Source organism: Callospermophilus lateralis, unplaced genomic scaffold (genome assembly GCF_048772815.1).
Source record: "Callospermophilus lateralis isolate mCalLat2 unplaced genomic scaffold, mCalLat2.hap1 Scaffold_96, whole genome shotgun sequence".
Taxonomy (NCBI): domain Eukaryota; kingdom Metazoa; phylum Chordata; class Mammalia; order Rodentia; family Sciuridae; genus Callospermophilus; species Callospermophilus lateralis.
In genome coordinates, this window is record NW_027517776.1 from 2,069,733 (window position 1) to 2,192,446 (window position 122,714).

The following is a 122,714-nucleotide window of genomic DNA, read 5'->3' on the forward strand; positions in this document are numbered from 1 at the left end:
TTTTTCCAAACTTGCAGATGAGGAAGTTGAGTGTATACATGTTAAACAACTTCCCCCAAATTGTGATAGCAGAATTTGAACCCGTGCAGACACAGAACTTAAACTTGTACAAAATTCCAAGTTTAACTGTTTCATTTTCTTGATTGCTTTCTGTCCCCTTTGAATGAGAATTAACTATGGAAGAAACTAATTTCATGTGGTTTTCTCATATCATTGGTAGTAAATTAATATCAACTCTTCTTTCTTCATCAGGGCAAAAACCTCTATACACAATATTCTATTTTTTTTTCAAAACTGAAATGCAAGTCAGATTAAGGTTTTAAAAAGTACCAATTTAATACTTATATTTAGAAATAAGGTACACAGAGACACAATAGTAATACAAAATACATACAATTTTAAACTGCATTCATTTGAACCCTTAGCATGGATGGCTGACAGCTTCCCAGACATATAACTTTGGACCATGTTATCAGATTTTTTGGGGGGTGTGTGTTTATTTAAAATACATATATTCATGCAATTAGATTTTTTTAAAAAATAAATATGACAATATATGGATTTCTGAAGTATAAATTGACATACAAATCTATATATTTTCTTAATATTTTCATTAAAGAAGCATTCTATAACATGAAACAGTTCAATTTAGATGTAATGAAAAGGCATGAGGTTTTATTAGAATTGTGTAACTCACATACTTACAGAACAGTAAACACAAAATTGTAAAACAAAATTACATCATTCTTTTTCTCCACATCATCAACTTCAGAAAACTACTTCACTGGAATCATTACAAAATTCCCAATTCCAAATGTTAATAAGGAAACTCATAGAAGAGCAATTTGGGAAACTGAATTTTATCTTCTGAAAATTAGTGGAGTAACACAGTATTGCTTCTGGGGATTGTCAAAGCTTTGCTAGAACTCCTGGGGTGTAGATTATTTTATAAAATAGTAGAACTAAAACTCCATCCACTTACCAGCACACCAGCTTGTGATAAGCTTTCCCTTCCAAACAAATGTCCACAACTCTGAATCACAGGTTAGTGAACTGGTCTTAAATGTCCCCACCCTCAACTCTTCAAAAAGGAAGCTCTAGAGGAAGAAGAATCCATTATGTTTTCTCACCTGAACAGTTTGAATTTTTATTTTGAATTTATATGTAAGAAATAATAATCTTACACATAAGCAAGTATGATAAAACTTAAGATTTAATTTTCAAAGAAAACAAATTATTTATCAGAACATATTCCTTAGTGTTAACTAAATTAAAAAGTTAACACAGGAGAGGCAAAAAGATTTTCCAGAACTAATTAAGAACAGTAGTCCTTAACTCTAATTACAAATTAGAACCAAATGGAGTTTTGAAAAAACTGAAGCATGACTCCGTCACAAGGGGTGGGGTCCATATTGAAACCAGATTTGGAATAATTGATAATTATTAATTACTCAGGATGGATTTTGTTTAAATAATTTAAAATTCAAATACATGAGTATTTCCTGTGTGACAGACATTTGCTCTGAATGCTAATATAATTGTTTTGTTGTCACAAAAGATTTCCTTTTATTTTCCTGAAATGTCCTCCACTTAAAATTATCATTGAAGAGATCACCTCAGAAACATTCTCAAGATATAATGGACAGAATGTAATAACTTAATTTCATTTTTCAAATCATACTACATGAGGTATTCTCTACCTTCTATTTGAAGTCACAAAATCATAATCTATAAACTGAAATAAGATATCGCTTTAATGTTTAATAGAATCTCCTGGGTCAAGAATTAATACCCACTGGCATCCATGCTTGCTTTAAATTGCCTAATATGCCAGATCCTCTGGGAACCTAATAAGACTGGGTCTTTAATGCAGATTATGTTTCTTGTGACCTATTTATAAAACATTTCTTAAAAACATTACAGGAATATGATTTTTGAGACATATATAATTAGAAATTAGTTTTCTCAAAGGAACTAAAAAATAGTTTTTGAAATACTACATAATTAGAAATTAGTTACTATCCCAGAATGACAGCTTTCTTGAGCTTTAACATTTCAAATTATAACTTACTTTATAAAACTCATTTAAAATGTATTTTAACTAAAAAAAGATTAGATTTCAATTAATATATTTAACTTTTAATTTGTACCTACTTTTAATGTAACACATTTTTCAGGTTTAAATTTGCTAAAACCAAGGTGATAAATTTATTAATTATTTAGTAGGATAATTTTGTAATTGACAACTGGCCCAAATGATGCAATTTTAGTTAAACCATAATAAATGCTCATATATGCAAATACACTAGAAAACAAATTGCTTTGTTTTGAAAACAATTTGTTTTCCATATTTGATAGAATTAAGACAGCTTAAAACATTTTTATGAAACTCAGTAGTTAAAATAAATATTTAATAATATATATACCACAAGATATCAAGAATTTAGTGCTTAAAAATAAACTTTGTCACATTGTTTTCAGTTAAAAGGAACTGAATTTAGTGGCTTAAAGTAAGAATAATCAAGGTGTAACTTTGAAAACAGAAAATTAAATTCAATAAAACTAGAGAGCTAACAATAAGATGAAAGAGAAGTCTACTATTACTCAGAAGTCTAAAGTTAAGAATTATCGGAGCTTCTCAATATGATTAATGATTAATGTTAAGAAACATAACAGTTTGGGGATTAAAAGCTGCAGAATAGTCATGATTTAGTGGCTCAATGTGGAAAAAAATACAGTATATGTGAGCACCATCAGGAGAGAGAGAGAGAGAGAGAGAGAGAGAGAGAGAGAGAGAGAGAGAGTGTGTGTGTGTGTGTGTGTAACTTCAGCTGCTTCAAAACTGCATTGTATAATGAAGAACAAGTATGAAATTAAGAAAAACTATTCTTAAACTAACATGTCATAATTCATCTAAAATGTTTTACCCAGCATTCTTTCTAAAAGTCAACCAAATAATACAACATAAAGACCCAGTGTTCTTTCGTAGTGCAAAAATCTCTTGATTTAAAAGAATTATTGAAGAAAAAAAAATGTGTTCAAAAAATGTTTTTAACCCAATGCCAGTTTTCAACAGGTAAAGGAAAAATGAAGTGGCTAATAAATGGGAATTCATAGAATGAACTTATCCTCGAAGAATCATAATCATTCAGGCCTCAAACTATTTTTAAGTCAGAGTAGTAAAGATTATTCTGCCAGAAAAATTTTCCTTCTATAATCAAAGTCACAAATTGATCAGCTATAATTTGAAATTTTTGATTTGTTAACCAAAACTAAAAACTTCTGCCATATCATATATGACACATATCTTAGGGTAAGACAGGTCTTTAATGAAAAATCTTATTTTGATCCAATGTAGAGGCAGCCCATGATGGACTGTTACATATTCTTGATATTTTTCAAAGCTCCCAGTACAAGCAATCACATGATATAGATTGATGTTTTTGATACCAATGTCACATTATAAAGAATAATGCTATTGTCCATTTAAAATACGTTCAATTTCTTCTAGTCTTTTTAAAGCAGCAACTCTCTTCTTCTCAATTTCTTTGATGTCTTTTGTTGTTTTTTGGGGGGTCTCTTTGTCTGCATTTTTTGCTAATTGTTTTTTGGATTTAGATTCAATTGTTTTCATTATCTGTGTTGGTCTGGATTCACTTCTGATTTCTTTTATATTTTCAGCTGGAAGTTTGTCTCCTTCTTCACCTGAAGTCTTATCAGCTGGGAATACTGGCCGTTCTACAAAACCAGATGAGGAAATTTTATCCCTAACTATACTCAAATGGCGTTGAATATATTCTTCATGTGGTGCTAATGCCAATGTTTCAACCAAGCATTTTTCAGCTTTTAATAAATCCTTCTCTTCAAAATAAACAACACAAAGATTGTGTTTTCCTTGCACATTGCTTGGATCCATCTCCAAAATCTTTTCAAAACATTTTTTTGCTCCAAGTATATCTTTCTTTTGATTCATCAGAATGTCTCCTTTTAAAATGAGACCCTTGATATGATCAGGGTAGTATCTCAGTAACTCTTCTAAAATTGGCAAAGCCTTTAATTCTTTTGCAGTCTGAGAATACAGGAGAGCCAGATTAAACAAAGCACTTCTGAAATCAGCTTGTAATTTTATAGCTTTCTTCATCCAAATCTCTGCCTCAGTGTCCTTTTTGTCATCCATGGCAAGCATTACCAAATTGAAATAGCCATTAGCATCTTGTGGCTCTTCATTTACGTAGTTTAAAAGTCTTTTTCTAGCTTCAGGTCTGAGTTTAACTTCACCTAGGAATCATTTTTTTTAAAAAAGATAATAAAATATCATCATCAAATGAATTGCATCTAAAGAACACAGTCATTTTCAAATATTTAATTAGATTAAAAAAGATAGCACCAAAGCAACTAATTTCTATACCTTAAATAAAAAACTAAAAGCAAAAAATCTCTCTCTTCATTGGAAAGACAAATATGCTTGAAACACTGACATATTTAATGGTAGATCATTTCCTTTCCTTTAAAGTAGTAAGAGTGCTTCAGAAGCCAAAAGGGAAAAAAATCCTTTCAAAGTTAAGAATCTACAAGGAAATATCAAAGGAAGAATACAGAATTAAGAGGACAAAGGTGTATGAATTCCCAAAAAAAGACATCAATCTTGATTTTCTTAAATTATGATTTTATATACTGAACAAGTTACTTAACGTCTCTGGGTTAACTTACTGAATTTTACAAGAATTACTATGATATATATGTAAAAATGCCCAGCAAAAAGTAACTTATTGTTAAAACTGTTTCAGAATTATTAACTCAGTTTTCTGGCATATTATTTCAAAATTTTTAGGAAATTTCAAGGGCAAAAATAAACAATATCTATTAGGCTTTAAAATTAGGATCTGAAAAACAAATACTTACTGAGATAATTTCTATTGCAAATAAGATTTTTTTCAGTTCTACAACTATACACTTTAGGGTGCAATCTTATATTGTATAATGAGCAGCCTTCATGATCATTATTTTACAAACCATTAGTTTTACTAAAAATTATACATTGATGAATATGGAAAATTTGAAAATAAATCACTAGATTTCAGTTACTAATATAGCTATATGAAGTTGGGAGTAGCTTTATTTATAACTTAGTAAATAGAATCTGTTGGTCAAAGTGAGCATATTAAAAATATTATAATTTTATGATTCTTTCCTTTTTGTAAATGTTTTAAGAAAAACATTTAAGAAATAAACAGCAATTACAAATAAAAAGATCTTTCCAACATAAAGTTTAAAGAGATTATAATCATATATTCTGCCTTGAGAGGGACAACAAACATTTCTATACAACATATGGGTAAAAGATAGAAAATTATTGTGATTAATAATTTAGTTTTGCAGGATTGTAGGAAATATAGGAAATTATAATAATACCTCAAAAATAGCAAAACTAGATATATAAAATATAAGTATTTTATCTTGTAAATCAAAGTAAACTCTAATGTTATTTATGTTAAAGAGGTTATATTGTTAGGATCTGTAAACAAGTCAAGATGGCGCCTGGCATTTTGCCAGAGGGAAGTAATGTGAAGTAATGCCAGCGAGCCATTAAGTGTGGAGATTCCTTATTGGTTGACCGCCGTATCTAGTTTATGTTAATTTAGATAAGCTGTGTGTAATGTATATATACCCCTCCTGTCCTACAATAAATGGCTACACTCCTGCTGTAACAATGCACACAAGTTGCTCCTCACCCCCTGGTTATTTTGCTGCAGCCGGACTGCGGCATTATATTATGCTTACATGAATAAATTAACAAACACATTAATTAGATATTGTTTAACACACTGCCTAAAAATTAGTCTTAACACATACTGGAAAATGAATAATTAGTATTCTCATGTCAGTGCATTTTACTTGAAAAAGAGTCTAAAGTAAAATTCAAGTATTTTAAATATTCTTACTATGCCATTTATATACAATTTTGTTATAAACTACCTCAACAAAATGTTTATTATGGGTAATAAAGTTTAAGTTAATGTTTTACTGTATATCAAATTATAATTATAGAAATATTGAGAAAACATACCTGATTCTTGCATTAGTATAGCAGAATTGAATAATGCTAATTTGTGCTTTGGATTTAGTTCTAAAGCATGATTAAAGTTTCTTAGGGCTTCATTTGGTTCTTTAAGTTCAATATATACAATTGCCAGGTTGTACCAAAGATCTACATTATTTCTGTCCAGTTCTAGTGCTTTAAGATATGCTTCCTTTGCTTTGAGAGGTTTATTCATTTTTAAAAGTAATTCTCCCCTATGTAAAAAAATCAAACATGAGGTTTATGTAAAACATTATATGTCAGTTAGTAGACACCATTTATTACAAGTTTGAAGCCTTTCCACATACAGCTTTCATTACTTCTTTTAATTTAGTCTCTTAAAAGTTCTCTTCAAAAACAAAAATAACATTTTGAAGCTGCTCTCAAGTCTGAACTCCATAGTTCGGCAAATTAGGCTGGATATATTTTCAAATATTATTACAGAAAGAAAACATATGCTTGACTTTAGGTTAGATGTGGAGAGGCACTCAAAAAAGGGGAACAGAGAAAATCTATTCTTTGAATATATCTTAAAATGAAACAGACTTGACTACATTAGAAAAATGAGTCTAATCAAGTAATAATAATCAAGTGTGGGAGATCAGTAAATTTTTCAGATAATGAAGAAAGCATTTGAAAAAGAAAAATAAATGTGATTGTAGAAAAAAATAATACAGTTTTCAAATCTATGATACAAATCTCACTATACAAATGAACAGAGCATTTGAAATTTGTAACTCCTTATATTAACTTACTATCCTTAAAAGTACACTATAAAATGAACATTAAAAGAAAAAAGGAATTTCAAAAAAGTTGATCTTGTAGGGTAGAAGGGAAATAGTGCCACCTGCAGATAACTAAGAAACACATCTAGAATTGGGGATCAGTTAGAATATCATTGCATCAATTTTCTAATCTAGTTTTATTTACTGCTAGAGAACTTAAATTTAGTTTTGCTCAAAAATATTTTTACTAATATTTTCACTGAAACAACTTCTAAGAATTAATCTAAAATGTTATTTTTTAAATGCAGAGATTATTGAATAATTCTTTATGGATGAACACATGACAATGAATACTGGATAAGGCTGAAAAAGAGAACCTCCAATTTAAAAATAAATTATATCTCAAAAAGTTAAATTCTGAATGCACTTTTTCTATAAAAACAGTGGTTAGTTTTCCTAGTCTGGCTGCAAAACAGAGTTTAACAGTCATTTTCCCCAAAGTATACAAATGATAACACCTACATGAGAAAGTACATAAGACTGAACATGTGATGTTAGAAAACTACCAAGGTTTCTTTGTGGTTAAAGAAATCAATAACCAGTTAAATCTCAAAATTTACTTAAGAAAGTTTCTGAGAGTTGAATAACAGAAGGTGCTAATAGAAAATATAAGTTCTAGATATTTTAGATGGGAAAAAAAGAAAAAGATTTCAGTGATGATAAGAAAATGAAACAGAAGGAGCTTTTTCTACCCTTTCCTTCATATAAAACTTAAGTTAGCTATTTCAAAACAAGGGATTCCCTTGTCAATTTCAAATTAATCAAATTTGATTGTCATTCTCAAATAAGCTATAATCTCTCTATGTATTTGGAGTCAAGTAACTAAAAGAAAAACATGCCAAATTTAGTCAAGATGTACATGCAGATACAGCTTCAATCTTCTACATTGATGGCTCTAAAGTGAACTATGATACCTGCTAATGTAGGCCTGTTTGAAGTCTGGTCTCATACTTATTGCTTGTCGATAAAGTTGATCTGCTTCTTCTAACCGGGACTCATTTGCTCAGATAAGGTTGGCCAGATTGATATAAACATTTATGTGGTTAGGAGCAATTCTAGCTGCATACTTTTTACCAGGAATAATCTGTTTAGAAGAAAAGGCATTTTCATTATTTGATATTTCAGTACCAAATAAAGATAAAAAGTAAGTTTTCCTAGGGGCTTATTTAAAGTAATACAGAAAACAGTAACATTATGCTGCCAGTTTTACTAATGTATCAAATTAAATATAAAAATGTGAAAGTGAACATGTGTAATATTCATAAAATGTAAAATTTTGTGGCATTAAAGGACAATTTTTCATTCATGCCAGCTAAATGCAACCATTGATAGCTTTTTATTCATATCTACTTTTTCTAAAGTCAGATAAATCAGATATTTTAGAGGACAAAGATTTCTTAAAAAACTGGCATCAGAACAGGAAAAAATTCAGATCTCCTGCCTCTCAGTCCAACTGTACACTTTGTCATTTTTTTTTTTGTCAGCAAAATATTTCCCGAGGACAGTTCATTTTATTTCAGAGTTATACTAAAAACTAACTTGTTTGATAAATACATGTTCTAGTCAGTTGATTATTCAGGTTAAATAAAGGTCATTACATATAATATAGATGGATCCAATTTTTTAAGGAACACAATAAATTATCTGATTAAAAAACCTATAAGTATAAATTTAACATATCATTTCAGAATTGAAATAATCCTCAGGATATGTGGTCCAACTTTATTTTTAGAAAACTTATTAAAGTATCCAATCATTAATATTGCTATTTAATGAGAAATCTGCAGCACAAATTGTTTTCTAAACAGATCTTTCATCTTTAATACTATATTGTTATATCTGATGAATTTTCTGCTTGTATCATTCTAACAAGTGATTAAAACAATTTAGCAACAGAGACATTCTATTTTATCACATTTTCATTTTTTGGATAGGAAAAATGTTGAATTTATTGCTTAAAGTATACAAAATCCTCCTCATATAGATTATAAAAGACTATAAATAGACTATAAAAATAATTAAACATCAAGTTAGCTAGAAAAGTAAATGTAATCATTTATAACACTTTCTATAGAAATAGAAAATTCTGTAAGACACCTTACATTTTATATGAACAAACTGAAGAAAAAGATTTCCCATCCAAATAATACTATTCAACATGGACACAGAGGAGACATGAAACAATAGATTAAATTATGACAACTTACTTGAGGCATTAGTGATTTAGCCATCATGTAAGATTCTTCAGCTTCTCTAGTTCTATTTAAATTTTTGTAAGTTCTTCCAACATTCATGTGGGCTCCAATATCATCTAAAAAGAAAAAAAATCATTCATTGAGAGGTATAATAGTATTCAAGGTTACTGAGAAGACATGCTTCTAGAAACAAATTAGGTAAAAAATACAAAAGAGGGAAACAGATCCTGCTTTTTCTCTGCTCTGAACTTTTTTCTTTTTCTTTTTTTTGGTAGTAGGGATTTAACCCAGGGGCACTAACACTGAGCCATATCCTCAGCCCTTTTTATTTTTACTTTTGAGACATGGGGCTTGCTAAATTGCTTAGGGCCTCACTAAGTTGCTGAGGCTGGCTCACACTTATGATCCTCTTGCCTCAGCCTCCTGAGTAGCTGGGATTATAGGCAGAGGATGCCACCATGCCTGGTTCTCTGAACTTCTTTTAACATAACTTGGTATAACTTATGATGAATGGTATACTAAAAAATCATGTATAGCAATGTGAATGCAGAAAATGTATTTAACATGAAAAATCTATTTCAATCACTCTCTAAAGGGTTAGGACAACATAGGTCATGATGACATTACCTTACTACATTGTTCACTATATTTTACTATCTTATACTAAAGCTTATTTCTATTTCCTTAATCTCATAGTTTTGGAATTCAATAAAAACATATGGTTCAATTCTGCAAGTGAAAAGGATCATCATGAGTCCTAGAATTAGCTCAAGTGTTATAGCTAACAAATATGTATAAAAGTTAGAGACTAAAAGGATTTTGTGATAAGCTTTTTAAAAATTTGTGTGAATGTGACTGTAATGACAGAATAATGGAATACAGGAAAACAGTATTACATAAGATGCTGTGGCCCTTCTCTCTTAAATGATGATACGACACTATATAATTCATTAAAAACTTACAAAAAGATTATGTTAACTTTGGAATGCCAGGAAATTATGCCTCATTTTTCAAAATGGAAAAATAAAATCAATTTTTTTTTCAGGAAAAGAAAAATATGAGGACTCAATGCATATTAGTTTTAAAAAGATACACTTCCCAGTAAATACTTCAAAGGTTTGGAACAAAGATAAAAGGAAGAGAGATCTTAAATTAGACAATTTTTATTCAACAAGAATATCTAACAGACATGACAAGGTTTCAATTGGTGAATACTACTTGCCTGTGACACCGACGATTTTGCAATTGTGGAATAATTCTCTGACTGCAACTCCCAGGACACATAGGGGCCAAGGCATATCTATTTTGGGTATTCCCCTAGGAGGAGAGCAACAGTCCTAAGATCTTGCTACATTATGCTTCAGGTTGGCAACTGTGTGTACTGTATAAAAAATGGCAGATGTAGTATAAATTTGGTTTGAGAACTGGGGGATAAAGTTGGAGGTAAGGGAGTTTTTCATTTTAGATGTACTGCCCAGTCTTATGGAGTCAGTAGGGTTAAGAAAGCAAAAACAAAACAAAAAAACTTCAGACTAGTCATTGCAATCCTACTTGCAAACTAGAATACCTGTTTTTAAAAAGTTTCAAAGGGAATTCTGCTTTAGAGCCAGGAGTGAAAAATTATCTAATTATCAAGTGTGTATAAAAATACACAGTAGGTAATCTTTGCTTTTATAGAACTGATTTGTTTTTTAATTTTAACATCAATTAAATCCACAGTTTTTGTTATAAAGAAACATGTATAGTAAAAACGAAGGATATATAGAACGTGAAAAAGTTATACAGTAATGAATTTAATCTAACAAAAAGTTAAATGGGAAATGTATAAAAAGAAAAATGTAAATAATGAGGTCAGCAGAGTACTTGTACTAAAATAAGTCTCAACCAGGTTTAGAAAAGAAAGAGGTTATTTACTTAAGATAAAAAAAATAAAACAAATTATAACCCACCGGAATTAGGTGGAATACTAAGAAGTTATTGCCATCAATGCAGACTTCAGATATTATAATAAAGTAGCTCCATTTTCTCAAAGAACAAAAGATAGCAATTAGATATCCTTTAGCAATAAAATGGCTACTTAATAAGACTTAAAAAATGACATAATTTGTGAGAAGATTTTATAAGTTATAAAGTTAAAACATCCCAAAGGATTTTGGGAATAGTATTATTTCTAAAGTAAATTTAAATTCAAAAAAAGGCAAGAAGATGAAAAAAATCAAAGATATTTAAATAATTAAGGAGCTATAGAGAAGTCAAAGTACAAATTTGTTTATCTGAGTAAATTATTCAAATCAAGCATAGCATAAGTTAGTCTGCTTTTAAATCAATGTAAATGAGGACATTATAAATCTTAAATATACTCTCAGTCTGTCAATAACTGTTTTTCTAATAAACTCATTTTTTTTCAGAACCCTAGTTGGGTAGTATTTCATTCCTTCTTTCTCCTCAAATTTCTAATAACTTATTTTCATCAGGGAAATGAGAACAGAGAAGAATTTATGACTCATCCCATTATCGATGCTCTCAACCAATCTGTGTGAATATACATACTCAGTTTTCCCTTCTATACCTCCTCTCTGATCTAAGACCAACCAATCTACTTACACACTGAATCATGTTCATTTTCTCCATGTGACTCTGCTCATACTATCTTTATACTGCTAAAATCTCTGTTCTTTTATATAGTAAATCTCTTTGAAAGAGTTGTTTGTATAATTATTTGTACTTCTTCATTTCCAAGTGACTCATGGATAGAATTCAGGACATCCAAGAACTTGGAAGAGAATGTAATTACATTTTAATTTTCATTAACATGTATGAGTAAATTAGAATTTCCTTCAATTTGAAACATAGGCAAATCCTAATAAGTAGTAACAATACCTTGACTTTGTCATTTAGAAACCACAGATTTTTTATATGACATTACAATTGTAGATACTGTGAAATTTAATTTTCATTTACCATTCCTCTTAAATGACAAGTTATTAGAAGCACCATGGGCTTGCATGTGATCTCAGTCATCCTGTCTACATGTGATGTAGAAGGCAAATTATCAGGCAACTGTGTATGCCTGCTAATGCTTTAGCCAAAAGAATGCAATCAAGAATTCTCACACTGATGTCCAAACTATTTTGCTTCCCAGTATTCCCTGTCCACAAAATTGTCAATTAAAAATAAAATTTATAAGCAGATGGAAACTCCTAAAACTCTTTTAAAATTATTCCCATCCTGATGATATCAAAGTTAAGGAACAGGTCCACTATCTTTTCTGATTAAACAGTTTCAAAGATTTTTACTTAGATAAAAATGAAATCAATGCTCTCTCGGCAAAACAATACAAAACAAAACAAAAAAATTGGAGGATTCTGATGTATCTTAAGGGTAGATTATTCTTGACTTTTAAAAGGATTTACAAGTAACTGTAACTTTATTTACAAAACTGTGAACTGGGATTGTTAAAAATACACTTGCAATTACCAAAACAAGAAAAATAAATTGGTTATCTAACATGACATGCATGTGGTCTGATCAAAGACTATCATGTAATTTATTCCCATTGTATGCAACAAAAGCTTTCACATTTTTTTTAATTGAAAGAGCCTTAGGATGTTATGAATTCCTACTCTGTGTGACTTAATGCTATTTCAGGGCTTAAATGATCATCTCTATACTTGTTACTATTCAGTCATTTGGGACAAAATCTGAGTCATTCTTTTTAGCTATATCTTGGTTACATTCTCCCAAACTCCAATAACTATTCATAATACAGTGAAATAATGTCACTTCATCTGTCAAAATTTCTATGAACATAGCAAAAAACAAACCAAACCACACAAAGAATAAGAAGCCTCTGAATATCACTTTCAACTTATATTATAAGCTTTTTTATTCATAAATATTTCTAATAAACTTGATTACCTGTCCTCCCAAGTCTATGACTTATTAAAACAGTAATTGTGAAAGTGTGATACTAATGTCATACATAGAGAGGTTCAGCAAGTATATCTAAAAAAACTATAAAGGTGACAACTGATAATGATGGAGAAAATTATTTAAAACTAAGTGCCCATACTTGCAACATTCTGTGATTAAATACACTGTTTACTAGATTAAACTGCACTTATGCACATTTATCAACATACACATTTAGTCTTCAGAACAATGCTGAGACAAAAATTATTATTCCAATTTAAAAATGAGAAAAACTTTGGCTGAAGGGGTCTAAATAAGAGTCTCAAAGTCTGTGTAACCTGACATCAAAATTTTCTCTAAAAACTCCTAGAATGAATCTAAAAGACTTCAAAAGTAATGAATTAAAACAACCACATTTAGCGATTCTTGATTGTGTATAGGATGCTACAAGATAATGTAAGAGTTAAAAAGATAAATCCAATGTTTTACATGCAATTTAATAAATATTTTGAGCAAATTAACATTTCAATAATAAAATATGGCACTACAGAGAATATATTTAAAAAAAGAGTAGTTGTAAGGGATTTTAAATGAGAAATACTTTCTTTAGGTGGAAAGATGGGAAGGTAATTTAGAATAAGAGCCTATTTTTTTGTAGGGTTATAAAAAATGGGTTATAAAAGATCATTAGTACTCATGTCTAGCAGGGATATGCTGGAAAGTAAATGGGAGGAAAGGGAGAAAGGAGAGAAGGTTCAAGAAGAATCTAAACAGATCATTACCCAAAGTACACATATGAAGACACAAATTGGTGTGAATATACTTTGTATACAAGCAGAGACATGAAAAATTGTGCTCTATATGTGTAATATGAATTGTAATGCATTCCACAGTCATATATAAAATAAAAAAATAAGAAGAATATAAACAGAGCCAAAGTAGAAGAACAGTATGTGTACCCTATATTTCAAGAAAAACTAATCTTGATGAAAGAGTTATAGGAGATAAAACTGGAGGGAAAGACCAATTGTTCCATTTCTATAATCTTGTGTTAATTTTTCTCTAATTGAAACTTGGCTTTGTCTTGGAGACAAGGTTACCTTGCTTTTACCTATTCCAAGTGTTGACTGAGTTCTTTTTCTTATCCTTTGTAACACTGGGCCTGGAAGAAGATTAGATGTTCTCCTTGATCCCTGATGCCACTTGCAGACAATTATCACTCCTTTAAAAAATCACTCTTGTCTAAACATCAGGCCATTGAACTCTATTGTACATTATCCCTCAGAGTTGCAGTCACTAGTCCCTGTGTGCATATTATAGTGTACATACTAGATACTGGGTTCCTATTGCTCCCTCCAACATCATGACAGTCAAAATTCTTAGCCATTTCAAAATCTATACAGATTTAATATTGTGGCCTTGATGCCTTTCTTCCCATGATTTTCACCTCTTTCTACCAGTTTAGGTTGCTCCAACAGACACAATCATACCTCCTAGAAAAAACTGGGGGCAGTACCCAGCACTCTGTACTTCTGTGAGGACACTTAAGGTGGTGGGTTATTTTTGGTTGTTACTCTGAATTGAAAGTAATGTCATTGGTGGGTACGGATCACATTTGGTACATATACTATAATAAAGTTCTACACTGTTGAACATGTCCCTATTGAAAATATTGCTGCTGTAGCTACACTCTGATACTTAGACCATCCATTCTTCAGAACTGTAATCTGCTGATCCTGTAACTATTTCACTACCACTTACCAACTTTCTCATCTACTCTAAACCAATCTAAATTCTGCAACTCATCATTATAATCACTCCGTTATTCTTTTTTTTTTTTTTGCTTAGTTATACATGTCTGACAAAATTTTAACTCTTTTGAATCGAATTCTTCATTACCACTGTAGCTAAAAAGTAGTAGGAGAAAAACATGTAACTACACCAACTGGTTTAATTTTAAATTAATACTAATCTAAAGTAGGGTGTCAGAGTTGCCTGGTAATTATACTCTATATTCCTAATCTACGTAATAGGAAACTATTTTCCTAGTTTCCTTGATCTTTGTTTCTAAGTGTGATTTGTAGACTAACATCAATGGGAACTTATGAGAAATGCAGAATTTTAGGCTCTATCTAACTCTTCATCAGAATATACTTTATAACAAACTCTCTGATTCATACATACATTAAGTTTATGAAGCAAATTCTTGGATCACTATTTCATATCTTTTCCTGTTCTTAAATCCCAAACACTTCTTCCTTTTTATTCTCTACTAATGATTTTACCTTCTATTTCACCGAGAAAACCGAAACAAACAAAAGAAAACTCCAGAAACTTCCTCCTTGTCATCTACTCTCTAGCCTCTTTCCACATCCATATACTGTGCCTTCTGTTACCACATTTACTATCAGTACCAATTTGAATAAATTCCTCATCATTAGCACCAGATCCTATCTGGATACTGGGTCCCTATTGCTCCTTCCTCTCATCTATTCAATATCATCATCTAGTTATTTGTCTTTCCACGTGGCATTAATACTTTCCCCAACTGTACTGGATTAGCCCCAAAGGTACTTTTTTTCTTCCATTTCCGAATTCTCTCTAATTCTTCTTCTACTCTCTTAAAATCACTTCTACCAAGCTTGTGCATCCTGCACTCCATCAAAAAGCACATTTCACTGTCATCCAACAACTATGTTAACAAAGAAAAAATTCTCAAATATCTAATATAAATGTTTTCCCCCCAAAATGTTGTTTTCCTTCTAAAAAAACCCAAAAAAACAAAAACCATTCATCAGTTTACTAATAATGCTTACCTGGCTGAACATGAGTCACCTGTAGAAAGTATTTCAAAGCTCTCTCAAAGTTCTTTTCATTTTCCAGAGCATGACCCACATTATTCCATAATTTGGCATTATTTTTATTTACCTTAAATACAATTAAAATGAAGTAAATTACATATTAAAAAATGACTCCAAATCACACAGATATTTGAGTGGTGTATTATTAGGAATGGATTGTTTCATAGAGATGTTCCTGGAGATGAAGTCAAATGAAGACTGCTTCACCATATTTACTCTTCTTCCCCTAATGATATACTAAAACCACAAAAGTCTAATTTCACCTATTTTATGTTATTAGAATTGTACTTATAATTTTACATAATCAAAACATAGTGCTGTGTGAAAATTTCTACTCTATTCATATTCCTTCAAGAAAGAAGGTATTAGAATATGAGAATGTTCTTAAAACATTGTATTGATGACTATTTTTATTCTTAACATGTTTAAAGCTATTTAAGTACTCTATTATGGTAAAAGGAACCCTAAGTTCTAGTCAATGTGTGCTTTTAGAGTTCTCAGATGTGCAAGGTATTCTTGCAGGCAAAGGATGATACCCAACCAAGGAATTATCAATTATGACTATAGGTTTTATTTTTTTTAATTTTTTTTTAGTTGTAGATTGACACAATACCTTTATTTTATTTACTTTTTAAATGTGGTGCTGAATATCGAACCCAGTGTGTCACACATGCTAGACAAGTGCTCTACCACTGATCTATAACCATGACTATAGGTTTTAACCATTGTTCTGAGAGTGAGAATAAAGAAATTTTCAAAAAATATGGGCTCAAGGTTCACTTGTCTGCAGAGCTCAGGGAGAAGGTGGAATTACTGGAACTACTATTGTGGTCCAGAGGACAGTCATCTGTTATGTACAGTCAGCAATTCCATAAAGCTAGGCAAAAGAGAATAAAGAAATAGACAAAATAAAGTAAGAATTATGAGATTTGAAGATGGGCATTGATAAGGAAGAGCTAAAATAATTCTTTGCTGATAACCTTTATAGAAAACAAATTTGTGGTTTTAAAAGAACTTTTTTTAGAAAACAAATTTGTGGTTTTAAAAGAACTTTTTTAAGATATTTATTGTCCATTCTATAAGAAATGCTTTACCACTACTTTCTATCAGTTCTGATCTTTTCCATATTAGTAACCATTGATTATCTTTTAGATAGCAGGATTCTATTTTTGTTTGTTGTGTTATTTTATTTCATTGAGTCTAAGGCACATCAACTATAGAACTCACCACTATTTAATGAACCATTAAGAAAAAAAAAAGTCAATAATTAATTTAGAGATAACTTTCAACGTAAGATTTATGCTTGTTCCAGGTATTCAGGTTAGGAAAAAATGTGTACCCTTAGAACCAATGAAATTCAGTACTACTTATCATGTGGAACTCCAACATGTATGTAGCACTGAAAGAAATATTAACATACTCTTTGAATATACAGCCATGTACTATGTAGATAATTTGTTTATGCCATAAATAATATAAAGAACAAATTATTTTCAATAACTTTTTGGTAAATGACTTAATATTGACAGTTAATGTCTGATTAAAATAAAAACAGCTAAGAAATGGCTAAAAAACAAACAAACAAACAAAAAACCTCTCTCTATATATATCACTGATGACATACTTTCCTGTGATTCTGAACCATACTTTACCTTTAAGGCTGACATGAACAATGTATATTCAGACTCCCAATCCCAATTTCTGTGGAGTGTTTTTAAGGCATGAGTAAGTAATACCATGGATAGACACACCCAGGACAGTTTTTTAAATACACTGTTTAAGAGACCAAAAAAAAAATCATATCATCAAAAGCATTTAACTTTATAGGAAAGGTAAACATATGCTAAATGTTCCTAAAGATAATGTTCCTAAAGATAATTCTAACATTCACCCAACTTTGTAGAGAACCAACACACAAAAAAAGTATTATGAATATGAAATTCAGTGTTAAATTACATGACACAGTTGTTCCTGTGCAGGAATAGTTCTACCTACCCAGCTTTCCAGAGGCATTCAAGTCTTTTATATAAAATGTTGTAGTACTTGAATATAACCTATGCTTACCTTGTACTTTAAATCATCACTAGATTACTTATAATACCCTATACAAGGTAAATGCTACATAAAGAGTCAAGAAAAAAGTCCCCACATGTCAATAATGATGTGACTTTTATTTTGAAATATATTAATTCTGTGGTTTGTTGAATCTGAAAATGAAAAACCTAGAGATATAGAGGACCAACTTCATACTGACATTTAACTCTTTCAAAAGCTTTTTTCAGAATGACAGTAAATTGATAAATCTAGTTTTAATTGTGACTTTATATATTTAGCATCCTTGGTACCATTACCTACAACTTGAATACTGGCTGTGTTTATAAAGGGTCAATCTTACCTCCTGGCTATATTTAAAGTATGTTTTGCTTAAAAATTATACCATAGGCCATTACAACATTCTTAGAATAATTTTATACTTTAAAATCTGAACTGTCTATTAAAGGGCATAGTAAAATTAACTCCTAATAAAATAGATACAAATTATTTATACAATATACAACTTCAGGCTATTTGAGACTCAATTCCTCATTTATACAAAGATGGTTACACATCATTAATCTCTATGATTCCATTTAGTATTAATGTTATCTGAGTTTGTGTTTTTGCTCCCATACCATGGTTCAATTTCTTGTATTTTGAAAGATTCACTTAACCAGAGTTAAAAAGTATGAATCATTTAGAAAATGGTCATTGGAAGCAGTAAGATGTAAATCTGAACCAAGACTGTTGTTTACTAGCTATGTGATCTTGGATAATTCAAGTAACTTATATAAGCTTCAATTTGCACTTCTGTAAAATAAAGTTAGGAAGTACTAAGATTAAATAAGAAAATAAATCTAAAGGGTAGACTCTTGGAAGATGGTAGGTAATCAAAAATCAGTAATGAGTATACTTGGATATATGGGTAGAAAGTAAGAGAAAAGGTTTGAAAGATGGTGGTGAAAACTGTAGATACGGGTGAAATTACCTATGAAGGATGTGCAGTAAAATGAAAGTGGCTATCACTCTGAAAAATATAAATATTCAAAGAGCACATACAGCAAGGAGTAACTGGATAGAAGTGAATGGATAGTGAAGATAATCAGAAGACCTTTTAGAGAAACCAGGGAAAATTTTTAAAATAAAAATGTTGACTGGATGTAAGTACTTGGAGATAATTTGCTAGAAAAATAATGAAAAGAGAAATCAGAATTTTTTGGGTTAGGTGACTAGAAAATGAAAGTGAGAGAAGTAAGCATTTCTATTTCAAGTTGCAGATCTAAATTTAATATTGTTAACATTAGTGTTTTTAACCATTAACAATTTGCTTGTTTTGACAATTTTAGTGATACATATAGACAATGGGTTAAAACTTATTACAATAATCATTTCTAAGTATACTGTTCCTTAATAGTTTAAGGCAACTAGGAAACTAAGCTTATGATGAAGATAGTGATAGCAAGAAATTATGAATTGCCTATTATATGCAGTTTATATATATTGAGAACTCAATAAGACTCACTTAAGAAGGATGACTATATGTTCATTGCATATGGAAGTGGAAATGGTCATTTGTGACTTCAGTTTCAATAATATCCTTGTTTTCAATTGGGTCTGACTCAAGTTTGTTCTGCCTCAGGCTGTAAAATAAAATTACATAAATATTGGGAAGAAGACAGAGTGAGTAGGTACTGTGGAGCTTTCCTAACTTGAATCATAGACAATGAGAAGAAAACAGTAAGATGAAAAAACCCAAAAGGTTAAAAAAGTATAATTTACAAAACTGAACAAAATACAGATTTAAAATACTTTAATGTCACATTTAATTCTATATTTAGCAAGCATTAAATGAACAAACATTTTAATTTACCTTTTGTTTAAAATTTTCTGCCACCCATGGGCTACCAAAATACAGAATCCCATGCTAGGAACATACAGTACACGCTCAGCAACAACAAATCCAACAGGAAAAAAAAGGTTTGATGCTGGAATAAATGGCAATGCCATTAAACAAAGTGCCTAGAAAGAAAAAGATAGTTTAATTTTATTAAATTAAAAAACTAAACACTCAATACATAAATCCAAAATTTTATCATTTCATTTGGATGAATGCATTTGTGGACCATTTAAAAATGATAATATGAAGAATACTAATTTAAACAGTACGAAGACAATTTAGGGGTGGTATAAACATCAGGATGTATGTAAGCAAGATGCAATGGAAGTCTTAAATTCTGGAACTTATAACTGGAGGATATCTTTGAAAATAATATTCCTAGGTATATTGTTTAGGAATGATTATTTTCTTGAAATTAAAACCTGAACCTTTAATAGCATTTTAAATTTGAAAAGTATATTTAGCTACACTGTTTTTTCACTGTCTTTTTTCTATGAGAAATATACTTGCCTAGTGAAATATATAAAAAAAAAATGATCAATGGTAAATATTTACATCTTTATGTGAAAACTGAATAACTAGGTGTATCCTGTTAATAAAAAAAACTTTTTTGGGGGCTGGGGATGTGGCTCAAGCGGTAGCGCACTCGCCTGGCATGCGTGCAGCCCTGGTTCGATCCTCAGCACCACATACAAAGATGTTGTGCCTGCCGAAAAACTGAAAAAATAAATATTAAAAAATTCTCTCTCACTCTCTCCACTCTCTCTTTAAAAAAAAAAACTTTTTTGAAAATATTTCTAAAATGACATATTCAACTCATAGTAAGAAAACAAATTAACCAATTAAAAAATGGGCAAAGGAGTTGAATATATTTTTCAAAAGCAAATATTCATATGGTCAGAGATATATGAAAAAATACTCAAAATAAGAAATGCAGATTAAAATCACAATGAGATATCACCTCAGCCTAGTTAGAATGATTGTTATAAAAAAAAGAAAATACACACAGGTAGGGATGGGAAGGGAAACTTTGCATACTGATGGTGGGCATGTAAAATATAACATAGTCATTATGAAAAAGAGTACAGAGATTATTCAAAACATTTAAAATGGAAATATCATATGATCCAGCAATCCCTTTACTGGGTATATATCTAGATGAAATGAAATTATTATGTTGAAGAGACATATACACTCCCATATTCACTGTGGTATTATTTACAATATGCAAGAAATGGAATCACATTCAATCAAATGAATTGAATGGATAAACAGATTTAAAAAATCAGAGTACTTATGTATAATGGGAATATTATTCAGCCTTAAAAAGAAGGAAATCTTGTTATTTCAACATACACCAGCCTGGAGGAGATTATATTAAATGAAATAAAGACAGGCACAGAAAGACAAATGCTTTCACTTATACATGAGATCTAAAAAAATCTCACAGTCAGAAGAGAGTAGAATGATAATTGCTGGGGGAAGAGGAAATGGTGCAGAACACAAAATTTAATTTAATTTACCAGAATAAAAAACTTTTTAAAAATTAAAAAAATGTTTACACATCTAACTTGTTTTACATATGGCCAAAATAAACTGATAGGAAAATATGTTAAAAAATTTTCAACAAAATTACACAAGTTGATAACATACATGTTTTTGTAACTTTATTACTCTAAGAAACCACATAATACTGGAAACTGAAGACTTTTTATTCTATGCAAGAATTTCTAAAATTATAATACATATACTGAGATAAAATGTCATAAAAATGCTCAGATTTATCGCCCTTGTGAATATGGAATGAAATGTGTTTTTTTTTTTAATTATAAAGCCACAAAAATTTGTACAATTGTGAAAAATTAATTAGCAAACTTGTGAAAGAATTTAAGTTTGTCATCAGGACATCTTTCTATGGGCATCTGTTTCTATGTTATTTCCCTGATTTGTTTCACAGTACCTAAATAAATAATAAGTTAATCTCCAGCTTCAGAAGTTTGCATCTTTTCTAATGCAAAGAACTGTCTCTTCCTTATCAAACTTTATTAGTAAAATATAGATGTAGAGATGCATATACTTAGAAAAGAATACTTTCTGCATGAATATTCTTTCATATATTATGACTTCACGTAATATTGAATCTGAGGAAAAGTACCATTCTCAAGCTGCTATGTATCACACTAATTTATGTCTGAAATTTCAGTATTATTAAAATAAAAACATAAAGTATTTAGAGTGCACATAATTTTTCACTTCCTAGATATGCTTGACAAAAATAATTTCCCATTAATTCATGGTTGTTCTAAAGCAATTTCATTTGTAGGAATTAAAAGTGTTAAATTCATTCAGAGATGCATCTTAGACTGATTTATAAGTTACAAAAAAAAAATCTCTCAGGAAAAGTTTATTGGTTCTAGGATAAGAAATGTGTAAATGTTAGTCTAATGACTAAACTTATAAGTTCTATCAAGTTCTATTTAATGCTCTTTTCTAATGTATGCCAATCTAGTTAATTATGAATAATTTTTAATTTTCTTCTAATAACATACACTGTCTTGAAAAGGAAGGACAACAGAAAGAGCTACGAGTTTGAAATCAACCTATCACTTATTTCTTATGTAATAGAAAGTAAACTACTCTATCACCTTGAGACTATTTTTTCATAAGTGAAAAAAGACTAACTACTTAAATTGTTGTGACACACATGATATCTTATTTAATAAGAGTTAACATGGTATCTGTTGTTGAAATTATATCTTTGCTCTATTGTTCCTTTGTAGAGATTTTCAGAAAATACCATTTAAAAAATAGCACATTTAAAGCAGTTATACTTAAGGTCACAACTGTTCTTTTTAAATGTACATAATATATAATTTAGATAAATCTATTTCATTGGCATTATTCTCTTTTTTAAAAAAATAGCATATATTACATATACCATCATTTTATTTGTCAAGCTTTAATTCAATCTCTCCTTTTTGTTTCAATCTTTCTTTTATCAGAACCCCAATTTTGAATAATTCTGACATTTATCTATGCTGTTTGTATTTGAGCAGCTTGAGTAAGTCCCAAAGCTGACTAGATTAACATCCTCATAAATTCATGACCACCAACTTCAAATTGATTCTTTTTTTTTTTTTTTCGGTATCAGGGATTGAACCCAGGGCCCTTAACCACTGAGCTACATCCCCAGGCCTTTTTATTTTTTGAGACAGGGTCTTTCTAAATTGCTAAGTTGCTGAGGCCGGATCCTTCTGCCTCAGCCTACTGAGTCACTGAGATTATAGGGTGTGCTACCAGGCCCAGCCTCAAATTGATTCTTAAGACTGCTTAGAATTTCTAGGTTTCTGACAGGTGTTATTCTATTCTCTCTGAATGTTTGAATCTTGATTGCTCTTCTCAATCTTTTGACCCATTTTACTTTCAGCAGGCAACAATACTAATTTACAGAGAGGGGTAAAGCCATAAGAGAAAAGTTCCTTTAATTTCTTGCTATTAAACCTACTAACATCCATATTCATTCCCATTTCCCTTTTTCCTGTGAGTTTCCTCCTTCTATTTCAGGTCAAACTTTTGCTTGGTATTTCCCTGCTTTTCCCTTCTACCATTTGTTTCAACCTTTTCTAATCACCTATATCCTCTGTAGCAAAATTTAAACATGCTCTTTCTTATCCAACCTTAAAAATTTTCTCAGTGACAATATATCTTTTAAGCTCCACCTTTGGAGCCACAGTAACATGTAGCTAGTATAAACTGATTTAATCAACATTTCAACTTTATTTTTAAGCCAACTCATTAGTGATATCTCCTAACTTCTAAAAGATAGCTGAGTACTCAAATGAAAATGTTTCTAAGTATCAACCAATCAAGTTTTTCACCAATATTATTTTTACTTTTGTATTTCCAAATCAAGTCACTCCACAGAAATAAATTTCATTTAATTAACTAATGGATCTATAAGAGGTCAAATCCAAGAGACATCACTTTTCAAACAGAGCTCACTTTTCTATTCAACAGTGTCTGTTAAGAGTTAAACATTCTGTCTTTTCTAATATACTTTCCTACTTTTCTGTTCCCTTGGTCTGTCTCCTATTCAAAATCTGAATATGGGAGTTGCTTAAGATCTAGTTGTAGGCTTCTCTTTTCACTCTACTCAGTCACCTTAACTATTCTAGGGGTGAAATGAGATCAGATACTTTAAGGCATCTATAATGAACATGAATTAACTTTTGTTGTACGCATCTACAATGTTACCAGCTAGCAACTGTTCTTGAACTGAAAAAATCCTTGTTGACAAAGGTTGCTCTATAATCTCTCTAAATGCAATCCTACCTACATTCTGGTTTCAATTAATTACCACTATGCTAATGAATAAAAATTTTATTTTAAACTTTGGCAACTCTTTTTGACATGAAGTACTGTTCAAAATCTATACTAGGATGCTTTAAATAACCCTCACATTCAACATGTCCAAGGATGATGTAAACACGATCTCTCCCAAATCTTATATTCTCTCAGCCACTGGCTTCAAATTTCTCTAGAAGACAAGCTCCCTGGAAATGGGACCTTATATTTCCTCTTATTATCATATTCTGTGTATAAAGTGCTGCCTAGTATGCATTTAGTGGCTATAGCCAGAAATGAAATGTTTTTGAAGCACTATATTTTGTAATCTGTAGTAAATGCTAAGAAAATGTTATAGATTATTACTGTCTTTAATAATTAAAAGGAAGAGGGAAAATAACTAGAGTGAGGAAGAACTGAGGGCAGAGAGGGAAAATTACAAATAAACAGTTCAGAAAAATGACAACAACAAAACCTTTCCAACTAAACAGGATTCTCTGAAGATAGCAAGAGCTATCTCAGGAAGTAATGAATATTTTGCTAATGAGAACTTAACATATATTTCTCTAGCTGCATATTTCATAGGACACTCTTCTCTATGAGAGGAAAATGAACTTAAAAAAAAGACACATCTTGATTTTAGTTTCCACCTAATTAGGAAAATTACGTGCCTTGCTTTATAATTTTAGGATAAACTAAAATAAGTTTATAAATTAAACGTATTTGTTGACCAAGGAAAGACACTGCTTTAAAAAGATGTCTTTGATGAATTAAAGATAGTGTCAATCAACTGGATGCAACATTGCAGAAAAAGTGAAAGAAGTTTCTTACCATTAAAACCGTCTTGGAGGAATCACCAGGATATCGGAGACTGAATATTCCCAAAGCCCCCAGAAAGCAAAAGAAAGCAAAAGTAGCAAGATTTCGAATATCTAGAAATGACTCTATAAGTGGTATTGTTCCCATGGTCCAATCACAGCATAGCTCTGAAGGATTTAATAGAAGCCAAGCATTCACAGGAAGGAGGTAGTTGAAAGTTAGCTGCCTTGTGGGAGTTGGGTTTACAGCAGCTGGGTTATCAAACCTGTATAAAGAATTAAAAAAAATAAAAGCTACTTATAAGAAAACACTTTTTAAACACAAATTTTATTCTACAACATATATAAATAAAATATTGAATATTGCATAAAATCATTACTAAAATTCAAACTATCTGAATTATATAAAATGTCTAGTTGGGAGAAGTGATATTTATGAAGAATTACTTGAAGAATAAGCAGGTCATCTCTTTCTAGTTATTATTAGAATAATTCATACTACAATATGACATTTGGTAGAATTATTTTCACTAAATCTCATTAAATGTTTCCCTACATAAGACATTTATTTTAGAGAGAACTGCTAGTAGTTAGTAAAGCTAAATGCTAATTTTTATTAAAAAAAAATTAAGTTTTCTACACAAAATTTGTTTTTTTTCTTTCATGGACAGAGAAAACTATATTACCCCCTAACTTAACCATCCTTGCTTTGATTATTAGGAAACTAAAAACTAAATTTCTAGTAGAGAGTTGTAATTGTGTAGGTTTATGTAACATTCTAGTTGTGTTCTAACTTTTTTTCCTAGTATATTAATAAAATATATATTAGTTTGTTTCTCTGAAAGTTGACACTTTTTTTTTGGATTTTTTTTTCCTGTGCTGCTAAGGATTGAATCCAGAGCCATGTGCATGTGAGGCAAGGCACTCTTTTAACTAAGCTATTTCCCTAACCCCTTCATCATATGTTAATTATGTATTTTATTAGCATAGACTATTTGATGTAAATTAAATTACTTTAAAATAGTACATTACAAATGAAAAACTTTTGATTTGTATGTTTTTATCTATCTTCCAATTCTTTTGGCAATGTTAAAATATAACAATAAAAACCCAATGTCATTTTTAAATAATTAAAAAAAACAAACAACATTTACCCCTTAGACTTGATTTTCTTAAAATGTTAAATAACTGAGAAAAAGCACATGTTGAATAATTTTTTTAAATTTTCATATTTGAAATCTCTATACATATGAAGAATAATAAATTTTGTTAGTACTTTAACTTTCAAAAAATTTGGCATAAATGAATACAAACCTTTTTTCCTATATTTATTCCTATATTTAGGATAGCTGATATAGAAAAAAAAGTTAACTTTAAAATAGATCAAATCATATTATAATCAACGTAAAACAAATCATTAAAATCAGTTTCATAGGGTAGTGTAACAGAATCAAATTCATATAAATGCACATGTACATATTTTTAAATGCTTATATTTAGAAAATATATATTTAATGGTACATGTTCCAGACACAAAGAGCCACAAAGACAATATAAACCACATTTCAGACTGTAGAAACAGACACAGAAAACAGTTCATTTAAATTCTCTAAATGGAGTAATAATCAGAATAAAAACATTGAAACTAAGGGCTAAAGGATATATAAAAATATATATCTACAATTTAATCCATTTCCAATACTGTTATACCTGAATGAGTTCAGTTTTATATGGCTCGACTCGAATTAAAAATTCTGCAAGTTGAAGTCATTCTTCTTTAAATAAAAAATAATACTGAGGTCAATTAATTATGTGAAAACACTATAAAGTTTTGGACTTAGAAAATTATCTGAAAAAAATTTATTCTATTCACTGCCCACAATGCAATGACATGGAAAGTACCCTGGCCTATGTGCTGGAACACCACTGGACTTAGCTTAAGTTCAATCATCATCTTGTACCAACTTAAAGCTCTATCTAGGTATTAAATTTTCACTAGGTAGGTGCAAGAAGATGATGGAACTCAGGCTGAGTCCAGTGGTATATCTGAAGTTGAGAAGATGGAGCTTCAAACACCAGAAGCCTGAGGAGCTCAGGGGTCTATAGTTAGTTGGGTAGAATATCAGAGAGAAGAAAAATGATAAGAAAACTTAAGAGACTGCAGAGCGGCCCCACTATCTTTCAGTATTGAAGAGTTCCTGCTTGAATATAGATGAGAAGAAGTGTCTAAGGTTAGTGCGCTGAATCATGTCTCCCCCAAATGCATGTCGATCTAAAACTGTAGACTATGGCTTTTTTTTGGGGTGTGGAGTTTGCCAAAGTAATTAGTTAAGATGAGGACGTATTAGAGTAGGCCCTAAATCCAATGACCATGACCTTATACAAAAAGGAGAGGATAGATATACATGGGAAAGAAAGCCATGTAAAGACAGAATAGATTAGAGTGATACAGCTACAAAATCAAGGAATGCTGAAGCTTGTCAGCAATCAGCAGAAGGTGGGAGAGAGGCATGAAATATATTCTTCCTCAGTGCCTCCTCAAGAAACCAATTGTGCCAACATCTTAATTTTGGACGTATGGCTTCCTGAACTGTGAGGGAATACATTTCTATTGTTTTAGGCCATTTACTTTGTGACTGTTAAAATGATCTTAGGAAAACTAATGGGAAAGAACATTTTGAAAAATGATAAAGAAACAGGATGAGAAATGAAAGTCCCATAAAATTATACAGAGGAAGAAATGCCCTCAGCACCCATGTGAAATCTTCGTAATTCAGTCATTGGTATAAGTTAGAAAGATGTTAATGTGCAAATTTAGCTGATTCTAAAGCCTGCTGTGGTCCCACTAAGAGTTTAAAAGTAAGACAAGAAGATAAAACATTTTTTATAACTTACATGTATCCCAGAACAAAGCTCAAAAATATTTATATGGAAATACATGAAGATACAATTAATATATGGCATCTATTCAAAATTTACCAGACATGCAAAGAAGCAAAAAAATAAAAGTCACAATGAGAAGAAAATTTATTCAATATAAATTGATCAAAATGGCATGGATCACAGAAAAAGTATTGAAGGATAATAAAACAAAATAGATTATGTAGACATATGAAAGACATTAAAAAAATTTGAATCAAGACTTCCTTCTAGAGATGAAAACAGTTTCTAAGATGAAAAATAACTAGATGAAATTAACAACAGATACACACACACACACATACACACGCGTGTATGTGTACCTTCCAGCCGTACCCCCCCCCACTAACATGACATAATAATAATAAATGTTACAGAAGGCTAAAGATACAGGATGAGAAAGGATTTCTTACTGAAAATGTAAGCCAAAAGATGTAGGGCAATATTTTTAGAATACTGAATGAGAAATAGCAAGTGTAGTATTCTCCACTCAGGCTGGGGTTGTAGCTTAGTGGTAGAGTGCTTGCCTAGCACGTGTGAGGCACCAGTTTCAATTCTCAGCACCACATAAAATTAATGAATAAAGTAAAGGTATTGTGTCCATCTACAACTAAAAAAATAAAAATATTTTTTAAAAAAGGTAAAATGAATACATCTTTAGATATAAAAGCTAACAGAATTATTGCTGCATACTAAGAAATGTGCAAGTCTTTCATGATAAGGAAAAATGTCACTAACAGAATGCAGAGCCCTGGGAAAAAATAATTTCATGAGTTAATATAAAAGACTTTTACCACTGAAATGCTTAAGGATAAGCATCTAAAGCAAATGTAACAACAATGCATTAAAATGTATGCTCAAGGGAAATATATACAAACAGCACAAAGGGAAAGTTCTAAGGAAGATGGGAAAGTAAAAAGGAAACAAACAAATGAGAAAAAGAGAAAACACTTAAGGTAGAAGATTTACATCCAATGTATCGATAATTATATTAAATATAAATGGACCAAATATTTCATTTTAAACACCTCAGATTATCTAATCAAACAAAAAACAATGATTAAGACCCAATTATATATAACCTACAAGAAATTATTTTAAAATATAAAAGCAGCCAGGATTGGTGGCACAAGCCTGCAATTCCTGACTCAGAAGGCTAAGGCAGGAGATTTGCAAATTTGGGTCCAACCTTAGCAACTCACTAAGTAACTTAGTGAGACCCTGTCTCAAAATAAATGGTAAAAAGGGCAGAAGATGTAGATTGCAATAAAGTGTCCCTGGGTTCAAACATCCAAACCCCCCCAAAAAGCAAAACACACACACACACAAAATATGTGTAGATATAAAACATATGTATACGAGGGGAGGGGGAGATAGATAAAAAGAAAAAAGATGGAAAAATATGTATTATATAACACTAATAAAGGAGAGCTGGCATGACAATTTTTTTTCCTCAGTAGGTAGCTCTACCACTAAGCCACATACATCCTTAGTACTTTTTTTTTTATGTTGAAATAGTTTCTCACTAAATTGCCAAGGCGGGCCTGAAACTTGTCATCCTCCTGCCTGAGTCTCCCAGGTTGCTGCAATTACAGGTGTGTGCCTTTGTGACAAACTAATATAAGACAGAGTGAATGTTTAGGTAAAGACTATTACTAGCAATGAAGCTCATTTAATAATGATAAAGATATTAACTCATCAAGATGATGTGGAAATCCTAAGCATTTATGCGCTTAAAAACAGAGCTTAAAAAACACATGAAACAAAATTGAAAAAACTGCAATAAGACAAATCAACAATTACAGTAGAGATCTCAATATTCTTCTCTCAACAACTGTTAAACAAAAATCACTAAGGATAGAGAAGACTCCACTTTAACCCTAATACTTAACTAATTTGTGGGTCATTATCCTTGATGTGGTGGTTTCTTGGATGTACAAGTATGACAGAACTAATGAATTTGTATATTTTAAACATGATCTGCAGTTTTAAAAATATATAGACTATACCTCAATAAAACTGCTAAAAAAATTCAGTGTAAATCAGACTTTCCCAAACATTTATGATCACTTAAAGTCCAAAGTTAAAAAGGCAAAATGATTAAAAATAAAAAAGAACCAGAATTTCATACCTTGTAAACACTGGAAGTTGGGACTGAATAACCTGGACTCTAATCACAACAAGCAATAACGTACTGAACATCAAGACAATGAGTTTTATTAGTGTCTGCAGCATAGAAAATGGAATGCTACCCTTTCCACGGAGAAACTGTCCAGCAGTACTACATAATAATGGAAAAGTATAGTGAAAAAGAAAAAAAGTTTAAATAATAACAATATATTATGTTTTAAATAACAGTACTTTCTAAATGCAAGATTAGATAAAAAAATTAAGTATAAATATAAAGTCAACATGGAACAATTTGTGGAACTGATAATGAACAAAATTGAGCCCAATACTCTTATCCAATAATAAATTATAAATTATACCATAACAGTATTACTATACTTTACCACTGATTTCTTTATAGAATTTCTTTTGCAAATTTTTGATATCATTATTGGTAAGCAAACTGATTTATGTAATTATATATATATATAAAAAATAAGGTTATAAAAATCTGATTCAACTAGGATAAAAGATTGCAATAAGAAAGTTTATTTTCCTTACTCCCTGGGCAATAAATACTTCATACACACAACAAATCCCCACAACTGTTATTCCTTGTTCTTTACACAGTGTTGCAACAGCCACTAAAAACACTGTCAGTGCAATTGGAGTCCAAGCTGCAATTTAAGAACAGAACAATAAATAAATAAAAAAAAACTAAATGAAATAATTTTATAATATCATACAAAGATACTTTAAACTTTACTTGTGATTTCATATCAACATTTTTGTTATTTCCTATTGGTTAATACTTCACATTTTAAAATGTATTTAAATCTTGCAATTTTGAAGATTTATCAAGATATGTAATTTTAACTAAAAATTTCTGTGTAGATGAAAATAAGCCAATCAAGTATTAATTTTTAAAACAAAGGAGAATGATAAATTTAGACAAATGTATCAATCTAAAAAACAGACAAGGGTGCCAGCCAAGCCAGACTGGAGGAGGAAGCCGCCCAGCGCCAAGCCAGACAGGAGGAGGAAGCTCGGCCCTGCCCCGTGTACTAGTCCGGAGGAAGCCCATCAACCCTTAAAACACATCAAAGGGGGTGTGGCTACCAGCACAGTTTTGCACTGCCCAGATACCTGGTTTCCAACTCCTCAACCCTTAGCTACGATAACTCAAAATATTTCCCACAAGCTTTTGGGGGTTGTAGCTATCAACGCAAAACAACAACTGTACAGGCACCTGGTTTCTACCTCAGAGACTCGAGTAGGGAAGATACAGGTGGAAGCTCATTTCCTTTCACACTGGCTATACCCACCACCCTGAATACAGAGGCTCAAGCTAGGAATAGACAACGCCACCTACTGGAAGTAAGGAAAATAGTGTTCTGAGAGACTTTTTTTTCTCTTTCTTTCTCTCTTTTCTTTTCTTCTCTCTCTTCCACAACTTCAACATATGTGAAACCAAGAACTGTGCATGAACAACCGAATTACCAAAGTAATATAATATAGAGGAACTGAATATACCCCACCTTCCCCCATTTTTTTCTTTATTTCTATCTTACTTTCCTTTTCCTTCTCTCTTATTTCTCTTTTCTTCCTTGTTATTTTTTTTCTTTTTTTTAATTCGTATTCTCTCTATCCCACTTTCAATCTCCTAACTTTTGCTCTCTTATACATAGGGTAACTATCTAAATACAGATAGAAGGTTGAGTCTACACATTTTTCCACAAATTACCAGTCTAGTGATTAGAGTTCTCCAAAGGTGCTAAGTTAGTTTAACCTCATACTCTCACTCCTTTCCCTCTAAGTATAACATCCTTCGTCTGAAATTAAGTTTTCTATATGCCACCAGATATGGTATGCCTTTTATGAAACTAATGAATATATTCTTAAGTAATAATTAAAACCAATATCTATAGACTTAGAATCTAACTATAAATGTATTAATAATGAAAACTTGTGCTTAGATAATGCACTGTTGATATTGGGAACTGTTAACAGTTCTCTTTTTCCGCAAAAGAGGGATTTTGGAGCTATACAAGAACAATACAAATATATAAGGGGAAAAACATGAACACAACAGTTAAACAAAGCTAGAAAGAATCATAAGCAGTATGAAAAGACAAGGAAAGAAAGGACCACAAAAAATACAGGTCAATTTGACATTAGATGAGGTAATATCTGCAGCTGATGGAATGTCAGACAAAGAGTTCAGGATATATATGCTTCAGATGATCTGAAGTCTCAAGGAAGACATTATACAGCAAATTCAGACAATGAAAAATCACTTTGACAATGAATTACATAAACAAATCCAAGAAGCAAAAGATCAACTCTATAGGGAGATACAGGATATAAAAAACAAACAGAAATCCTGGAAATGCAGGAAACAATAAACCAAATTAAAAAGTCAAATGAGACTATTACCAGCAGAGTAGAACACTTAGAAGACAGAACTTCAGACAACGAAGACAAAGTTTTTCAACTTGAAAAGAACATTGGCACCTCAGCCAGAATGTGAAAAAAATCATGAGCAGAACATCCCAAGATTTAGGGGATAACATAAAAAAACCAAACCTAAGAGTGATTGGGATACAAGAGGGTATAGAGGTCCAAACCAAGGGAATGAGCAATCTATTCAATGAAATAATACTAGAAAACTTCCCAGACTTAAAGAATGAAAAAGAAATCCAAATACTAGAAGCCTACAGGACACCGAATGTACAAAATCATAAGAGATCCACACCAAGACACATAATAATGAAGATGCCCTACATACAGAATAAGGAGAGAATCTTAAAAGCCACAAGAGAGAGGAAGCAGATTACATTTAGGGGTAAACCAATCAGGATAACTGCTGATCTTTCAACACAGACTCTGAAAGCTAGAAGATCCTGGAACAACATATTTCAAACGCTGAAAGAAAAAGGGTTCCAACCAAGAATCATGTATCCAGCAAAATTAAGCTTCAGGATTGAAGATAAAACAAAAATCTTCCACGAAAAACAAAAGTTAAAAGAATTTGCAGCTAGACAACCAGTTCTTCAAAACATCCTTGGCACATTCCCTCTAAAATCTGGAACAAGACAGGGATGCCCTCTCTCACCACTTCTGTTCAACATAGTTCTCGAAACAGTGGCCAGAGCAATTAGAAGAAAGAAAACTCAAGACGAAAACTCAGACACAACATATCGAAATCTTTGGGACACTATGAAAGCAGTACTAAGAGGAAAATTCATTTCATAGAGTTCATTCTTTAAAAGAAGGAAAAGCCAACAAATAAATGACCTCACACTACACCTCGAAGCCTTAGAAAAAGAAGAACAAATCAGCAGCAAATACAGTAGAAGGCAAGAAATAATTAAAATTAGAGCTGAAATCAATGAAATCGAACCAAAAGAAACAATCAAAAAAATTGACAAAACTAAAAGTTAGTTCTTTGAAAAAATAAATAACATTGATAGACCACTAGCCACGCTAACAAAGAGAAGAAGAGACAGAACCCAAATTACTAGCTTACGGGATGAAAAAGGCAATATCACAACAGACAATTCAGAAATACAGAAGATAATTAAAAATTATTTTGAAACCCTATAATCTAATAAAATAGAAGATAGTGAAGGCATCGATAAATTCCTTAGGATATATGAAGTACCTAGATTGAGTCAGGATGACATAAACAACCAAAACAGACCAATATCAAGTGAGGAAATAGAAGAAGCCATCAAAAGACTATCAACCAAGAAAAGCCCAGGACTGGATGGATATACAGCAGAGTTTTACAAGAAGTTTAAAGAAGAACTAATACCTTTATTACTCTACAATCTATTTCAGGAGATAGAAAAAGAGGCAGAACTTCCAAATTCATTCTATGAGGCCAATACTACCCTGATTCCCAAACCAGATAAAGACACCTCAAAGAAAGAAAACTACAGACCAATATCCCTAATGAATTTAGATGCAAAAATCCTCAATAAAATTCTGGCAACTCGGATACAAAAACATATCAAAAAGATTGTGCACCATGATCAAGTAGGATTCATCCCTGGGATGCAAGGCTGGTTCAATATACGGAAATCAATAAACGTTATTCACCACATTAAGAGACTTAAAGATAAGAACCATATGATCATCTCGAAAGACGCAGAAAAAGCATTCGACAAAGTACAGCATCCCTTTATGTTCAAAACATTAGAAAAACTAGGGATAACAGGAACTTACCTCAATACTGTAAAAGCTATATATGCTAAGCCTCAGGCTAGCATCATTCTAAATGGTGAAAAACTGAAGGCATTGCCTCTAAAATCTGGAATAAGACAGGGATGCCCTCTCTCACCACTTCTATTCAATATAGTTCTCGAAATACTGGCCAGAGCAATTAGACAGACAAAAGAAATTAAAGGCATTAAGATAGGAAAAGAAGAACTTAAATTATCACTATTTGCAGATGATATGATCCTATACCTAGAAGGTCCAAAAGGGTCTACAAAGAAACTACTAGAGCTAATAAATGAATTCAGCAAAGTGGCAGGATATAAAATCAACATGCATAAATCAAAGGCATTCCTGTATATCAGCGACAAAACTTCTGAACTGGAAATGAGGAAAACCACCCCATTCACAATATCCTCAAAAAAATAAAATAAAATAAAATACTTGGGAATCAACCTAACAAAAGAGGTGAAAGATTTATACAATGAAAACTACAGAACCCTAAAGAAAGAAATAGAAGAAGATCTTAGAAGATGGAAAAATATACCCTGTTCATGGATAGGCAGAACTAACATCATCAAAATGGCGATATTACCAAAATTCTCTATAGGTTCAATGCAATGCCAATCAAAATCCCAACAGCATTTCTTGTAGAAATAGATAAAGCAATCATGAAATTCATATGGAAAAATAAAAGACCCAGAATAGCAAAAGCAATTCTAAGCAGGAAGTGTGAATCAGGAGGTATAGTGATACCAGATTTCAAACTGTACTACAGAGCAATAGTAACAAAAACAGCATGGTACTGGTACCAAAACAGGCGGGTGGACCAATGGTACAGAACAGAGGACACAGAAACCAATCCACAAAATTACAACTATCTTATATTCGATAAAGGGACTAAAAGCATGCAATGGAGGAAGGATAGCATCTTCAACAAATGGTGCTGGGAAAACTGGAAATCCATATGCAACAAACTGAAACTGAATCCCTTTCTCTCGCCATGCACAAAAGTTAACTTAAAATGGATCAAGGAGCTTGATATCAAATCAGAGATTCTGCGTCTGATAGAAGAAAAAGTTGGCTCCGATCTACATATTGTGGGGTCGGGCTCCAAATTCCTTAACAAGACACCCTTAGCACAAGAGTTAATAACAAGAATCAACAAATGGGAGTTGATCAAACTAAAAAGTTTTTTCTCGGCAAGAGAAACAATAAGAGAGGTAAATAGAAAGCCTACATCCTGGGAACAAATCTTTACTCCTCACACTTCAGATAGAGCCCTAATATCCAGAGTATACAAAGAACTCAAAAAATTAGAGAATAAGATAACAAATAACCCAATCAACAAATGGGCCAAGGACCTGAACAGACATTTCTCAGAGGAGGACATATAATCAATCAACAAGTACATAAAAAAATGCTCACCATCTCTAGCAGTCAGACAAATGCAAATCAAAACCACCCTAAGATACCATCTCACTCCAGTAAGATTGGCAGCCATTATGAAGTCAAACAACAACAAGTGCTGGCAAGGATGTGGGGAAAAGGGTACACTTGTACATTGCTGGTGGGACTGCAAATTGGTGCAGCCAATTTGGAAAGCAGTATGGAGATTCCTTGGAAAGCTGGGAATGGAACCACCATTTGACCCAGCTATTGCCCTTCTCGGACTATTCCCTGAAGATCTTAAAAGAGTGTACTATAAGGATACCGCTACATCAATGTTCATAGCAGCACAATTCACAATAGCTAGACTGTGGAACCAACCCAGATGCCCTTCAATAGATGAATGGATTAAAAAATGTGGCATTTATACACAATGGAGTATTACTCAGCACTAAAAAATGACAAAATCATGGAATTTGCAGGGAAATGGATGGCAGTAGAGCAGATTATGCTAAGTGAAGCTAGCCAATCCCTAAAAAACAAATGCCAAATGTCTTCTTTGATATAAGGAGAGCAACTAAAAACAGAGCAGGGAGGAAGAGCATGAGAAAAAGATTAACATTAAACAGGGACAGCAGATGGGGTAGAGAGAGAAGACGGGAGGGGAGGGGAGAGATAGTAGAGGATAGGAAAGATAGCAGAATACAACAGTTACTAGTATGGCAATATGTAAAAACGTGGATTTGTAACCGATGTGATTCAAAAATAAATAAATAAATAAAAATAAAAAACATACAAATTCCTGAGAATTACAATAAAGTATACTTTTTTATATCTAATAAAAACTTTAAAAACTGTCAGGTCAGTCTCACAAAAAAAGGATTATAAAAATGTAAATGAAGCAGGTTAATAAACATTTAAATCAATACCATTCTTTAAAAATATACAATAGAATATACCTATGTTTTGTTTAAATAGAAAACATACTTCATCTTTAAGTGAATGTGCTATTTAGTAATAATGTGATTAAAGAGCAATGAACTATGAAGGTTAATTCTGTATCAACTATTAACTGCTTTTTGAACAACTTTTCTAAACTTCAGTCTTCTTATATGAAAACATGACATGCCACTATTTTCCAGTTTGAAAGTGTTAGTATGATTGTATAACTTCAGTTTTTACCCATAAAAAACATTAACTCCAGGTATGAACAGGAACATAATTCATGAATCTAATATATTTTCTTTTGGTATAGAACGTAATTCAGAAATATATCTATTTGTGAAATTGTTTTAAGCTTGAATGTACTCTACAGACTACAATTATTCAAAGGGAAAACAACAAAAAACCAAATGAAACCCCCAAAACTGAAGATATTGGCTGGGCATGCCTCTAATCCCAGTGGCTTGGGAGGCAGAGGCAGGAGGATCAAGAGTTCAAAGCAAGGCTCTCAGCAAAAGCAAGGTGCTAAGCAAGCTCAGGGAGACCCTGTCTCTAAATAAAATGCAAAATAGAGCTGGGGATGTGGCTTATTGGTCCAGTGCCCCTGAGCTCAATCCCTGGCACCCTCCTCCCCAAACCAAACCCAAACCAAACCAAACCCTGAAGACACTAAGTATAATATTTATAATACAAGACAAACTCATATTCTCATTAGGCCAAAATCATCAATACCAATGTTACTGATTATATCAAGGTCTAAAGTATAGCGTTACATTCAACTCAAAATTCATAAAGGAAAGAAATCAATAGAAGATTTTTCATAAAAAAGATGAACGTAAAGCTGAATATTGAAGAATATAAATAAAAGAGAAAAACTGGTAAAGAGGATGTATAAATAAAGGAGTAGAAATAAGAATAAGCTTGGCCAATGAGTGATGCAGAGCAGGTAAGACAGAAGGGCTATGTATGTATTAAAAATTTGTGGAAAATAATGGCATTGAAAGTAGGTACTTAAAAATATTAAATAGTTTATACGTAGCTTCAGCTATCCTCTATTAAATTACTCATTTTAAATATCTATTACATTTCCAGGGCATGAGGTAAGAGAAATTACAATCAAAAGTAATGACATGAATAATACATAACACACATATTAACAATATAGTAAACTGTTACAGAGAAAAGAAGAAAGTAAAGAGAAAAAAACAGTAAAGGGAAATAAAAAGGACTGGAAAAGATGAGTAATGCTACTGACAATGTTTGATGAAACATTTGAGCCAAAACCTCAAAAGTAAATGCAAAGGAAAAAAAGAAAAGTAAATGCAAAGGCACGGAGACTGATTTGTGTTTACAAAAAGGGGTTGGACATGAATAATTAGAATTTGAAGTTATTTGAATTACTACAAATTGAAAACCTTTACACAGGTTTAATGTATACTAGACAGAATGCATAATACAAATATGGTAATGAAGCTTTCTGTGGCCTCAGAAGTTAAATTATTTACTGCAGAGTACTAAGTACCAACTAAGGAGTTGAAAGGGTAGAGGTCCAAAGAAGGCTTTAGTATCCTTTCAATTAGAATCTGAAATAATTCATCTACTTGCTCATTTATTTAACAAATATGTACAGAAGATCTACTGCATATGAGGAGCCATTATTCTAGAAAATAGTAAAAATTGGGGGAAAAAGTTACATACTCAGAAGGAGTAGTTTACCATTGTATAGTTAGAGAACAAACAATAACAAGAAAAGTACAGGGCTGGGGATGTGGCTCAGTGGTAGACCATCTGCCTAGCATGTTTGAGGCACTAGGTTGAATTGTCAGCACCACATATAAATAAATAGATAAAAGATTCATCAACAATTAATAAGAATATTAAATTTTTTAAAAAGTACATGTTTTTAGATTAGAAATGGGTATTATGAGGAATACTAATTTTGCTTATTTATTTTCTTAATATAATTTTTTTTCTGGCAATGGGACTGAATTCAGGTATGCTCTACATCTGAGGTACATCACCAACTCTTTTAAAATCTTTAAAAATTTTATGCCAGGGTCTCTCTAAATTGCCCAGGCTTCAGTCCTTCTGTCTTAGCCTCCCAAGTGGCTAGCATTACAGGTGTGTGTCATCCACCTGGAAGAAAGGCAAAGGTATCGAAAGCAACACGAATTTGTTTTCATTTTGGTCAAATGGGTTATTGAGAAGCCATTTAAACGAGGTAAGGGGTCAGGTTTCAGGGGGCTGAGTCTATCTTTATGATGTCCACTGTCAGCAGGTTGACTGACACATGGGTAGGCCACACCCAAGGGCACAGTAAGAGAAGGAGACACACACAAGGCACTTCCACGGAAGATTCTATCCTGAACAGGACAAGGGATTATATTACAAAGGAACAGGTGAGCATAGCTTCACCCATGGGAGGCGGTAGCAAGACACACCTATGCATGAGACACCGACCCTCGAACCCAAGAAGGGTGGGGAAAGCTCTGCCACATTTCTGACTGAGCATCTCAGCACCCAGCCGGGGAGTGTGACTCAATTACGTCTAAGGTTGGTCTCCCACATCAACCCCAGGAAAAGATTCAGTAGAGGGAAAGGTGGTTTTCATATTTAAAAAATAAAACTCTCAGGCCTTTGGGGTTATCTTCAATATGTATGCTTGTATGGGTATTACTAGGGACTGCATTTAAAGTAGAATGTAAGAGAAATTTTTAAAAATTTGTCTCCAAGTCTCTCCTTACTCCTTGGAGTGGATCATTATCTGCTTCTTCATTACAGAAATCTGCAGCTACATTGGTTAGTGGGAATTGCAGAGATAAAATCTCAAATAAATAACAGCTGATATCCAGAACTCCAGTTTGGTTATTCTTACATCTGCGACAGAACCAGAATGCTTTTTTCAATATCTATTTTATTATTGCCCTTTCCCATATCATGAAGTTCTATTTTGTTTTTTGAGCTCATACAGACCTAGGTTAATGTTTTGCTGATCAGTTATATTTTTTTGACTATAGAGTTTTTAAACATTGCAATGGAGATTTCACCTGTAAAAAGTTATAAGGCCTTTACTATTATGTTATATGTTGTATGTATTATATTATGTGTGCACACTTGTGTTTTGTGTTATATGTTTGAATGTACGTATGTCCATATATCATATATGATGAGCGCTCATGAAAAAATAGATCCAAATAATTTTTTTATATTTCACGTGATTTAAATGGTTTAATTTAAATTGGGTAAACAGCTGTTGAGGATTGTTTTAAAATGTGAACTAAAAAGGAGGTTAACAGATCTGTTTGTTTACTTTCACCTTTCCTTTTCATTATATTGTACTTCAGAAATCTTGATGGTGGTAAGGAGTAGATTAAAACAACAACAACAAACAAAAACAAAGCAGGAGGCTTTATACTACAAAGCTATAATCATCAAAGCAGCATGATATTGGCATTAAAAAAGAAACATAGGACAGTGCAGCAGCGAAATAGAGCCCAGAAGTCATGGGTCACTTCTACATCAGTTTACTGATTTTCAGCAAAGGTGCTAAGACGTCACAGTCGAGAAAGAAAAGTCTTCAAAAAGCATGGTGAACAGTGCTAGGAAAACTGGTATACACAAGCAAAAGAATGAAACTAAACTCCTCTCTTTCATCAGTTACAAAAGCCAAATTAAATCAAAATAGATTACATGTAAGACTTGAAATTATGAAACTACCAAAAGAAGACATGGGGAAATGCATTAAGATATTGGAATGGGTAAGGATTTTTTGGACAAGACCCAAAAGCACAGGTAACAAAAGCAAAATAGATAAACATTTGCAAACTACACATTGCAAACTTGACAAGGGATTAATATATTGAATATATAAGGAATTTCTAAATTTAGTCAGAAATAAAAAGGCCCCACTAAAAAACATTTAAGACAGATTTTAAATAAACATTTCTCAGAAGACATACAAATGGATAACAAGCATATGAAAAGATGTTCATCACTAATTGTCACACAAATGCAAATAAAAATCACAATGAAATATCACCTCACTCCAGTAAGAAGAATGGCCTTTATGAAAAACACAAAAGATAATGAGTGCCAGCAAGAAGGTGGAGCAAAGGGAACCTTACACTCTATTGGTAAAAATGTAAATTAGTACAGTCATTATGGAAAATAGTATGGATGGCTCCTCAAAAATTAAAAATAACATTATCAAAAGCAAATAAAATGGAAAAAAAAGGAACTACCTTATGATCCAGCAATCTAGTACTAGGTATATATCCAAAGAAAATAAAATCAGTAAGTATAAGAAACACGTGTGCTCCCCTGTTTATTCACAAGAGCCAAGAAGTAGAAATAAACTAAGTGCCCATGAACTAAGGAATGGATAAAACATGGTACATATATGCAAAAAAATGAAAATTATTTAGCCATACACAGAATGAAATTCTGTATTTTGTGACAACATGGATGGAAGTTGAGATCATCATGCTAAATGAAATAAGTCAGGCAGAGAAAGACAAGTTTTGCATAGTATCACTCATATCTGGAATATAAAAAAGTTGGTCTCATGGAAATTGAGAGTAGAAATGGTGGTTACTAATGGCTGAGGAGACTCGGGGGAGGTGTAGCAGTTAGATAGACCCAAGAAGTTCTACTGTGTTAAACTGCACAGTAGGGTGCCTACAGATAACAATGTGTATCACATATCTAAACAAGCTAGACAAAAGGATTTTTGTCTAACAAGAAAAGTACAGGGCTGGGGTTGTGGCTCAGCCACAAAGACATGATAAACATTTCCCAATATAGGTATGTTTAACCTAATCACCCAATATATATGTGTACTAAAATAGCACATGGTATTCCATTAATATTTTGAATTTTTTATTATACATCAGTTAAAAACAAATTTAAAGAGGGGAAAAAAAGATAAAAATAAGTAAAACTGAGGATAGATGAGGGATACAACTTGTATACAAAAAAAAAGTGGGGAGGCAAAGTGACCAATTACCCTTAGGTAGTAACTTCCATGTAGTTCCTCTTAAATTCAGAGGGATGGTTGACTAGTCCTTTTCTGTGCTAATTCTTTTTAAGAGACTTTAGGGAATATTTGATAGAACTGTTAGTAATATGTACCAACAGTGGTATGGAGAACCTGGAACTCTCCATCCTGGGTTTTAATTCCTGTCAACTTTTCAAAAATCACAGGATAGAAACACAGCAGTCTTGGCATTTTCTATAGGCCAAGTGGTTGATAACTTTAGGAGAACACGGGGCTTGAACTCACAAGGCAAAATAACTAGAAAAAAATAATAGAATTATGAAGAATAAAAAAATCAGTAAAAGAACTGAGTAAAATTATTAGAAAGAACAGCAGGATACATAGTTAGAAAAGTAGGCAAAAGCCTGATCATGGTATTAAAGATCACAGAATTTTTTCTATCATTCATGCTTTGTTTTAGAGGCACTTAATAAAACTGTTTTATAATTCCATATTAATTGCTGAACTACCTCTTACTGGATGATGGACTGCATAGGTAAAGTTATTATTAACCACATTTTACAAATGAGAAAACTAAAGCACAAAGGTAATTTGTCCAAGGTAGTAAAAAGAGCTAGTAAATAAATGGTGAAACTGGAATTTGAAAACATACTCTCAAGTCCATACTTTTACCACTATGCTATGCTGTCACTCAAGCTATTTCAAGAAGGTATTATACATAGCAGTAAAAGGCAAATCTATTCATATCACATATCTAAAAGTTACTAAGTTGTTTGGCTAAATTGTTTTTTAACCTTATTTTCCAAACACACAAAATTAGGATGCTTATCATGAGTATATTGGGACAATAGTGAGAAAATCCCCTAGGAACTAAGGAAAAAAAAAACTTTAATCAAATAAAGGTTAAGACAACTATATGAAGGGGTTGGGGTTGTGGCTCAGTGGCAGAGCGCTTGCTTGGCATGTGTGAAGCACTGTGTTCAATTCTAAGCACCACATATAAACAAATAAATAAATAAATAAATAAATAAATAAATAAGATAAAGGCCACTGACAACTTAAAAAAAAAAAAAAACTCTACATGAAGTCCTTTTCGTGCCCTCAGTTTCTGTGCTCTTAAAAAAAAAATCATTTTTATTGCCTGAACTTTTTTTTCTAACGATGCCAAGCATCATTAAGACTACTGAGCTAATATATACAAAATACATTCCAAAGAAGAACACATGGTAGGGGCTCAATAAATAACTGAAGTATAATCAACACACATAAAAGTCAAACTCTAGCAGGCTTTTAATGTTGCCTAACTGAAGCATTGGTACCTTTTTGTTTTGTTTTGTTCTTAACAAATAACAAAACAATTTGGCCTGATTCTAATTATATCCTAGTTTTATAGGATATAATTTGGTTTTCAATATTAGATAATATAGAACCTAATGGCTCATGATAAAATACAAAATATACATAAATTAAAAAAAAATATTTGCAATGTTATATACTTCGTATTTCGATGTGTACTAAGGCAGAACAATACACACGGATAAACCCAATGTGGCAATAATATTTTATTAGAAGCACTTGCAGTAAATAAAACTTATCTGATACAGTTTTATAGTGACAGAAATAAAAATCAAATGTCAGGCACTTACCTATGGTATTATCTGGTCCTTTTGATTTGGTATATGACAAAAATGCTGCAAGAAAAAAGATAGATGACAGTAGTTCTGCTCTTCCTACGACACCAGTTACCTAAAAAGGGAAAGAGTTGGGTTTGTATTAATGAAATATATCTTGAAAATTTACTGTATATAATAGTAACAAACATTTAAGCTGGAAACTAAAGTCCCATAACACTTCAAAAGCATGTTTCTGTTTTGTAAACATTCTTTGAGTGCCCTCAGATGGTGAATTTATGTATTTTCCATATATGGAAATCAGTGACCCTTTTTAACAGTTCTTTTATGATTATTTTAACTTGCTTTGAAATAATTATAGATTCCCAGAAAGTTGTAAAACTAGTATAGAGATGCTGCATATTTTTACTGATAATATCTTACAAATTTAAGGACAACATTCAGAAAAATTCTCTAAAAAAGCTAAGTACTTTTTATATATTTACTTAAAATATGAACATTTTAAAAGTAAAGGTATCATAAACTTAGTAAGCCATATGTCAATAAATCTGCAAAATAAAAGGACAATAAATTTTCAAAAGACCTTTAAAAAATGTATATAAAACTCTCAAAGCTTTTCCTTTGGAGCATTCTGAACTCACTATAAAATTTTAAAACAAATCTATCCCTTTTGTAAACATATGGAAAAATTATTTGGCTAGATACCATGTGGTTTAAGAAGTTATATGGGAGAGACATGATCTTCCTTTAAAACACAAATTAACTTTTGCTTGGAAGGAAAACTTGTAACAAAGCAACTGAACATAATATTCTTAGCTCTTGCTGGGAGGCAAATGTGGAATTTTAAAGCAACCAAGAAAAATGAAATAATAGCTTGTGTGTTTCTTGGTAGGAAGGGACTGATGGATAATACTGGCAATAGCAGAGATGGCTCATGATTTTGAAACACATGGCAACAGCAATATAAAGCTCCTGAGTATCATCATTTGTTAGGATGCCTGTTCAGCTACTTTGATGTATTCTCAGCCCTTGAATTTGCCTTACTATTTTCTAACCTTTAAAATACAAAATTGACAAGTTGACAAATTGTATTTAAAATCAATATCGATAGAAAACCATTAGCAAAGAAAAAGAACTATACCTCTACATTACTCAAGTTAAGAGATTGGACATATCATATATTCTTGAATGAATAAATGTTATAGCTCCAAAACTATTCTAAATGTAAAAAGTTGATGCAGTTTGCAGATTTTGTACTTGAGGGAGTTAAGACCTATACTAATTTAACAGTCTATAAATACTTGGATTAAAATCCTGATTAATTTTTTTTCTTGAACATGTGCCACAGTCTGGCTGGGCACAAATCACGAGCCACTCACAGCTTTGTAGATTCAAATAGCAATTCTTTATTCCTGATCTCACACCGGCTGTCTACAAACACGCTCTGGGGAAATCCACGTTCTCTGCCCAAATCCACACCACTTGGGCTTCTGTCTCCCAAATATATTCTGAATCCCCTGAGAACTCAAGGGGAACTCAGGCAGCAGGATACGCCCTATTCTAAATGGGGAACGCCCTAAACTCGGATTATCCTAAACCCAGGAACACCCTAAACACTGATCCGCCCTGGTCCTTGAGCAAGGTCACCTTACATGCAATGTCGCTGCAAAATGTCCTATTTCCATGAGTCCTTCCACTAAAGAAACATGGAGGTATGCTGGCAAGGAAATTGTCATACCTACTTGGCTAATGGCTCCCAGCAAACATGTGATAGTATAATCATGATATGGGATTTGTAGGATAAAATAATTTTTAAAAATCAATTTACAGTTAAATAAAATCAATTTACAGTTTTACTTACTGCTTCTGTGTGTATTGGGTGCACTGCAAAAAGCAGAGCAGCAATCATGCTACTCTGATTATCCAGAAAAAGTTTGCAGACTTTAAGGAATATCACACTGACCACAGCATGAAAAATCATATTTAAGAGATGATACGACATGAGTTTTAGTTCACTGAATAGATAATTTAAGCGAAATGTCAATACGGTTAAGGGTCGGTAAGACTTGTGGCTTCTTTCCTAAAAGGAAAAACAACCATTAATTATTAAAGTTCTCTGGTCTTTCAGGTTACAAAACCTAATCATTGCTTGTACTATTAAGGATATTCATATTTGGCTGAGAAATTGTAAAACATATATAGAAGACGGCTTTATATTCTGTTTTTCTATGTCCTTACTCCAAAAAACAAGGTGAATTCCTCCCTTTCATATATTGATTATCAGACTGTGGATTGTTAAAAACATAAATTTTTTAAAAAGGTAGAACAATGGTGGCATTAGTCATATGGGATTCTTTGTAAAGCCTGCATTTCTATTACCAATGCAAAAGGTTATACAACTGCTTGCCAGATCTTCAAAAGGAAATGTAAGATCAGAATGTTTACCAGTTAAGTTTGAATAATGATAATTCAAAAAGATACTTAAGTTATTTTATGAAAAACTTCCATAATGGATAGATATGAGCATATTAAAGTAAAATTATCCAAATATTATGCAGGGAGTAACATTAACAGCAAAACTGTTTTTTTTTGGGAATAGAAGAATAAAAACTTTTGTGGTGAATTTTTGTTGAAAAGAAATCAAGTAATTAGTTTCTCTATAAGGTAGAAGTTACATTCAACCAAAACCACTTTTTATCAAAAGACAAAATCAAAGTAGATTTAAGAATAAAATACACAGTTCAAAAATATATATTATCTACTTACTTGGTTTTAGTTTTACGTAAAGGATATTTACATTTAGCTTCTTTTATTTTTTTTTAAATTAAAGGTGTTTTTTTTTTTCCATTTGTAGATAGACATAATACCTTTATTTTATTTATTTATTTTTATGTGATGCAGAGGATTGAACCCAGTACCTCACATGTGCTAGGCAAGCACTCTACCACTGAGCTTCAACCCTGGGCCCACTTAGCTTCTTTTCTACATCTGATATTCTGTTTTCTCTGTCACAAAGGTATAGACTCAACCTTACTCTTCCTTACTAAGGAATATCAGTAGATACAAAGAACAAACATTCTCTATTTTGAAATTAGGAACATTTTTAACATCGCTGTATTGATGTATTTAACATCATACATATTCTATGATATGCCACCTATTTAGAATATTCTTTGTTGCTTAGTTATTCCAGTACATACTTCAAGCTTAACCTGAGGCATCTAAAATTGTAAGGTACTGTGCTGAATTAACAATTTTACTAGAAAGCAGAAAAAGACAACAGAAACCTTCTAAGTACCTATAGTGTTAGTATGACAAATATGTAAAACTTATTTGCCACATGAAAGAAATCAGAAAGCAGAAAGATATACATAAATTAAATTGCAGGAGACATAATTGCTTGGTTAGTTCTATTAGATGTACATTATGTTACAGGTAATGATCAACTAAAAGGTTTATAATTGATATAACTAATTATTTAAATAATTCATTAGAAATCTACTAAAGATTCCACTATCACAAATAATAATCTTCTTATTAGACATCAGGTTTTGTGAAAATGCAAAATAGCTAAGGCCACTATGAACAAATCAGGTCATTATTAAATTTAGGTATATTAAAGAAAAACTGAATTACTTTTGATATTTAGTTGACAGCAGAAACAAGCATGAATATAATGAATGAATAAGCTCCCTGTTCCTCAACGTAGAATGGCAAAAAAGTTCTGCAGAGGTTACCATAATAAAAGTTATCTTAATATAAGGTACTTTATTGATCAAATGCCAAAAGAGTATGTGGCTCATTAGCTCAGTGGTTCCAAGCTGTAGCTATACCATAGAACATCCTGGATAACTTACTGAAAAACTACTCAAATCCATACAAAAACAATCACCAAAAGATCACACATGTGTACAAGCAAAAGAAGATAAAAAATACCAATGTATATGTACACATCCAAATCTGAAAAATATCTAAGTAACTACATATAGCCTTGGTAATGATTTTTAAAATATTTTGAACATATTCCAGGATACAATGTTGTGATCCACTGAATTATCAAACGGATCCTACTACATAATCATACAATGGACCCACTAAAGATATAATCCAATCATTAAGAACCATAATGATCTTCCATAGTGATAATCCACAGTGATCCAAAGGTCCCTAATAAGGTTGTAGTTGTATTCATATGGCTCAAGAGATTGCCCTAAGCCCAAAATATGTCTTTAAATGTATCCTGGCAAAAAATTCTTTTTAAGTCTGAACACACACGTACACAGGCATTACAAGCTATCATTACTTAATATCAATCATTTTAGATATTTGGATGTGCTAATTTCAGGCTTACTGTGAAACCTCATATAACAACTCAATAATCTGTAGAAAAAATTTTCTGTAGTGTCACATTTACCTACAGGATAGGAGAGAATATGTCCATCAAAATAAAGGAATAAATAAAATAAACTATATTCTTTTTTAAAATATTTTTTTAGTTGTAGAAACATCTATTTTATTTATTTACTTTTATGTGGTGCTGAGGATCGAACCCAGTGTTTCATACGTACAAAGCAAGCACTCTACCACTGAGCCATATCCCCAGCCCTCAAACTATATTCTTGATTATAAATAAACTGTTATTCTAGTTTGTTCATCATTCTGTTTGAGTATATTAATGAGTTCTTATAGTCTGCCTACTTCTGGGCACTCTGAACAAAATCAAATTTTCAGTTTGCAATGCTGAAAAAATAAAACCACAAAACAGCATCAACACCATGACACGATAGTTTTTTATGAACTCCTTTATCTGGCCAGCTAAACTTCCAGTTCAAAATCTCAACCACAAAATCTCAACTCAAATCATAAAATATACCAGCACAGGTTGGGGAGATGGATACAAATTTTTAAGAGTCTTTGGGGATAAAGGGCAGGGATAGAGGAAAATAAATTCTCTAGAAATAATTTATGACATAATAGGGTCATACTTTCCTCTTAATATCAAAAATATTTTTAAGGAAGGATGGAGGAAAATAAGGTCAGCCTATGTAATAAAAAATTTATTATATGTTTATGACTAAAGTAATGAAGTACCCAGCCCCACCTTTGAGAAGCTTTCAAATTTGGAGAATGAGAAAAGAGGTTACAAATAATGACTAAGAAACAAATAGAGTATTACATATGTTTCAATAACAATTTATTTAAAGTCTAAATGATAGGCATTTTAGATAGATAATTTCATTTATTTTTCTCAAGGTATTTAATAAAACTAATATTAGATCATCTGTAAGATCCCAAGCTGATAAGGGTTTAATCCTGAATAGCCTAACACTGACCTTCATAATAAAGGCAGAGTAAAATATCTTCAGGAAAATGAACACAATTTTAAAGTTCTGAATATAAAATCAAAATATGAGATATGACATAATTTTGTGAAACCGGCAACATATGTACTTATTATTTTTACCCTTATAGTCTAATCTATTTATACTGAAGTTACTATATTTTAAAATGGTTAAATATATCACAATTACAAATCATCTCTTCTGCCTGACTTAACAAGACAGAAAAAAAAAGAGACCTACTCAGCCAGAAACAGACTTGTATTTAATGTTCTCCTTAAACATTTGGTTTTCACATACACATATTATATTTTTAAAAAGTAAATGAAGGTATACAGCCAAGAAAAGAATCAAATACCACTGTAATCACATCTTCAACTTCCTGCCCAATTTAATACAAGTACAAATCATGTCTCATATAATAAGTATTTACTTACCTCAGACATAGGAGTTCCCCAGAAATCATTTTGAAATAAAGTTTTTAAAGGTGTAGATGGATGCAGGTCTTTATTATCCAATATTGCTGAAACATCATCAAAAACAAAAGCACAGAAGAGGCTGTTCCAATAGCATGCAGTAACCACACCTACTATTAAGGTTACTTCTTTGAGATTAATATCAGCCATCTTTTCCACAAGAAATTTGGGCAAAAACTGGAAACAACAACAGGGAAAATTAAATAAAACAGGCAACACTTTTTATTTTTTAAGTAAGCACAATTTGGTAGATGGATAATATGTAAGCAGTGTTAATAAAGCATGTTAATCCTTCTAGAGAAAAGCTCAACTCAAATGCCTTTCACCTCTAAGAAGCATAAATTGATTATCTCTTTATATTTCTAACCTAGGGCAAAATTAAATGTTTCTTCAAGAGTGCTTTCATACCCCTAGTATAGTTCTTTATCATACCACTTAATCTTTGATCTGTTTCTAGCTAACTGAATAATGAACTCTATCAATTGTCATAGGTCAAAACACCTGGAAAGCAGATATATGTAAGGTAATTATAAACAACTAGCAATGGATCTTCCAGATGTGCCTAATTTTTGTGGGAAAACAAATACTTGAAAAAACAATGAGCAATTGGTTTTTCCAAAGTGTCAATGAAACTTTCAATTTAGTACTTTGTATCTAAAACCCAATCTAAATCAGAGGTACTGCAACCTAGTTTAGTTGGGCAAAAATCTTGTAAAAATACTTGTCCTGAATGTTCTAAGTCAGTTACATGGTAGTTGGTTAACTACAGTCCTACTATTTCTTCCTGTCTTTCCCCAGATTTATTTACTTATATTATCTGCTTGGCCCTTTGGGCATATGAGATTATGACACAGATCTTTATCACTTTTTTCTTTGTCCCATTACAACAAAAGTTTTTAGTCTGGCGAATAGGTTTCACAGATGACAATTTTTTAAAAATGAACATAAAATACAAGAAAAGATTAATAAAAATAAAATGCTTAGAAAGGATTCAACGAAGGAATAGTTTAGAGAAGAAAGAACTATATTAACTGGATGATACCTGGGGAAAAAATCAGCTTCATAATCAAGATAAAGTTGGAAAGTACTCTCAAAAAACAAACAACAATAGGATTATCTGGCCTGTGATGTGTCATTACCATTAATTTAGTGTTACTTCCTGAAGGAGGCAGAATAATGACACTCCAAATTATTCATGTTCCAATCCTCTGAACCTGTGAACCTTTTAGGTGGCAAAAGAGACTTTACAGGTGTTAAAGTCTCACTTAAGGATTTTAAGTTCAAAAGATCATCCATCTGAGTGGTCCCAATATAATGGAAAGAGTCCTTAACAAGTCAAAGAGGGAGATGGACAAGTCAAAAAACAGAGCTCAGAGTAAATGATTTCTGGTTAGGGGCCATAAACCAATGAACGGTCCAGTTCTAGAAAGTGAAAAAGTCAAAACAAACAAAGAAACAACAAAAAGCCCATATTCTTCATTAGAGCCTGTAAAAGGAGAACAGCCCTATTGATACCACAATCTTAGTCTACTGAGACCCATTTTGAATATCTCACCTCCAGAAATACAAAATAATAAAATGAGTTTTAATAATCTCTTACATTTTTTGATAATTTTTTTTACAGCAGCAATAGGAAACAAATACACCATCCACAGAGCCAAACAATCTAAAATTTGAGATATATCTTTGGAGTTCTGGCCAGGTCAGAGGAAGAATATGAAATAAAATCAAAACTTCATTCGGCAGTAAAAGTTCTACCTGTATAGGAAGAGTAGGTGCTGATTTAAAATCAGATGTAAACTTTAAAAGGATACATAAACACAAAGAATGTATAATACATGAGAAGGAATTAAAGGATTTTTGTGATCAGATAGTAAGAACTTAGAATGTACTAGACTTAAAAAAAATGCAAAATCCTCTTTGACAAAGTAGAAGGGAAATCAGCTGTATCCTTTGGGCAAGTACAGTTTTCAACTAAAAGAGAAATTACATAGGGTTCATCTTGAATCCAGAAGTGCTTAACTATGTTTCAAGGTATGGACTTGTACACCACCACTAATCCACACAAAAAAGTTGATGATGCTTTTGTTTGAAGAATGTGGAGAGATTGAAAAAGCATTTGCCTTATCTCCTGTCCAACCCCACACTCAAATGACAGTGAAGATATTTTTAAAAAGGGCAGGTGTAAATATGTAAAGATAAAGACAACTGCAAAGCAAAGTGGGAAAGAATCCAAAATGAATGTGGGAGAAATTGTAACTTGTTTTTAAACATTCCCCAAGGGAACAGGAGAAAAAGGGAGAGAGGTGGTCCTCTTAGTGTATGTTATGTGCTCAGTTGTGAAGTCAATATAGTCCCTAAGAATCATCTGCAAAATAAAGGTTGAGGTGATGGCAAGAGGTTACAAAGGGGATAGAGGAGAGATGTACATGATTCATTGGAGGCCATACTATAACAATGTAATTGACCACTGCTTTTAGTTGTAGGAATTTGTGTTTGTGTTTTTTAACTAGCATATAAGAACACTTGTAAGTGCATGTAGTTTAAATGGATGACTGATTTAAGATTACTTACAAAACTGAAATGTCGTAAGATCCAACTGTAATTAATAATCACTCATGAGATACATTAAAAAAATTCAAAATACAATTTTTCCAACAACAATATATTGGTGCTAATTTTCTGTCAAAATCTAATAGTATAGTGGGGGGAGATGAATCTATAGGAAAATTTTATATGAATTTGGCAATACTTAACACAAAGGATTAAGTCCTCCCAGTTCATTTTTTTCTTTTTGGAAATTGAGTTAGTTCTCCCAAATTTCATTATTATACCATCACTAACAATAAGAGTAGTCTACTGTGTTTTATTATTATTTTAAACTTTGAAAAACTCTTCTGGCATGTGCTGTGGGCCATGACTATTCACACTGAACCCTATTAATCTTTCTAGTCTACTCATGCCGAAGGAAGACAAGTAGCTTCTTGTTGAAAACTTATTCCTCTCCCTGAAAACAAGGTAAAACAAAGCCTTTGCTATATACAATAGTATACAAAATTTCTAAAGATCATTTATATTTTTGTTAAGTCAGCAAAAAGGAAGTAACATCTAAGGAACATAAGTTGTTTAGAACACAGAATCGGGTTAGCAATTATAAAAGGCAAGGCTTTCTTGTCAAGTGATTTTGGCTAGATAAAACTATTCATAAAAGCCTAGGAAAAAGAGGCAGGTCCAGGCAAGTGTTCCTGTAACAAGGCTATTTACAAAATTGTCACATAAATATATCTGTTGGCAAAAACTGATGCAGAAAAAGTGATGAAAATTAATGGAGAGTTTTAAGCCTTTTCCTATACTGTCCCTGAGTTAAATTTCCTCATTTACAGTTAGATACACATTACAAAGCATAAGAACCTAGACCACAGAAAAATTAATTACTGCTGTATCCCTGTAGTGCAGTGTATGAACTCAAAAATATTAGGATGAGTTAAAGAATTAAACTTAAGATAAGACTTTGCTCTTAGTTGAATGCCATTGAGATTTACAATCTTAGCTTCATTCATTATTAGGAAATTACTGAATTTCTCTGAACCTATTCTCATTTCTAAAAAAATAAGAATAAAACTTACCATTAGACCAGGCAATATGAATTGTTGAGAACATAAATACTAAGGAGAAAGTGAGGGAAGCAGGATAGAAAAGACCAATACAAACAAATCTAATACATGAGTAAAAAGAAAATAAATGAAAATAAAAGCAAAGTGCTGCTGTAAAAATAACAAATTCCTAATATGAAATATGCAGTAGTAAATACATACATGACATTACATGTGATCGATAAATATTGACTTTGATCTCTGCCAAATTACAAAGATACTTATTTAAGTTTCAAGAATTCAATTCAATTTCTTGAGCAAGAAAGTTAAAAAATGAGAGTAATATTTAATAAAGCAGCAAGTCTAAAGAGCAAGTACACAAATATTGCTCTCCAGAATGTCTGAGGAGGCCTCGGTATGTCATTCCTCTAGCCAGAAAGATCTGTACTTAATTACGTTTTTTAAGTCACAGCAGAGAAATAACCTTTCTAAGCTTCAACTTCTTCATTTAAATGAAAAGTGAGAACAATGTAAATATTAATTTTACTGGACTGGTTCAAAGAATAAATGATATATTTGACATAATCTTTCATAAAAGTAAATACATAATAATTCCTACAAATCTGATAAATATTTTAAAAATTTATTTCACAAAATTGGTATGTTTTTATTTTTTCCTGAGCTGTTTTTGTTTTACCCAAACACGCGGTTTAGAGACAGTGTATTATCCACTTTTGAAAGGAATATTTACTGTCATTTATAGCATAAAAATGTGCTTTAAAAAACATGGAAAGGGAAAACATTGGTCGACACAGTTAGAAATGCCACTTAGATTTCATGCCTTCAGCTTCCTAAGAAAAGTTGCCTACTTATTATATTACAGATAGTTGAAAGCAGCAAGATGATCAAAATTTGGACAAGTAAGATTGTTAAACACCTGAGAAGGCACTATCATCCTCAAGAACCAAGCCAAGAGACAGCAGCAGTACTGGTGAATCTTGGGGGCCTTTCTCTTTCCAGCTCCCACAGTGGCCCAAATAAGTACTGCCTTTCCTTTCTAGAACCTTCACTCGTACTACCTTTTCAGTCTTCATTCCGTGAAGCCCCTCAATCCTTGAAGGCAAAGGTACTCTGGGGGGATAAGACCGGTGGAGTCGAGGATGCAGCGTCCTCTGAATTCTTCACTCGCCCTAAACCATGATCGCTGCGCAGCCCCTACTTCAACGCATCACGGCAAATCCCATATTAAATGAAGCTAAAACTTTTCCCACCCGTTTTCTACAGGAGACACTACCCTGAGCGCCCCTTGCACGTGCTTAAAAAGAAGGTGGTGCCTTCCCACCTCTCCAGAACCGGGTCAGGCCCTTCAGCCCCAAGGGTTGGGGCTTCTCTAAACCGGGATTGCAGCCCTCAACTCCTCCCTAGCCACTGACCCACAACCCGACCTCACCTGGGAGCGGATCCACCAGGGCACAGCTTAGGGAAATCTCAAGAAGAGTGGCCCAGCGATTGACGCCATCGAAGACACAGTCATGTTCTATCTCCTTCAGGCCACCGGCGAGGACACACACTTAAGAATAAATGGGATTAAAAAAAAAGAATTAATGGGATGGATTCAGAATAAAAAACTTTTTTTCAGCAAAAGAAACAGTCAGTGAGGTGAATAAAGAGCCTACATCTTGGGAGCAAATTTTTACCATTCACATATCAGATAGTGCACTAATCTCTAGGGAATATAAAGAACTCAAAAAGCTAACACCAAAAAAAACAAATAGCCCAATCAGTAAGTGGGCTAAGGAACTGAACAGACACCTCTCAGAAGGAGATATACAATCAATCAAAAATATATGAAAAAATGTTCAATATCTCTAACAATTAGAGAAATGCAAATCAAAACTACTCTTAAGATTTCATCTTACTCCTGTCAGAATGGCAGCTATTATGAAGTTAAACAACAATAAGTGTTGGCGAGGATGAGGGGGAAAAGGCACACTCATACATTGCTGGTGGGAGTGCAAATTGGTAAAACCAATATGGAAAGCAGTATGGAGATTCCTTGGAAAGCTGGGAATGGAACCGCCATTTGACTCAGCTATCCCACTCCTCAGTCTATACCCAAAGGACTTAAAAACAGCATACTGTAGGGACACAGCCACATCAATGTTTATAGCAGCATAATTCACAATAACTAAACTGTGGAACCAACCTAGATGCCCTTCAGTAGATGAATGGATAAAGAAAATGTGGTACATATACACAATGGTATATTACTCAGCAATAAAAGAGAATAAAATCCTGGCATTTTCAGGTAAATGGATGGAGTTGGAGAATATAATGCTAAGTGAAGTAAGCTAATCCCAAAAAAAAAACAAATGCCAAATGTTTTCTCTGATATAAGGAGGCTGATTTACAATGGGGTTGGGAGCAAGAGCATGAGAGTATTAGGAGAACTCTAGATAGGGCAAAGAGGTAGGAGGGGGAATTGGGGTAAAAGAGATGGTGGCATGAGATGGATATCATTACCCTAAGTACATGCATGAAGACATGAATGGTATGAATATACTTTGTATACAACCAGAGATATGAAAAATTGTGCTCTATATATGTAATATGAATTGCAATGCATTCTGCTCTCATATATATAACAAATTAGAATAAAAAATTTTTAAAAATACAATAAAAAATTATTCTTTAAGTAATGTTATTCTAAATGTATGGTACTGAAGCATAATGGAAATTGTAAATCAGGATAATTATTTCCTTGTTGATGGACTTGAACACCCAAATATAATGCAATTAATTTAAGCATTTGGTTTATTACTTTAAGATGGCTCAGCAGTCTGCAGGTGGACGGGACACTCGATTTTTACGTGATGAAATTCGGCAACTTGAAAAACAATTGGAACAAAAAGATAGGGAATTGGAGGACATGGAAAAGGAATTGGAAAAAGAGAAGAAAGTTAATGAACAAGTAAGGCATGTTTTTTTCAATGAATCTTAACTGTTCAAGTTAAGATGTCTGTAGAACATCTGATTTTGCTTTTTAAAAATATTGATAATACTGTCTCTAAGGTTTTATATCATTATTCATTTTGTCATTGTATCTTTAACATGTAATGGAAGCTGGGTGCAGTAATACATCCCTGTTATCCAAGAGCCTTCAGAAGCCGAGGCAAGATAACTGTAAATTTGAGGCCAGCCTCAGCAACTTAACAAGACACTGGCTCAAAAATAAATAAACAAACAAACAAATAAATAGGTCTGGTCATGTAGCCCAGTGGTCAAGTGCTCCTGGATTAAATCCCCAGTACCAAAAGAAAAAAAAAAAGTGTGTGTGTATGTATACATACACATACACACCAGGCACTTTAGTGACTTTGAGGATTAATTCTTTATATTTGGAGGCACATATTTCTGAGGACATTAGAATTATATTTATGAAATGGATGCTTTGATCTTGAAGTTTTGTGTGAAAAATTAATAGGCACTGGGTTTCTTTGGCAGTTTCTACTTTGCCCTTAACCATTCATTCAGTTTTATTAAGTATTTACAGCATAGCAAAGACTGCTAATTACTCGAGTCCAGTGAGTTTCTATTATCTAACTCTCAAAGATTTTCACAATCAATAATAAAAATACCATAGGGAAATATATAAAGTTAAAAAAAATACTCTGGGATACTCTCTGGAGGGATTTGTCACTCAGTGTTGAGATTTGGGAAGTGATATGAGACCTGAAGTAGGAATTAATGTGGCAACAGGAATAAGCATTCTGGGGTAGAAAATACAGCATTTTTTGAGATCTAGATATAAGGTATGTAGTATGTTCTGGAACTACTATTGTTCATTTTTGCTTGAATATAGATAAAACAGTGCCATGTACTTTATATACATCAATTCATTAATTATGAATTATTATGTTAATTCATATATATTATGCATTATTCATTAATTCATTATTCTTCATTTGAAAATTTATCTCGTATGATGTCATTTCTACCATGTTACCAATAAAGAAATTAAGAGATACATAAAGGTTAAGTAATTGCCCATGGTTACAGAGCCAATAAATGATAAAGCCAGGATTTGAATCTAGACAGTCCTACTCAAGTGTCTGTGCTTTTGTCCACTGTATTTTCCCACCTTCCTAATTTTAATACTCAAGAGTCCTCTGAAGAAGTAAGGGCCAGTTCCTAAGGAATTTGTTTATCTTTTCTAAAAGTACTCGAAGGAAAATTTTTGAACACGATATCAAGATCAGGTCTATATTTTTAAAGTTTACTCTGCTTTGTGGAGAGTAAATTGAAGACTACCAAAACTAGTAAGGAGACATTTGTGTTAATTCAGGCAGATGCTAATGATGGCTTAATTAAGGTAATGGCTGATGGGATTAAGATGCATAGACATGTTTGAGAGAAGTAGATGTATTTGCACATGGTGAATGATGGTGGGAGAAGACAGATAAATGGGACAGTCTGCCTGTTTTTATGTGTTAGGCTACTGGATAGGTAGGTAGATAGTTCCTTTTACTAAGAAGAGACACAAAAGGAGTTTAGAGATTTTTTTTCTACTGGAGATTGACCCTAGGGATACTTTTCCAATGAACTACATCCCAAACCCTTTTTATTTTTTTGTTTTCAGACAGTATCTCACTAAGTCACTGAGGCTGGCCTGTAACATTTGATTCTCTTGCCTCAGCCTCTCAAGTAATCCCTCTGTGGGATTGCAAGTGTACATCACTTGCCTGGCCAAGATTATTATTTTAGTTTTATATGTATTAAGTTTGAGTTCATATTCAAAAAGGATACTTGTGGATCTGGAATTCATGAAAGACATTTGGCAGATGATGAGGATTTATTTTCATCAGTACAGATACTAACAAAGCCAGAAAAGTGATTATAGAATGGATTTCAGAAATGCCTAATAAAGCAATGAAAGAGGAATAGATACTTTGAAGGAAATCCCATTAAGAGTGTGACATTTGAGAGGCTGAGGGGGAAAAAACATCAGTAACATTAATACTTTATTATTAAGTTCTTGACTTCTCTCTTGTTAAAATTTTCCAATTCAGAATACAATAGTTTATTTCTTAATTTTCAGATGAAAATAAAAGGATAATAATAACAGGCAAACTTCTAAGATCTGAATTGTACTTTGCATTTTATTATGAACTTTCTTTAAATTTTTTATTTTGAAAAATGTCAGACCTTCATGAAGATTGTAAGAAAAACAATAAACATCCATAGTCCCCACATATAGATTCACCAGTTGATAACTCTGAACATTAGCTTTATCTTTCTTTCATTGTCTTTATACACACAGAAATACTTCTCTTTCACTGCCTTTTTTTTCTACTGAGCTATATGAGAGTTAATTGTAGAAACTTCACACTTAAAACATTTCAGCATGTCTCTGTTAAAAAGGATATTCTGCATAACCACAGTATAATTATCATACTTGGGAAATTTAATATTGATTCTGTATTATAATTTAGTACATAATCAAATTTCCTCTTTTGACCAATAATATCTCTCTCATAGCACCCCCGCCTACCTGTCAGTATCCAAGGTTCCATTAAGTTTCACACACTGCATTTGATTATTTATTGTAGATTTTCAAATGTGGTTGTACAACGTTATCATTCTGTCTTCTCAAGAAGGAGAAAATAGAAAAGTAAAGTATCAGATTGTTTATTGAAGAGTAGGTGATAAAAATTATCATGGCAATTATAATAATATTTGCTTATTTGAGAAAACAAAACAGTCAAAAGTAAAATCATTTGGATGTGAAGAAGAAAACTCTATAGTTATATACATATTATTTTAAAATTCTATTTACTGAGTATTATATTAAGGGACTTTATCTTATTTAGTTTTATGTCAGCATATGAAATGAAAAAACTGATTTTAAGAGGTTAAATGCCTTGTGTACATTTTATTGGAAATCTATGGGCAAGAGATATTAGCCTAGGCCAGTCTAATATCAGGTTGCTTCATTTAACTATTAATGCATTGACATATATTTCTAAGTAATTAGAAGCAAAGAGTTTTCTAGCTATGAATGACATGAAGAATAGTAAAATATAATGATCTTTGGCAGAAAACTACTAATTTTATTAGAGATTTTTTGGGAATGGGGAAGAAAAAAGGAGAATAATTGTTTAAAATTTTTAATTTATTTACTAATTTATATTTTTTTTGTTTGTTCTGGTTAGTTTTTAAGTTTGCATGGGTTTTTTAAAAATCTTTTAACCTGAGTCTTCCTTGTCCTTTCTAATCCTTAGTTTGAATAGATTTTTGTCTTATTTGTGTTAGGTTGATTTGAAGTCCTTATAGTTAATTGTTTTTTTTACTTTATTTGAAAGGATTTAGAATTTAGATTGACAAACCAAAAAAACTTGTTTTTGTATTAAATTGCTGTTGAATTTTATCATATTTATTTTTTTTTACCATTTTAGTTGGCTCTTCGAAATGAGGAGGCAGAAAATGAAAACAGCAAATTAAGAAGAGAGGTTGGTAAAAAATTTTAGTTGTGATGGTTCAATAAAGATACTTGTTAAAAAAAAGTTTACATAAATTTATATTGTAAACAGAAATGGAATCTTCCAAGTAACTTATGCTTTTAAATTGGTTGATCTTATGATACCATTTGTGTCAAGGAACTAGAAGATAAATCAAAATGTCAGGTCTTTCATCTCTTAGATCTGTGTTGAAAATCCTGCTTTCTATTCAATAATCCATTCTTTGCTAATTTGCTAATTGAATATAGGAGTGGATTTCTGTTCTTATTGCTCTTATTTTATTCAGCATTTTTTAATAATTTTTGTTCTCACAAAGTTTTGTAAATTCTAATTATTATTTGGTTCTTCGGAGCCAAATAATGTTTGTATATTGCTTATTCTTAATGTAGTAGCATAATCAAAATATTTCATTTCATTTGATAGTTAATATTCTTACTTTCTTTGATTATCCAAAATAATGTACTCAAATCTCCTAAAGTTTCTTTATTTTTGCTTTCTTTAATTTCTGTCTATTATTTTTAATTATATATTGCCTTTCTCATTCCTAATTACCTTTTTTCTGTCCTTTTCTGGAGAACAAACGTCTAAAGAAAAAGGTGAGGCTTTAAGGGTGGTAAAACCTTGGAAATTTAAAGATATGTTCTGAGAGCAATATTTAGAGGATATAGTTTTGTTGTTTCGGATAATTTCTTAAAGGACTGTTGTTTTTTGATCTACCTTCAGAATGAACAGCTTCGTCAGGATATTATTGACTACCAGAAACAAATAGATTCACAAAAAGAATCACTTTTATCAAGAAGAGGAGAAGACAGTGACTATCGATCACAGTTGTCTAAAAAGAACTATGAACTTGTCCAATATCTGGATGAAATTCAGGTAAAATGAATAAAGTCAATTTAAAGCAATTATTCTTATAAACTTTAGTTTCACTATAATGAAATCTAGTATTTAGCCCTCCATGTAATTCTTCATTATAAATTGGCCATCATGTACTTATAAATCATGAAATAAATTGCATCTTTGAAGTTCCAATTCTTCATTCATTCTTTTTGTATAAGCCTATCTTCTATTTTGGGAACAATTGAAATCCTGTGTACAATATTCTTGATGTTTAATGTAATTTAATTGATTAATGTCAATTTATCCTAAAGGTACATAAAGAATTTTCTTTTGTGCAGTGCGTTATTAATGTCTCCATTTAATTTTAACTTAGATTAAGTTTGACTTTATTTAAAACTTTTTTGAAAATTATAGTGTCTCTTAGGGCAGGGGGTTTAGCTCAGTGGTAGAGCACTTACTCAGCATGTGCAAGATCCTAGGTTCGATCCCCAGTACTGCCAAAAAATAAAAATAAAATCATAATCATAAACTCATAATAAAATCATAAACTTTTTTAGACTTTAACAGAAGCTAATGAGAAAATTGAAGTTCAGAATCAAGAAATGAGAAAAAACCTAGAAGAGTCTTACAGGAAATGGAAAAGATGACCGATGAATATAACAGAATGAAAGCTATTGTTCATCAGACTGATAATATAATGGACCAGTTAAAAAAAGAAAATGATCATTATAGACTTCAAGTAAGAATTATTGTCAAGATAGTTTATTTAAAACTTCATGTTGTTTCATTACTGTTTATTGGAAGCACTTTAACTTTCTAGGATGTGAATTTTGTCTCTCTTCTTAATATTGTAATATGTTGTCCTCATGATATTCTTGTCCATATGTGTTTTGAATTTCCCTCACAAACATCTTGTAATTCTTGCCATCTAGGAATATGTAAGTGACATTTTAATAAACATATAGATGGAAGTCCTGTTTATGCATTTTAGACCTTAATAGGTAATTTTCCCTTGATACTTTTGAAAGTCATATCATTTAGCTTTAGATCTTAAAATGAATATAATATAAATATATATAAATGTATTAGAAATCAATACATTGTTTACTATTTATATGGGCATAAACTTATTTAAAAAGTAGAATAATGTTTAAAAAATACAATTCTCTAGTAATTAAAGAAAATTGTGCAACTATAGGTTGAGTATTCCTTATCTGAAATGGTTGTTAACAGAAGTGTTTCAGATTTTGAATTTTTTCAGATTTTGAAATATATGTATATGTGTAAAGAGAAACCTTGGAGACAAGATCCACATATAAATATTAAGTTTATTTATGTTTCATACCCCAAAAATGTTAGGCAATATTTTTAGTGTACTTGCCTTTCAATTGACATATATCACATGAGGTTCAGCATGAATTTTCCAGTTGTGGCATTCCATCATTGCCAAAAAGTGTATAATTTTGGAGCCTTTTAAATTTCAGAATTTTGGATTAGTATTGCTCAACCTGTATAAAGATACAGAAACCATCATATGTTACGGGCTACTCTAGTAATAGATTATGTAATGTGGTACATCTGAGTATATATAAATATTCATATGTAATAAATATATTTATGTTACAACAATTAGTACCATTTCTTGAAATAATTGTTACCTTTTAGGTGAAGGAACTTACAGATCTTCTGAAAGCAAAAAAATGAAGAAGATGATCCAATCATGGTAGCTGTCAATGCAAAAGTAGAAGAATGGAAGGTGCTTTTCTCAACTTATATAATAGCATTTTCATTTTCTATTTTAGGTTTTAAATTTAAGTTTTATTTTTGTATAAAGGACTTATAAGTTAATAAAATTTTCAAGTTTTTTACTTATTTATTTTTTAATTGATGGTGTTATAAGTCTCAGAAAAGCTTTGTAGTCTTTGCTCATTTGTTATTGAGTGAGTGCTTTCAAGTCAGGGTTAATCAGTGGGATTAAGAGTAGGAGAAGAGATCTATCAGAATCACTTGGGAAGCCTTTTCAAAATTCACCTCTTTCTCCTTACCACCCTCCAATCTCAACCAATTCTGCAGCCTTTCCATGCCAGAAGCTGGATTTTTGATAGTTATATATTTGAAAAACATGAGATGGCTGAATGAGTAATTCTTATTTTAAAAACTCTCTTCTTGAGTCATTGCTTTTAATAGGGATCATGTAAATGTTGTTGGCAATGGGAATTGGTTATCATCTAGGAAACTCATATAATTAAGTATTTTAAATGAAAACAGTGGCAATGGAAGTGAGGCCTGAAAAATCAATTAGGGGTCACTAAATTTTATGTAAGGGTCTAGAGAGTAAATATTTAAGTCCATCTAGTCTGTTTGTAACTGAACACTGCTGTTAACATGTGAAAACCACCATAGACAATACACAAATCAATGAATAAGACTGTTTTCCAGTGAAACCTTTTTTACAAAAACAAGTGGCATATCAGATTTTATCTGTGAGCTATAATTGACCAATTCTTGGAAAAACTAGTTTGTTTTTTTACGAAATTAAATTTTTTGGTGGGGAAATCATATGATAATATGTGTAACATAATTTTTTGACTTACATCTTTAAATAATTATTTTATCTCAGTATATATAGTATTGCTTTGTTGTTTTTAATGGCTGTTTAAATTTTGTCATATGTGTATTTATAATTGATTCCTTTGTGTGTAACATTTAAGTGGTTTCCAATTTTTACTGTTAATAACAGTGTTTTAATAAATATCCTTGAATGTATTTTATTTTTTAAATATACAAGTATGGTTGGTAAAATAAATTGCCATATGTAATTGTGATATTTGTTGCTGGTATATTTCTCCAGTTTGTTGCTTATGTATTGGCTTAAGTATTTTTTTAAATATGAAGTACAATATTTTGCTGCATAATTTTCACAGACTTTATGCCAAATTATTTTTGTAAAAAAAAAATGGGATGCAACAATATGTGAAGCTTCTTTCAAAAAATGTGCTGGTATTACTTAGAAATAATTTATTACTAAACTTTCTTTGGTGCAAGATTAGAATATACAGACTACTCAAGTATGTTATTGAGGTGGTGACAATTATTCAATGAAATGGTATTTCTTTGAATATTAATTAGTTAAATTTATGATTTTTCTAATGGTTTTTGACCTTTGTGTCATAATTAGAAAGGCTTCTAAGTACTTGTTTTCTCATTTCTTTTCTTTTTTTTTCCTAGTGTCTTTTGGTTTCCTTGTTCGAATTTAAGTCTTTGAAGCATATATAATTCATTTTGGTATAAAGATTGTAATATGGATTCCACAGACCTATTACTGAAACATCATTTTTTGAATATTTCATTTCATACTGAAATATAGTTCCATTTTTTACCATACAAAAACTCCTGTTGACTTTTAGATTTGTTTGGACTCTCTTTTATGAAATTAATTTCACCTGTTATCTAAAATTATTGTTTAATTATTTCATGTAAAAGTAAATGCTGTTCTCATTGTTTTTTTGTTTTTAGACTTTTATGAGCAACTTTTACATGAAATTTAGAAGTAGCTTGTTCAGTTCTTTTAAAAAATCTTACTTTTTTATTGGGTATGTATAAAAGGTATAGATTGATTTAGCGTAAACATTTTTATGATATTCAATCCCTCTAAGAAAAAAAACCACTTTTATGATACTTTATTCTTCTCAGTGGCATTTTAATGCTCATTTCATAGATAAGTTGTATAAAACTTATGTAATAATGTGGAAGAACATATAAGTTCTGATTTAGGAAGGAATTATGAGTTGAGTTTTTAAAATTTGAATTCTGAAAATGTAAAAATTACAGTGTGCATTTTTTAATCTTTTTTATTTCAACTTCACATTAAAGAGAATTAAGGTCATACTTTCTTGTTCAAAGATTTGTATTTCCTATGTTTTTTTAAATGTGCTAATGGTGTTAACCGTAAGTGAGGAATAGTTTGTCTTTTGTGTCACAGATATTTTGTTTACTTCTAGTTAATATTGTCTTCTAAAGATGATGAAATAATTGAATATCAGCAAATGTTACATAATCTGAAGGAAAAACTTAAAAATGCCCAGCTTGATGCTGATAAAAGTAATATTATGGCTCTACAACAGGTAAAACCTTCTCAGATTTTCATTTGTTAATCCCTTTTATCAAAGTTAAAAGTGTGAACGTTTGTTTATTTTATCACCTGTGTCTAATTTAGTGACTTCCACTACTAGGTTTATGAGAAAGTCTTGTAATTTCTTGTTTCAGCTCAAGAAAAAAATTAGAGTAAGGGTTAAAGTTAGAATCATTTTGTTTATTTTTCTATGTTGATGTAGATAATATAGCCATTGTTTTAGTCAGGAATTAAAGAGAAACTATTCAAAACTTTTAAAAAACATCTTACTACTCTGTTATTAAGATTTATTATATAATATTTTAGTCCTGATATACCCTATTACAATGTGAAATGAACTCAAAGTGTGGTAATAACTTTAATGAGCTACCTAAAGATTTTATTTTTAATAAAAATGTTTTAATAAAATTTTAATAAAAACTTACATGGAAAAAAAGCACACTTTCATAAACATAAAATAAAAATTCTAAGTAACACTTTCCTTGTCATTGTATTCCTAAATATAACAGGCAAAGATTTCCTGCAGCCCTCTTAAATGACAAAAGTCTATTGTGGGGTAGTTATACACAAGCAAATCTACTCACCCGGCGAGGTCAGGCAGGAGGCTGGAATCTGCAAGGTTGGCAGCGGCAGCAGCAGCTTCGTTCCACCTCGAGGTAGGCAGCGGGTCTGGGCTCCTGTGGGTGGTGGAAGCGGCTGCTTCCTTCTTGCCAGGAGATAAGGCAATGGGGGCGCGGGGTCGGCGCCGGCAAAGTCCGCCTGGTTGGTTCCTGGCGCCACCTCGTTCCTCCTCCTCCTCAGGTGGCCGCCTGGTTCCTCCTCCTCAGGTGGCCGCCTGGTTCCTCCTCCTCAGGCGGCCGCCGCCTTCCTGCCACCGCTGCCACGTTCCTCCTCCTCAGACGGTCGCCTCGTTCCTGCCGCCGCCTGGTTGGTTCCTGCCGCCGCCTGGTTCCTGCCGCCGCCTGGTTCCGGCCGCCGCCGCCTTCCTCCCCCTCAGGTGGTCGCCTCGTTCCTGCCGCCGCCTGGTTGGTTTCTGCCGCCGCCTCGTTCCTCCTCCTCCTCAGGTGGCCGCCGCCTGGTTCTGGTTCCTGCCGCCGCCTCGTTCCTCCTCCTTCTCAGGCGCCGCCTGGTTCCGGCCGCCGCCTCGTTCGTCCTCCTCCGGCGGCTGCAGCCGCCACCTCGTTCCTCCTCCTCCGGCGGCCGCCTTCCTTGTTCCTGGCGCCGCTTCGTTCCTCCTCCTCCTCAGGTTCCGGCCGCCGCCGGGTTCCGGCCGCCGCCGGGTTCCGGCCGCCGCCGGGTTCCGGCCGCCGCCGGGTTCCGGCCGCCGCCGGGTTCCGGCCGCCGCCGGGTTCCGGCCGCCGCCGGGTTCCGGCCGCCGCCGGGTTCCGGCCGCCGCCGGGTTCCGGCCGCCGCCTCGTTCGTCCTCCTCCTCCGGTGGCTGCCTTCCTCGTTCCTGCCGCCGCTTCCTTCCTCCTCCTCCTCAGGTGGCCGCCGCCTCCTTCCGGCCGCCGCCTCCTTCCGGCCGCCGCCTCCTTCCGGCCGCCGCCTCCTTCTTCCTCCTCCGGCGGCCGCGGCCGCCGCCTCGTTCCTCCTCCTCTGGCGGCCGCGGCCGCCACCTCGTTCCTCCTCCTCCTCCGGCGGCCGCCTTCCTCGTTCCTGCCGCCGCATCGTTCCTCCTCCTCCTCAGGTGGCCGCCGCCTCCTTCCGGCCGCCGCCTCCTTCCGGCCGCCGCCTCCTTCCTCCTCCTCCGGCGGCCGCGGCCGCCGCCTCCTTCCTCCTCCTCCGGCGGCCGCGGCCGCCGCCTCCTTCCTCCTCCTCCGGCGGCCGCGGCCGCCGCCTCCTTCCTCCTCCTCCGGCGGCCGCGGCCGCCGCCTCCTTCCTCCTCCTCCGGCGGCCGCCTTCCTGGAAAATTCATGCTGAACCTCATGTGATATATGTCAATTGAAAGGCAAGTACACTAAAAATATTGCCTAACATTTTTGGGGTATGAAACATAAATAAACTTAATATTTATATGTGGATCTTGTCTCCAAGGTTTCTCTTTACACATATACATATATTTCAAAATCTGAAAAAATTCAAAATCTGAAACACTTCTGTTAACAACCATTTCAGATAAGGAATACTCAACCTATAGTTGCACAATTTTCTTTAATTACTAGAGAATTGTATTTTTTAAACATTATTCTACTTTTTAAATAAGTTTATGCCCATATAAATAGTAAACAATGTATTGATTTCTAATACATTTATATATATTTATATTATATTCATTTTAAGATCTAAAGCTAAATGATATGACTTTCAAAAGTATCAAGGGAAAATTACCTATTAAGGTCTAAAATGCATAAACAGGACTTCCATCTATATGTTTATTAAAATGTCACTTACATATTCCTAGATGGCAAGAATTACAAGATGTTTGTGAGGGAAATTCAAAACACATATGGACAAGAATATCATGAGGACAACATATTACAATATTAAGAAGAGAGACAAAATTCACATCCTAGAAAGTTAAAGTGCTTCCAATAAACAGTAATGAAACAACATGAAGTTTTAAATAAACTATCTTGACAATAATTCTTACTTGAAGTCTATAATGATCATTTTCTTTTTTTAACTGGTCCATTATATTATCAGTCTGATGAACAATAGCTTTCATTCTGTTATATTCATCGGTCATCTTTTCCATTTCCTGTAAGACTCTTCTAGGTTTTTTCTCATTTCTTGATTCTGAACTTCAATTTTCTCATTAGCTTCTGTTAAAGTCTAAAAAAGTTTATGATTTTATTATGAGTTTATGATTATGATTTTATTTTTATTTTTTGGCAGTACTGGGGATCGAACCTAGGATCTTGCACATGCTGAGTAAGTGCTCTACCACTGAGCTAAACCCCCTGCCCTAAGAGACACTATAATTTTCAAAAAAGTTTTAAATAAAGTCAAACTTAATCTAAGTTAAAATTAAATGGAGACATTAATAACGCACTGCACAAAAGAAAATTCTTTATGTACCTTTAGGATAAATTGACATTAATCAATTAAATTACATTAAACATCAAGAATATTGTACACAGGATTTCAATTGTTCCCAAAATAGAAGATAGGCTTATACAAAAAGAATGAATGAAGAATTGGAACTTCAAAGATGCAATTTATTTCATGATTTATAAGTACATGATGGCCAATTTATAATGAAGAATTACATGGAGGGCTAAATACTAGATTTCATTATAGTGAAACTAAAGTTTATAAGAATAATTGCTTTAAATTGACTTTATTCATTTTACCTGAATTTCATCCAGATATTGGACAAGTTCATAGTTCTTTTTAGACAACTGTGATCGATAGTCACTGTCTTCTCCTCTTCTTGATAAAAGTGATTCTTTTTGTGAATCTATTTGTTTCTGGTAGTCAATAATATCCTGACGAAGCTGTTCATTCTGAAGGTAGATCAAAAAACAACAGTCCTTTAAGAAATTATCCGAAACAACAAAACTATATCCTCTAAATATTGCTCTCAGAACATATCTTTAAATTTCCAAGGTTTTACCACCCTTAAAGCCTCACCTTTTTCTTTAGACGTTTGTTCTCCAGAAAAGGACAGAAAAAAGGTAATTAGGAATGAGAAAGGCAATATATAATTAAAAATAATAGACAGAAATTAAAGAAAGCAAAAATAAAGAAACTTTAGGAGATTTGAGTACATTATTTTGGATAATCAAAGAAAGTAAGAATATTAACTATCAAATGAAATGAAATATTTTGATTATGCTACTACATTAAGAATAAGCAATATACAAACATTATTTGGCTCCGAAGAACCAAATAATAATTAGAATTTACAAAACTTTGTGAGAACAAAAATTATTAAAAAATGCTGAATAAAATAAGAGCAATAAGAACAGAAATCCACTCCTATATTCAATTAGCAAATTAGCAAAGAATGGATTATTGAATAGAAAGCAGGATTTTCAACACAGATCTAAGAGATGAAAGACCTGACATTTTGATTTATCTTCTAGTTCCTTGACACAAATGGTATCATAAGATCAACCAATTTAAAAGCATAAGTTACTTGGAAGATTCCATTTCTGTTTACAATATAAATTTATGTAAACTTTTTTTTAACAAGTATCTTTATTGAACCATCACAACTAAAATTTTTTACCAACCTCTCTTCTTAATTTGCTGTTTTCATTTTCTGCCTCCTCATTTCGAAGAGCCAACTAAAATGGTAAAAAAAAATAAATATGATAAAATTCAACAGCAATTTAATACAAAAACAAGTTTTTTTGGTTTGTCAATCTAAATTCTAAATCCTTTCAAATAAAGTAAAAAAAACAATTAACTATAAGGACTTCAAATCAACCTAACACAAATAAGACAAAAATCTATTCAAACTAAGGATTAGAAAGGACAAGGAAGACTCAGGTTAAAAGATTTTTAAAAAACCCATGCAAACTTAAAAACTAACCAGAACAAACAAAAAAAATATAAATTAGTAAATAAATTAAAAATTTTAAACAATTATTCTCCTTTTTTCTTCCCCATTCCCAAAAAATCTCTAATAAAATTAGTAGTTTTCTGCCAAAGATCATTATATTTTACTATTCTTCATGTCATTCATAGCTAGAAAACTCTTTGCTTCTAATTACTTAGAAATATATGTCAATGCATTAATAGTTAAATGAAGCAACCTGATATTAGACTGGCCTAGGCTAATATCTCTTGCCCATAGATTTCCAATAAAATGTACACAAGGCATTTAACCTCTTAAAATCAGTTTTTTCATTTCATATGCTGACATAAAACTAAATAAGATAAAGTCCCTTAATATAATACTCAGTAAATAGAATTTTAAAATAATATGTATATATCTATAGAGTTTTCTTCTTCACATCCAAATGATTTTACTTTTGACTGTTTTGTTTTCTCAAATAAGCAAATATTATTATAATTGCCATGATAATTTTTATCACCTACTCTTCAATAAACAATCTGATACTTTACTTTTCTATTTTCTCCTTCTTGAGAAGACAGAATGATAACGTTGTACAACCACATTTGAAAATCTACAATAAATAATCAAATGCAGTGTGTGAAACTTAATGGAACCTTGGATACTGACAGGTAGGCGGGGGTGCTATGAGAGAGATATTATTGGTCAAAAGAGGAAATTTGATTATGTACTAAATTATAATACAGAATCAATATTAAATTTCCCAAGTATGATAATTATACTGTGGTTATGCAGAATATCCTTTTTAACAGAGACATGCTGAAATGTTTTAAGTGTGAAGTTTCTACAATTAACTCTCATATAGCTCAGTAGAAAAAAAAGGCAGTGAAAGAGAAGTATTTCTGTGTGTATAAAGACAATGAAAGAAAGATAAAGCTAATGTTCAGAGTTATCAACTGGTGAATCTATATGTGGGGACTATGGATGTTTATTGTTTTTCTTACAATCTTCATGAAGGTCTGACATTTTTCAAAATAAAAAATTTAAAGAAAGTTCATAATAAAATGCAAAGTACAATTCAGATCTTAGAAGTTTGCCTGTTATTATTATCCTTTTATTTTCATCTGAAAATTAAGAAATAAACTATTGTATTCTGAATTGGAAAATTTTAACAAGAGAGAAGTCAAGAACTTAATAATAAAGTATTAATGTTACTGATGTTTTTTCCCCCTCAGCCTCTCAAATGTCACACTCTTCCTCGTTCAGGCTGCCGCCTCCTTCCGGCCGCCGCCTCGTTCCTTCTCCTCAGGTGGCCGCCTCGTTCCGGCCTCCGCCTGGTTCGTTCCTGCCTCCGCCTCGTTCCTCTTTCTCAGGTAGCGGTACTGAAGTCGGCTTTGGGGGAAGCTAGGGCTGTGGTAGCGGTGGCGGCTGCTTTGTTCCCGCCAGGAAGTAGGGCAGCAGGGATGGTTCCGCGTGGGCTTCAGCCGGGCGGTGCCGGCTCTGCTTCATTCCCGCTTCGAGGTAAGGCGGTGGGGTCCGCGTGGGGGGCAGTAGGGGCGGCAGCAGCTTCCTTCAGGCAGCAAGGTAGGGCGGCGGAGCTGGGGTCTTGGGGTGTGGGCAGCTACGTTCCAGTCAGGCATCCCCGCCACCGGTGTCCACGAGTTGCGGGGCCTTTTGGCTGCTCCTATTATTTGGCGGCTGGGGCGGCCCTCTGTCCGTGGGCAGCCTTCCCCACAAAGGGCCTCTGAGCTGCGTGGACACCGGCAGCAGCAGCAGCGACAGCAGCAGCAGCTCACCTATGAGGGCGCAGTCATTTGTTGTAGTTTTGGGGGCTTTGTTGTTTTTCCTTGGGCTTTTACCCTTCTTTTCGTTAATTTTGGATAAAATGTCCCCCGTGATGTAAAGATTGAGCAAGGAACCTTGGTGACATGGGGAGCTTTGCAGAAAGTGCAGTTTGGATTCTGCTTTTCCCATGGTGGCAGCTGGATGAATCTTCACTGCTGGCCCTGGAAAAAGCTAGGGAGGCTTGTTAGTTGAGTTTTAAATTTCCCAGTATTGTGTTTAAAGGTTTTAGTGCACAGGTTTTACGTTCACCTTAAATAAGCATATGAGCAGTTAACAGGGAATGTTTTCCTCTGGGAAAGGGAATTTGGTAGCTCTGACCCATGTCAGTCTGTGAATATTTAGACCTGTAGTGACTTTTTAACATTTTTCATAAGAATCTGTTATTTACAGTGTGTCATATGTTGTTAATACTCCTTGCCTTAAGTTCCCCGGCAAATCTTTTTCATGCCTTCTGAGAAAGTAGACAATTGATAGATTATCCAAGGAATGGAAAAAAATGTGAGTGGGTGATTTCGGACAATCCCTGAGAGCTGGCATTGTAAAACTCATCCTATTCCCAGTAACATTTTCATAAATTCGAGCACTTTTGAAGCCTTTTTATAAAGATACAATTTGGGAATGATATTAAGATAAGGAAAAGCTGTTGATTGATTTCTTAGATTAACATTTCTTCCCTTTTCTCTTTAAAAAAGTTTTCCAAGTGATAACTTCATGAAGATGGCCAGTGATAAGCAAATGTCCGATGATGATGACAGCCCTAGTACCAGCAGTGGTAGTTCAGATTTGGACCAGCAAGACCCTGCTGTTCCAGAGCCTGAAGATCATGAAGAAAGAACCTTCTGCCATCCATCAGAAGAAGAGCACCACACTCTCTAGCAAAACCACTGCTAAGTTATCCACTAGTGCTAAAAGGTAACATTGTCAGGTTGTCTTCCAAGCAATTGGATGCTTTTATTTTTACATCAAGAACAATACTCCAGAAATACTTCATGACCAATTTTATTTGTACTTGAATGAATTGTCATCCTTTAGGGAGCATGAAAACGTCCTCACTAAAATTATGCTTCTAAGCAAACTTATTCTGTACTTTGGTAATTTCAGTAAGAGTCCTAGAGACTGAATTCTCATCCTGACAGTTTAAGGAGTTGGCAAGGAAAATGTGTGAAACTGAATTAGATGGTACATTGGGGATGTTTCCTTTTGTGAGTTACACTCTTGAGTGAAATTAGCACGTGTCCACCTGGGTGTCAGTCCAGGCATCTGTGGTGGCAGGTTCATAAAAGGAAATGTGTCACTTTTCATGAAAGGAAATGATCAAAAAAGTTTATATTTGCTAAAAAATGTTGAATGTCAGGCCTTGGCATTTTTTGAAAGCAGATTTTAAATTAGCTTAGTTTTACAAACAAGTCTTTAAATCCTGCATAATAAGTATAATTTTTTTGTAGTTATAGTTATCCCTCCTTGTTCTTGTGAGAACAAATAAAACTGAAAAGTAGCCATTAACAATCTCAGGTGTCACTTTGCTGTTAAAACTTTGCACATCTTTAAAACTCGTGGATGTTCTTGACGTAGTAGTGAAAATCAACAGCAGGAAAAATCATTTTGTTGGTTGTAAGTGAAAGATTATTTGTTTCCTGCTGACTTTTATTTTCTATGATGGCAAAAAAATCCATCAATGGGACTCCATCAGTGATAGTGGTTGTATTGAGTAGAACTCTTGTATCAAACATAAAATACACCTATAGCATTACTTAATGTTGATGTTTTGTTGTTTTTCATTGATCACAACTAAAAGAAAGAATACAAAAACTGATCAATTATTGCATTTTATAGTGATTCATGTTCTTATTTTTCTATATATTTTCACCTTCATTGCACCATTAATCAAACACTAATGAACTTGAGAATATTATATTGAATAGCAGCAGTCTTTGAAATAATTTAAAATTCTTCTCAGTGTGTTGTAATCTTGTGGAGAGAACATTAAACAACTTTTGAAAACATTGTAAATTTCAAGAAAATCAGAGAAATGCTCTTTTTCCCCTTACCTTAAGGCCCTCTTTCCTCCAAGAGTATGAAATTTAAATTTACGTGCTGAACCTAAGATCAGAGAAAATAAATGGTTAAGTAAGATTGCTAAAATAGTCCTTGGAAGTTTTTCATTGGTAAAGGTATTTGTAAATTTTAAACTTTTTTTAAACAGATAAATATTGATAAAACTATTAATGTGCTTTTGCAATAGCTTTCTAATTTTTACCACAATAAAAGTGGATTGAAGTCATTGTCAAAAATATTCTAGTGCTTTTCCTCCTTCCGTTTTTTCTCATTTGCATATAAGCTTGAAAAGAGAATTTCTTTGGTAAAAAGAGTTTTAAAATAGATTTTATATCCTTTTGTTTAGTAGTAGTGGAGGACTTTCTCAAATCAGGTGTAAGTGACTTACCTGATTACAGTAGCAAGTGAGAAAAAAGCTGCAATTTTCTGTTAAGGAGTTTGGGTTATGCCTCTGAGAACAAAGAGGAAGCAGCCATGTTAGCATTACTGAAGGCAAAACCAGCCTTGCATTTACCTGCATGATGGTAGAGGGCATTCTGATTTTCTGGTTATTCTGTAGACTGTCTCAAATCCTTTTTGTCTGTTCCCATTTCACTAACAGAATTCAGAAGGATCTAGCTGAAATAACCCTTAATCCTCTCCTAACTTCAGGTAAGAATCAAATTTTGTTGTTTTGATTTCTAAATGGTGGAATAATATCAGGAGATGAATGTATTATCCTTGTATGTATGTGCAGCAGAAGAGGCTAGCTAGCTATGTTTGCTTCCTTAAAGCTTTGCAAGTGCTTTAAACAAAAATTGCCTAGGTGAATTAAATTAAATTAGGAGAAAAATACTCTTAGCATGTATCATATATTCTGTACTTATGAATATAGTGATCTTGTGCTTCTTGCTGAGATTTGTTTGAGTGGTGTTGATTTTTCTGTTGTTTTTCTGTGGAATATATTTATTCACAAGTATTTTGTAGAAACCTGTAAGGTTTTAAGTTTTAAAGTTAGTGCTTGTGTGCAATCTGAATTGATTTTCCAAATTTAGAAATTGTTGAATATGGTGTTACAAAATGTAAAACAGGAGTATAGTTGTATCTGTTGGATTTATTCAATAACTTGCCTAAAGGACAAATTTTATGTGCTAAGCTATGGTTGTAGTTGTTATTTTCTAGAAAGCACATTGTTGGAATTGTTTACATTTTAAGCAAATATCCTAATGACTTGGGAAATTTCTTAGCAGTAAATTAATTGAAATTGTGAGAAGAATCAAAGTCAGTGGAACTCAGATTTTAACAAATTGTTGACAAATTGTATTAAAAGTAGCTGGTTGATTTTTTTCATTTGTGTCTTATATAGTTTTCTGTTTATTTTTGAATGGTGACTGTAGGGTTGACAAAATTTATCAAATTTAGAGAGCAATATTATAAATAAATTGCATAGAAGTATGTGCTCAAGAATGAGAGGGGAAGGGATGCTATAATTAAGGCAGTGTTATGATTTGATATAAAAATGTTTTGGTGTTTAACCTGTGTTTTGGCTACAAATTGTGTTTGCTCTTGTTGATCAGCACCATCTCTGAAGTCTACCTGAGACATAATAAGGAATAATCCATTTACTACCTTGTGTGTGTTAACCAGATCCCCAGATAAGGGGGATCTGATCCTGATTTATCCAGTGAATTAATAGTTTTGCTTATATTTGTAGTCGCAGCCATTTCAGTTTAAAAAGGAGACATGAATGTGAACTAATTATAAACAGAGTGGTATGTCAGATCTCAAAATATTACTTAAAAAGTATACTGCTCAATAGTGTAGCCACTAGCCACATTCTGACTATGGACCAGGATGTTGTGGTTAGTTGAAAATGTGATATGCTGTAAGTGTAAAATACATACTGGATTTTGAAAACTTAGTACAATTTGTAAAAGAATAAATATTTTAAAGATATTTATTACATGTTGAAATGATATTTGACATGTTTAGTAAATGTTTTAAAAATTGTATTTTTATCATTTTAGCATAGTTATTAGAAAATTCAAAATTACATGTGTAACTTGCATTATAATTTTGTTGAACAGTATTGCTTTAGAGAAGAAGTAAATCAGTATTTCTTTTAGCCTTCTAAATGGTGTGTCAAATCTGTACCATTTAGGAGGTCAAGTTAAATTTGCTCTGTGGAAGAATCACTTAACTTTCAGAGTATATTCTGATAATTTCCATTATGAAAGATGTAAACATCTGTCAATTTAAAACTCACATGTCTTAAAGTTGCATGTCAGTTCAAACGTTCTTAAGGGTTTATGTTGATTTTCTGCAAATGGCTTAAACCAGTGTATGAATATACATCTAGAGAACATAGTAGATGTTGAATTGAATGCTCTCAAAGCAGTAATGTACTGGTGAATTTGGTAAAGAATTGTGCTTTAAGTGTTTAACCCAGGACTGTTTCCACAAGGTCACAGGATTATTTTAGATGGAGGAGAATCTTTCTGTGAAATAGAAAGTAATTTTCACTTATCACATATTTTTCTAGAGGGTTTCTTTCGGGTATTTAAAATCATTTAAAGGAATTGGCTTGTACCTACTTATTTTGTAAGTCCAAAAATGAGACCCACTTCAGGATTAAAGACTGTTTCCCCAAATCATGGAATGGAATCTGACCTGGCCTCTGAGCTGACTTTGTGCTTTGTGTAGGGCTTTTCTTGTGGGCCTTGGGTGGCGGTCCAGGTGTGGCCTGAGGTTGGCAGGTTTGCAGGAGGGCTGGGGGTGGAGGTGTCTGACGGTCACTCCCGCCCTCTTCGGCCCACTAGCCACAGGTGCTGTGTGCTCTGGGCTGAGTGGAGGTTGACCTTGGACAGTCTTGCCACCTGCAGTGCTTCCCCATCTGGGAGTCAGGGCAGGCTCTGAAGCCTCCTGATAACAGACATCTCCTCAGGAAACCTGTCCCTCTGGGTGTGTCTTAGCGTGTTTTCCCAGCTCGGATCCAGATGGGTCTGGTGTCTGTAAAAGAATGAGGAAGGCCTCCTACAGCTGTGACATTTTCTCTCCTGACTCCTTCCAGCAACCTGGCCAGCAATCGCATTGGATCCCTGGAGTCAGGAGCATTCGATGGCCTATCACGGTCGCTGCTAACTCTTTGCCTGAGCAAAAACAGGATTACCCAGCTTCCTATAAAAGCATTCAAGTTACCCAGACTGACACAACTGTGAGTACAGAAACCAGCACTTTAATTAAGGTTATAGCCCAATTTTTATGGGGGCCAAACTTCCCCAAGGACCTAGCACCAAATGCAACCCCTACTTCCCCCCCCCCCACCTTGCCCCCAGTAAAGTTCTGCATGAACTGTAATTAATGCCCCTATGACAACACCTAGTAAAAGCAGATTGGAGCTGGGTCTGGGGCCGGTGGGCCACCTCATCTTGCAGGGATGAGGTCCACTGAGTATGGACGTGCAGGTTTATGCTAGTGTCCTCGATGACATGAGGAATCCTGCTGGTTAGCTGGTGTGGCTAGTGCTTAGGCTGCATTCATTCTGTTTATTTATCTCAGAGGTTTTAGTGTTGTTTTTAAAGGTACCCGTAAAATAAGTACCTCAGGCTTGATGGCATCCTCGACATTTCTTGAATTTGGCAGGAAGTTAGCATGGCTAAAGGCGGTAAGCAGGAGATGGCAATTTTTATCTCCTAAATCTTACGAGGTGGTTGATTTATGATGGTCTCTCGCTTTTTTTTTTTTTTTTTTTTTTTTGGTACCGGGGATTGAACTCAGGGGCACTCAACCACTGAGCTACCTCCCCAGCTGTATTTTGTATTTTATTTAGAGACAGAGTCTCATTGAGTTGCTTAGGGCCTTGCTGAGTTGCTGAGGCTGGCTCTGAACTCACAATCCTCCCACGCCACTGGGATTATAACCCTGTGCTACCATGCTTGGCTCTTGATTGATTGATTAATTGATTGATTTTTGACTTCATTTTATTATTGGAAGAATAAATGTCAAGAAAACAAGCCAGTAGTGGAAATTTGGTTTAAATTGACGAGAACAGTTGTTGAGGCTCAGTGGGGTGTGGATCCTGGGCTGTCTGCGGAGAAGGTCTTCATGATGCTGAGGAGGTTGGGTCACGAGATGCTCCAGAAATAGTTGGGGGAAACCAGGGCTTTCCCATTAGCTCCATGTGTCTTTCCCTGCCCCTCCAGGCCACCCAGAGTCCTTTCAGTCTCCCGAGGCTCTCTAGTACTAGAGCCAGCAACTGAATGTGTGTGCTTCATGGGGGGTCCCCCACTGCGCTTGCCCCATATATGGAGATCCCATCAGATGCCCTGACTGCAAATGTTTTTGCATTAGATACCCGCTGGCTCGCTGGCTGGCAAACTCGGCAGGGGTGTGTGTGTGTGTGTGTGTGTGTGTGTGTGTGTGTGTAATGTGCACAGGGAGGCTCTGACCCTGTGGGCTTCTTCTCTTCAGGGACCCACAGTGTACTGTGCAGAAGCATCTCTGCTTTGCATGACCAGGATGCTAGTGGCTTCTCCTCCTTTGCCACTTCAGCTGGGCTGGAGCTCTGTCGTGCATATTCCAGAACACTCTTCCTTCCTCAAGTCTGTCATTTAGAATCTGAAGTTCTAAGTTGATGATGGTCTGAGGATTAAGAGAATTTTCAGAAGAAAACAGTGTGAGGCTCTACCATTTCATTTTTATGTGGAACGAATTTATACAAATTAGGGCCGGTCATGGTGGTGTGTGCCTGTAATCCCAGTGGCTGAGGAGGCTGAGGCAGGAGGATTGCAAGTTTGAGGCCAGCCTCAGCAACTTATCAAGATCCTAAGCAGCTCAGCGAGACCTTGTCTCTAAACCAAATATAAAAAAGGGTGGGGGTGTGGCTCAGTGGTTAAGCACCCCTGAGTCCAATTCCGGGTACCAAAAAAAGAGCAAAATGTGCATCGGTAACTTCCATGAGAGAAACCAGGTGTCTAGGCAGAGCTGTCATTGGTGAGGATTCTGAGAAGTGAGGAAATGGCACATGAATGCTCTTCATTCAGTGGGGTCATATCCTGAGATGCCCACTGTGAGCTGAGGATGTCATAAGTTGAAAATACACTTAATTCCTAGTCCCCAGGGCATCCTAGCTTGTAGCACAACACATGGTAGAGTGTCAGTTGTTTCCTCTGGGTACTACAGGGGTGAGGGGGAGCCATCTCTCTGCCACTCCCAGCATTGAGAAAGGATTGTACCAGTTAGGAAAGATCTAGATTCAGAATTCAAAGCGGAGTTTCTGCAGAATGTGTGTTAGTCTCACACCTTCATAGAGTGTGGACATCACAAGTTGGAATACTGTAAGTCAGGGACCTACGGTGCATACTTAATGAGCATGTTGGGAGCCAGATCCTCACACTGCCCACAACCCCGAGGTACATTCTCTATTCCCTCTCCATACAGCACCATGAGGTGGATTCTTCTGGATATTTCCATTTCGCAGGTGTTCAGACTCATTAAGCCATCAAAATAGCAAAATCAAGATTTAAATCTTATAGTCATGGAGCTGGGAGTAGTGGCACACACCTGTAATTCCAGCATCTCAGGAGGCTGAGGCAGGAGGATCGTGAGTTCAAAGCCAGCCTCAGCAACTTAGCAAAGCCCTAAGCAGCTCAGTGAGACCCTGTCTAAATAAAAAATATAAGTAGGGCTGGGGCTGGGGCTCAGTGGTTAAGCACTCCTGGGTTCAATCCTGGGTACCAGAAAAACAAAAATCATACAGTCATTGGACCCCAGAGCTAATGCCATGTCTCCTGGCACTGTGGATTTTTTCAGGTGGATGAGGATAAGGGCTGCCTCCCTTTTCCCCTTCTCTCTCTGTTCCTCTCCTGACTTTGCCCTTGCTGAGAGCTCCTCTGCCCACTCATCTGCCTGGTTCACTTTGACTTAGCTGAAAGTGACTTATGGCTAACATCCCCTGCCCTTCCAAACTTTCTGAGTATGTCTTGGCCTGGAGACCCTCCACTGGGGTCTGCCTGTCTTCTCTCCGCCATGTGTATGCACACCAGGGGGTCTCCATGCTTCCCATGTGCTCTTACACCCTCAGTGTGACCACCGTGTCTGATCGGAGCGTTGACCAGGCACACTCCGGGTATTGGGTAAAGGTCGGACCCCTTTGACTCCGGGCACTGTCATTGCAGACACCTCGAGCACAACAGCCTGGTGGAAGTGAACAGCGGCTCCCTCTTTGGCCTCACGGCCCTGCACCAGCTGCACCTTGGCCACAACTCCATCTCACGCATCCACTGCGATGGCAGAGAGCAGTGGACTAAGAAGGGGTGTAGGCCTCGGGGGCAAAGGCAGCTCAGAGGCAGGCAGGCCAGTGGCCCTGTTCTGGCAGAAAGAAGGATAGATGTCCAGGCCAGCCAGGCCCAAAGCAGGAATGTCAGGTCTTTGAGCTCCAGGCCCTTCATACCTCCTATTTTTGAAATAACAGAGGTGTAGCCTGTCGGTCCCCATGAAGAGCCTCTGTCCCCAGGGATTTCTTGGGTGTGAAAAAAGCTCCTGAAGTCAAGGGCTCTGTCTGGGAAGGGCAACCTAAAGAACCCTTCTCACTGTAGCTTCTTGCAGAGTGATGGTACCTTAGGCCTCTGGGCCATGGTGTGGCATACCTGTAATGCCAGTGACCTGGGAGGCCAAGGCAGGAGTATCACAAGTTTGAGGCCAGCCTCAGCAAATTAGTGGGACCTATTTCAAAAAAAAAAAGCTGGCAATGTTGCTCAGTGGTAGAGCACCCCTGGGTTCAAGCCCCAGTGAGAGAGAGAGAGAGAGAGAGAGAGAGAAGCAGTGTGTTTGAACCACACTGGGATCATGAACAGAGCAATGGCGACCCGCTGACTGGAAGAATCTGTGTGTCCTCAGCGCTTGCACCTCAGTCAGCTTCCCCAGGGACCTGGCTCTTCCCTTTACCTGTCGTGCCTGGTGGAGGAGGTGGATGTGCATGGAGGCTCACAGTGTCCCCCCACCCTCCATTCCTTTGGAAGATCCCCAGGGAGGACACCCAGGCTGGGCCTGAGGGCACCTGAGCTCACTGTTGCCCAAGCTGAGAGCCACAGTGGTGACCCCTGGAGAGGGAACCTGGGTCCCCTCTCTGTCCTGCATGCACAGCCGGAGCTGCATAGCCAATGGTCGGAGAACATGGCCATGTTCCCGTGTCTGCACCCGTTTCTAGATCTCTGCTTGTGTTGGGGGAACAGGTCCTCGCTAGGTGGAAATTTTCAGTTTCATAATGCTCTAGTTTAGTCCGGTTGGGTTTCCTTATTTTTCAGGAGAGTTTGGGAGGGTTTTCTCCTTTCCCACTTTTCATAGGCTTGGCCTAGAAAAATCGTCACTTAATGTGAGCAAGCATTATGGGTGCCAGGCACACTCACAGGGACCTGGAACTTCATGCTGCGCTTGCAGCCCGAGTCCTTAGCTGGTCCCTCCAGTTGTGTGTCCCTTGCATCTCGGGCCCACAAGCATCCCTCTGCTGACCTGGCGTTTCAGTCTCTGTGGGTCAGTGGTCAGAGCGTGTGCCATGCAACAGCCTGCCTCTCCCTCCCCGCTCACTGCCCTTGGACTTGGGGTGTTAGATTCGCCCTCCTGGTGCTTTAGGGTGCTGCTTCCTCCCTTTTGTGGTATCAGATGGCACACTCTTTGCTCAGGTGAGGACCGCATGAGGTAACTCCAGGGACACGTGGTTCTCTGTTGTCCTAGTCCAGGAGCCCTGGGGAAGCAGGGCAGGTTGAGTCCCACAGTCCTGAGCCTGTCTAGTTCCTAGGGTGAGGAGCCACCGTCCTGTGACTCAGCAGAGGGTGTGTGACCTCCTGGGGGAAGCTGTGCTCCAGAGCCTTGATGGGGCTTTGAGCTCCCTGCTCCCCTTTCTGGCTGTGGACCGCTGTCTGCTGTGCCCTTTAGAGGGACCGGGGGTCACTGCAGTATGCCTTGACCAGTCCTAGAAGCTTGCCCCGTTCTCAGGTCACCTCAGAGGCAGGCTGAGGGTTGCTTTCCCGCCCCTCCCCTAAGCCAAATTCCTTAATTGCAGGTGAGGATATAATTTTGGTCTCCTGCCAGGTCTTGTGACTGACAGAAACCATGACTTATTTCTCCAGCAGGGAAAGAAGGCTGCCTGCTGCCCCCTTTAAAAACCCATTAATCTTCACTGATACTATTTTTGTTCTTCCTGACCCAGCCCAAACTTCCCATTTTTCAATCAGAGGTGACCCGTATGCCAAGTGACCAGCGCCAGGGTTGTGTCAGAAATGCAAGGGTGTCTGGGAGGAGGGTTGGAGTCTCACATGCAGGCTAAATGGATGATTTGGGGTGTGTCCTGTCCTGCTCACAGGGAGGGTAGGTGACACTCAGGCCAGAGCCTCCAGCCTGAGGCTGAGGCCCTGCAGTGGTTGTCCCAGGCAGGGATGCATGGTGCCCTCTGCTGTCCAGTGCATGGAGTGGCAGCATCTGACCCACAAGGGGCCTATCCAGGGTGTCGGGCCTCTGCCAAGAAAAGTCTGAATCAGCACCAGCCTGGACACCAGCAGGGAGGTTTTGTATTGCATGACCTTGTGCCATCCCCACAGTTTAACCACACTGGGACCTGCACAGCCATCCCTGTTGTTAGGCCAGGTGGATGACCTAGCTGCACATCCACTGTGAGATGCTCCCTGCCCACGGAGATCCCATGGGTTGTTGTAAGCAAGTCTGTGAAGCCTGATAATGGCCTGTGCCCCTCCACCTCCCCTGGATTCTGTCCTTCAACAACCTCACGTGGCTGGACAAGGAGAGCCTGGCCAAGCTGGGCAGTTTGAGCATCCTGTGCCTCAGCCACAACTCCATCAGCCACATCACCAAAGGCGCCTTCAAGGGACTCAAGAACCTGCGCATCTTGTATGGCATTCACTGTGGGAGTGACCAAGCGATGGGGTCCTGGGCAGGAGAGCAGAAGAGGGCAGAGCCGGCCCCTAAAGGCCAGTGCAGTGCCAGAACCTTGAGCAACTGGTGACCAACGAGCATGCAGGAGGGGTGTGGTCTTAGTCAAGAACAGGGACACAGCACAGTTTGGGAACAGGAACCTTTATGACCAGAGATCAGCCATCTTCTGAAAAGCTTGCCACGCTGATGGAAGCCCTCAGGTGGGATTATGCCATGTCTAGAGAACCAAGCAGACCACAGCACTGAGGCCCCAGAGTGAGTGTGCTGTCTCTTGATCTCTTGCAGAGACCCCGTCCTTGGTGGTACCCTTGGAAGACCTCGTGGTGTCTGTGGGGGAGATGGTGGCCCTCCAGTGCAATGACTGGCAGCCCCTTCCCCCGCATCACCTGGCTCAAGGGGAACTGCCTCCTGAGCCTCACCGACAGGCACCACTTCACCTCCAACAACCAGCTGCTGGTGGTCCAGAACGTGGTGGTGGAGGACGCGGGCCAGTACACCTGCGAGATGTCCAACACCCTGGGCACGGAGCCCGCTCACAGCCAGCTGAGCATCTTGCCCACGCCTGGCTGCAGGAAGGACCACCATGGCATCTTCACCATTACCGTGGTGTGCAGCATTGTTCTTATGTCGCTGGTGTGGGTGTGCATCATCTACCAAACCAGGAAGAAGAGCGAGGAGTACAGTGTCACCAACACAGGTGAGCACGGTGGCCGTTCATTTCCAGGGCAGGAGAAGCCAGGTCCACACTCTTCAAGAGCTCTCATGCTCTGGGAACACCAGGACCTCTGGGAATGTGGTTCTGGAGAACTGAACCCTTGGTCTTGCGGACACTGGGTTCATAGTCAGGGCAGAGCCAGAAATGGAGCTGCCTTGGGGCTAGGGCTGGGGCTCAGTGGTAGTGCACTTGCCTGGCATGAGTGAGGCACTGGGTTTGATCCTCAGCATAGCATATAAATAGATAAACTAAAGGTCTATTGACAAGTAAAAAAAAAAAAAAGAACTTCCTGCTGATGTCCTCATAAACGGAGGTGGATTGTCCTTGAAGCATCACAGTGCTGTGGATTTATTAGTTCTGTCTCCCTTCCTGTCACTCTTCCCTGTCTTTTGTGGTCTCACATGCTTTTGACCTGGGCTCAGGTTCAGCTCGGGTCTGGGAGGGCCTCCTACCTGCACCAACTCCTGGTCTCTGCGCAGCCTCGATGGCTGTTGCCAGGGGATCCTGTTCGGGGCCTGACAGTGAATGCGCATCTGCATCTGTTGTCACCGCAATCCTGAATATTTCATTGTCTTATCTCCTTGAAGATGAAACTATTATGCCACCAGATGTTCCAAGCTACCTCTCTTCTCAGGGGACCCTTTCTGACTGGTGAGAAACCTCAATCAGGACTGAGGGTGGCCATTGGGCCAACAAGCACATCGAGAGCAACAGTAAGGCCTCTGACACAGTGAGATGGAGCTCTATCTAGGTGACTGTCCTCCGTAGGTGGAGATGGCCTCTAGCTCCCTATTCAGGTGTCTGGCATTAGGTAGGAGGGAGCATCAGGTGAACGAGGAAGCTGCTGGCCCAGGCCTCTGTTGTTCAGCTCAGTCCTGGTCTGTGCAAGCTCTGCAGAGGTTTCAACATCCTGTCTCTCCAGAAGGTCACCATCTGGGCTTAGCAGTAAGTCTCCCAGTTCGATAAGTTAGGATCACTGTCAGAAACAGCTGAAGGGAAACCCCAGGCCCTGAAACCAAGCCCTGCTTCCACAGTTGGCCCTTGGTATCTGTGGGTTCGATTCTCTACACACTAGAAATATCCAGGGCGGAGAAGGTGATGCACATGCAGCCTTCTTTTCCTTGTCATTATTCCCCCAAAACACAGTCCAATAGCTGTGCTCACAAAGTTACATTCTACTAGTCACAATGCTTAATCTAGGGTGACTTACATGGGACAGTGTATTCAGGTTATGTGCAAATGGTGTGTTGTTATATACAAGGGACTTGAGCATCCCTGGATTTTGGGATCTGTGTGGGGGCTCTGGCACCATGAAGGTACCAAGGGATGCGAGTGCAGCGGCAGTGCCAAGACCTGCTCTGTATTCCATACTCACAGGGAAAGCTCTCTGCAGGGGCCGCTGTTTCAGTTGGTGGGAGATTGTGAGCGCTTGCTGAGCTGAAGGCCGGGCCTGAGAGAGCTGGTCCTCTAACATGGCTGCAGATGCTCAAAGAGTGCTTGCTGGGAAAATGGTACTAGAAAACAGGCCCATTGCCAGCTTCGTGGTGGCACAGTAGTAACTCACACTGATAGAGAGACTACAGCAGCAGCCCCACCCGTCCTGCTCCTCAAACTCACTGAGACCTCCTCTGCAGTTTCTAACCTGGGGAGTCTGTTGCAGGTGTGTGTCTGAGAGACGCGGGCCTCTTCCCAAAGGTTACATCCACAGCATCATGCAGAGGCAGCCCAAGCTCTGTGTTAGATACAGTAAAGAGCCCTGGAAAGTGTCAGAAAAAGCCACTGGGACACCTGGTCCACCTACGATGGGCAGGTGATGCTTCCACCAGGAAAAGTAGTGTCTTTTTGAAATCAAGATCTGGGTTGACCCACTCACTAAATGAAGAGGGGAGATGCCTACATTTCCATCTAGCACTCTCTAAATTGGGTATTTAGTATATAAACAGGAAGCTCTTGCCTGGTGCCCTTTTAATTCTAGAGGAGTGTGTCTCTTAGTTACTATTTATGGTACAGTAAACCTGAGCAAGAATTTTCCAGAATAATAAGCAACATAGGGGGTTTTAGTATCTGTTCACCAGGGCTGTTTTGAGGTTAAATTTCTAATAGTTCAGAAAACTCTTAACCCTGCATGGTACCTAATTGTTGTGGTTTTTCTTTTTTCTTTTTTTTTCCTCTGATCACAGTAGCGTGACTACAGTCACTAAGTACAAGATTAGCTTAATCTGGGGCATGTGAGCAAGAAGGACCCCATCTCCACTAACGGTGTGGCATGTGCCCAGCCTTTTCTGTGAAGGTCTTTTGGGAAGGGGCGTTTGCAGGCCGGGGGCAGGACCCCCACTTGGGTGCAGGTGGGTGGCCTGTTCTGTGGGGGTGTCTCTGACCTGGCCCATCTCTCCTTCAGAACCCAGTGGCCCTCTTGGGTGCAGTGACTGCAATGCTGATGTGGACAGTTACTCCAAGGAACAGGCCCCCCACCCTCAGCCCACATGCAGGGACAGCACACAGCCAAGTGCACTATGTGGCCAGGATCCCAGCCAGGGCGACCAAGGAGTCTCTCCACATCATCCTCGAAGTGGGGCCAGGGACAGGTCCCTCTACCCCAGCAAACAATAGAATGCCGACATCCTTGAGGAAGCCGGCGGTGTCCCTAGATGGAAAAGGTGATCCCTTACTGTCCTCCTGGCCTCCCTGGCAGCTACACTAGCTGCCACAGCTGGTCATGCTGGAACTTGGCTCTCACGGCCTTCTCTTTCCCCAGGGGGCTTTGCCTGTACTCTATAGTGAGGCTGTGTGACGCGGACCCCACAGACCTTCAGCCCTGCCCTGTGTGCCCTTCAGGCAGCACGGAGCTCCCAGACGCCTCCTTGGCCTTTCCTGCAGGTTGCTGTTTCCTTGGAGGGGGGTTAGGAATAGTTCTGGTGCCTTAGTGCATGGTGGGAATTTAGAGACAAAAAAGACATTTGTTTCCTGGGGTTCCTGGTGGGTTAGGAAGGACGGGGAGTCCTTGGAGTTGTGTGCTCTTCGCAGTTACATTTAGCCTGCGTTGGTGGCTCCTGCAATGTGTCTTTTCCAAGAGGGGCTTTTCCCTGGAGGCTTGCTTCTTTGAGGGATGAAGTGAAGGTTGCTAATCCACCACAAGCCATGAGTTAGGACGGTAGGCCTTTCTCCCTTCTCTGAAGCTCACTTTTTCTTAAAAGCAAATGTCATCTTGTCCATGTCGCCGGATTGTTAGCTGAGGCTTTTTATTAAGGCAAAGGCTGCTGGTTTTGGTACCTGTGGATTTTTCAATAGTGACGTTTTAATTCTGCCAATATAATAGTACATTGGGGGTAAAAAAGATCAAGTTCTCACCTTCCAGGGCTAGCTCATGTCTACTGAGGAGCCTGAGCAGGCCCATCCATGCCCTCCCTTCACATAGACGGGACTGGGTGTGGACTACATAAGATTTAGCCCTAGACCTGGGTGTGTTTGCAATTTTGAGACCTGTAGCTAACAGTCTTGTGAGTGCCAATGTGTAATTCACTGAAAATTACATTGAAACAAATAAGGTCCTTAAAAAAATCTCAAAGTACATTTCTTTAGCCAAAAGCTGAAGGGAGATATTAGCCAAATGGCTACCTATGTCAGATGTTCCTGTCAGAGGTCATCATTGTTCCAGAGGTCATCATTGATCCATTGTTTTGTCCTCAACAGTTAACTGATATATGTTACTTCCACAAAATATGTGAATTTGCTGCTTCTGAGAGGCAATGTGAAAGAGGAAGTATTACTTTTATGTACAAATTTATTTATTTATAGAAATTTTTGTACAATGTACATTGAAAACATGTAAAATATTGAAGTGTCTAACAAACGGCACTGAAGTGTCTTTAATAAAGGTTCATTTATAAGTGTTGAGCAAATGGCAGGAATGAAAATTGGGATATATGGTGTCCTTAGGGAGACAACAAATGGCTTCTTTTGGCTAGAAAATGTATGTGCAAAGCAGGTTTGCAGGTTAGAATCATGCAACTTATTCAGTAAATATTTATTAAGCATTTGCTAGACACTTAAGCATAGGATACCATGGTAAGCATGATAGAAAAGTTCTCTTAGGGAAACTGTTAGTCTATTAGGGCAGGGATATTAGTTAAGAGCTATGATAAGGACCACATGGTAAGATCTAGATCAAGTTTCAAGATAAATTGTCTTTGAGGAAATACTGTTTAAGCTGAAACCTGATGGTTGAATACATATCAACTAAGCACTGCTTGGAAAACAGTCTACCTTCTCTAATCCTCTAATGTCCAAATCCTGTTAACCAAATTGTGCATTATGTGTTCAGTTGTCAATACAAATGAGTTACTGGTACTCTAAGCAATTGAAATTGGCATGAAAAAGAAGTATATTTTCCATTCTTGGTCTAGAAGATACCATGCCAAATATAGCATGACATTTCTTCATTTATAAATGCAAAAAAAGATAATGATTTTAAACATCTTACAACAGCAATTTGTTTCTTCACTCAAGCTTAACCAAATTTTGATAGAATAAGTTCAGTTTTTAACATAATATATGTCACTTGGATGGTAAAATAGCATCCAATTATATGTTCAGTATCTGATGAGAGTCCAGAGGTAGGATGGTATATATTTTAAGTTGTGGGTTTCTGTAGCAAGATTTGCCAACTGGAGTATATAATGAAATATGTAATGAGATAAGCCTAATGGATTTACAGGAAAAGTAGAATTGATGAAGAGGTCTAGGCTCAATAGAAAAAAGATGAAAGGTCAGAGAATTGCTGATAGAGTGTGCAAAAAGGGAGATGCTCAAAAACTGAAGAGAAGACAATGAGTGACAAACATCACCAAAGAAAGTGGGTAAGGAATGAGGTACTGAAATATAAAGCATCAGAAAAGGGATAGTTTGGGGGATGGCAGGTTTTAGGGTGTGGCCATAGGAGTAGATGGATGAAAGAAATGGAGAAAAGCAAGTAACTGTGATTGTATCTTGACATGGGTGGAAGATGGTGAGGTTTAGTGGTGCTGTCAAAGCTTTAAGTCATGTGTGAATATTTTCAAAAATCTGAAAATTACCCCAGTTGGGGATCAAATGGGAAGTAAATCTCAGTAACAGGGTATATGCAAGAATCTGATTTAATAATCAGCCTACAATCCCCTATAGAAGGAGGAACAAGGAATTGCTTAGAAGTGATGGAATGCAGACAGGATGCAGCTCTGGCTTAATCAAAAAGAGGTGGCCATACTTCAGGCAAGGACTTGTGAGCCTGGGGTGGACAGATTGAGTATGAGGTGGAGTTCAGTGGAATAAAATGGGAAGAAATAGCTAGGGGCTCAAAAGAACAAAGATTTGGAAACACAAGTCCTTGGTTGAGAATAATAGAAATGGAAAAGGAACTGCACAGGCTCAGGCTAATGAAAATGGTGATTAAAGCCAGGGATAAAGGTCTTGATGGTAGTTGATTTTCAAACTCTTTCTAGAGCTTGAATGTTAAAATGTTTCCCTATTGATGCAGACAGGAGTACTCAGCTCTATAAGCCAGACAATGATCTCTGCCCAGTGGCCCGGGTTCGATCCTCAGCACCACATACAAACAAAGATGTTGTGTCCGCCGAGAACTAAAAAATAAATATTAAAAAATTCTCTCTCTTTCTCCCTCCCCCACTCTCTCTCTCTCCCACTCTCTCTTTAAAAAAAAAGCTACACACTCTTATTAAATATTTTTTAAGAGAGAGTGAGAGAGGAGAGAGAGAGAGAGAGAATTTTTTTAATATTTATTTTTTTTAGTTCTCGGCGGACACAACATCTTTGTATGTGGTGCTGAGGATCGAACCCAGGCCGCACGCATGCCAGGCGAGCGCGCTACCGCCTGAGCCACATCCCCAGCCCACACACTCTTATTAAAGTACATCTACTATGTTTCATAGGCTAAAACAGTATTTAGGTATCCAACTACCTTTTATTACTTATTCACACTTGGAGAAATTATTATCAAATATTATCTACATCATTCCTTATATGCTTCTTTTGAAATTATATTTGATAAATTCTTATCAAATATTATCTACATTATTTTTTATATGCTGCTTTTGAAATTATATTTATCTACACATTGTATTACATATATGATATTATTATTTTTGTTGTATCATGTATTGGATTTATATATTTGTGAATTGTAAAGACTCAGAACACAAGATCTACATTTTCAAAATTGTTCAAGACACTTCTAATACTAAAACTTATCATTAGACATAATTTAAATAAAGCATGTGTTTCTGAGATCAAACTATTTTCAAAATCACCAGATTATATTTATCATAAAATGTTGAAAAGACATGGAAATACCAAATCAAAAGTTTAAGATCACCCTCAATTCTTCCCTTCAAATAAAACCTTTATAAAACTTTGGTTTTACTCAATGTTTTGCCTAGTAAAGAGCAGCTTTTTGCACATACTAAGAATCAATGGACATTAGAAAATGAATGAATGATGGGTGTCAATCCATGTGAATTCTAAACGAAAATTAGATCAATGTATATGTATTTCTTTTTAACTTGTCCTTTTTTCACTTAAAATATCCCTAGCAATTACATATATTCAGTATCTTCATGCAACACAATTTTTATAGCTGAATCATGTTCAAGTCATTCAATTGAATGAGTTACCTCATTTTAAATCTATGAGAAGAGATTAACATTTTTTGAATTAGTATGACATACCTCTACTGGATCTTTAAAAGTCCAGGAGTCTTCACAATTGGAGATGATGTGTCCATCTGGCCCTATTGCCTCTTCACTTTGTCTGTTGACCCCAACCCAATTTCTTCCAGAGAAATTATGTACCATTTCCAGGAGTGACACCACGCTCTCAATTTGTGGGCCCTAAAGCACCCTCCTCCTTCCACCAGGAATGCTAGTCCTACTCCTCATCTGAGAACACATGTGTAACCTTCCAAATCCAAATCCAAGATTTTACTACTAAATCCTGTATCACAGTGATCCTCAGGAATCAGCATAAACCACACAGAACAAGAAGTTGAGTAGAGATGAGGAGAACTGAAGTTTTAGGTCAATTCAGGAGAAAGAAAAGAACATTTTGGTTTGAGTGAGCAGCCAACCCTCTAGACAGGGTTATTTTCCTGTTGTCCATGAACAAGAAAAAGCCATCTAAAGCAGCACATTCTTTTCTTCTCTTAAGGAAACAATGGAATTCAGTTCCTCTCTTCTGAGGCCCCCAGTGATTGGAGAATGGATTGGTAGAGAAGAAAACGATGCTGATCCACTAGCTGCTGGAATTCTGCAGCCCCCAGTTTCAAGAAGTAAAAATGACCAATGGGAAAGTGAAGACAGTGGCTCTAGCCCTGCAGGAAGGTAAGCAGAGATGCCTTCCGGGATTCTATGACTAAAAGATGAATGGAAAATAAACCCAAGTGCAGGATTTTGATGAGATACCTCATAGTAATTTTATATAGAAAAACTGGTAAGCTTTGTGTGGGATAAAACATTTAGCTAGATTTAATTTTACCATGATATGTGTGTGTGTGTGTGTGTGTGTGTGTGTGTGTGTGTGTATGCTTCAAAACATCACATCACACATAATAAGTACATAGTTTTACATGTCAACTTAGAGTGTCATTAGGCTTGCTCTTGGTTTGGGTGTTTTTCTTCACATCTAGGTGGTTACCATCTTTTTGCTACTAAAACCAAAAGGGAAAATAGTTTCAAGGTTATAAGCTGTTAGTCAAGACCAACTATAACACTGGGCAGCAAGTGGCTGGCTGTTAAGACTTGGAGAGGGGATTCCTGAGGTATTAGAATGATGTAATTCATCATCAGGAAGAAAAAAAAACTTAAATGCATAATATAGTGTAAGAAGTAGATTAAATGTGAATATAAGAAAATAGAAATCTTGCTTTAGAACTATTTAGGTTTATAGTTGAAAACTATGATTCAATATAATTATCCATAATATTTAATTTTTAAAACTATTCTAAACTTGCAAGTACATATAACTCTTACTCAGAGCCCTGATGCCCAAATGGTGGCAGATTTGCCTTAAGCATCCTTATTCTGGTACAAGTGAAGTAATGTTGAAATGTCCAGATCATATTTATTAGGTAGAGCATATTCAAGATTATCTTGTTTTTGTTGTTGTTGTTTTTGTAATATCATTTTGAGAGTGCAACTCAAAGCAAAATGAAAACTTCAAGGAAGTTGAGGTGGAAAGCATTATGGGAAACGTGGCTGACACCAAATTGAGAAAACATTTAAATATTCATAATTAAAATGTACCAGAAACTTGTAATAGGAACTTTCTATGTCATTAGCTGACCACCACAAAAACCTTGCTCCTATGCATAAATCAGCCACACTAAATTTGTATTGCCTCTGTTAAATTTAGCAGCAGCCCATAAATACTTTTTTCCTCAAAGAGAAAACCATTTTCTACATGTAATAGCTTTCAGAGTTTCTTTGCTTTGACTTATAACTTGGGTGGAGGGAAAGAAGTTCAAAATACTCATTAATATGCTTCAGACATATATAAAATTGATTCTATTTCCATGAGAAATAACTTTTAAATAATATAAATAGTTGAAGTGTCTTATGTAAGGAGGAGAAAAACATTTTTAAAAATCCATTTATCTTCTTCTGTGAAACGCCAGATCAATTTCACCTATCAATGAGGGTAATTTTATTTTTAATATAAGACTTATAACACCCACTAGACCTTTATCTTTATTCATTGGTAGATATTTAGTTCTTAAATGTAAAATAGAGAAATGTCAGCTTTCATTTTATTTTTATTTAATCATAATAATAATCATGGCTATCTCACTGCTTCTATGTTCTTCCTTGCTTCAGTGAGGAAGCTCTTATTCTCTTTGGAATGCTGAATAAAGGGGAATCCTAATTGAATCATTTTCTGCAATCCTAATTGAATACCTTCCTCTGAAACTCATTATTATTAGTAGTAGTATTAGGGATTGAAACCAGGGGTGCTTATCCACTGAGGCTCATCCCCATTCTTCTTTTATTTATTTATTTTTTTAAAATTTTGAGACAGGGTCTCCTGAAGTGGCTCAGGGCCTTATTAAGTTACTGAGGTTGGCTTTGAACTTGCAACCCTCCTGTCTCAGCCTCCTGAGTCATTGAGATTACAGGCATGCAGTCTATGAAGAGCTTTCAAATATTTGTCTTGGAAAGTTGCTTTCACTTTTATTTTTCTTTGTGTTTAAGTTATGGGTTCAGACATACTTATGAATATAAGAAAGTGGTGAAATTCTACCTTGATGTTCCATTAGAGCAGAAAAAATATCTGAAATACATGTAGAGAACAGTGGTAAATTCTGTTAGAAACTACATTTCTCCCTTTTTTCTAATTCAAGACAGAATTCCTATGTTTTTGCTACTAGCTCACACAGAATTCAGCTTGATTTGGATGAATAAGAAAGTGATGTAGATAAATTTTTAATGCATGTAGAGTCTGTACCTATAATATTAGTCTTTCCCCTTAAATAGTAATGAACATGTACAATAATTTAGCCTTATTAAACATTAGCAGACTGAATGATATTCTAGACTCCTCAAAGAAAATTTGATTTTCAAGCCTGACTTCATCCATTTTTCTTTCTCCCACTGGGGCTTGCATATGGTTGTTGTCGATAAGCTTCTGTTAAAGGAGTGATGGAGGTAAGGACTGTTACTAGACATCTGCAAGGTAAAACTTATTCACCAGCTTATTAACTTATTGTCTATCTTTAGTTGTTGCCCATATCCCTTGCACATTTTTTCCTACATCTATTGTTCATATTTTTCTCTGAATTGTTGTTTTTACAATACTCCATATTTAGCAAGTAGCCAACTTTCCCTTTCATGCAGAATGATAGAAACATAACAGGCTGAATTGTCACTCTTAAAGAGAATTAAATAGATGTTATACTAAACCTTGAGAGTCTTATGGGTAGAAACTTACCTGAAATATTTTCCTAGAGAATTTTTTAAAATAATGTATTTCAATTAAACTTTTTTCCTTAGCCCCCCTCCCCCAAGTATGGCATTGTACAAAAAGGTTCAACAATTTTGAAATGTGTAACTGACACCTCTAATGGTTCAGTGCTGGTTAAAGTGAAGGCAGTTGCAAGGGTACTATGGGGAAACTAACAGAAAAAACAGGAGACACTAATATGACATCCATGACCCCTAGCCAGTCTCTGGATGGGACTTAAGAGCTCTGTAAATCTCTTAAATTCCATGCAAAATTTTGTATTTTGTGTTGATGGACATTTTTCCACCTATTCTTTCTTTGACTTTCAAATTCATAATTGAGAGAGCTTTAAAAAAAGAAATTAAAAAACCCCTAAACAAGAGAAGAAAGGGTGTTTATAAAAGTGAGGGGGATGTGTTGGGGAATGCTTCAAGACTTCCTGTGTTTGTCAGATACCACCTATTACAGACAAGCTGTAGCTTGTCTGGACAGTTAGTCGGAAAGCATATATACCTACTGCACATGAAGAGTTATAAAAAATAATCACATGTTAACAAAAATAAATGTAAACAAAAATTTTCATAATCTTATATAATCTTACTTTAAACCATCTTAATTAGACATTGCAATAGCTATGTAATGAATTTCCTAAAATAACTTGTTAAATCTTAATGTTAATTTGTAAATAGGCTCATCAAGCCTTGAAAACCTAATGAGGCTCCTTTGAAGCTGAACCACCTTACTAAAACAAGAATAATATCCATAAATATTATAGATCTGGTGAAATGGCTTTGTAACTTAGCACTGCTATTTGATTTTAAACATGCCATATAATTAATCTAAATCTTATTATTTAAAAATATAGGTTAAATGTCTCTATAGAAACTAAATTTTCTTCCTGTTAAGAAGTTTCCCTTTCTTTAAAGTTCAAAATGACTTCTGATATGCCAGTGAATAAAGCTAGGAAATGCTCCCTTTCCAGAGAAATAGACCAGGCAACTTACAAATGTGTGACATAAATTTAAGAGGTATTAGGTCATATGATGGGAAATGAAGCAGGATAAGAAGAACAAAGCAGATCAAAGAGAGGGTACTCTTTTACATGCAAAGACCGAGAGCAAAGAAATTGCCCTACTACTGTCATATTTTGATTATTGTGGACATCATACAAAAAATGTAAAAAACAACAAAGAAAAGTCAAACTTAAGTAATTTAGATATACTCTAACATGAAAATTTTAAGGGTATAAAATATTGATTAATAGTGGTAAATCTGTCAAAGAAATCCAAAAGAGAAGACTTAATATCCAAAATATACAAAATTTGTACCTCATGACTAATAAATTTGTTTTAAAACTAGAAATATAAAGCACACACTTATTCCAGAATATCAATGAATTTATTTTCATATGGCTTAAAATTTATTTTAAGGTGTTTAGCAATACATTAATTTATTTGAGTAGAAAAACATGTTATTTTGCAAAACACAGTACTAGTTATCCATAGACTTCATGTGTGTTAAGCAACATTTGAGGCTTACTCCATATCTAGGTCTTCCAGACCTGTGCTATATTAATGTCAACACCATGTGTTTTCATGAGATTAAAAAAATACTTGCTTCAACCCTCCTGAAATCATCTTGATAATTGCAGGTTGATGCATAGAAGTTATGCATTTATAATCTAACTTTTATTCTTCATCTTCAACATTACTATCTATGTGTTTTTTTTTTCTTCTTTTTAGTATCAATCTTCCTATTTACCTGGATTTTCTTATCTCTCATGTTGAAGACATATGGATCCCTTTAATTTTGAATTTATTTAATGTGTTTGTAAGAGGGAAAAAAGTAGTTCAAAAAGAAAAAAGTCAACTTGCTAAATATTTATTGAACATTAATAGCAGATAATGTGCTAGATACTGGGTGAGAGTAATGTGAAAGAAAAAAAATACTGTATTCAAAACATTTGCTTCTTTAACATTCAGGAAATGAGAAAGAAAGAGGGAAAGAAAGTAAGGAAAAGAAAAAGAAGAGTCTTACTTTTGCAATTCAGCTCCCACACTGCTAGGCACATAATAAGCATTTAATAAGTGAACATTCACTAAATTGATTATAAAACATAGTATTTAGCTTTTTTAAGCTCTTCTACATAAAAACCTAAGTACAACAGCTAAGCATGAAACTTTATGATCTCTTCAACTCCCTGGGCTTTAATATGAAGGCAGCCACTTAATTTCTAATTGTAGTTAAGAAAAGAGATAGATTCTTTCTCAAATGCCATGAAGGTGCACTCTACAAGCTCAAGAGTTAGTTCTTGAGAGACATCATCCAGATTTCTACCACACAGAGACACTGGGCCAGATTAAATGAATTTTACCAATCTGTGCTCAGGGACAGAGCATGATGCAGAGTGGAGCAAGGTTGGAAACACGGGAGAGACTGGAGACAGGAGGTGGGATATGTGGAGGAGCTGGAAGGGGTTTCACCAGGACTGATAGGCCCACGAGGGCTGAGGTAGGGGAGGTTGGCCACTAAATTTAAACTTTTATGTTTTCATTTAATCCAGTTTAGAAGTTACCCTTCTAAACCAAAGCAAAATGATTCTTTGAATATATTAACACCAAATGGAAATATTGACTGCTGCTTTTTTTCATAAGGTCTCCCAAAATGTTCCCTTTCTTGTTATGTTGGAAGCCATGCAAATCTTCAGGATGCCACCTGGTGTTCTTTGAACACATGATCTATTAAATTACCACTTAGAGACTGCTCTGTGCATTCTATCTTGATTCACTTTATCTTTTTTATAATCAACTTTTTAATTTATATATGACAGTGGAATGCATTACAATTCTTATTACACATATATAGCACAGTTTTTCATTTCTCTGATTGTATACAAAGCATATTCACACCAATTCGTGTCTTCATACATGTACTTTGCATAATAACATCCATCACATTTCACCATTGTTTCTAACCTCCTATTGCCTCCTTTCCCCTCCCACCCCTCTGCCATATCTAGAATTTGTCTATTCCTCCAATGCTTCCTCTCCCTATCCCACTATGATCAGCTTCCTTATATCAGAGAAAACATTCAACATTTGGTTTCTTGGGATTGGCTAACTTCACTTAGCATAATCTTCTCTAACTCCATCCATTTACCTGAAAATGCAATGATTTTATTCTCTTTTATTGCTGAGTAATATTCCGTTTTGTACGTATGCCACATTTTTTAATCCATTCATCTACTGAAGGGTATTTAATTTGGTTCCACAGTTTAGCTATTGTGAATTGTGCTGATGTAACATTGATGTGGCTGTGTCCCTTTAGTATACTGTTTTTAAGTCCTTTGGGAATAGACTGAGGAGAGGGATAGCTGGGTCAAATTGTGGTTCCATTCCCAATTTTCCAAGAAATCTCCATATTACTTTCCATATTGGCTATACCAGTTTGCAGTCCCACCAGCAGTGTATGAGTGTATCATTTTTTCCCATATCCTCACCAACACTTATTGTTCTTTGTCTTCACAATAGCTGACATTCTGACTGGAATGAGATGAAATCTAAGATTTGCTTTATCTTTATGAAAGCATTATTATTATCCTTATTGTAGCAATGAGGAAACCAAGTCCCAGAGTGTTTGTTTCTCTGTTCCAAGGTTGGTTACCGGACTCTCTTGGTCCAAATTCTGTGCCCTTAAATGATTTACAGCCTCTCTCTGCACAAGAGTTCCAGGACTGAGAGCTGGAAAAGGGAGGGCCAGATGAAGGCTCTGAGAACCCTTAGATGCTCTTCGAAAGACCTCAGTCCTCTCTTCCTTTTATTTCACTCAACACTGCTCTCTGCATTCTGGCTGCCCACAACATTGTGCTCTCGCGCTCTCTCGCTCGCTCGCTCTCTCTCTCTCTCTCTCTTATTAATTACTTAATTAAATCTTAATTAGGTATATATGATAGCAGAACACATTTTGATTCATTGTATATAATTGCATCACAACTTTTCATTTCTCTGGTTGTACACAATATAGCATTGCACCTTATATGCAGTCATACATGCACTTAGGGTAGTGATGTCCATCTCATTCCAACATCTTTCCTTCCCCCATACCCCCACCCTACCCCACCTTCCCCTGTGCCCAAAGTTTCTCCATTTTTCTCATGCTCTTCCCTCCATTATGCATCAGCATCCACTCATCAGAGAGAACATTTGGCCTTTAGTTTTTTGGGATTGGCTTATTTTGCTTAGCATGATATTCTCCAACTTCATCCATTTACCTGCAAATGCCATTATTTTATTTTTTAATGCTGAGTACTATTCCGTTGTGTATATATATACCACACTTTATCCATTCATCTATTGAAGGACATCTAGGTTAGTTCCATAGTTCAGCTATTGTGAATTGAGCTGCTGTAAACATTAATGTGGCCACATTACCATAGTATGCCATTTGTAAGTCCTTTGGGTATAAGCCAAGAGTGGGATACCTGGTGAAATGCTGGTTCCATTCCAAGTTTTCTAAGGAATCTCCAAACTGCTTTCCAGTTTGGTAGCACCAATGTGCAGTCCCACCAGCAATGTATGAGTGTGTCTTTTTTTCCACATCCTCACCAACACTGTTGTTTATATTCTTGATAACTGCCATTCTGACTGGCGCGAGATGAAATCTTAGAGTAGTTTTGATTTCCATTTCTCTAGCTGCTAGAGATGTTAAACTTTTTTATATATTTATTGATCAATTATGTATCATCTTCTGAGAAGTGTCTGTTCAGCTCTTTAGCTCATTTATTGATTGGGTTGTTTGCTTTTTTGAGTTCTGATCCTGGAGATTAATGCTCTATCAGACTTGCATGTGGCAAAAATTTGCTCCCAAAAGGTAGGCTCCCTATTCACCTTGTTGATTGTTTCTTTTGCTGAGAAGAAGGTTTTTATTTTGAGGCTATTTTCTTGTAATTATGCTATTTTTTGCTTCTTTGATCTTCAGCCTGTGGGGCCAGAGAAGAGGCAGGACCAGTCTTTGCTTCTCTGCTGCTTACAGATTTTGATCTATCAATTTACCTGCCACACCACCACCCCTCAAAAAAATTCTCCCTAGAATTGTGGCTTCCAGAATATCATGTTTTCAGCCTGATCATCATCCACATGTTCTTGAAGCCATGCTTGACCATCCCCTGGTCTTTTCCCCTTCCCACTTAGGCACTTTCCCTAAATCCTTATCTTCCTGGTGAAATCAATATAAACATCAGTGATTCTTTCCCAAATCTGATCCCTCCTTTCCTTCACCTGCTCTTTATTATCGGTTTTGAATTCCACCTTGTCTGACCCACTCATTCGCTCTATCATATCCTGGACCCTCTCATTATCATTATCTGCCATTGCTATTGTCAATTTTAGGTATCTCACCCTCTCTCAGCCTTTGTCCTTGTTCATTCCTTCTGGCACCCAACTTTTGGGTGTGCCAAGTTTCCATCCTGATAATTTTTGATTGTGTTAAATTTCCATTGCTCCTGACCCACCACCTGGTTCCTTGTTTTTCTCCTTATTCAGCTTTTGTCCATGGCCCACTATTGTAGTCAGTCTCTTAAAGATACCTTCAACTCACTAGACTCTCGTTTCCTTTGTCTTAGTTTCCTTTTAACAATCCAATTCTTCTTTCTGTGGTGAAACCAGCAAAGGCTGGAGAACCTGTGGCTCCACTGGCTGGTGTCACTGAACTCATGACCTCCCAAATGCAGGTGCACGCTGGAGCTGCTTGGCAAAGTTGTTGCTAGATCATTCCCATCACCATAAAACTCTGATGGGATGCCTCTCTACAAAAGGAAGCCTCCTTCCTGGCCACAGCTGTCAATGCTCTGTTTTTCATTGTTCTTACAGCCAGGCTCCTCAGTGCCATTATTTTCTGTTCACTATCCTCCTCTACTTGTAATCTTTTCCCAAAAGAATTTTATTTCCACCACCTGTTGAAACCACCTTTATCAATGTCAACCAGAAGGCTTTTAATGTCTCCCATTGTCATTCCAATGACTTAACTTCTGCCTTCTGAAATTCCAGCATCAAGACTCATCAATGCTCATCAAGGCTCAGCCCCCACCTAACAGCAGCATTTGGGAACCTATCAATTGTGTGTTCTGATGTGTTCCTCACAGTCCTTATCTGTAATTATGAAATTCAAGCTGCTCAGAAAACTGAAATGGTTTTCATAACTCATGACAGCAAAACCAGATCTGAACACCGTAGATTCTTTATTTAACCTACTCAGTGGTGATGCTGATACATAACGACATAGAGAACTACTGTAATTGATAGCAAAGTCAAGCCTCAGACCCTCCTTGGAGGTGTCACATAAAATACAGTTTATGCAGCTGAGCACATCCAGCCCCAAGGAATCTAGAAAAACAGTTATGGACCTGGAGTAGAAATCTAAGATTACTTTCAGGAAGATAAATTTATTTGTAACTAGGCATGTTTTGATCATATATTAGCTTTACAAAACAATGTTATTTTATGGGAATGAAAATAAACATTGGCGTTATGTTTATTTGTATCAAATAACATCTTTAAGATAGTATATATCTTAATTTTGCATAAAACATGTAATTTCTAGTTATTGTATATAATTTAGGTAGATAATAATAAATAAACTTGTCAGAATCTTCATAAAACACCTGCTTCAAACAGTATTACTTGGAGAATTATTATTTATTAATAAAGGGGAAAATATCTATAGAACTATAATTGAATTTTTGCATAAAAACAAAGTAATTTTATTAAGCATATGATATTATTCAATAAAATATTTTGTTGTCATTTAAGTTTACAGTATAAAATGCAAAATCAAAATGAGAACTTCAGTTGCTCTATTCAACAAGCATATTAATCTAGCTACTTTCCATAGTGCTACAAATATTAGCCCTTTTAAGTTGTCAAATTGTCTATATAATAGGCAATACTATAATCTACATTACAGACAATGAAAGCAAGAAAAGAAATCTTGTATATATAGAATATCTTTTCATATGTCTTAGTGAAGCATATTTATATTTTGCTCCTGTATAAATTTCTCTTATTTATTCATTTATTGTGGCATAAGGGATTGAACCCAGGGCCTTGTGCATGCTAGGCAAATGCTGTACCACTGAAATACACCCCTAACTCCCCAACACATAGGTAGTTTTTAAATTGAGCCTCACTTTGGAAAATCATGTTTTCAAAAGAAGAAAATGAAATTTTATTTTAGAGAGTTAGCCATCTGTAACACAATGTGTTTTTAATTCAGTGATATCAGTTTTTCCATATAAATATTTTAAATAATTTCTGATTTTTTTTGTGACAAGATACTACTATATTTAACTGGAAAGAGAAAAATAATGTAATACTTTGAAAGCTTCACATAAGTTTTACATATAAAATATGGAGTCCCAGGGAGAAAAAGAAATGTTCTAAAAATAGTTTTTTTCTAAATCACATATCTTGATTTAAAGTGTCAATGGTAGTAAAGTACTTTCATTATAATAAATGATGCATGTCTCCATATTTATACTTCAGAGGTGTTACATAGTCAATAATGGTAGGTTCAAAATGGTTCCTGGTATAATAACTGCTTTAGTTCCACCATTAGGGAAACTGTATAGTGGCATTTTTACTACATGCAATTAATAATATTTCTTTTTTTTTTGCATTTTAAAGCAATTAACTCTTTCTCCTTCCCTCTAAATCATTAGTGTTGTAGATGTGCCAGATGTAGTCACAGTATCTACATTCAACTTCCATTCAACATTCAATAAACATTTACTGAGCATTTATGTGCTAGGCTGGGTTTGGTCCCAGGGATATAAAAATAAAATAATAATTGTCTGTTTGCAGGAAATTTGCACTCAAAGCACTCAAACTAAAAATGTAAATACATCACTCTAGTGGTGTTTTCTACCTGCAATAATTGGGCTAACACCCACTTGCATATAAAGGTGACATTTAATCCAGAAGTGAGGGACAGTGATCAGAGAATGTGTCTTAGACATGCTGATGCCCCTGGTTAGTCCTGAAGGACAAGTAGGAATAAGATTATTGGGTGTCGTGTTGTCATTACTCCTGTAGGTTTGTTCACAGAGATATGGGCTCTTCTGTGACGGGTCCTCTGTTTTGGTCAGTAACAGTGAGGGGGGATGAGACCAAGGGATTCTTAAATGAGACACAGGTTACTTCTCAGTGCTGGTATCTCCTACATCTCAACTGCTCTGTTATGACATTTCTTGTTTTCCAACTAGAGGATTGGGTTTTGGAGAATATGTAATGATAAGCAATTCATAATTGTCCTTTGTTAATTCTTTTTTTTTCATTTAGACAGTTTAGTCTGTGTACTGAGCAAGTTTAATATTTCAGTTTGGACTTTCTCTTTGTAATTCCACACATCTCAGCATAGGTTTGTGGTGGAATAATAATGTTGGTTTCTAAGTTATAAAGTTTCCCTGTGATGTACATTTTCTTAGTTTTGAAACTGTTTGTAGAGTAACATGCAAAATACAAATGTTAACTTCTTGAAAATTTATGTGATATCAAATTTTAGGTCATAGGACTATTGTAAGATGCAAGAGAGACATTTGGTATTTCAAATATCTTCTTGAATCTATGATATGTTGTAGAATGAGTATGCTAAAACTTATGTGTTTTTAAGGGTTTAACTTGTTATGTATATCAGGCTATAACTGGCTAAAATTTAATTTATCATGCATGGGAAGCACTCTGTAAACCTTATGAGGTAATGCATAAGTCAAAGGTATAATTATTACCTAATATTAATATAAACAATGATTATTCCTCAATAAAATAGGTTGATATAAAGGGAAACATTTTTTACTTGTACTAGTAGATATTAGTAAAAGTGGTGATTCTTATTTCAGCCATGAAAATATCTAGCATTGTTAATATATTATTGATTAATAGTTAATTACTCAGTTGTTTAATTGTATATATGTGGATTTCTTTTTTAACTGTTTTAGGTATATGAAAATGTTATATATGGCATCTATAATTTTTAAAATAGAATAAGTGTTCTCTGTAAGATTGTTGTAAATACTGTCTATAAATGCATAGTACAAAAGTAGGTTAATGTAATATTAATGCTACCTATCAGGTAATAAAATAGCCAAACTTGTAGAATTTTAATACACAACAGTTTTAAACACCTTGGAAATTGATTCTGTAATTATGAGACATTGAATAATATATCTGACATGTAACATCAAACCATGTAGTTCTCAACCACAAATGCAAAACATTCTTAAATATTTATGTTGGCAATTAATGGCCACAATGAGTAAAATATTTTACTAAGAATTTTTCTTAAAAATTATTAAAATCTAGACAGGCATGGTGGTGCATGCCCATAATCCCAGTGATTCAAGAGGCTGAGGTAGGACAATCACAAGTTCAAAGACATCCTCAGCAACTTAGAAAGACACTAAGCAACTTAGTGAGACCTTATCTCAAACTATAAAAAAAATAGAAAGGGCTAGGGATGTGGCTCAGTGGTTAAGTGCCTCTGGGTTCAATGCCTGGTACCAATTTTTTAAAAAAGATGTATTGAAATCAGTTTTTTTTGAAAATATGGTGAAAAGGTGTCATGATAGAAAAAAAGTAATTTATAAAAATTATATTTATTCCATTCTTCTTAAAGAAAATTTTGAGGGGCTTTATTAGTTTAAAAGATTTTTCAGTTTGTAAATATGAGCCCATTTTTATTACATTGCATGAATTTATCATCTTATTCTAGTTTAAACTCAAATAGCTATTATGTGTTTGATTTTTTCCATGTGATTTATTCTGATTTTTATTCATTTTTTAAATCCTCAGAATTATATTTGACAGATAACTAGCTTTCTACAGATTTTATTATGAAAGATTACTTGTAAAAATTTTTAGGCTTTCTTATAATTGGTGCTGAGGCATATATCTAATAGTCACATTCCAGAGATGTGTAAAAATTAAAACATTAGTCATGCTTTATGCTTTCCATCCTTAGCTCATAATTATATAAAACTAAAATTATATTGCCAACCCAAATAAAGTTATTACAAACAGATATCACTTGTTTTAAAATGAGTAATCATGAACAGTTTATAATTATACTGATTATTTTGCTGAATGTCGTCATTGAATTTCTGTAACCTCAATATCATGCCAAATTTTGTAAAATAAAAACTTAATTTGTTAGAGGGACTCAGTACCTTAAGGCATTCTTTTGGCAAATTGTTTTACATCCTGATCAACCTTCTAGAAAAAGGATATTCACTGTTGTTTTTTTTAAATCAAAGACCCCTGAAAACAAAAAGCTCCCCATCCTTGCAAATTAAGAACACACGTTTTACCTAGTGAAAAATGAATGCTTTTTCTCAATGATATCAAAATACAAAAAGGAAGGGGACCCTAAATGTTTTCTGAAAAATTATCTATGTATGTATGTATGTATCTATCTATCTATGTGTGTATCTATCTATCTACGTATCTATCTATCTATCTGTCTATAATTTAAGGTATATAGAACACTCTGAAATACAGAGTACCATACAAATGCACTTTTGTCAATTTTTTTTTCTTTTGAGTATTGATGAATAGAACTCTCGGGATGACAAAAAATTATCACTTTAAAATGAGGATTAAAAGATTCTTGACAAAAGTCTGAAAATTTTAAAAAATTAAATCTGTGTATCCTTCAATATTGTCCATAAGATTGCTTAAAATACTATATGTAAAGTTATTCAATACAATACAAAAATGATTTAATATAGAATTAGTACATAGTGGAGAATAACATACCCCAACATGTGTTGTTTTAAGATATAACAATTTTTTTAAGAACCACGGAAGTTAGTGCTCTAAATCTCAGATACTGATAAAATAACTTCCCAATTCCCTCAATCTGAGTAGGTCTCATCTTGAAATATATGATATTCTAAAAAATTCCAGTAATTATTGTGACTGTTGATGACCACAGTTAACCAGATTATTGAAAATCTACACATGTATTTTTTTTTTACTTTTCACTAAATCAATCTGCATAGTTGAAAAAAATAGGACTTTATGTATGAAAACATCTTTCACATGCTAAATACTGTTTTATCCTGGTAAGCCTGTGTTTTACAGTAACAGTCCTGTGAAATGTTCCTCACTACACAGTTTTCACTTATGTTTCTGAATCCTAACTTCAGCTGTTTTTTGTGCCATCTCTGCCTGCACAAATTCCAAATGAGTGCAGGTTGAAGTGTGGCCTTTGAGGAGCTGAACATGGCCCTGTGTTTGCCTTGCTATAATCCAATGATGACATTTGAGAAAATACATTCAAACACATTCATTCAGCAAGTATAATGCACCTGGACTGAATCTTCTAAATCTATGAGGCAAAATACATCTTTTTTTTCCTTTAAAAATTAATTACCAGGGCTGGGGTTGTGGCTCAGAGGTAGAGCATTTGCCTAGCATGCGTGAGGCACTGGATTTGATCCTCAGCTCCACACAAATATAAAATGTGTCCACCTATAACTAAAAAAATAAATATTAAAAAATTAATTCTCAGGTATCTCATTATAATGACAGGAAACTAATACATATCCTGCATCTCCAAGAGTTTCTTCTGCAAAACACACATGATTGTTATCCATCCTCTGGTCACTGACTTCAACTCTGAACTCAACTGCTTACTATATGATATTGACCAAGTTAATTACATATATTTGCCTTGGGTTTCCCATCTATAAAATACAAATAATAATATCTATTGCATGGTGTTGCTCTTAGGAATAAATAAGTTCATAAGGATTCAAACTTAAATAACTGCCTGTCACCTAGCACAATACTCTATTATCATTTATAATTATAACCACTTGAGGTCACAATTTTCTATTCACAAGAAAAAAAAATCCTTGTTTTTAAGTTGGCAAAGTTCTATACAAGCCAGTCTCTCTACTTCTCATTAAAAGAAAACATATTTGACCTTGAACCATCAAGAACTGAAAAGCAGGAACCAATCCAAGTTAAAGCAAAATGCAGGAATGAACCAGATCCATGACATGAATCATTCATTTATTGAAAATTTAAGATGGCAGCATTTAAAAAGATTTCATGTGACTCCTAAAGGTTCAAAATTCTCTGTAATTTTTTCCCCCTGTGGTCCAGGACTGGTCAAGCATGAAGTTTCCTGGAAGCTTCTTAGTTTTCTTTTGCCCACACCATCCCACCTCAGTGCCTGGGAATAAGTTAGCATCCAGCCACCATGGTGAGATCCATGTAATACAATAATGCAGCCAGTGGAAAAGTTAAGAACCCATCAAGTCCTGAAGATATTTTCTTGTGTTTCAGCATCTATTCGGTAACATTTTGTTATCGAGTGTTATGGGAACCCAAACAATGTTCTAAGCCACGTGCCAAATGCAGTTCAAGTTCCTAAGATGTTATAAGTAATAGTAAATGCATTTACTAAGTTTTTGAAAGTTTTTTATTCTCTATAATGTGAAAAAATATTTTCACGATCATTAGATTAGTCAGAGTTTATTTAAGTGCATATTTGTGCACAATGTACTATTTAAGCTAGAAGAATTACTGTAGACTCAGAACATAAATCTCTAAAACTAAACATAGAAGATAATATGGATTTTCCTTTTTAGACTGTCAAAAGGCCTGCACATTTTCTGGTTTTATTTTTCTTCTTCTTCTCCTCCTTTCTTAAAGAAAACCTTCCTTGGTTTTGCTTCAAACTATTATATTTGGTTGTTGACATAGTTTCAACCTGAGTTCGAACTTCATTATTTAGATGGGAATATCCAGAAATCATTTGCAGAGAATTATAATACATGAACATTAAAACATTCCAGTGATCCTTTGCAAATCTCCTACAAAGGAACTTTTAGTTATATTTTTAGTAGACATATTGAAGGGGAGTGTCTCTAATATGCTTTTGGTCATCTCTTCATTTGCATTAATATAAGCAAAAATTTCCTATTCCCTAGAATAATAAACAACAACAAAAAAACCTTCAGGGGTCCAGAGATCTAACAGTCAGATGTATCACTGCCATGCTGGGTACTTTGTGTTGGGGGGCATATGTGATACTATTTTTTGACAAAAAATAGTATAATATATGTTATTCTATGTTGCAGATGTTGGGGAAGAATCCTGAAGCTATAATACACACCATGAAGGAGTTGGAACATCCTTTGAGGTATTTATAGTCAAGTAAGAAATACAGTATGCAGTGTGTGTGTGTGTGTGTGTGTGTAGACACATATATACAAATATAATAGAAAGTAACCAATGTGATTCTGCAATCTGTACACATCGTAAAAATGGGAGTTCATAGCCCACTTGAATCAAATGTATTAAATATGATGTGTCAACAGCATTGTAATGTTTTGAACAACCAATAAAAAAACAAATATATTAGAAAGTTTTACAGAATACAACTTGAGAGTGTGAATTAGATTGATGGAGACAGGTAGTTAATGTCTGTGCAAGAAGGAAAGAATCGGAGAAAAGGAAAATAAAGTAACATTTATTAGGCAGTGCAGTAACTATGATTTCACATGGCTCATCTCATTTATTTTGCATATCGACTCTGCATAGTCAGTATTATTTTTGATATGAGTTGAAAGAGATTTGAACCAAGGTCAGTATATTCCAAAACACCAGATTTTGTGCACTATGATACATTAACTCACCATGCCTCACTCCTTGAAATTAGTTATAAAAACTATTTAAATTTTTTTTTTGCTAATCCTAACATCTGTGTCAGCTTACGGAACTTTTTTTATATGTGATATTTTCTCTTGTGGTTCTCATTTTTCTATCTGCTTTGCATTCTGGCAAAATTTAATGATATTCTACATGCCTATAATCCCAGCAACTCAGGAGTTGCTGAGGCAGGAGGATCAAGAGTTCAAAGCTAGCCTCTGCAACTAAGGGATGCACTTAGCAACTCAATGAGACCCTGTATCTAAATAAAATGCAAAAAAGGGCTGAGGTTCTGGCTCAATGGTTAAGCACCCCTGGGTTCAATCCCTGGTAGCAAAAAAATTTTTTTTAATTATATTCTGGTCATTTATAGATGATACATCATAGGAAGTCTGGATTATGTTGTCTTCCTATAAAGGATATTCTGTTTTATGTGTCATGCAGGCTAATTACTGGTGAATTGTTTTGATCATATTATATTTGGTATTATTATTATTATTATTATTATTATTATTATTATTATTATTATTATTTGGTACCAGAGATTGAACTCAGGGTACTCAAGTACTGAGCCACATCCCCAGACCTATTTTGTATTTTGAGAGACAGGGTCTTACTGACCTGCTTTAGCACCTTGATTTACTAAGGCTGGCTTTGAGCTCATGATCCTCTTGCTTCAACCACCTGAGTCACTGGGATTATAGGCATATTCCACCGCGCCCGGCTAGGTTTGGTATTTTTCTTTTTTTCCATATTTCATGGTGCATTATACTTGTACATAATGGTGGGATTTGTTGTTATGTTTTCATACATATGTACAATATAGTGATAAAACTTAGCCAATATTATTCTTGAGTATTTCTCTTTTACCTGCTTTCCTCTCTCCCCTGATCCCTTTCCTCTATTCTACTGATCTCCCTTTGATTGTTGTGAGATTCCTTTCACACACACACACCTTTCTTTTCCTTTTTCCTTTCTGGCTGCCACATACATTTTTAGCATGAGTCAATTTTGGTTTCAAATGTAGGTCTACCATTTTCCCTTTACTCTTTTGTGTGTGGTTCTTTTTGCTAAGGCTTATTTCTGAACTCTTAATTAATTACCTGATATATTAGTGAAGCTGCTGCAACCTGACTCTGCTGGAAACCTAATTTCTTCCAACATTGCCATTTAGCATCATCTTCAGTCTTTATAGCAGTCAAACTCTGCTAAGCCTTAAAGAGTCTCATCTGGTACATTCATTTCAAAAATGAATTTCCTCCAGGCTTTTAGTATTCTCTCTCTAACACGCACACATAATCATATTGCACCCACCATACATAACTCAAGACATTCTTGTCCACAAAATGCCAACCACTATGATAATCTTGCACTTTGATAATTTTCTCCTTAACTCAGTATGACCACCATCTTACTTGAGCTTCATCTCCCTGTATAAGTGTGTTTTGTGCACCAGGCCTACAGTCATGTCTGAAATTAATACCTGAAAGTGTTTAGTTTTTCTAGTTTTATACTCTTTTGTGTCAGGAAAACAAATCCAGTACAGTAGATCTATAACAGTTTCAAGTAAAAGTACTAAATTACTTATATCCTTGCCCATCAATAGTGGTAGAGGCACTTAGGTGAACTTACATAGAAACTGCAACATCTTACATACTCAACAACAATTTCATTGCCCATGGAACCCCAAATTAATTGAAAGAGTAAACCCCAAAATGGATATCTGAATAATAAACTGGTCAAAATTAGTAAGGCAGTCAGACTTAAGTAATCATATATTTTACCAAGAGCACTAGCTTAAAAGTATGAGTCTACATTAACTAGAAAAATACAAGTTAATGTCTAGAGTCATAAAAGTTTCTATTACAATCCAATAGGCAGTCTCCTATGATGCTTTAATATTATATGATAGTTGTGAAATGATTACAAATTAATAATGAACATAATCTATTTGCAGATTAAAATGTTCTTCCCTGTATTATCTACAAAGTTTAGATACACCTCAAAATGTCCTGGAAAAGAAATTTCTTAACTCTCATCAAAATGAACTGCCTGGTTTTTTCCTACATTTGACATGACACAGTGTCATGATTTCTAGTCCTGAATACACACTTTCTATAGGGAAGAGACATTTATCTTGGCAATTAACAGTTCATTTATCTCATTTCATACAGCCAGTTTTCTTCGTAAGAAAAGAAATGTTTATGTATTTGTTCTGCTGACTTTAATCTATAATCTAATCAGGGATCAACAAACTTTTCCTGAAAAGAGACTGATAATAAATATATTAGACTTTGTAGGCAAGTCTTCATTGCTACTCAAGTGCCAGTGTAGCACAAAAACAGCCTAGACTGTGGGTAAATAATATAAGCTTCTGTGTTCTAATAAAACTTTGTTTACAAAAGCAAGTGTTATTGTTGGACACCGTGGTGTACTCCAACAGTCGCAACTACTCAGAAAGCTGAGGCAGGAAGATTACTTGAGCCTAGGAGTTCAGGCCAGCCTGGGAAATATGAAAGAAAGAGAGAGAGAGAGAGAGGGAGGGAGGGAGGGAGGGTGAGAGAGAAGAATGAAAAATAGAAAGAGAAAAAAGGAAAAAAGAGAACAATTAAAAAAACAGTGTCAGGCTGACAGCTATGATTTGCTCATCACTGTTCCAGAGTATTAATTAATGTTTATGCTCACAACAAATGTTTGGCTAAGCTGTGTATATACATACATACATACATGAAAGCAATTTTGTTCTTTTTGTTTGCTTTCTTTTATTTTTTCCATTTTTTTGGTGATACATTATAGTTGTAAATCATGGCAGTATTTGTCGTTACATATTTCCACATGCACAATATAACACTACAGTTTGGCCAATATCATTCCCCAGTATTTTCCCTTCACTCCTCCCTCTCCTGGTCCCTTTCCTACACTCTACTGATCTCCTTTTTATTTTCACTTTTCTTTTCCCTTTTCCTCTCTTGCTTTCACATACGAGAGAAAACATATGCTCCCTTGACCTTAGGAGTTTAGCTTATTTTGTGTAACAGAATGTTCTCAAGTTTCATCCGTTTTCCAGCAAATGACATAATTCACCTTTATGGCTGAATAAAGCTCCATTGTGTGTATATGCCAAATTTTCTTTATTTATTCATCCTTGATAAGCACCTAGTTTGTTCCATAGTTTGGCAACTGTGAACTGTGCTGCTATAAACATGGGTATGCATGTACTACTCTAGTATTATGACTTTAATACTTTAGGATAAACATTGAGTAGTTGTATAGCTGGGTTATATGGTGGTTTCCTGCCTAGTCTTTTGAGGAACCTCCATACTGATTTCAATAGTGGTTATATCCATTTACAATCCTATCAACAGAAAAAAAACTGTCCCTTCTTCTCCACATTCTCTCTAGCATTTATTATTGTTCATATTCTTTTTTTTAAGTAGTTGGACACAATACCTTTATTTTTATTTATTTATTTTTAATATGGTGCTGAGGATCAAACCCAGAGCCTCGCACGTGCTAGACAAGCGATCTGCTGCTGAGCCACAACCCCAGCCCCATATCTTTCGCATTCTTGATGGCTGCTATTCTTTCTAGAGTGAGATGAAGGCTCACTGTAGTTTTGATTTGCATTTTCCTAATTGCTAATGATGCTGAACATTTTCATAGATGTGTTGCCCATTTTTATTTCTTCTTTTGAGAAGTATCTGTTTAATTCATTTGCCCAATTAAGCTAGGTTATTTGAGGTTTTGATGTTAAGTTTTTTAAAGTTTCTTATATAGTCTGGATATTAATCCTGTGTCAAAAGAGTAGTTAGCAGGGCTGGGGATGTGGCTCAAGTGGTAGCGCGCTTGCCTGGCATGCATGCAGTCCAGGTTCGATCCTCAGCACCACATACAAACAAAGATGTTGTGTCTGCCAAAAACTAAAAAATAAATATTAAAAAATTCTCTCTCTCTCTTTAAAAAAAAAAGAGTAGTTAGCAAATATTTTCTCCCATTCCGTAGGTTCTTTCTTCATGTTACTAATTGTTTCCTTTGCTGTGCAGAAGCTTTTTAATTTGATGCCATTCTGTTTATTAACTTTTGTCATTATTTTCTGAGCTTTAGGAGTTCTAATAAGAAAGTCATTGCCTGTACCTATATGCTGGAGTCTCAAACCTATATTTTCTTCCAAGGATTTGCATAGTTTCTGGTCTAATTCCAGGGCTTTTGATCTCTTTCAAGTTTGTACAGGATCTAGTCTTATTTGTCTACATATGGATAACCAATTTTTCTGGCACCATTTGTTTAAAAGCCTGTCTTTTCTCCCAATATGTTTTGGCACCTTTGTCAAGGATCAGATGACTATGAACTGTGTTGGATCTTTTTCTGTGTCTTCTCTTCTCTCCCATTGGTCTGTGTATCTGGTTTTATGTCGGAGCCTTGCAATGGTTATTTCAATAGCTTTGTAGTATAATTTGAAGTCAGGTATTGTGATGATGCCTCCAGCTTGCTTTATTGACTTAGAATCGTTTTGGCTATTCTGAATATTTTATTCTTCCAAATGGATTTCAGGACTGTTTTTTCTAGTTCTGGAAAAATGACATTTATTATTATTATTATTATTATTATTATTATTATTATTATTATTATTTTAAATATATGTATGACAACAGAATGCATTACAATTCATATTACATATATAGAGCACAGTTTTTCATATCTCTGGTTGTATACAAAGTATGTTCACACCAATTCGTGGGTATTTTGATGGGAATTGCATCAAATCTGTCTGTTGCTCATAAAACCAATTTCAAACATATACAATCATATTAGTAGTGATTTTAGTGTCCAAAAAGAGATCTACTAAACAATAATTACTGGGCTGGTTTGGTGACTTGTAGTCCTAACTACTCAGAAGGCAAAGCCAGGAGGATTGCTTGAGTCCAGGAGCTAGAGATCAGGTTAGGCAACATAGCAAAACACCCATCTTAAAAATAATAATAATTACTGATGTCAAAACACATCTCAATCATTATGATAGTCACTAACTCTTCAGTGTTTTCCTTGAAATTCTAATATACAATTAGTGAATGTCAATTTAGGACTAATTGTGCTGTTTTATAGAGGAGAAAGTTGATTATAATGGTAAATGAAATCAGCTATCATGAACTGATTTGTGTTTATTTAATTACAATTATCATGCTGATGACTCTACATATTAAGTCTCCACCTGTAGTCCCCTAGGTGCTAATTTTAAAAACATGAGTTTTCATTAAAAATAAGAAAATAAACCCCTCCATATGCATTTCAATAATTCAAATTGTATCATAATTTGACTATTAACACAAAGGAAAATCAGTGCAACTAATTCAGATTTAGATTTAAGATTACACAGTGCAAAAGAGGGAATAGTCTTGGAAAGGGAAGTAGAAAAATGTAAGATCCCTCTTAGATGTCAGAAAAACTAAATTCAAAAATGTGATTTCTTTAAAGGTAGTGTTAACTTGAAGTGGAAAACAAAAAGCAAAAAACCTTTGAAGCAAAGTCAGTTGTGTTTACAAGGGCCTTTGGGTTTCTTTTTTGTTTTAGTGCTTCTGGTTTTTAAAATGTTGATTTGTGGAGGATGGGCAGAGGGGATTGAATCTAGGTGCTTAACCACTGATCCACATCACCAGCCCTTTTTTACATTTTTTAATTTTGAGATAGGGAATCCATAATTACTAAAGGCCTTGCTAAATTGCTGAGGGTGACTTTGAACTCAAGATCCTCCTGCCTCAGCCTCCAGAGCCACTGGGATTACAGTGTGCATCATGAAGCCCGGCCTTAAATGTTGATTTTAGAATCCTTTCTTTTTAGCTGATAAGAGAAATTACAAAATACAGAATACTTGCAAACTACAAAATATAGGATACTTACAACTAAAGGTGCTTTGTTAAATGATCAGAGTTTAACTTAAGTTTCAAGCAGTGACTCTCAAACTGGGAGAGTGATACTATTTTATCAAGAGAAATTTAGAAATGCCTGGGGGCATTTTGTTGTTGTTTCACCATGACTGAGGAAACTACTAACATTTTTTGGCCAGGTCCATAGATAGTATATAACCTTCAGATAGAAGGAAGAGTTCAAACCAAAGTACCAATAGAGTTCTATCAAGAAACCCTGGTGCAAAGAAGTAATCTACCAGGGTCTCTCACTTAACTGCAAGGAAAACACAGTTGCAGTTAAGTAAGAGAACAGAGCAGGTACTGGGTGCAGTGCTGCATGCCTGTAATCCCAGTGGCTCTGGAGGCTAAGGCAGGAGGATCCTGAGTTCAAAGCCAGCCTCAGCAAAAGTAAGGCCCTAAACAATTCAGTGAGACCCTATCTCTAAATAAAATACAAAATAGGGCTGGAGATGTGGCTCAGTGGTCTAGAGCCCTTGAGTTCAATCCCTGTTACCAAAGAAAAATAGACCACCCAGGTGACTTGTTTGTACCAGTAGGTCTACCTAAAACGAAAAGGGATTTTATGCAGTCAAATTGTTTTATTATCCATTTAAATATAATTCTTTATTTCTTTATGTTTGTCAAGAAGTAAATATATTTAAGATAAAAATGAAAAATAATAAAAGAATGACAAGTGTAGGAACCTAATGATGACTTACACTTTTTGATTACAGACTTGAGATTCATCTGAAATGACAATGCAATCCCTAGCTATTGCAACAGAAATCTTAACCTCTGAGTAAAAAAAAAAAAAAAAGAGGGATGTTGAGATACCTTCAATCATCTTTTCTCACTTCTGCGTAAGTACCAAGAGAGGTTGGCCAAAAATATTTTAAAACCTTAAACATACTTTTAAACTTGGCTTTTCTTTAAAATAAGTGCAAATATATGATATGGCCTAGTGTTAATTTACAATCCCTACTTTCTTATGCTGCGACTATCTTTAAATGTGCCCAGTTTGAACTGAGATGTGCCATAAGTCAGATATCAAAGACTTATTATGAAGAGTGTAAAATAACAGTTATATTTTTATTTTGATTACAAGTTAAAAGGATGACATTTTGAATATATTGAATTATGTAAAATGTATTATTAAATGAAGCTCATCTCTCTTACTTTTTAAAATATGACTTCTAGAAAATTTAATTTACATGTAGAGTTAATATTATATTTCTATTGGTGGTTCTAAGGGATCAGTGAGAAATAAGAGAAAGATCATGTTCAGATTCTCTATGTCATCATTTGGGTTTGATGTCATTCACTGATCCTCTTATGTATTCCAAACCATTTCAAATTTCATGTGGATTTGGGTAAGACTGAGCTTTCATACTGTCGCAGAGAACTTACTTTCCCATATGTTTGATCAGTGTCCCCTGCTGAGTATAGTCTTCATAATAGTGTTTATGATCCTGTTTCTAATTTTATACTGCATGCATCAGTTAAAATGCTGAAGATTCAGGAGGGCTTGCTTTGCTTCAGTGTATGCTCTGGTAGACTATATGTTATCCCAAAGAACATATTTTCTCCTCCACTCTCCCTGTCTCCTCCAAGAGGTGCTTGTGATCTTCCAAGCACACTTTGGGAGGATGTTATCAGCCTTACTTTGTTTCAGTGAGAAGAGAACAGTTTCCAGAGTAGGCACTATCTAAAAATGGCTCCTTAGTGATGAAAGCATTTATTGCCAAGACTTTTGTTGCTTTGTCAATTGTCTATATTGGCTGTAACAGCCAGGATTTTGCTGTTTAATTATTTAAATCACATAAATGGGCAATCTTTCATATATTATCTCATTTTCTTCTTAAAAAATGAACTATACAATTTTAACTTTGACCCATATTTGTATAGATGAAATATCTGAGACTCAGAAAAGTTAATGATTTGCCTATAGTCACACAATTAGACTTCTGACTCTTACTACAATCCTTTTGGCTATATTCCTTACTTCTGCTGTTATTCTGGTAAGGAAGTAACTTGTATTTCTGAAAACTAAATGTATCAATCCAAACAGTGCGGGGCTGGGGATGTGGCTCAAGTGGTAGCGTGCTCGCCTGGCATATGTGCAGCCCGGGTTCGATCCTCAGCACCACATACAAAGATGTTGTGTCTGCTGAAAACTACAAAATAAATATTAAAAAAAGCCAAACAGTGCACTGTGGAAATTGAGATGTATAGGCCACATGTCCCCAATATCTGTTCTGCATTTATTTCAACACACCAAATATTTGACCTCCATGAAAAGAATGCCAAGGTAAATTAGGGAGAACCAGAAACAGGAACTCATATACATGCCATATATTAGTGGCAATTTCAGATGTTTGAGTTTCTTTCTTTGTACAATTGAAAGTGGAATAATATTTGTCAGGGCTAGACAAACAGTAGATGCTGGCAGAAGACCTTGCCTTGTATATGACTCACTCCCATTAGTACAGTACACTTCGACATGACTTTTTAATTGTGGGGAATGCCTCAGCCCTAGTGGTCATGCCCAGCCTAAACCTCCATCTTCCCTGGATTTAAGGACAAGATACTTGTTTAAATTCCACTGAAGTTATATGATCCCTTTACTTAAAGTCTAATATTTTCTGCATTTTTATTCTATTAAGTCTAAATCCTTATGCTTGATTTTCAAGGAATTTCATAATCTGACCTAAGCACACAAATATGTCATCCTTTATAGAATCCTTTCCTCTTAGCAAAATGAGGTGTCTTTACTGTCCTTTAAACATATTTCTTTCTGCTGAGTCTTTCTTATGCTGTTTAATTCACTTGCTTTTTATTCTCTTTTTAGAATCTGAATCTTATGTACTTATCCAGGTCTAACTCAAATCCCAAGACTCATCTCTTACTTTTAACTCTTTAGTGTTTATGATTTGTATCAAAATGCATTTTAGCATTTATTTTGTGGCAGGGTAGGGCCCTTGCCACCCTCCCACTGCACTAACTTTTACCAAAGAGGAAACTGGTGTTACCAATAAAGACCTGTTTATTTTTTAGGAGTTCCCACTTTCGAGATTATAATGAGGATCTAGAGTCACCTCCACCCTTGGAGATAGATCCAAGATTGGGGTCCTTAGGCACAGGTGTAAAGGTTGATTCATTGCCTAAACCTCTTACACTGGCACAGAAGATGAAGTACATACACACACACACACACACACGCCAAAACTCAGGAAGGAAGGAAGGAAGGGAGGGAGGGAGGGCAAGGAAAGAAGGAAGGAGACCCTTTGAAATCCATTGAGAAATGATATTGTTCTGGTCAACCTGAGAGAAAATGGATATTTGTTGTCATTTTCTGACTTACCATATTGTGACCAAGCATCGTGCTCTTATTTTTATTAAGTTTTTACTAAGACCTTTACTAGGATTCACCTGGTTTATAACTTTCTACCTTTAAATATAACTGAATCTGCTGGGAGGTGGTGGCAGAGTCTGTAATCCGAGATATGTAGGAGGCTGAGGCTGGAGGATCGAAAGTTTGAGGTAAACTTGGGGAACTGAGCCAGACTCTGTTTCAAAATAAAAACTAAACTGGGCATGGTGGCACACACCTGTAATCCCAGCGGATCAGAATGGTGAAACAGGAGAATTGGGAGTTCAAAGCCAACCTTAGCAACTTAATGAGGCCCTGAGTAACTCAGTGGGACCTATCTCTAAATAAAATACAAAAGAGGGCTGGGGATGTGGCTCAGTGCTTGAGTTCCCAAGAGTTCCATCTCTGATAGCAAAAATAAATAAATAAATAAATAAATAAATAAATAAATAAATAAATAAATAATAATAATAAAAGAATAAATAAAATAAAAAGGGCTGGGGATGTAGCTCAGCAGTAGAGCACCCTTGGATATTTGTACTAGGGAGTACAAAAAAAAAGAATTTTTCAATGCATATTACTTTTTGTCTAGTTTATTTCATTCAGAATCTCCCTGTTTTTGCTATTATCAATAGTTCTTTATTCTTGCTAAGTATGTTTCCAAAATTTATTATCTATTTTCCTATTGATATACATTGGGGATTTTTTTTAAGAAAACCAGGTTATATTTATACAGTGGAAAATTATTAAGCAATGAAAATAAGAAGTACATTCATATTCAACAACTTGGATAAATCTTATAAAAATACATATGGAGCTAAAAAAGCCACACACCAAAGAACACATGTGTATGATTACACTGAATAAAGTAACAAAACAGGCAAAACTAATCCTTGTTATTAGAAGTTAAAATAGTGCCTAACTCTGGGGGAGCGGAGGGAATAATTAGGGGAGCAATGAGAGAGGGCTCATGAAGGTGCATTTGATGTCCAATCTCTTGACCTGGGTTAGGGTTTAATGGATATGTTTACTTTGTGATAATTCATTGTGCTATACGTGATTTTCTTTTGGCTGTTATATTTAATAAAAGAGAAGTTCTATTAACAGTAAAAAAATCAATCTCTACATTCATGGAATAGTTAGTAATCAAATGCCTACTATATGGTTAATATGAGTATAAGGATTCTGAGGCATGACATGTTCCCACAGTCCAACATTGGGGATTTTTTGACTATTACAAATAAAACCACCATGAATAGTTGTGCACAAGTCTCAGTGTGGATGTATGCTTTTATTTCTCTGGAGTAAATATCTTGACAGATGTGATTTAATTTTTAAAGCAACTGCCAAACAGTTTTCTAACAGTTTGCCATTGTTTGTACTACATGGTATAGTCTGCAGTTCTAAGAGAGATACCATAGTCTTCATCTTTGTCAACATTTGTTATGATCAGTCTTAAATTTTGTCCATCCTACTGTATGTGTAATAACACTGCAGTTTTGATTTACACTTCAAATTATGTTGGATATCCTTTCATGTGCACATTCACCATATTTGTATCTACTTTGGTGAAGAAAAAAATCTTCTGCCCATCCTTTCAAATTGGCTCATTTTTCTTATATTAATAAGTTGCAAGAATCATTTGCATATCCTAGATATCATTCTCTTGAGAGATATATGTTTTGCCAATACTTTGTCCTAGTCTGTCAGCTTACCTTTCCATTTCCATAACAATGAATATAGAATAGACAGTTTGTTGTTGTTGTTGTTTTTAGTACTGGGGATTGAACTCAGGGGCATACCACCACTGAGCCACATCCCCAGTCCTATTTTGTATTTTATTTAGAGACAGGGTCTCACTGAGTTGCTTAGTGCCTCACTTTTGCTGAGGCTGGCTTTGAATTTGCAATCCCCCTGCCTCAGCCTCTTGAGCCACTGGTATTACAGGTATGTACCACCACGCCCAGCATGAGACAAAGTTTTTAAGTCTGATCTATTTCTGAGAGGAGAGAGAGAAAAAAGAGAGCATGAGGCAGAGAGAGTCTCTGCCAAGCAGCTTTTTATATTTTCTTCCAGAAGTTGTATAGGTTTAGCTGCTACATTTAGGTCTGTAGTCTATCCCTACCAGTAGTGTGTGAGGGTTCCCATTGATCCACATCCTTTCCAACTTATTATTATCTTTTTGATTATAACCATCTTAATAGATGTGAAGTAGTATCTCACTGAGGTTGTACATTTCCCTAATGGTGCTGGGTATCCTTTCATTTGCTTATTGGCTTTTGCTTATTTTCTTCGGAGAAATGTCTATTCTAATTTCTTGCCATTTGTCTTTTCATATTGAACAATAAGAATTGCTTATGTATTCTCGGTAGTTATATTCTAACTACATGAATTGTAAATATTTTCTTCTATAATTGTATTTTCACTTTCTTCGATGGTAGCCTTTAAAAGTTTTAAATTTGATGAAGTTTATTACTTTATTATTTTTTCTTTTGGTGCTTGGGCCTTTGGTGTCTTAACTACGAAGTAATGACTTCGTAGTTAAGTTCTTCTCCAAGTTTTACTTATGTTTTCTTACATTTGGTTTTGGTTCTTACATATATATGTGTTGTCCATTTTGAGTTCTTACATTTATGTCTGTGGTCCATTTTGAGGTAATTTTTATGTGGGGTAGGGTTTAACTTAATTCTTTTGCATTGGGGCTGGGGATGTGGCTGAAGCGGTAGCGCGCTCGCCTGGCATGCGTGCGGCCCGGGTTCGATCCTCAGTACCACATACAAACAAACATGTTGTGTCCGCCGAGAACTAAAAAATAAAAATTAAAAAAATTCAAAAAAAAAATCTTTTGCATTAAAGACTACATCATTTTGAAATATATTTTCATTTGGAATGCAATTCTAGGATGTCAGTGTTTTTTTCTTTCAGAACTTGAAAATATTGATGTACTGTTTTCTGGTTTGCATGGTTCTTGAATGAATTTTGACATTTTACTCTCACTCCTTTGTACATAATGGTATCTGTTTTCTGTAGATGCTTTTCAATTTTTTTCTTAGCACTGGTTTTAAGCATTTAGTGTATATTTGTGTCATCTTTATCATTTTTCTTGTTCATTGAGCTTTTTGAATCTGAGTGTTCATCAGATATGGAACATTTTTATTTATTATTTCTTCAAATGTGTTTTTCTCACCTCTTTTAGGAACTACCATAACACATATATTGGACTGGTTGAAGCTGTGCATACTGATGCTCTGTTCAGTTCAGTCTCTTTCTCCGTGTTTCATTTTGGAGAGTCTTTATCACTGCATATTCAGTTTGCTGATATTGACTTCTTCAATGTAGAATTTGCTGTTAATCTCATTCAGTGTAATTTTCACCTTAGCCATTGTTTTATCTGAGTTTGAATTAGATCATTTTTATATCTTCTTTTTTCTCCTTTACATGCTTATGCTTTTCCATAGCATCTTGAACATATGGTATACAACTGTATTAATGTCCTTGTATAATAACTCTATCACAGTGTAATTAATGATCATTTCTATTAATTTTCTTTTCAACATGGGTTATATTTCGCTACCTCTTTGCATGCCTCATACATTTTTATTGGATTCCAAACATTGTGAATTTACCTTGTTGAGTATTGGATATTTTGTATTCTTTTAAATATTCTTGAGCTGTGTACAGCTTTTTTCTGAACTATCTTGGAAACATTTTTATCTTTTTAAGATTCTGCTAGACAGGAGTTACCTTCAATTTTGGGCTGATTTTTGCCCTTTACTGACTATGTTACTTGATGCCTTTTTATTATAGATTTTCCATTCCAGCTGGTGATTACAAAAATTGATCTCCATGCCAACAATCACCACCACCTTCCATCCTGTTCCTTTCTGAAGATTCTTTCTCTGGCCTTACATGTGTGCCCATTGTTACTTAACCACAGACTTCAGGGGAACCCTCCATAGATGTCTAGAGAGCTAGTACATGTACACACTCTCTCTCCCTCTGCAGTTCTCTACTCTCTCCTTTACTCTGATCTGTGACTTCTAGCTGCATCGGTCTCTTCAGACTTTAAAATCCATCTCTTCAACTCAGGAGATTTTCTATTTGAGTTTCCCTTCTCTGAATGTGGCCTGAAAAATTCTTTCCAGGGAGTAAATTGGGATAATCCTAGCACTCATCTCTCATGCTTAACTTTATCTTAGAGGTCACTCTTATGCTGCTTACTATCTAATATCTGAAAACTGTTGTTGTTTGTATTTTGTCCACTTTTTTCCAATGTTTCATATGCGAGGGTAAATCTGTTGCCCCTCTTGGAGAGATTTAGTCCTCCATAATGTTTAACACTACTCTCTGGCACATCATTTACAATAGATGAGGTTCTTCCTGGTAACGGCAGCGTTAGGCCTTCTGAATGCTCCTAGGCAAGTGCCTTCACAAGTTTCCAATGGTATATGTTATTATGCTGCCAATTATTTGTTTCAGATATGTTTTTCTTGTCTCATTTAGATTGTACTCTGACATTAGGAACCCTCATACTTAGAATTTTATGTCCCCTCCACCCAAACTGGATACATTTACCTTTAACAATTACTCAACCCTTACCCCGTAAGAATTCCCTTTGAGGTATTAAAGAATAATGCACTTGAGATTATTTATCTCCATGCCAACAATCACCACCACATTCTATCCTGTTACTTTTCTGAAGGTTTTTAACATAACCTTATATTAAACATCAATGCCACATATTTAAATGCTATGAGTAAAAGTGAATGCTGATTCATCCACTAATTGTATGTATCCTGGTAGAAAGAACTACCACTACCTTATTGTGGCCAGTTGAGAAATTTTCTTCTCATTATCCACCAGACTAGTTAATATGTCTTTAAGGCAATAATTTTAAAAAATAATACTGATAAATCAAAATATTGAAAACTCTACAAACTAAGCAGCTAGTTCTTCAGTAACTGGAAGCACTAACTATGCATATAAAATTATATCTGATTATGAGTCAAAGTAAATATCAAGAAGATAATATGCAATTAGATCATCTTGCTATTCTGATTTTTCCACCAATGAATTATCATTAATCTCTATTCTATAATAAGAAAAATTCTACAACATACCATATTATATAATAAGAAAAATAAGAAAAAATTAAAACTAGTTTTTAAAGAACTGCTTAAATATTCCAGTATCATTTAACCGAACAACTACTCTCCACAACAACTATGTTTTTATTCAACACAAACATTCAGGGGTCCATTCCTGGAGTTGAGATCATTGGAACCATGAGTTTATTCAACAAATCATTTGTTAACTCTCTCATACATTCTAGGCATTTCCCTAGTCACTGATGTAACAGTAGTGATCAAAACAACTAATTTCCTGCTCATGTTGGAAATTGTGTTTGAGGTTGGGTTGGAGCACTCAAATAGATAAACAAATGTAAGGCAAGTAGTAAGAGAAGTCTAAAGTGGTAAGGCAAGTCTGAAGAGAAAGAAAGGCAGGGTGATGGGCTTGATAGTCATGGCAAGAGGCTCTATTTTGTGTAGGGTGGCCAGGGAAGGCCTTTATCACATGAAATGCCACTGTTGCAAAGACATGATAAAGTGAGGGGGGTAGTTAGCTAGTCAGATGATTTGGGGAGTTAAGGTTGAGGCAAAGTTGCAAGTGTAAATGCTCTGAAGCAGGGGTGGGCTTGGTGTATTTAAATGGAACTAACAGAGCAAGAGAAGAATGCTAGGAAATGGGGAGAAAAGGATGAGGGGAGTCACATTGATTAAGAGCAGTCCATAATAAGGCAGGGCAGTCCATAATAAAGTCATGGCTTTTTTTCCTTTTTTTTTCCTGATACCAGAGATTGAACCTCCAGGGGCACTTAAACACTGAGCAACACCCACAGTCCTTTTTAAAATATTTTATTTAGAGGTAGGGTCTCACTGAGTTGCTTAGGGACTCACTACATTTCTGAGGCTGACTTTGAACTCAGGATCCTCCTGGCAGCCTCCTGAGCTTCTGGGATTACAGATGAGTACGACCAGGCCTGGCTAAAGTCATTGCCTTTTATTTGGAAATGGGAAGCTATAGGAAGATTTTGAACAGAGAGACACAATCAAATTTATATTTAAAAATATCAGTCTAGTTGCCATCAGGACAGTAGATATTGGGGAAAATGAGGGCAGAAGCAAGGACAGAAGAAGGCTATGGAAATCATTCAGGTGACTTATGATGTGGGTTTGGCCTGTATATTGGCTTAGCAGATGCAGAGGAGTGGTCAGATTCTGGGCATGTTTCAAATGCTTACTTGGAAAGAAGGATGTCAGAAAAATAAATAAATAAAATGCTGTATAATTTATATCAAATTCTAGAAAATGCAAAACAATCTATAATGACAGGAGATGTTTGGAGACAGCCAGAAAAGGAGAGGGGAGGGATTACAAAGAAGGATGAAAGACTCTTTTGATTTTGGTGATAGTCTCATGGGTATATTCATGTCAAAACTTATCAAATTTTACACCTTAAACATTTGCAATTTATTGTAGGTCAACTATATCTCAATAAAATTATAAAAATAAAGTCATAATATTGTCTAATGGACTGGAGTTGGAATGTGAGAGAAAAGAGATCAAAGATGGTTTGTAAGTTTTGGGCTTTGAGCACCTGGATAATGGGAATTAAATTGTCATTCTTATTTCTGAGATAGGGAAGACTGAAAGGAGCAGATTTTGAGAGAAAAATGAGTTCAGTTTTCAACATGTTGTTAGAGATGCCTAGTAGATACATTTTATAACATAGTAAATACATGGTAGAAAAGAAATGAAGAATGACTCAGACAGTTTCTCTCTATGATCCACTGGTTCTCCAGAAAGCGCAGAAGTACACTGGACCAACGGGGACCTCTCATGGCCCCTGTAGACAAATGTTTGTGCACACCTTTTTTCCATTGTTTTCTTTATTTAACATTATGAACATGGTGGACTACATTCTTTTCTCTAAGTTTTAAAGATTCAGTTAATTTGGGGAAACAACTGATGGGTTCAGTGTTGGAGGTTGATGAATAACTTTAGCAGAGACTATAGTAACAAGCCCTTGGTCACAGACAAATGAGAATGGCTCCACCAAGGATGAGAGCATTGCAGACACTCTTCCTTGGGCTGGCTAGCTTGTGCCTTTCCCCCCCTTAACTGTACATATCAGTAATTCAGCTATATTATGATTTAAATCATATTTTGCTCCTCTTGTCAGAAAGTACAACATTTGCTTGTTAGTTGATGGGTTGTGATGAAAAGGAGTCTACTCCTTGGGTTTGAAACTTAGCTCCATTACTCACTGTGTAAAGGTCAGGCGAGCGTTGGAGGAAGAGACCACCAAGAGACTATCTCATGCAATGGCAAAGGGTTTATTGACCAGCATGCTGGGGCTCAGAGCTCACTTGAACAGAGCAAAGAGAGAGCAAAGAGCCCTGACAACAGCTTAAGCAGAGCTTATATAGTTTCCTTGAAGAGGGCAGGGAGGGAAGTTACATTCTGCAGTTTGGCAGTTGGGGACAGCACATTCTGGGAACAAGATTAGCAAACAGTTTGGCAGTTGGGGACAGCACATTCTGGGAACAAGATTAGCAGACAGTTTTTTAAGATTTCAACGGTGTTTTGTTGAGCATACAGAAAAACAGAGTAACAAGTACCTGTTTTATTAACCTTTCAACTGGAT

At 34.8% G+C, this 122,714-nt stretch overlaps 2 protein-coding genes and 1 pseudogene across 2 annotated transcripts; 2 read left to right on the top strand and 1 right to left on the bottom strand.

Annotated features, from left to right (window-relative positions):
* Window positions 1-3,141: 3,141 nt before the first annotated feature.
* On the bottom strand, window positions 3,142-49,100 carry LOC143641338 (protein O-mannosyl-transferase TMTC3-like; annotated as a pseudogene).
* A 6,270-nt stretch (window positions 49,101-55,370) lies between these two features.
* Window positions 55,371-60,548, top strand: LOC143389217 (centrosomal protein of 290 kDa-like). The gene is made up of 4 exons (XM_077108581.1): window positions 55,371-55,514; window positions 58,999-59,052; window positions 59,785-59,937; window positions 60,459-60,548. Exons 1-4 carry the CDS (start codon window positions 55,371-55,373, stop codon window positions 60,546-60,548), a joined length of 441 nt encoding a protein of 146 aa, XP_076964696.1.
* Window positions 60,549-81,886: 21,338 nt separating this feature from the next.
* Window positions 81,887-105,205, top strand: LOC143641339 (uncharacterized protein C8orf34-like). The gene is made up of 3 exons (XM_077108590.1): window positions 81,887-82,020; window positions 89,236-89,408; window positions 105,164-105,205. Exons 1-3 carry the CDS (start codon window positions 81,907-81,909, stop codon window positions 105,189-105,191), a joined length of 315 nt encoding a protein of 104 aa, XP_076964705.1. The 5' UTR covers window positions 81,887-81,906; the 3' UTR covers window positions 105,192-105,205.
* The last annotated feature ends 17,509 nt before the right edge of the window (window positions 105,206-122,714 follow it).

Coding starts and splice junctions, on each gene's coding strand:
- LOC143389217 (XM_077108581.1), top strand. CDS start 55,371: ATGGCTCAGCAGTCTGCAGGTGGACGGGACACTCGATTTTTACGTGAT. Junction 59,053..59,784: donor ACAGCAAATTAAGAAGAGAG/GTTGGTAAAAAA, acceptor ATCTACCTTCAG/AATGAACAGCTTCGTCAGGA. Junction 59,938..60,458: donor AATATCTGGATGAAATTCAG/GTAAAATGAATA, acceptor AAACTTTTTTAG/ACTTTAACAGAAGCTAATGA.
- LOC143641339 (XM_077108590.1), top strand. CDS start 81,907: ATGGCATCTTCACCATTACCGTGGTGTGCAGCATTGTTCTTATGTCGC. Junction 82,021..89,235: donor GTACAGTGTCACCAACACAG/GTGAGCACGGTG, acceptor TCTTCTCTTAAG/GAAACAATGGAATTCAGTTC. Junction 89,409..105,163: donor GGCTCTAGCCCTGCAGGAAG/GTAAGCAGAGAT, acceptor TCTATGTTGCAG/ATGTTGGGGAAGAATCCTGA.